The 113,778-nt window shown below is 39.5% G+C and overlaps 6 protein-coding genes across 10 annotated transcripts; 3 read left to right on the forward strand and 3 right to left on the reverse strand.

The window, feature by feature from the left end:
* Nucleotides 1-2,179: 2,179 nt before the first annotated feature.
* tmem150aa (transmembrane protein 150Aa) lies at nt 2,180-24,996 on the reverse strand. 3 transcript variants are annotated; one of them, XM_057831126.1, is made up of 8 exons: nt 24,956-24,996; nt 20,518-20,803; nt 17,919-17,966; nt 17,742-17,828; nt 17,229-17,296; nt 14,729-14,856; nt 13,483-13,660; nt 2,180-11,588 (listed from the first exon to the last, which is right to left on the reverse strand). In XM_057831126.1, exons 2-8 carry the CDS (start codon nt 20,580-20,582, stop codon nt 11,287-11,289), a joined length of 876 nt encoding a protein of 291 aa, XP_057687109.1. In that variant the 5' UTR covers nt 20,583-20,803; nt 24,956-24,996; the 3' UTR covers nt 2,180-11,286. The 3 variants fall into 3 exon arrangements, with proteins under 3 accessions (XP_057687109.1, XP_057687111.1, XP_057687112.1); XM_057831128.1 differs by lacking the exon at nt 24,956-24,996 and adding an exon at nt 23,781-24,322; XM_057831129.1 differs by lacking the exon at nt 24,956-24,996 and adding an exon at nt 22,175-23,096 and having other exon boundaries at nt 20,518-20,796.
* Nucleotides 24,997-28,276: 3,280 nt separating this feature from the next.
* Nucleotides 28,277-34,597, forward strand: LOC130912864 (potassium voltage-gated channel subfamily V member 2-like). Its single transcript, XM_057830959.1, has 2 exons — nt 28,277-29,697; nt 30,400-34,597. Exons 1-2 carry the CDS (start codon nt 28,369-28,371, stop codon nt 30,664-30,666), a joined length of 1,596 nt encoding a protein of 531 aa, XP_057686942.1. The 5' UTR covers nt 28,277-28,368; the 3' UTR covers nt 30,667-34,597.
* A 2,187-nt stretch (nt 34,598-36,784) lies between these two features.
* Nucleotides 36,785-39,560, forward strand: atp5meb (ATP synthase membrane subunit eb). Its single transcript, XM_057832994.1, has 4 exons — nt 36,785-36,914; nt 37,492-37,546; nt 37,634-37,732; nt 39,158-39,560. The coding sequence occupies exons 1-4, from the start codon at nt 36,879-36,881 to the stop codon at nt 39,181-39,183; spliced, it is 216 nt and encodes a 71-aa protein (XP_057688977.1). The 5' UTR covers nt 36,785-36,878; the 3' UTR covers nt 39,184-39,560.
* A 1,140-nt stretch (nt 39,561-40,700) lies between these two features.
* Nucleotides 40,701-43,038, forward strand: LOC130913982 (purpurin-like). The gene is made up of 6 exons (XM_057832993.1): nt 40,701-40,804; nt 40,918-41,032; nt 41,593-41,729; nt 41,813-41,925; nt 42,018-42,230; nt 42,328-43,038. The coding sequence occupies exons 2-6, from the start codon at nt 40,919-40,921 to the stop codon at nt 42,336-42,338; spliced, it is 588 nt and encodes a 195-aa protein (XP_057688976.1). The 5' UTR covers nt 40,701-40,804; nt 40,918; the 3' UTR covers nt 42,339-43,038.
* Nucleotides 41,530-49,216, reverse strand: idua (alpha-L-iduronidase). Of its 2 annotated transcripts, XM_057832991.1 has the most exons (14): nt 48,886-49,216; nt 48,374-48,514; nt 48,207-48,289; nt 48,025-48,132; nt 47,821-47,916; nt 47,521-47,723; nt 45,957-46,136; nt 45,635-45,845; nt 45,199-45,417; nt 44,983-45,104; nt 44,691-44,816; nt 44,524-44,600; nt 44,340-44,440; nt 41,530-42,918 (listed from the first exon to the last, which is right to left on the reverse strand). In XM_057832991.1, the coding sequence occupies exons 1-14, from the start codon at nt 49,020-49,022 to the stop codon at nt 42,818-42,820; spliced, it is 1,905 nt and encodes a 634-aa protein (XP_057688974.1). In that variant the 5' UTR covers nt 49,023-49,216; the 3' UTR covers nt 41,530-42,817. The 2 variants fall into 2 exon arrangements, with proteins under 2 accessions (XP_057688974.1, XP_057688975.1); XM_057832992.1 differs by lacking the exon at nt 48,886-49,216 and having other exon boundaries at nt 48,207-48,287; nt 48,374-48,512.
* An 8,113-nt stretch (nt 49,217-57,329) lies between these two features.
* On the reverse strand, nt 57,330-85,857 carry LOC130913743 (poly [ADP-ribose] polymerase tankyrase-1-like). Of its 2 annotated transcripts, XM_057832571.1 has the most exons (28): nt 85,395-85,857; nt 82,188-82,412; nt 80,911-81,006; nt 80,740-80,776; nt 80,335-80,410; nt 77,760-77,780; nt 76,153-76,247; nt 76,009-76,075; nt 75,690-75,876; nt 75,457-75,578; nt 73,674-73,765; nt 73,488-73,566; nt 73,231-73,402; nt 68,443-68,522; nt 68,019-68,164; nt 67,763-67,928; nt 67,458-67,677; nt 63,341-63,450; nt 63,068-63,256; nt 62,726-62,972; nt 62,559-62,641; nt 61,037-61,157; nt 60,868-60,965; nt 60,711-60,785; nt 60,505-60,610; nt 60,135-60,321; nt 59,245-59,401; nt 57,330-59,158 (listed from the first exon to the last, which is right to left on the reverse strand). In XM_057832571.1, the coding sequence occupies exons 1-28, from the start codon at nt 85,825-85,827 to the stop codon at nt 59,072-59,074; spliced, it is 3,774 nt and encodes a 1,257-aa protein (XP_057688554.1). In that variant the 5' UTR covers nt 85,828-85,857; the 3' UTR covers nt 57,330-59,071. The 2 variants fall into 2 exon arrangements, with proteins under 2 accessions (XP_057688554.1, XP_057688555.1); XM_057832572.1 differs by lacking the exon at nt 77,760-77,780.
* Nucleotides 85,858-113,778: the final 27,921 nt, after the last annotated feature.

Here is a 113,778-nt window from a genome sequence, read left to right on the forward strand (position 1 = left end):
TGGATTTCGAGCAGAATGTATTTGCAAATCATGGTGGAAAATAAGTATTTGGTCAATACCAAAAGTTCATCTCAATACTTTGTTATATACGCTTTGTTGGCAATAATGGAGGCCAAACGTTTTCTGTAACTCTTCACAAGCTTTACACACACTGTTACTGGTATTTTGGCCCATTCCTCCATGCAGATCTCCTCTAGAGCAATGATGTTTTGGGGCTGTCGTTGGGCAACACGGACGTTCAACTCCCTCCACAGATTTTCTAGGGGGGTTGAGATCTAGAGACTGGCTAGGCCACTCCAGGGACTTTGAAATGGTTCTTACGAAGCCACTCTTTTGTTGCCCTGACTGTGTGTTTGGGATCCTTGTCATGCTGAAAGACCCAGCCACATCTCATCTTCAATACCCTTGCTGATGGAAAGAGATTTTCACTCAATCTCCCGATACATGGCCCCATTCATTCTTTCCTTTACACAGATCAGTCGTCCTGGTCCCTTTACAGAAAAACAGCCCCAAAGCATGATATTTCCACCCCAATGCTTCACAGTGGGTATGTTGTTCTTCGGATGCAATTCAGTAGTCTTTCTCCTCCAAACACGAGAACCTGTGTTTTACCAAAAAGTTCTATTTTGGTTTCATCTGACCTTAATATTCTCCCAGTCCTCTTGTGGATCATCCAAATGCTCTCTAGCGAACCGCAGACGGGCCTGGACATGTACTGGCTTCAGCAGGGGGACACGTCTGGCAGTGCAGGATTTGAGTCCCTGGGGGCGCATTGTGTTACTGATCGTAGCCTTTGTTACTGTGGTCCCAGCTCTCTGTAGGTCATTCACTAGGTCCCCCGTGTGCTACTGGGATTTTTGCTCACCGTTCTTGTTATCATTTTGACGCCACGGGGTGAGATCTTGCATGGAGCCCCAGATCGAGGGAGATTATCAGTGGTCTTGTATGTCTTCCATTTTCTAATATTTGCCCCCACAGTTGATTTCTTTACACCAAGCATTTTACCTATTGCAGATTCAGTCTTCACAGCCTGGTGCAGGTCTACAATTTTGTCTCTGGTGTCCTTCGACAGCTCTTTGGTCTTGGCCATAGTGGAGTTTGAAGTGTGACTGACTGAGCCTTTGGACAGGTGTCTTTTATACCGATAATGAGTTAAAACAGGTCCAATTAATACAGGTAACGAGTGGCGGCACGTTAGAAGTTAGACCTCTATGACAGCCAGAAATCTTGCTTGTTTGTGACCAAATACTTATTTTCCACTCTGATTTGGAAATATACATGTTTTTAAATCAAATAATGTGATTTTCTGTTTCTTCACATTCTGTCTCTCATGGTTGAGGTTTACCCATGTTGATGATTACAGGCCTCTCTAATCTTTTCAAGTAGGAGAACTTGCACAATTGGTGGTTGACTAAATACTTATTTGCCCCACTGTATGTAACCGGAAGGAGAGCATGCTGTCGAGGATGACACCCAGACTTTTAACCTGAGTAGAAGGAGAGATCAATACATTGTTGTTAATGGTAATATAGAATTTATTGACATCAGAGACCATGGCGGTGGTTCCAACTAGGAGGACTTCTGATTTTGAGCTGTTGAGTAGGAGGAAGTTAGAAGAGAACCAAGAGTTAATGTCATCTAAACAGACGGTGAGGGAGGAAGGTGGATGGGAGGAGGTTGGTTTTGAGGAAATGTAGAGCTAGGTGTCATCCGCGTAACAGTGGAAGTGAATGTTGTGTTTACGCAAGATGGAACTGAGGGGGAGAATGTAAATGATAAAGAGGAGCGGCCCCAGGACAGAACCCTGGGGCACGCCAGCGGAGACAGGGAGGGATTTATGGGGGCCGAATTTGACAATCTGTGTGCGGTCGGACAGGTAGGAAGTGAACCAGTAGAGGGGTGTGTAGGTGATACCAAGGGAGGAGAGCCGGTCGAGAAGGATCGTGTGGGAAATGGTGTTGAAGGCAGCAGTGGGATCGAGAAGGACAAGGATTGATAATAGACCAGTGTCGGGTGCTATGAGGAGGTCCTTTGTAATTTTAAGTAAGGCTCTTTCAGTGCTATGGAGGGACGGAAACCGGATTGAAACTGCTCGTAAATGTCAATGGCAATTAGCTGGTTATGGAGTTGAGATGCAACAGTTTTTTCAAGAATTTTGGAAATAAAAGTTAAGTTGGAGATGGGGCGGAGGTTATTGGAATTGGTGGGATCCAATTTGGGTTTCTTCAGAATAGGTGTGATGAAAGCACCCCTATCTACAAGTTAACCACCAAACACGACTTAAAAATAACAGTCCAAGAACAGTCATAATTTAAGATTTTATTTCATATTGAATATAAATCTCTGTCAAATTAAATACCTAAATTATAGACAAGGCATAGATATTTACAGAATGTTAAAAAAAAAAAAAAAAAAGTGATTCGGGATTTGACATAGTGACCAAATTGAAAAAAAAAAAAAAATCACTTCATATTTTGTCTAGGACTTCAAGCTATCCATCATTTTTCTATACAGAAACACACTGAACTGCTTGCTATCCAATCATAGAAGAGGTGAAGCCATGTCAAGAAAATTGGGACATATTTGCACATTTTCTACAAAAAAAGTTTAAAAGTCCAGTGTTTAATGTGGCAGATTGTATTGATACTATAGCTGAATAATAAATCCAACCCTGTTGTAATGTCCCAAACAAGCTGCCCATAAAAGTCACAACCTGTGACTTTGGTTTCAAAATGGTGAACAAGGCTAAGGCTCAACACAAAGTGTTTCCCTGGCACATAATGAGGGATAAGGCTAAATTTGTTAACTCACAAATTTGTACAAAAAACAAAAACAATCAAAATTGGCAAAGGGTGCCAGTACAGCCGGAAAAAGCGCTTTTAAATGGTGTTAAGCGGAATACCGTGGGGACTTTTGAGTCTGTCACCCATACATACAAAATGGGCTCAGCAGACTAACAAATGTTAACAAGGTCCAGCCTAGCTCAAAGCATATACCAGTATATATATTACCTTTTTTAAAAAAGCCATTATATGCAGAATTACTGCAAAATGAACAGTGAGGAGCAGAAGTATTTGCACCCCTTGTGATTTTGAAAGTTCACCCACTTAGAAAATAGGTAGAGGTCTGAAATTTCAATCACAGATGCATTTCCACTTATAGAGACGTAATCTAAGAAAGAAAATTCATTATTCACATTGTATGATTTTCAATCATTTATTTGTAAATCTGTCAGGTTTCGGCGCCGTTGTTGAAAAACATGAAGTTTCAGCTCCATCCAAAGATTTTCTATTGCATTGAGGTCTGGAGACTGGCTTGGCCATTCCTGAACTTTGATATGCATTTTACGCAGCAACTCCATGGTCAACTTGGTTTTGCGCTTCGGATCATTGTCCTGTTGGAAGATCCAGTCATGACTCATCTTTGGGTCTCTGACTGAGGGAAGGAGGTTGTGGCTCAATATATAACAATAAATTTCACCATTGATCCTCTGCTTTATACATTACAGTCGCCATGTCCCCTTTGCTGAAAAGCAGCACCAAATCATGAGATTTGCACTCCCATACTTCACAGAGGGGATGGTGTTCTTGGGATTGTACTTATCTTTTATTTTTCCTCTACACATGACAGGTTTGCACCAAAAAGTTCTACTTTGGTCTCATCTGACCACATGAATCTCTCATGACCCCTCTGCATCATTCAGATGGTCCCTGGTAAACTTCAGACTGGCCTTCACATGTACTGGCTTCAACAGGGGAACCTTCTGAGCAATGCATGATTTAAACCATTGCACCGCAGTGTTCTACTGACAGTAGCCTTTGAAACTGTGCATCCAGCTTTCTTCAGGTCATTAACCAGCTCCTGCCATGTAGTTCTAGGCTTAGCACTCACTTTTCCCATCATGAGTGATGCCCCACGAGGAGAGATTTTACATGGAGCCCCAGTCCAAGGTAGATATCAGTCATTTTTAGCCTTTTCCATTTTCTAACAATTGCTGCAACTGTTGATTTATTCTCACCAAGCTGCTTTCCAATTGTCCCATAGCCTTTTCCAGCTTTGTGGAGCTCAACAATTTTTCGCTGCTGTCTTTCGAAAGCTCTCTGGTCTTGCCCATGGTAGCAGTTGGAGCTGAAATGAGTGGTGGGTGGGTGGTTACTCGTAAAGGTGGACTTTTTTGTTATTAAAAATAACTATTGCTGATTCTGAGGGGTACAAATACAGTGGGGCAAATAAGTATTTAGTCAACCACTAATTGTGCAAGTACTCCCACTTGAAAATATTAGAGATGCCTGTAATTGTCAGCATGGGTAAACCTCAACCATGAGAGACAGTATGTGGAAAAAAACCCCAGAAAATCACAGTTTGATTTTTAAAGAATTTATTTGCAAATCATGGTGGAAAATAAGTATTTGGTCAATACCAAAAGTTCATCTCAATACTTTGTTATGTACCCTTTGTTGGCAATAACGGAGGCCAAACATTTTCTGTAACTCTGCACAAGCTTTTCACACACCGTTGCTGGTATTTTGGCCCATTCTTCCATGCAGGTCTCCTCTAGAGCAGTGATGTTTTGGGGCTGTCGTTGGGCAACATGGACTTTCAACTCCCTCCGCAGATTTTCTATGGGGTTGAGACCTGGAGACTGGCTAGGCCACTCCAAGACCTTGAAATGCTTCTTACGAAGCCACTCCTTTGTTGCCCTGGCTGTGTGTTTGGGATCATTGTCATGCTGAAAGACCCAGCCACGTCTCATCTTCAATGCCCTTGCTGATGGAAGGAGATTTTCACTCATAATCTCTCGATACATGGCCTCATTCATTCTTTCCTTTACACAGATCAGTTGTCCTGGTCTCTTAGCAGAAAATCAGCCACATAGCATGATGTTTCCACCCCATGCTTCACAGTGGGTATGGTGTTCTTCGGATGAAATTCAGTATTCTTTCTCCTCCAAACACGAGAACCTGTGTTTCTACCAAAAAGTTCTATTTTGGTATCATCAGACCATAACACAATTCCCCCAGTTCTCTTCTGGATCATCCAAATGCTCTCTAGCGAACCGCAGACGGGCCTGGACGTGTACTGGCTTCAGCAGGGGGACACGTCTGGCAGTGCAGGATTTTAGTCCCTGGTGGCGCATTGTGTTACTGATAGTATCCTTTGTTACTGTGGTCCCAGCTCTCTGTAGGTCACTCACTAGGTCCCCCCGTGTTGTTCTGGGATTTTTGCTCACCGTTCTTGTTATCATTTTGATGCCACGGGGTGAGATCTTGCATTGAGTGTAAGATCAATGCAACTGAGGTTGTCAGTGTCAGGTGTCTTTTATACCGATAATGAGTTAAAACAGGTGCCATTATTACAGGTAACGAGTGGAGCCTCGTTAGAAGAAGTTAGACCTCTTTGACAGCCAGAAATCTTGCTTGTTTGTAGGTGACAAATACTTATTTTCCACTCTAATTTGGAAATAAATTCTTTAAAAAACAAACTGTGATTTTCTGTTTTTTCCCCCCTCATTCTGTCTCTCATGATTGAGGTTTACCCATGTTGAAAATTACAGGCCTCTCTAATCTTTTCAAGTAGGAGAACTTGCACAATTGGTGGTTGACTAAATACTTATTTGCCCCACTGTACTTATGAACCCCAGTAAATTACAAATATATATATATTTTAAATCATACAACTTAATTTCTGGATTTTTTACGTGGAAATGCATCTATGATTGAAATTTCAGATCTGTAACTATTTTCTAAGTGGGTGAACTTGCAAAGTCACAAGGGGTGCAAATACTTCTGCTCCTCACTGTATCTGTGAGTAGTTTCTCATTTTAAGGGCCAACAAGGCTTACAACAATTAAAAAAAAAAAAGTTTGGCATCATTAAAGAAATCAGCAGTATAAATAATTAACAATTTTTTCCCGATGTAACATAGATGGTAAGGACGAGGTTAAAAAAAGTCGTAAAAACATAAAAGGAAACTATGGAGCAATTTTTATTTGACGTTGCTCCGGAGTGACAGGCAAATAAAAGACAAATCAAGTTAGTTAACTTCCGTCCTGTGGGATGTGTTATGAGGTTCAACGTTATGTGGTCAAAAGATGAGGTCAGCCAACTACCTGAAATGTTTCCAAGCCTCCCGGTTGAAAATATTTAGTTTTATGAAAATGTGTGCAGTGTTAAAAATTGAACTTCTTTTTGGGGGATTTGCAGTGTTTATGCAGCTGAGCTTATCAATAGACAACATTTGAAATCATATTGGACTTGCCGTATTAGGAGAAAGCTGTTAACTGTCATCATCAACATTCAGAATTGTTTAACTACAAAAAATATGAATTCATATTCTCTTTTAAAAAGTGCGAGAAATCCATAAAGAATTGGGGATCTTTCAAGCAAGGCCACAGCAGCCAACAAAATCAAATATTTCAAATAAAATGTTAGAACCTCTTGCATCAAGGCAGCCCACTTCTCTACTTATGACGGGGTACACTTTGACACTCCTGTGGAATGTGGCCAATTTAATCCAAAAGTGTTCACCGTCCTAGCGTCAACCTTCAACCAAAGCTGCTTCAAGTTTTGTATCATGCCATTAACAGAAACACACACTTAAAAACGTTGAGAAAAAGACTAAATCTATCTTTGAACATCCTATGAGAAACCATATTGGGAACATTCCATGATCAAATAGTATGTTCCTCTAGCATCACGACGAAAGCTTTCCTGTAGAATTTAGGACACCATACAAAAGGTCAGGCACTGACATTTTGTCTTAACGGAGGACGTGAGGACATTGTTTAGGGATGTTTGTTGTTGCACACATTGATTGAAAAATGGCGCTGGTCTAACCCAGGGGTCGGCAACCCAAAAATGTTGAATGAGTCATATTGGACAAAAAAATATATGTGGCGGAAAACAGTCAGGTAACTTGAAGTTCCGCTCTGGGACCCCCAATTTGGCCAAATTTCAAAATTGTCCGATATGCATGTGTTATACATCATTGGAAAGCTTAAAATCTCAATTTTCTGGAGGTGAGAGCAAGCGAGAGCAGAATTACAGACGCCATGACTTTAACGAGATATCGCGTACTTACCTCGTTTCAATCCAAAAACTCCATGTAGCATGTATCACTGAGCGCCAAGAGACAGCTGTGAATGGCCACATCTGGATTTTGGGGGGATTTTATGAGTGAAACCTGGTAATATAACAAGGGCGACGATGCAGAAATTGCAGATATCAAGGAGTGGTCGAGATTTTCTTTTCATATATTTACCCTTTTAAACTTTTATTTTCAACTTTTCTTTGATTGGATCGATTATTTACCATCTAACATATCAGAGAAAATGCAACAGTAACAAAAAAATTAAATTAAGCGACAGTTATGAGGTAGATATCCTGACTTTTTTACAGACGCCATTTTTTTCATTGTGACATAATTTGTTTAAAATATGTGAGTGAATAATTTTTTAAAGTCGTTATTTTTTTAAACGAAATATGAGACATCAATGAATGATTCTAAGCTAAAACGACAGACAAATTGAATAATAAATACAATTATTTACCTTCGTTTTATGGCTGGGTTGAAACAAAAGCGACGTCTGTAAATGGGGTTTTCAAGGTAAAACGGACAAATTAAAAATAGTTCGGGGGCTTAATACTCCATGAATATGCTATGGCAGCATATAGAAATATTGTTCTATCAAACAACACACAAAGTTTCTTTTAAAGAGGAGTGCAAGAGCAGAAACCGCTTTTTCAGTCTTGTCTGTGTTGTCCGCCATATTATATACAGGGTGACCCAAAAAAAAGTTTACACTCAGTTGACTGCTTGTTTAAAAGCCACTGAAACATATCTAAATACGTTGTCATGCTTAAGTGATTCATTAAGGTCATTCAATGCAGCTGGTAATCTCTCGTCTCTACAATTCCTGTGCTTCTGCTGAAAATGAAGAAAACTTTAGCTGTACCTGAATTGCTGCGTGCCGGTCTGACACCTACTGAGATTGCAGCAAATCTGTGAATATCCAGATGTGCAGTCTACAAAGTTAAAAAGAAGCTGAAAGATCCGGGAACAGCCTCACGAAAACCTGGGTCTGGAAGTGCCGATCTGTGCGGACCAAAAAGTTGATTGACAAGGTGATATGTGGCCACCCCAGAGTCCAGATCTTAATCCCCTGGATTATAGCATATGGGCAACTGTGGAGGACAGTGCCTGTAAGAAGCCACAAACTTCTGTGGCAGCCTTGGAGAGGCTGCACGACGTCTCGGGCTGACGCCTACGTTGTAATGTTGTGCTTATATGATCCTTGGACAAGATTTGTCCGTAAGTATGGTTGTTGTAAAGAATGTACATATTATGTTAGTAAGCGAAATGTTATATTTTTTGTATGAGACGCTTTTTGTTTATGTTTAGTGAACCTGTATAGCGTGCTAAGCTAACGTTGTTGCTAATGCAATGCTTGTGTACTTTTTTTTTTGTAATTTCACTACGGTCTAAAGAGGACAGTGGTTTGAGGCCATTTTATTAATAAATCAGATGGAAAAGGAAGAAGTCTGATTACTAAGGCGTCGTTCACTAGCTGTCTAGCTTTGGAAAAAGTAGACGCTTCGGAGTGAGGACAGCATAGAGAGATTTAAATGACAGTAGAGTGAAATGCCCACTACAGTCCTTATGTACCGTATGTTGAATGTATATATCCATCTTGTGTCTTATCTTTCCATTCCAACAAATTATTTTACAGAATATATATATAATTTACAGAAAAATATGGCATATTTTATAGATGGTTTGAATTGCGATTAATTGCGATTAATTAATTTTTAAGCTGTAATTAACTCGATTAAAAATTTTAATCGTTTGTGAGCCCTAATAATTTGTGATTAAATTCTAATTCTAAGCTGAATAAACATGGCATTTAAGTTGTATTATGGCAGTGTAAACTGTTTTTTGGGTCACCCTGTAGATATATCTGGAGCAGCAAATAAATAAATAAATAAAAGCTTCATAATGAAGGCAACACATGCTGTATGTATCTATATTAGCCTATTATCAAAATGACGACCATAATTTTTGCACTATAAGGCGCACCTGACTATAAGCCGCCACCCACCAAATGTGACACGAAAACGGCATTTATTCATAGATAGGATGCACTGGACTATAAACTGCAGCTATCCTCACTGTATTATAGGATATTTACACCAAAAGATATAAACTGGTAACGCTTTATTTGACAGTGGCATCATACGACTTTCATAAGACCAAGTGAAACACCATGAAGCTTTGAACCAATTGGTAGCAAAGCTTTATTGCTTCAAGAAGCTTCATTTGGCCATCACTGCTCCCTTCGGGGAGACAGTCAACCTCTGCTGTCAACGCTGTTGTTGTCCAACATGCATTGCAGCACTACAGATGTAAATAAATATTCAGTTACTGTTCCAGTTATTTCATTAATTGCTAGCTATGGTATTTGGTAACACTTTATTTAACAGTGGCGCAATGTCATTAGACCATCATAACTAAGACATGACACTGTCATGAGCATTAATGAATGCTTATAACAGATGGTGCTATCTGGCAAATTATATCACTTTTGAATGGACGTAAAAGATCCAAAGTGGACATAAATGGAGTTAGTAACATAATTTGCCGGATGACACTCAATGACATCTCTCATAACCATTCAGTAATACCCATTATAGTGTAATAAATATGACCGTCTTATGACACCACTGTCAAACAAAGTGTTACTAAATACCAAAACAAGCAATTAATGACAACTCGAACAGTAACAGAATAAATATTTAGCATAGAACATGAATTTTGATTGTTATTTACATCTGTAGCGCTGCAATGCATACTAGGAGGCATGTGTTGCCCATTAAACCAAATAAATCAACAAATAAGCCGCACTGGACTATAAGCCATAGGATTCAAAATGAAAGGAAAAGGGAGCGGTTATAGTCCGAAAATTACGGTAAATTGGCTACAAATACATAATGAGCCTTCATGATTAAATGATTATTTTCCCTGCAGTGCGTCCTATAGAGAATGACGCCCCACGTGATGACTCTGTTGTACCATGCTGCCTCAAGTTTAACTTCATTACTATATTAATGAATTAGGAGAATGTGTCATGTTTGTCCTCCTACAGAAAGTATATAAAAACAAAAAATACATTTCGCTCCATCTTTTTCCATTTTCAAACATTTTTGAAAAAGCTCCATGGACCCATTAGGGCAGCGCTAAAGAGCCAAATGCGGCTCTGGAGCCGCGGTTTGCCGACCCCCGGTCTAACCAAATGCTATGTCTGATGACTGTTACAGTGATCCCTCGTTTTGCGCGGTTAATGGGGACCCCGCCTGCGATAATCCGCAAAGTAGAGTCGGAGCTTATCTACATTGAAAAAGCAGAAACAAGCCAAACTTTACGTCGGCTGTCGAAAGGATTGTATTTCGATGCTATCGTATACCTAAGTACCACTTTGGTGCAAACATCAGGTTTTTTTGGTGTTTTCAATGTATTTATTCAGATTTAGCGTTGGAGATACATATAAAATACATATGTTTTCCCTTTTTCCCTCAAATCAAAAAATAAAGTTTTAAACATGTTACTGTACCACTGAATTACTTTTAAACAAGAATAAAGTAGCAAAATGCTTGTCTTTATTAAATACTTCATTGAGTGAGTCCACTCAAATCCACTCACACTGCTGAGGCCAGCCTCTCGTCACTTACACGAGTTGCCACAGCACACTACCCTTTAACAAGCAAAACAATGATTGACAGATCTGCTGCTTAGAAGAGTGCTACCGAGCTTCTCTGGCAAGATCAAAGCAGCGCCCGTCACTCATCGTTAACTTTAACAAGCAAACTCCATCTGCCTGCTGAGCAAGAAAAGCAGCAGGAGGGAGAGGGGCAGTAAGTGATCGGATTGGGACATTTCTAAAAAGTACTATATTTATTTTATTTTTTTTTTAATTTTTAAACAATTCCGCAATAGACTGAGGGTAGGAAGTTTGAAGCGCGAAGTAACGAGGGATCACTGTATATTTGAAAACGCATATGTTGGGAAACTCATGTACAGTCCATCAATTTCATATGACTTCCTTAAATTCTTGCGAAAATACTGAGGCAGCTTACCATTCAAGCTTGCTTGTCCCTTGACGTGAGGCTGGGGAAAAAGATATTACAGCATGACAGGTGAGTGTTGGCTGAATTTGTTAGAAAACAGAACGAGTCTCTCTCTTAGCATGCTACCGCAGTCATATTTCCAGGAGGTAAGCATCCACGGGGCTCCTCACAACATGGCTATACTCTCAGGGGTACAGTTGAGATGCGTGGATGTGCTGCTACCCCCGGGTGACTTGAGACCCTTGGTCGCCCCGCTCAGTGCCGAGTCCCTGGTCCTGGGGCCTAACATCACCCCCGAGCCGTGGTGGAGACACTGTTGCAGGCCGGCTATCATGGTCTCGCCGGTGACCGTGCCGAACTCGTAGGTGAAGGTGCCGTAAAAGACCAGGATGTCCACGGTGAAGACCCACTCGCAGATGGCTGCGGCGTGCTGGAGTGTGAAGCTCTCATGCACAAAGAAGATGCCGCCTGAGAAGAAGGGGTTAAGGAGCAACGAGGATTTTGAGGCTTTTTCCAAGAGGAAGCGCATAAGGGGCTATTCCAGAATTGGAGGACATTTGGGCTTTACATTCTTGAAAAATTAGCTTTCACTTTCCTGATATTGTCTACATATTAGTGCTGCAACAATTAATCATTTACTCAAAGATTCAAATTAAATTTTGCTGCTTCGAATATTCGTTCAAATAAAGTGGCGTTGTAATGGTTTGTTTTTGAAAGTGTTTGCATTTAGTTTTATTGATTTGGGTGGATACACTGCCCTCTAGTCTGCCTCATTTTACATGGCCAAATCCAGCTTCTCCCTGTTAAGAACAACATAAGCTAGGTTTTTGTTTGAGCTAATGTTTTTTTGCATTTGTAATTTAGTTTAAAGGTATAGTAAGCCAATTTTTGTGGGAATATGTATCTGAACCATTTAAGACCATTCTAAAAAAAAAAAAAAAAAAAACACATTAGTATTTTATAGCATTTAAGCTAGCGGACTTTTGCAATTAAGTTAGCCAATTGTTCTTTTGTTGTACATCGATCCTTATTTATTTTATACTGTTTGAGGTTTAGCACAGGTATTTTAATTGGTTTATGTTTATCCGATTACTCGAACTTACTAGTTCATCGATTAGTCGACTACTAAAAAAAAAAAAAAAAAAAAAAAAAAGATAGCGGCAGCCCTACTACATATTAATCAAGAATAGGTAGTCAACAATCAATGACTTCATTGGTTCACTTTACAGATCAATGGTAACATTTTAATTACAGATTTTGAGATTTACTGCATTCAGACTATAAATCGCAGTTTTTTATAATTTGGCCCGGGGGTGTAATTTATATTCTGGAACGATTTATGCCTAAAATTATTAACACATTATTATACCATTTCACATTATTTTCACACTAAACCGCAAAAGGACGCTCAAGACCTGTGTTTCAATTAGAGTTGTTTTTGTCAACGATGACGATTTTCAATCCATCCATTTCAAGCATGTGTGGCGGCGACCAGGTGAGGAGTACAAAGATAAGTGTGTCATGCCTACAGTGAAGCATGGAGGTGGGAATGACCCCCTCCACCACCTCTTCAATCCCTGCAGCAATACTGACAGCACTCCTGTAACGAGTCACATAACATTTTGGAGGGAAAATGACAAGCAGAACTCAATTTGGACATTTAGGGATGTACAGTTCCCATGTGGCGTAGTCACTTTTGTTGCCAGGCGTTTAGATATTAATGGCTATATTTTGAGTTATTTTGAGGGTAAAATAAATTGACTCTATTATATAACCTGCACACATACTTTTCATCATTGTGTCAAAGTGTCATAAATGTAGAAGCATTCTCCCTGGGCCGGTCACAGATTAGCAGTTATGCTTACTGACCATTCGATGTCTCCAAACTAAGATGCTTGGGATTTGTTATGTGAGCAGACCATTTGACCTGGGCATCACAATACAATTAGCCATGATATGTTAAATCCACGACCGCATATATTGGTATCAGTGTAATATCGGTATCGGATGTTTGGAGTTGAATAGTATCGGGATTATCGGTTATCGTTTAAAAAGTCGTTATTGGAAAACTACTTCAAAGCACTCTTTCCTTTTAGTGTTTTTCAAAGATTTGGTGTCAGGACAAGTAAATTTACTCATATTTTAGTATTTTGTATGTGTAATTTTTAAAATATGGGAGTTAAAATGTCCTACAATTCTGGAATGACCCATAATTACACGCGGGAAAAAATTGAATGCCTCGTTTAATGAAAAACCTAAGTAAATCAGGAAAAGGAATCAATTATTTAAAATTGTAGAGATTCAAACAGCTCCCCTATGGCAATTTGAGCCCTAGCATGGGGTCTGGACAAGAAAAGGATACTGAGTACGAGGGAGACCATGGCTGCGAGGGCCAGAGTCACACGGAAATGGGCCATCCAATAGTCGAGGGCGGTGACGGCCACCCGATAGGTGAGCACGCACTGTAAGCACACGAAGAGCAGCCCTGCTGGAAAGGCCACGCCGGCGCCCACGTAGTGAAGAGACTTGGCGTGGTCAACCTACCAGACCAAAGAACGCAGTTAGACAGTCGTGCGTGCTCATCAACAATGTTCAAAATACAGTAGTACCTTTGCATAAGTACATTATTTAATTTGTTCCCAGATCTGGTTTGTAAGTTGAAATGGTCGTATGTCAAGCGAGATTTTCCCATAATACAATATTATAATTCAATTAATTCGTTCCACAGCCCAAAAACCTACGCAAAATCCTTAAAAAATACTGCTGGTACAAGTACAAATAGCAATCACACATAGCAAAACAAATAAATAAAAACAAATCATAATAATAATAAAAATGTAACAAGTCGGGTTCTAATGTGGCGGTTGTGTTTGCATGCTGTTCCTGAATGCACCGTGTGACTGCCAACAGAACGAGAGGTGCAGAAGAGGGGGATGGTTTGACTTTCTATTTTCATATTGTTGGCGTCAGCTACGGCGGACAGTAGCCGTGATGTGTCGCACGAGTTCTAAAATAAATGATTAAAAACCTGACGAAGCTGGCGACTTCCTTCCCAGTGTTACAATAATAATAATAATTTTCACCTCAACTTGACTGGCAACGGAGGTCGGTGGAGGACCATCAACATCGTAGACATATTCCGGCCGTATTGTCGAGCCAGTTCACTGACACACACCACACTCATATTTTTCTATTATTTCCATCTTATAATTTCAGTGGTAAGTGTCACCTTTTTGTTTCTTTCACCACCTGCACTAACCTTCTCAACCCATGTTGATTTCTCTCACAAGAAAATCCGCCATGCGTCTGTCTTGCGGGAAAACAAGGAAATTGTGATGCTGTAAAAAATCGTCGTATTTCGAGTGTGTCGCCATATGTCAGGACAATTGACGAGTTAAATTTTACGTCGAATGTCGAAGCAATCTTATGTTGAGGTACCATTGTATCTCATTAGCTGCACTGAGGACGATCTAGTGTCAAATTAGTTCAAATTCACAGAAGGTGGATGCAAAGGGTTGCAGGTTGAATGCCCTTGACTGAAAATCTTATTTCAGCAGTGGCATTGAATGGGTTAAGAATGTGTTGCATAGGAAAAGTGAGTCGTTTACCTGGAAGTTGCCCACCATTACCAGACCCACTGCGTTGGTGCAGCCTGACACCAGCGCGCTGGTGTTTACCCAACATCTGTGGCTGTGTTCTATCACCTGGGCGTAGCGCAAAAGGCACACCATCACCACTGCGGAAAACATGATCAATCAGAAGAGCACTGATATCATTGAAACATATTTTATAATGAATGGTGTAGTAGAATTTTAATCAAAAATAAATTTGTTCTTGTTACCTTGGCAAAGGACAACAGATTTATATACCATAATTTTCGGACTATATGCAGCTAATTTTTTCCCTCATTTTGAATCCTGCGGCTTATAGTCCAGTGCGGCTAATTAGTTAATTTATTTGTGTTAATAGGTAACGCTTTATTTGACAGCGATGTCATAAACCGTCATAATTATGACATGACACTGTGTCATAAGACCGTCATAATTATGACATGACACTGTCATGGGTATTAATGAATCCTTATGACAGATGTCATTAAGTGTCAACTGGCAAATTTTGTCACTAACTCCATTTATTCATTAATGCTCATGAAGGTGTCATGTCATAATTATGACAGTCTTATTACCCGGCTGTCAAATCAAATTTTACCGGTTAATATCTTTTGGTGTAAATATCCAAGAATACAGTGAAGACAGCTGCGGCTTATAGTCCGATGCGGCTTATCTTTGAACAAATGCAGTTTTCATGTCAAATTTGGTGGGTGGTGGCTTAAAATCAATTGCGCCTTATAGTTCCAAAATTACGGTACTCGTGTGTTTTGTGAACAATTTGTCGTTCAGGCTATATTTACCCCAATAGGTACATTTGCTAGGTTAACAGTCACATATTTAGCCTGTTTTCCATTTGATTATTTTTAATATAATATGTAGCATGTCCTTTTTTACTGATAAAATAAGATTCCTCCAAAATCCAATTTATATACTATTAATATATATACTTATAGCCCGAAAAATATCCTCCTTGTAATGTTCCCACTTAAATTTAACCCAAGCTATATTTCATTGTTTAATAATGTCATAAAATGTTTGCCCAATTTCTTGAGTATATTTTCTCGTGACCATTCATGATACTATTACCCCCCCTCGTACACATTCATTATACTCACTCCGAATTTACTCGTATCTGCTCAACAAAATGGAACACAGTATTATCTTAATGCGTCTTAATTTAGTTTGCTTTATTAAAAAAAAAAAAACACTACTTTACTACAAGAATTTGTTCTTCATGCTAATACTGAATTTCCTTGTACCTTATGAACGCATGAGTCTTTTCAAGACAGGGAATTTAAAACATCCATAACTTCACATTTTTAAATAGCCCTTAATCCCAACAAATGTCTCAAAGTGACAGCGGACAGACAAATACGATGACAGAAAAGTAAAACGGCGCTTTGTGGTATTTTTAGAGATTGAAGTAAGCATGTGTACAGTACTACATGAAAAGTTAAAATATCAAGTAAAAGTTGTTTAGTTTTGGCAACTTAACCATAAACAATGAAACCAACAAATATTATTGAGCCGTAACTATATTGTTTTGTACTTTGTTCATTCCTTTCATATATCAAATTCACCCTTTAAGCTGAATTACAGAGGATATTCAAATATTGGATATATTTGCATACATTTGGTAGTCAGTTTTTAATTACTATATTTATAATGATGTAATTTATGTTAACCCTTTGCTCTATGGTGACAGCACGTAGGAAAACACATTCATAAGATCCAAAATTAATTTTGCTGAGGTGGACATGCTTCACCTATTCAATTTTATTTGGGAGAGCAGGGGAGTTGGGGCAGCTGACCTCATGATAGGCACATAGTGTATGGACCAGCCAAGCCATGAACTTTGATAGCTCATTTTAAAATGTTAAAGTGGTGAACATTTAATTCAATAAGACTAGAGAGTTCTTAACATAACCTTTCTATCTTGAACTTATAAGGCCTGCTCAGGATAACGTAAAAGTCAAGATGCAATCGATGTATGCGCTAAAAAAGTTACTCTGGGCAGTGCTTAGACATATTTTGAAATAAGGCATACACCTCCACCCCCCAACCCAAGATTGAAGAGAAATTAGCCAAAAATGAGTGGTGCTTCTAGCATGACAAGTAATGGAGGAAGACCATGGAGGGTACATGAAGGAGACAGGGCAGGGGAGGGGTGGTGCTGTGGAAGGAAACTGCATTTATTATTGATTTAGTGAGCTCAGGCTATTTCAAGCCCCTCCGCAGCTCTAGACGCTGACATGGGCACCATGCAGTACAATTACACACACAAATGGATGAGAGTCATGCACACACACATTTACATAAGGATGTGTAGCATGGAAAAAATTTCAAATTCTCTTTTTTTAAGAACCTGAATAGTAAAAGTAATTAAATAAATAAAGCAACTCATATCACTAGTTAATATTTACTGTACGCACATGAGACGAACCAACAAACCACCATGTTTGTGTTTAGTTCATTTGCAGTGGTGGTCTGGTCTTACCCATAAAGGCTCCAACATTGGCGATGAGGCTAAACAGGCAGCTTTCAGGAGGGTAAGAACCACATTTACTGCAAAAAAAAAAAAAAAAAAATGATGACAAAACACTGTGTTAACAAGACTTCCCATACACTTTATAGACTATTGTCATGGGCCACAAAGCTTAGATAAAACTGGCATATCCAAATGGATCTGGGATTTATCAATTTAGTTTATGTTGAGCTACTGTTTTTCATCCAACCTCTGTTACACTGCTCTGATATTATCTTCGAAAAGTCCGCCCACCTTTACCACCTCATTCCCTTGACAGTTACTGAACAATAAAGCAAGGGAAATGTAAGCAATATGTAAAGTGGTTGGAATAAAAGCCCTTGGGTCATGTATTTCTAATGACATGAGCAGGAGGTTACGCAAAGTGGGAATTAATGATGTTAGCGAGCCATCACACCATGTGCTTATCTAGGTTTGTGGGCTTGTGGTGACTAATGTGCTCTGCAGTTAGGTAGAACAGGACACCTGATGAGGGGGATGTCCTGGATGGTGCAGCAGGTCTTGGGCAAGCCTGGTCGGAGAAGCTCTTCTGTGCATGTTATATTGTAGGACCTGCAGCCGTGACGCAAGCATATCAGGACATAGCTTGTGGCAACTTTTCTCAAATGGGGGGGGGGGGGGGGGGGGCAACGTATCACTCACCAGTTCTCCACAGGACAAACATGGCGATTCATAACAGCCATGGCATACCTGGAGAGTAAACAGACAAAGTTTAAGTAATATCACAGTGTTAGCCAAGTAGAGGGTGGACTATGGAGTAGACGGTAGTGTCCAGTAAGAGTTTAAATTACAGAAATGCTCTCTATTTTTCAAAGCAGTAATAGTAGTCCAACTTCTACTAGAGCATGCGCTAGTTGTTATTTTGGTAAATCAATTACAGTGGCTCTACATTTTAACATGTTTCAAGGTTTAAAAACAGAGAACAGTGAATTTGTTTGAAGAGTTGTGTAAGAATGAATACATTGTCACACAGCAACGTTGCAAGTAGGTATGTGCCGGTATGTGATTCTGAGGGTATGATAACCTTAAGCAAAAATATTACGGTTTCACGATAGTGCAATTAAAGCACTAAAATATGTTACTTTGTGATATGTGGGTTAAAAAAATAAAAATAAAACATTTCTCCATTGAGCAGGATTTTTATTTTTCAAAACATATAAGCAAATTGGAACATTAGTATAATGTTAAGTTAAAATGAAAAGAAAAAGAAAAATAACCCAAATTTTCTAATTAAAACAAATGCAGTCCTTTAGGTAAGTCTTAACCCACAGCCATAGCTCAACATTATTACCATCAGAACAAAAATAATGTAATTATTTTCCATAAAAAGCCTGTGTGTATGACTCGTATCATGTTTACATTATATACACTCTTTTTCAACAGACAGTTTCCAGAGACAGAAAAAAAAAAACACGTTTTACCACCGCCAGACTAAACACGCTGGAGTTAACTCTTGTAGCTGGTGGGAAACGTTCATGACAATGTTTACTAACCTTTCATTTTGTATAAATGCAAATCCCAATTGAGGTATTGCCTCCTCGGCAGCCACCCTCCGCAAACATGTTTTACATGTTGGTTGGCTCTCCTCTAAGGCGCGGCCGTCTGTAACTTTTCTGTAATTGAAGTATTCCCATACCAGCTATTTCGTTTTCTTCGAGGGGGAAAAAAAGTTTGGGCGTTTCACCTCCTCCAGCCATCGTGTAGCACAGCTGACTCACTGACAGTGAGCAACAACCGATGGGGGAGAGTTGAGCCTTACAGCTGCAAGCGAGGGATTTCTCCATGCATTTTTGGGACATAAAAAAGAGCTAATACCTTAGGGACGGTATGATGGAAAATTTTTGTGGCTTTGAAACCTTGACGTTTTAATACAACGGTATACCTTGAAACCTGTAATCGGCACCTGCCTAGCTGCAAGTAACTTTTTTCTTTACTAGACGCACAGTTGCCACAGTAAGTTGACCAATACATTTTCATTCCAGGTATAAAGCAACAGCTATGAACACAAAATATTGCAACCTAGAGTTATGTCATCAATAGTTGGCACTGTCCAATGATGTCAGTCACATAAAACAGTCCTGTCCTTTCGCGTTAGAAAGGAAGGACTTTTTCCATCTCTCTTTAACCCAATAAAGTATTCTGACAAAGGTTAAGAAAAGGTGGCATAAACGTGATGCGACCACTTTCATAAAAGGGCAGGGTATTACTTCAGGAAAATGTAAACATTTTGAGGTTTTGAACACACCTAGCCACAACTACTACATTGAGGAAAAATACCTAATGAGTAGTGTAAATGACATTTCTTTCTACTATAAGACAATAATATTTCAATACAGAAAACGACACAGTTCATTGGAGCTCCCATTTTGGGACAAATGCGATCAGTTATAACCAGTCTCGCTCTCTTTTTTTTTTTTTTTTTGCTAGCGGTAACTTGCGAACTGCTAGCCAGGATGTGTCAGAAAGCTAAAAAAGGCTGTGGACTTATACAGGGTTTCTACAGATATCAGCAAATCTCATTTAATGCTTTTTAATCCTACTTTTAATGCCACTTTAAACTAATTTAATGCCCATGCCCAACTGCAGATAGTGCTCACACACAATCATAAGTAGAGTTGTCCGATAATGACTTTATAACCGATATCCCGATATTGTCCAACTCCCAAAATCTGATACCGATATCAAATCTAATTGTATTGTGATGCCGCACTGTCAATAATGGTCAATAAGCATAACTGTTGTGCTAAGCTGTGACCAGCCCTTGTACAAATACAGAAGCCAGTAGGCTTCTACATTAACTTTGAAGGCAGCATGCATAATGGCCCAAAACCGATGTCAACATTATCCACCATTCATCATCATTTCAAAATTCTTTTATTGGCTACCCGATAATAAATTATGTGGAAAAAAAAAAAAAAGTCAAGTTTACATGATTTTTAATGCCTCGAACATTTAGTTAGGCCCGAATTTTGATAAAATATATTTAATGACTTTTAATGCTTTTTAATGACCCATATTAACCCTGTTATAAGTTTTGGGCTGTGATGCAAAATTGTGGTACAGTGATCCCTCGTTTTTCACAGTTAATGGGGAACCCCCCCCTCCAACCCGAGTAGAGGTGGAGCTCTAAAAAATTGTGTATTTTTCTCTATATCACCATTCACTATTTAGAACCAATTTATAACAAATGTTGTCAAAAAGACATATGATGAGGATTTTAAGCCATCCGTGCCCTACTCACACTATCCATATTCCTGTGATGGAGAAGGCAGACAGGCTGACCGGCAGGACGATCCAGGCAGTCATTGGGCTGGCAGTGAGCTGGCTTTATCCCAAGCATGGGGTGAGAGGGTGGCTTCGGGTTGGAGCGGCGATGCAACACTAACAATCAGATGGGGGTGGGTAGGGTTGCAGGGTGAGTAACATACAGGGGAACACACAGGGAGGGGGAGGGGGGATACGAGAGGACAGAAGGGGGATGATGACACGGTGCGCCTGCTCCAGGAACCCTGCGTCCCGCCTTCAACCTTATGGAAGAAACGATAAATGTGAGGTGAGCAAAACATTAGACACATCATGATGTAGTGTACTCCTTTATATACAGTACATATATATAGAGCTGTCAAACGATTAAAAATTTTAATCGAGGTAATCACATCTTAAAATTAATTAATCAATAATAATTAATCGCAATTCAAACCATCTCTAAAATATGCCATAGTTTTTCTGTAAATTATTGTCTGAATGGAAAGATAAGACACAAGATGGAGATATACTGTACATTAACCATACTGTACATAAGTACTGTATTTGTTTATCATAACAATAAATCCACAAGATGGCATTATTAATTCTTTCTGTTAAAGGGATCCACGGATAGAAAGACTTGTAGTTCTTAAAAGGGTTATAGTTATAGTACAAGTTATAGTTATAGTAATTTTATATTAAAATCCTTCTTAATGTTTTCATTTTAATAAAATTTGTAAAATTTTCAACCAAAAAATAAATTAATAGCTCGCCATTGTTGACTTCGCCGAGCGGGACGTCACATGAGCTCCCTGCCGTTCTTCCACAGTGTCTTGAACTACGTAAGGTAGTAACTGAAATACATCACAAGGTGTCAATGGCGAGTTTTAAATTAATTAGAGATCTAGCGAAGCCAAAGTCTGACTACGTTTTATGTGTATTTTGCATAGCTATTTTGATTGGGAATGGCAGTTCTCTTTGCATTGAGCGCTTTTCTAATTGTGAACAATATTTTTTGGAGAGATAGGAATATTATTTTTGTTGTGCTTTCACTAAATGATACTGTAGCGACTTAACTGTTCTTCCCAAATGCATGATGGGAAGTTGGGCAACCATGACTGTCAGTGGTGGCTGCAAATGGTATATGTTCTGCGTTGTCTGTAATAAAGTGTGTTAAGAAAAAGATCATCTCCTGTCATTCTTCCCCACGTCGCTCGCCACAATAGTTATTTTTGTTGTGAAAGAGTTGACAAAGATTATGCCGATAAACGGTGCTGTCTAATGAGTGCATGTGTCCACTCACATTTCTCTGCCTCTCAATGAGCAAAAAAAAAACAGCATCATTGTAATCTGTTTGAGGAAATGCATGAGCGGGTCATTCCGCGCATGCGATAAATGCGTCAAATATTTTAACGTGATTAATTTTTAAAAATTAATTACCGCCCATTAACCCGATAAATTTGACAGCATTAATATATATGTATATTAAAATCAAAACTGTTAATGCCATCATTGCAAAGGTGGACTACTTGATGGAGCACTTGTATTGAACTTCATTTATTTTGCAAGTGGTAAAGGTTTTTGCCTTAATTCCACATACACAGACCTGATCAAATGCTAACCTGTTGCACACACACACACAAAAAACTCACACTCAGTATTTCAGTCCATCTTCCATTTGTTTTGAATTCCGTGATGCACCTTGACATGCTCAAGCGAAACCATTACGTAACACTGTGTTGATGTTTAGCTTCATTTCAAAGTTAAAGATTTTTGCCTTGTATGCACCTTTGACACGGAAGAAACTCTTACATCTTACTCTTACATAACACATTAAAATTATAAACAACCAACTGATTTTGGGAGGGCATTACAATACACCAGTGACATGCTTGCGTTGGCGAGGGAAAAAACGTCAGCTTCTTCAGACCTACTGCATATTTAATAATATAGATCCAAATGACAGCAGAGCGTTTTGTCTCAGTGTGTCAGACGTTTAGCGGACAAACCTGAATTTTGTTACTAAATGTCAACAGAAAATTGTGTTTACATACAAACCTCCCAGCAAGCCTCAACAATGAGGATACAGTATTTTACAGCTGTGTAGACAACTATGGATAAGAACTAAGGGGAGAAGTTAAAACTATAAAAGTGTGGCAGTCTTTAAAAAATAATAATGAATAGGATGTAAATGTTTCACTTCACAATTTAATACGGTCCACAGGTCTCACAAGGGAAGATTTCAGAAGTTCTTAAAAAAAAAAAAAAAACGACAAATATTGTCATATTCTCAACAAAATTACTAAATTAATTCTTTTGACGTGGTTGTATCTCACGTCTTAACTTATGTTTCTGTTTTATGTACAGCAATTTGGCTTCTCTTGTGGATCTTTTAAATGTGCTAAATAAAGTATATTGACTGAGAAGTCTAATACAAATATTGTTACAACGATGACAACATCAAACCCCAATTTAGGGAGTTGGTCAATATATTTTGTCAATAATCACTGCCATCTCTCCCAGTCAAAATGGATTGGATGTCAAGTGACATCAATGGCAGCCAATGAGTTAAATATTATGACATTATAGGAAAAAACCTTATTTTAAAAATATATATAAAAATATATTCGTTATTGGGGCCATAACCAGAGTGTATTTCCGTTTGGTTTTATTTTAATGTAATTTGTTTTAACTCATTGAAGAAAAATCATACAATAACGTATGTATTATTAATATATATATATATGCATATATTATAAATTGAAACCTGGCATCCACATATCATCCACATATACGTATAAACCTAACATTTTGGGTCACACTTATGTACCAAATGTTGGGCCTACATGACCGAAAATGTTATGTCCACGTGTGCTGTCAACAGGCCTTTATATAGTTATGTTTTTTTAGTTGTTTTTTTAATTAATTGGTTAAGCTTGTGTCCTCAAGCTTGTGCTTGTGGGCAAGCTTTGACAAGTCACGGATCATTTAAAGCAGTCGACAACAACCTAGTAAAAATTACCATGTCAAATATGGTTGCACATATTATCCAAGTATGCAATTCGCACATTTCTTAGCTCTCCCATAGTGAAGAAAATAATGTTTAAAGACAAGTAATTACTACCACTTGTGGGCGCAGCCATTGTGTGGCAAATGTGACATCTGTCGTGCTTACAGCACATGAACGCAAATAAATACACAATAAACAGGTAATTAGTAGCTAATAAAAGAAGCACACTCTCCTTATAGTTTCTGTACCTGTGCAATATGGCTCTGTCTTTCTCCTTTCTCAGTCTGACACTGAGATGAAGACTGCGACACTTTCTCGGGGTATTAATGTTTGTTTCTCAAATAGTCGCACATACTGAAGTAGCTAAAGTGTAACGAGTTGACGGGACAATGAGATACTGGCATTTGATTGGCAAACATAGTACTGGCATTTAAAAATGTCTGACAACAGCTATACTAGGAAATATTGGCTACCATTTACATCATTTAATATCTTTTACATTTACAAAATCAAACTATGTGTCTTCCCTTTAAACAAGATTATTTCTGCTGGTATGCACTTGATCAAGGTCTTGTCTTTCACTTTAAGTCTGTGTGCTTTGACAAGTGAAAGATGATTCTTACTAAAATCATGAAGGACTTATCATGCAAATATGTTTTTCATTCATTAATCTAAAATTGTTGCCTAACAGTTTTCTCATAGAAAACTACATTCCTGAACATAACGCATGCACCGCATTATGTACTTACTTTTAACAGGTCCAACAAAAACATACACGTATTAAAAAAAAAAAAAATGCGTAAAGTCAGAAAATGCCAATTTTTTTTGATTAATACATTTGGTTTGATGGACTTTCAAATGTTATGATAGTTTTTAAGAGCAAAACAATTACTTATGGTGTTTGGTTGTTTTTTTTTTTGTTTTTTTTTTAATAACATGATATTTTTATATGTCTTCAAGGGACATCACTGACGAGTAAGCATCACAGTCATGTGATAATCAGATACGCAGATGAGACGGAACCTGAATGCAACACAGAGTGACTCTTCTTATTTGTGTTGGGGCTACCACAAACACAACAACGCAACTCGCAGCCGAGCTCGGCTAACTACATCTGATGCCACTCGGCTCTTCGTTAGAAGAAGCATAAGTTAACTTAAGGAGAGTCAAACGTCATGTGGCCATAAAACAAGATTCTTGAATTGTCCCGGCTACTCGAATGAAACCGCGTTATGGTTAGCCGCGTTAGCTCGGACATCTCTAATTGTAGGGTGCACTTGTCTTTACCGGCTGGTCTCTACACTCGCCCGCATCCCGATTTCCTTCAGCCTTTGCAACATGCTGCTCATGAACAAATAAAGTAGAGCGCACGTATGCGGATAGATACACGAAATTAAGAGTGCCGTCATGAATTTGTACGTACCACCAGCCTGCAAGACCCTCAACCGCACACAACAACCTTGGTCTCCTTTAGGAAAATAGCGTTCTTAGCTAATCACGCGTACCATAAACTCGCTTCCGTTTCGTTGTCTTCAAAATAAGATGAGAGCAGTTTGGCGTTTTTACGTTCGTTTGCATCGTTTTAGCAAATAAATAGCGAAATACACAGCACGTTACTCGTGAGCCCGCAGACAATAAATTACGTACTGTGTGCCTCCTGAATATAATAAAAAACAGTAGTTGGAACTGTAAAAGTCATTATATAGATTGATGAACAGTTTTGCCAAAGCTTTTATTTTTACAGAATCACAAATGCGAGCTAGCGTTATAATATGTAACTTAACTCGCTTGCAGGTCCGGTTGGTTGCCACAGACTGTGGGCCACATATACTAGTATATCATCGAAGCCGAACAGAATGTACTGTACACAAACAGTGAACAAACTAACTAACAAAGTATGAATAAGTTCAAATAAATAAAAATACATTTCAAATATTCTCACGTGTAAAACTATTACCAGATGTGTTTTTTTGTGTCAGGATTTTTTTGAATACATCTTTTTATTTGAGCTTTTGGATACATAGACATGATTTAATAGTTCTCAGCCAACAACACTTAGTCTTTGCCACAATTTCAAGGGAAAACAAGAGGTATGTTTGGCTGTATCTTAAACAAGTCCTCCGTTTTACACGAACGATATGTCACTAACAAAACAAGAAACAAACAAAACAAATATATCAACAAAAAATATAATAATAGTAATTAAAAAAAAGAAAAGAAAAAAAATAAAAAAATAAACAAAAAACACACAATAGCGTACCGCACGAATGCTATTTTTAGACCGGAAGGTTGCGTGACGTCACTATCGTTAACCGGAAGGGGGTCAACAAAGAAGCGCGCTCAATAAAAAAAGAAAAAAAAACATAGACGTGTACTCGCATTCAACACATGGTAGTACTGCTTGTTTTCTGCCGGTAATCGTTCAAAAAAGAACATGCTGAGAAAACACTGCTGCTATGGAACTTGTAGAAACGACTCTAGACATTACGACCGTCCACATATGAAGGATGTTTTCTTCATACGTTTCCTGAAGCCAAAATCTCAGAGGGAAAAATGTGAAAAATGGATCAACTTGTGTGGACGTCCAAAAGACCAGTTTAACACCAGCAAGGTAAAGCTATTCACCTTCATATGCAGTAAACATTTTGTTGGGGGCCATGGTCCTACAGATGACAATTTTGATCCATTGTCTTCCAAAAACAGGTAAGCCATTTTGATATTTTTACTTATTTTTCAGCTTGGTGTTTTGCCGTGCTGCTTATGTCTGACAATGAATGACCTGAAAAAAATAAAATGTTATTTATATATATATATCAACAATTATGTAGGCCTATTTTTCTAAAATACGGATATTTAAATAAACTAGCCATGTTTGGCCCCGGTCTTTTTGTAGTAAGCCTGTTCATGCCTACAGATTAGCTCTGCATTTATCAGCTTTACCTTTTCTGTTGTAAAGAAACAACCTTAGTAAGGAGGGAGTGTAAATAAATTAATAGAATTAAGATTTGTTATTAATGAAAAAATTAAGTGTTCATTGGCTGTCACTTAGTAGGATTTGCGATCGCTACACAAAAATAGTAATATAAATTACCCCCAAGAACGATCAGAGACGTAAGACAACGAGAGGATATTGTATACAAGAAAGACGGGGCATATGGTGGTAAAAGATAGCTCTGGATCAGGTCAGCTCTTTTTCCTGTCTTTTTCAGCCCTCGACACTCAACCCATCTGTTTAACCGAACATTTGTATGTTCTTCCAAATCTTTACAAGTGAATTTGGCACCAGGGACATCATTTTCGGACAGAATTGGTAGGTTTAGCTCAGTAAACATCTCGTTTGTACACTATTTACATGCATCTACCATGAGGGACAAACGTGACTTTGACCCCCCTAGCAACAGTTGCTAACGTCATGAATATTAATGAGCACGTGTTACGTGTGGTACGCTATTCAAGCGTTCCATAATACAATAGGTAGGCATGAATATTATGAAAAACTTAATAAAATGAAATTAAACGGGGAGGGGGTGGTGCAGGGCCTCTAGTTGCTCTCTGTGGAGATTATTACTCCATCCATGTAGTCGCTGAAGGGCTGCCAGGTTTTGTGGAAGATATTCTCCCTACCAGAAAGTGAAAATCTTATCTTTTCTAACTTAAAAGGAGTCAGAGCCCCTGAGCCAACTGTTATATGATGGGGGAAGTGCATGTTTCCACTTAAGCAAAATAAGACGTCTCGCTAATAGGGTCGTGAAAGCGATTACATGGCGTATTGGCGCGGATAGAACAGGTGATAGAGGAGGGGAGCCAAAAAGTGCTATGCATGGATTATTCACACATTTTCCAGAGTATCAAGTTTTTTTTGTTTTTTTTTTAAACAGACACCTGAATAACAACATGATATTTCCGTCCATAAACTGTCTTCAGCAGTTGTCCTCACTAGGATTACAAGTGAGGTTCTGATTTTGGGTGAGGCACAGGGGCCACCCTGGACTGGTAGTCAACAAATCCCAGGGCAGAAATAAGAAAAAAATATTCACACTCCTACTGGACAGTTAAATATTTTTAATTAACTTAACATCCATGTTTTGAGGGAGTTGGCAGAAGCTTGCATAACCAGAGAAAACTTACACAAGCACACAAAGAACAAGTGAAGTAGACATGTTCTACAGTACACACATGCTGTCCAGTATGATGCGTTGTAGGCAAAAACAATAGATTAAGCTACAAAGGCCTTTGCTCGATTTTAAGCTGAACAATGCAGCATCCCCCTCCCCTTCCATTTACGTATAGACCAGGGCTTAATACCTTGATCCGCATCCACAGTCTTTCTCAGTTCACGAGAAATGTAAACCCTGCATTGGGTTAAAGTATGAACCCAAGATTAAGTTTTCTAACCGAGTGACTGACTATGAATGATAAATAATGCCTGAACATTGACTGCCATTAAATGCCTTGACATTGCATGTGATAAATCTAACAACAAGAGCCTTTAAATGTCTTTGTCTGATATGGAAGGACCGCAAACTTCTCCTAACATGGATTTCTTTATGTCACCTATATTAAACAGGAACGCCGGCACCATCAACCAATTGCATGAAAGATACTTTACATAGAAGGAGGCATTAATGAGGTAGTTATTGAGATACGAACCCTGTTCACATTATCGCAGTCTGGGAGATCAGCAGGGGATAATAGTATTTAGATGTCCTGTAAGTACATGGATCCTCTCAGTCAGCAACATTAATGGGGCCATGAGGCATGTTGCTCACATCCTCCATGCTTAGGTAAAAGAGTATTACGGGTAGATAGAACCAATGCTGGTAGCCTCTGTCTGAAATGGGGAGCACCGGCAAGGTGTTAGGATTCTTCAACAGGAGACAAAGTCTCTTCCCCAACTACAAAGTTAAAGGTTCTGACGTTAATCGAAGATCTTCGGAGATTGTTTATCCATCAGCAAAGGAGAGCTGCGTGAGGACATGGAACTCTTTGCAAGAGCTGAGCAAAGACATCTATGACATCTATGCCGAATACGAAGATGAAGAAGATGATGCCCAGCATGGCATCTCCAGACAGATTTCCCCATCCAAGAATTATACTATCAACATCAATGTAGGTGGGACGCCCTTCCAAATTGCCTACAAGATGGCAGCCAGGTACCCCAAGACCAGAATTGGACGACTGGCCACTTACACCGACCACAATATGAAACTGGACCTATGTGACGACTTTAATGTGACCAGCAATGAGTTCTTCTTTGACAGAGACCCTGATATCTTTCACAGCATCTTTAATTTCTACCGCACTGGCGTATTGTGGATCAAGGACGAACTATGCCCCCGCAACTTTCTGGAGGAGATCAACTACTGGGGAGTGAGGATCAAGAACACCCACCGTTGCTGCCGAATCTCCTTCGAAGAGAGACAGGACGAGCTGAACGAACAGCTGAAGATCCAGCGAGAGCTGGAAGCTGAGGTGGAGATCGAGGAGAATGAAGCACTCTTCCAAGACATGTTCATGGGCCAGAGGCGGCGAGCTATCTGGAACTTAATGGAAAAGCCATTTTCTTCAGTCAAGGCCAAGCTAATGGCAGTGACCTCCAGTCTGTTCGTCCTGATCTCACTTGTTGCCATGACATTGAACACAGTGGAGGAGATGCAGTACAGAGCTCACATGGGGCAGCTCAGTGGTAAGACCTACTGGGAGTATGTAGAATCACTGTGCATTGCCTTCTTCACCATGGAGTATCTGCTACGTCTGGTATCCACCCCTGACCTCAAAGCCTTCAGCAGAAGTGTGCTCAACACTGTGGACCTGATTGCTATTCTGCCTCAGTACCTCCAGGCCATCCTGGAATTCTTTGACAACAAGGAAAACTACATGAAGCATGAGGCTGACATACAAGCTGTGGGGCAGGTTGGAAAACTCGGGCAAGTCCTGCGTATTATGAGACTGATGCGAATCTTTCGCATCCTGAAGCTAGCGCGACACTCCACAGGCTTGCGGGCATTCGGCTTCACTCTGCGACAGTGCTACCAACAAGTCGGCTGCCTATTCCTCTTCATCGCCATGGGGATCTTCAGCTTTTCAGCTATGGTGTACACTGTGGAACATGACATGCCGCAAACAAACTTCACCAGCATTCCTCATGCATGGTGGTGGGCATCTGTAAGTACAGTATGCGTAAAGTCACAATTGCAGCGGTGATTGAATCGTGACCAGTTTTGATCTACACCTTAAAATGGATGAATTAAGGCATTGTTTCTCTCCTAGTACCACCATCAGGGCCAACATGAACTCAATTGCTGCCAATGACGGTGCAGCGAATGTAATGTATTTAAGGATTGAAGTTCAATCATACTACACCGAGAAGTTGTTTCTAAATATTTGAAAAGAAACAGTGCTCAAACCTTAAATGTTAAAATTACGTAGCTTAAGTTAAATACATTAGAAATGTACTTAACAAGTTAACCATTATATCCACTGTACTGGATCAAAAAAATGTTTTTTGAAAATTTCATTCATCTTTTGCGTACCACTAGAGACAGCTCTCGTACCACAGGTGGCACTTGTACCACACTTTGAGAACCACTGAATTAAGCTGTCTTCTGAAAGTAACTTATGATAAAATCAAATCAAAAGGAGGTGTAGAAGAGACATGTTTTTTTTCTTTTTAACACATATCAAATAACTTTTTCTAATTGCGAAAAATTTGGAAATTGTGTCAATATATTGTCATACTTGACTTTCGTATCGTATCGTATCGTCAACTTATCACAAAGCATACCATAAAACAATCAGCAGACGTTAGTCAAAATGGTTTCATTTTCTCATTATAATCTTGACTGCTCTCCCTGATATCCCTGGCAGGTCAGCATCTCGACGGTGGGCTATGGCGATGTTTACCCAGAGACCATCCTGGGCCGTCTGTTTGCTTTCATCTGTATTGCTTTTGGAATCATCCTCAATGGTTTGCCCATTTCCATTCTCTTCAACAAGTTCTCAGACTACTACTCCAAACTGAAGTCCAACCAGTACACAGCCTCCCTGAAGAATCGAGGGAAAGTGAGGTTCGCCAAGAGGTCAGCACAGAAGCTCAACGACTGCTTTGGAATAGGCCACCGCCATGCAGACTAAAGAAATTGCATACAATAATACCTTTGGGATATTTGTCCAGAACAATTTTTATTACACTCAAGACAATTTTTAAAACTTTGCTGCCTTAAGAAACCTGAATAGATGCAGATAGAATACCAAATGCTGGATAAAAACCTCAGGGCAGATTAATTTTCTATTGTTGGGAGAATCATAAGGATTTATCAATATTTAATTTTGTTATTATAACTATTTTGAAACAAAGTAACTCTTTAAAAAACAACACTACACTGTCATTGCACAGCCAAATCTGTCATTATTATAGTGAAAAAAATCAGAAAGAAAACATGGCATGAAAGAGCAATAATAGCCATTAAAAAAATAATTATTGTCCTCTTTACCTGCTCCCAAAAAGCAATTATTGCAATTTCATCTATATTTCGCTCTTTTGCCCTTAATCATTTACAGTATTTCTAAATCAGTTGCAGTTTATTCGCACATCATCAAATACAGTACATGATCATACGCTAGCAGTTCACATGTTAAGATGGGCGAATAGGACACTCCAAAGAAGCTATTCAAAGCTTTTAGCAGGGGCCCAGTTAGACAACACACACACACACGCACACACACACACATTCGCACTCACACGGACACACACACACACATACACACACATACAATTAACTGTGGATAATTTCAAAATTTTGGTTACGTTGGATTTGATATGAGACACCAGTAGTGTTATTCAAAGAATCAGCATGTTATTTATACATTGCTAGGAGATGAGTTTTGAGTTTTTTCTTAAAGATGGAGATGGAATGTGACATTTTAAGTGTTTCGTCCAGTTCATTCCAAATCTGTGGTCCTTTGCACACAATGCTAAAGCTTGTACACTTTAGCCTTCGTTTTTCCCCTGTGATTTGATGTTTTCTTCTGGTAGTATATGTGTGTTGAGGAGTACAGACTGGGATGAGGTCACCTAATTTATACTGTAGCCTATAGATAGTCTGATACATTACACACGCATTTTGGTAATAGTTGTGGTCTTTAAGCCTCAGAAGGTGGTGGCGGTGAAAAATTATTTTAGTTGGAGCATTAAACTCAGACCATGTCAGGGCACGTTTAACTTTTTTCTGTAGTATTTCAAGCTTTTTTATATAAGTTGGATATGTGTTGCACCATATGACATTACAGTATTGTAAGTGTGGTTCAAATAAAGATTTATACAAAATGAGAAGTGCAGAGAGTGGGAGATAGTGTCTCAATTTAAAGAAAAGAGCAGCATATTTTGCCAGTTTATTTGTAAGATCATCAATATGTTTTCTAAAATTAAGGCACTCATCAATACGGACTCCCAAAAATTTTGTAGAGTCGCCACTTTCAATGTTTTCTCCGTTTATATTTAGGCAGATTTGTTTAGTGGCTTGTTTTTTATGGGAGCGAAACACAATGTAATTTGTTTTATTGATATTTAGAGATAGTTTATTACATTTCAACCATGTGTCTATTTTCTTTAATTCATTATTTATGATTTGCTCTAGTGCAGTTGGATTTTTATGGGAAAAAAACAAATTTGTATCATCAGCAAATATTACCTTATGTAAAACGGATGTGGAATTAACAAAATCATTAATATACAGGTTGAAGAGGAGCGGCTCTAAGATGTAGCCCTGGGGGATTCCATGTTTGATGAGTTTGTATGATGATTTAGAATTGTTAATGTTGACATACTGATGTCGTCCAGACAGATAACTACGGAACCAGTCTAGTGCTAGGCCTCTAATCCCATAACGCTGCAGTTTATTGATGAGTATTTCAGTGTTAATGGTGTCGAATGCTTTGGATAGGTCTAAAAAAAATGCCAACTCCAAAGTCACCTTTGTCGATTGCATCATAGACTTTTTCTGTTAAGTCAAGTACTGCCATATATGTAGTATTTTCTTTTCTGAATCCATATTGTGATGGGACAATGATGTTTAGTTTGTCTAGATAGTTATTGAGTTTGTTGTGGACTACTCTTTCTAAAACCTTCGAGAGGTTAGGCAGAACTGATATTGGCTGGTAATTGCTCAGATCATTTTTATTCCCAGATTTAAAGATTGGTATGATTCGTGCAATTTTTGCGATTTGGGGCACCACTCCAGAGAGCAAAGACAGATTGATGCAGTGGGTTAGAGGTGCAGTGATAATGTTGGAGATACTTTTCAGAATTTTATTGGATATTCCATCTGCTCCAGCTGAGTTTGACTTCTTCATATTCATGATTATTTTATGTACTCCACCACAATTAGTTGGATTCAGAAAAAATGAGCCCAGGTAGTTGCCTGATAAACAGTCTCTAAAGGAGGCATTTTGAGGCTGACTGATTTTACTAGAGATGCTGCTACCAATAGAGACAAAACAATCGTTAAATTTGTCAGCAATGTATTTGTTACATGGGATAGGCTCTAGCACCCCAGCGAGGTTCAGCGGTTCAGAAGATGAATGAATATATTTATCATTGTTTGACACAAGGGTGTAGGTTTGCATAGGGACGGTAGGGACAAAACCGACTTTTCACGATGCTCAAATTGTCCCCACCAACTTTTAAGCAACCTTCTTTGCATTATATAATGTGTTCAGTTATATAGGTCATTTAGCTTGTCTTCCCATATGTTGTAACGATAGAATTGACCCTACCGTTAATAAGTGAATTATTTTCAGACTTACATTTACCCCTTTTTTACTTGCTGAATGAGCCAGTCCATGTTTTTTTTTTCCTCAAATGCACGTTAGACTGGCTGATGAGTTGACCCCCAATCCTCTCCACACACACGCACACTCTCTCACAGTACAGAATTACGTTACATGTCGACATGCCGCCTCCTCCGCCCGCTTCGAAGAGGACGGATATTAGAATTATTTTTTTCAGCCAGCAGCCGCTATAAGTAATGTGAAAAGTCATTGTTGTGAAGGTGGGAAACACACCACTAATTTTGCTACTGAAAGTCCGACCTGCATCACAGTTTAGCATTACCATTACATTAAACTGTGTGAACTTGCTAACCTGAGTGGGAAACTGCTTAGGAGAAGTGTCCTCCTGTATGTGTTTTCTACTATGTTAACGTTAATTAAACTGTGAGAAATACAGTGAACTCTGTTAAGCTGTAAGAAATGTAGTGAACCAAGGTTTACTCCCTTCTCCCCAGTTTTCATTTTTATTTTGCTTATTTGGTCTTAAAGCAACCCAAAGGAGCTTTCATTTTTTGTTAAGTTTGGCTGTGCTTGTGGACAAAAACAATAGTGTTTCTCCTGAAGGAAGGCTCCATTATTTATTTTAGTTATTCCCTGACTATGATTTTTTTTTTTTGCTATATTTAATTTATTTAAACAGACAATTATGAGTGGTATTAAGACAAGTGTTATTTTTTGCATTCCTGGATACTTACGAGATGATTAATAAGTTTGTATTTCTTGTGTATGTTATATTATTTGTGTTCAAATAATGTAATTTAGTTTTTTAAATAAAATCCAGACATTTATTCTTGGAAGTCTTCAAAATGTTTCTTTAGTAGCTTTTGAAAAAAAAAGTTTTGAATCTAACAGTGTATCACCTGAACCAATACATATGCACTGCAAAAACCTACCTCCTTAAAACTGGAAAATAAATAAATAAATAAATAAATAAATCCCGTTTTCAGTGTAAATAAGTGAAATTATCTTCCAGTGCTTCAAGTAAATTTTACTCAGATTTCTTGAAATAAGAAAAATAGCTAGCTGAAAATAAGCTTAAAGACTTATTTTAAGCAAAAGGTTTGTATATCTAATCTTGAATGAGATACTGTAGTGCCTTTTCTCGTAGGCACCGTCTAACTGTTTGCATTACTCTAACACACACAATATAAAATAAATAGCACTTATACCATAGTTTAAGGAAAACAAGCAGAATATCGGGCATAAAAGTTATACGACGCCTTCTTATCACGGAAGCCTAACATGTGCGTCATGAGCAAGATTGATGCTCCGATCTTGCGTCGCCCCGTGGCGGTTCCTCGGCGTTCTCCTGCCTCCGCCTTCCCCTCTCTTCTCTGACTGGCTGGGCGCCGGTGTATCGGGTGGGTGTTGCCTGCACCGGCGGGGGACCCTGCCCTGGGCTTGGTGAGGGCCTCTGGGGGTCCCGTGGCGTGCCGTGCCGGTTAGGTGGCTGCGGCTGTGGCTCGTGGTCCAGGTGGGGGTAGTTGTGGGGTTGGTGGTGCGTCCCCTCTTGCCATCCCTGAAGGCCGGTTGATGGGTGCGCGGGCGGCCCGGGGGACCACCCTGGATCCCGGGGGGGGGGACGATGGCTCCTTTGCTGGGCTGCGGGAGGAGGGATGGGCTGCGCTTGACCCCCAGCCCCCGCCCGCCTTCCCTCTCACTCCGGGCTGGCTGGGTGGGGGCCGTGGCCCTGGGTTGGCGCCCGCGTGGCGTCTCCGCTCGTCTGCAGCTGGATGTGATAGGGCGTGCTCGGGTGGGGGGGGGTCACGGTGCCGGGATTGGCGATAGGGCGGCGTAGGGTTGGTCGCCAATGGGCTTACACTCACAAGGGATTCACACGATTACTGGGTTCTAGTTCACAGAGCTGATTTGTGTACACTCTACCCCTTTCAATCATTTAGCCTATAGACTCCCCCACCCCCGTCCCCCTCTTTCCATGGTCAACAGGCCCCCCCACATAGTGTCAACCGGAAATACATCTAGCTGACGATAGCACCAACATATTAGTAATTGGTCTTGATGTTCAATGTATTTCTTGTTGTAGTTTGTGTTTTTCTTTCTTCTCTTGTGTTTCTTTTCTTCTGTTCCCCCATAACCCCATCCTGTCCGCTGCTTTGTCATAATAAACGAGGTATGTTGAGTGATCAGAATGGGAGTATGTCAGACTCTCAATGTGAAACATTAAAACTGTTCAGACTATCCGGGCACTTAGACTTCCATTCTCAGTGTCAAACAAAAACAAAAAACAAACAAACAAACACACAAACAAAAAAAAAACCCCAAACAAACAAAAAAAAAAAGATTGACGCACCAACTCTCGCAATCAGTTCTCCCGGACAGTCCTGAACATATGACCAGACGCCTGAGTCTGTTTCGCCTTTCTATTGCTCGCTGTCGACCCGAATAAATTGTCAACTTGCTCTGGGTGAGCCTTCTTTAAACCGTTCAAAATGGAGTCAGTACAAAGGGTTAAGACTAAGGTGAAAGTGCGGAGGTTGCCCTTCTGGCCGGATTGCTGGGATCCTGCCGACCCGGGTCGTTGGAGCTGCGTCAGCGTTCCGGCTGGCGAGATCGCGGCGGTCTGGCTAGAAGGTCAGATTCCTTCAATCTTAAAAAACCAAACTTATTTATCAGAAATGTTCTTAATTCAAGAATATTGTTCAAAACATTATTTGAAAGCATTTTTTTTTTCTTGATTTAGGTGGAAAATGACCGACTTTTAGATGTATGGGCTCTATGAGAACAAATAATAATATTTACGTGGAATTACCTGATGCATTAATCTGTTAACTAGCCTTTAAAACTCAAAACAAGATGAAGAAAATTATTCGACTAGATTTAAGAAAAATTTTCAGATTAAGACGTTATACTGTAAATTTGCAGTGTGAAAGTTAGTATAATACAGATTTATTTTGCATTAATCATTTAGCCTTTCAATTAATTAGGTTCTTATTGGTGAGAAATGTAGCTCTGACCGCCGTTCACCCAATCTGTTTGGTCTTATTAATGTCCCGTCCCCAGCAAAAAGTGTAGATGCACGGTATGCTGTTATTTTGTCCCTACCAATATTGAGACCAAGCATACGTCCTCGTCAGTTCTTCAGTTGAATGTCCGTGAGATCTGCTGCTTTTTTAAAATTCCAATTTTGTTGTGCTTCTTTCTCACTGACAATAAATGAATTATGATTCTATATAATTTGGTGTGACTTTGTGAATTGGCTTATTTATAACCAAGCGAATCACGTTTTCATTTTAATATCTTGTTATTTTTATTTTTTTATTCAAATGTAATGAAAATGCATTGGGAAAAGGGAATTTGTACGTTTGTAAATTAAGTGGCGAGTTTGGTAACGGAATAAATTAAACCTGGTCAGGTTGCGTTGCTACTTCTTTTTGACAACGTCCAGAAGGTGGCACTATGTTACAATGTCAAGTCTTTGCTCATCCACGCTTAAAGAAGAACTGAGGCCAGGCTCCCACAATCCACTGCGGCGGTAAAGTCACCTCTGTTGTTAAACCATGGCTCCTCCGGTTGCAGTGTCTCCATTGATTAAGGTTTGTTTCCCCACTTAAAAGTGTTTACATGACGATATTGATTCTTTACGTAAATGATATTTCCCTTAGATCATACCTTAATAGCAGCGCGCAGTGACCGGGCTAATGCGCCAGCTAGCTAATAGTGGCTCTGCTATGTTTCGATCTCGCTCTATGACAGCCAAAGTCACAATGGATCATTGCAACGTTGACCTAAAACAATATTAACGTGATGGCAAACTTGTTCTGTTGTGCTGTCCTGTCCTGTACTTAAATAAGGAGTAAGGTGAAGTTATCCCCTTTTAGAACCGACACGGGGGTCCTCAGTATACGACGGAGGTACAACAGCATTCCTACACAACCCGACTTAAAAGTCTTCGGAACACATTTGTCTCATCATCAATTGATCGCAGCAGCTTTTGGTCATACAATTGTTTATCAATGCTCGGCCCACTGCGGTCCACGGATAGCGTTTGCCGTGTATGAACAATCTTTAAATGTGCCCAATTGGTTAGTTTTTGGCGATGCAGAGTTCAGAAACTAGTGTCAAAATGCCCTCCTGACTTCCCAATTTGTTTATTTATGTTTGGTATTCCAGACTGCCAGGTATTCAGCTTTGATTGCTGGCATCTTTTATGGCAAGAGGAGATATGGTGAGTTGTCGTGCTTGACCACCGATTCCTCGGGGCATGATTTTAGACATTCCTGACCTATTTGAAATGCACGCCGTCCCTCTTCAGAAAATTTGAAGCCAATTGCAGCTGAGGAGAGGAGGATTGAAGAGGAAGAGAAAAAGGCCCGTGAGGAGAAGGAACGCATTGCCAAGCAGCTAGCAGAAGGTAATCAAGTGTGTCTGACATGTTTAAGGCATGCTTAACTGAAAAAAAAAAAAAAAAAAAAGGTTGAAGGCTGCAGTTATCGATTATTTTATGAGTTGATTAATTTATCCACTAGTTAGTTTGAATAATCAAGTAATCGGATTAGGAATATTTAATGCGTTGCAGACTAAAACAAAGGCTTGACAAGACATTAAATGCAAATACAAAATAATATTACTAGGGCTGTCAAACGATTAAAATTTTTAATCGAGTTAATTACAGCTTAAAAATTAATTAATCGTAATTAATCGCAATTCAAACCATCTATAAAATATGCCATATTTTTCTCTAAATTATTGTTGGAATGGAAAGATAATACGCAAGACGGATATATACATTCAACATATTGTACATAAGTACTGTATTTGTTGATTATAACTATAAATCAACAAGATGGTATCAACATTATTAACATTCTGTTAAAGCAATCCATGGATAGAAAAAACTTGTAGTTCTTAAAAGATAAATGTTAGTACAAGTTATAGAAATTTTACATTAAAACCCCTCTTAATGTTTTCATTTTAATAAAATTTGTAAAATTTTCAATCAAAAAATAAACTAGTAGCTCGCCATTGTTGATGTCAATAATCGCACCCAAGTGCCAGCAGAGGGTGACAAAACACCAAAAAACACAAGTAACAAGTGGCCAATGGCACTGTGCTGTCATTTTAATCTGTTTGTGCGGGGCATGTGCGTTAATTGCGTCAAAGATTTTAACGTTATTAATTTAAAAAAATTAATTACCGCCCGTTAACGCGATAATTTTGACAGCCCTAAAAATTACCAATGTTTCTTCAAAATATGCAGAATTACACTGTCATTAAAAAATAGAAAAAATAAATATCTGAGCTGAGCCTCAAACGGTATCAAAACATAAATGAGGATCTAAGTACAACAAAAGAACAATTGGCTAACTTGCATAGCAAAAGTCCTCTAGTTTAAATACTATAAAATTCTGTTTTTTTACATTGCGCTTAACAAATTGTTCAAACACATACCCCCCCCCAAAAAATGGCTAAATATACCTATAAATTATGAATGCATAAAAAAAAACTGACTCAAAAACATACCTTATGTTGGTCTTGCCAGGGAGCAGCTAGACTCAGCCATATTAAATGAGTTATGTCATAGTCACCGTTGCCACTAGAGGGCAGTGTATCCAACCAAATCAATAAAACTGGAAACACTTTCAAAATAAACCATTCGAATGTAACTAATTAAATACTCAAAGCAGAAAACTTTGATGCAACGCTTTTTTCTCATCGAATTACTCGAGTTAATCGTTGCAGCACTAAAAATTTTTTTAGTAAAACCCAACTGCTGTCACTGTTTAATGTTCTGCTTGTAAATATACTTAACTAACAGTATTCTTCTCTTCAATTACAGCAAATGAAGACACTATTCTGAAATAAACCTTCACTTCGAAGTCCAGTTCCTAAGTCCTTCTCCTTGGCCGTTGTGGAATAACACGTTGGTGCTCAACCATGCAAATGCTTCCATGTTGCGGATAACTACTTTTGTTTAGGAATAATTTATTTTTCTTGGTTTCCCACTCCTGCTGTTCTTAGTAATTATGTATACAAAGGGCCTTTGAACTCTCGATTGTTGATGTGGTTAAAACCCACCCACTCTATTGTTTTCCCCATCCTTTATGACATGTTACTTAATTGAACTACAGATGCTCTACTCAACAATAATGGCAGTTCTTAATTTGAATTTGTACATACAAGACGACAATGTGCTCACAGATACATAATTCTCTTGAATAAATACAAAGTGGCATACCTGATCTCATTTGAAGTTGCTTGTTTACTTCGGAATGGTTGCAGAGAAACATTGAGCGGGTGAAAATTGCCCCAGAAATCTGTAAAATACGCTACATGGTCTCCGACGACAGTGACCTGACATTGATGCAGACAACGTGAGGTCATGACCGCCTAACATGTGCGTCCTCTACTGGATCAGGCCAAGCCAGCATTCAGCCTTACCTAATGTGTCTGTGGCGGTTACCAACAATAGCATGCTGCTATTAGTTGGCCAAATTTAGTGCTCAGTGAAGTCAAAATTAGCAGTTGCTTTCAAGTGACCATTTGTGATCATCCTATAAAGTTGATTTACTGCTGTTAGATTTCTGTTTCAATTAAAATAGGTATTTAAACAGCGTCCTGTTTTAAACAGATTCTCTTTATGAAGTGATGGATCATTTTCAATTCATGCTAAAATTTCAGCAAATTCCATTATTTCTGATTTAAAAACCAGGCATTCAACTACTTATAATTCACTGTACTATCATATAGTTAGAAACCATAACACTGTACCTGAAAAAATGTCTGCCGTGGATATAGGCTTCACCTGCATGTATATATACTTGTAGACGTTACTTAACTAATCAAGTGTTGTCACACATGAACACCTGCAGCTGACATAACAAAGTTACTTCCGATAATTTAATCTTTAGATTATCCTCATCAGTTTTATTCCACTCGTCCATATGGTCTCATCAATGACGAGACACGTGAGAATGATTTGCACAAGGAGGGCATGCAAACTCCAGGCTGGTAGGCTGTGGCAGCTATTTAAAACATTGCTACCCATTAGTCCATTGTGCTGCCTGAAGAAACAAGTTGTACATATATAGACAAAGAGTGCAGTAACTACCATAAATTAGTGTAGCAATGGTACTATTTCTATGCAACCTGCATGCCCAGAATAAACCACATTGGAGTGTGGACACATGCCCGGAGGACCAGACAGCTCACCCCACCCCAGAACACCAACAATTATGTATGTTATTATGTAGCACTGCAAACAATTACATAAAGCTTATACGCTGCTGAATGTGGATGCTCACCCGCTTACGATGGAGGATTTTGTTAAATGGATTAACGGTAGATTAACGAGCTGTATTTAGGTTCAATGCATGAAAATAAACTGAGTCAGAGCTTGGTCCATGTATAAAAAGCTGCAAATGCTTACTTGCGACTGACAACTCAACTGGACATTTCTGCCTCAGCTTCCTGATACACCTGCAAGGTAAGAAAGACAATGCAGCCTTGTGGAGACCAAACAGACCTCCACAGATGAAGAGTAGCTAGAGAAATTTACTTCTTCACGAAACTAATGTTGATCACTTGTCTTTGGTCTAGGATGGACTTCCAAATGTTCGCCCTGGTCATGCTGCTGTTGGCCAGCGTGGAGCAAAGCCTTGCCAGCTGTGTAGTGGACAGCTTCACAGTCAAACAGGACTTCGACCCCCAAAGAGTGAGCATCCATTATTATTATTCTTTTTTTTTTTTTTAAGTTTATAGCACATGTAGATTTCTCTGAAGTGGCAATGTACTCACTTTTTACTTAGTGGATCAACAGGTAACTATCTGACAAAAGTAGTTACTAATTCAACTCATGTATTTCAATAAAAAACAAAAAAGTACTGACTAATGTACTTCAGAACAAAAAGAAACTTAAAAAAAAAAGTTTTCAATGAATACTTTTTGAATGCAGGTGGTTGGTGTTTAGAATGGCACATTACAAAAAAACATGCCATCTCTTTAACATAAAAAAAAAAGTCTAAGGGGTCGGATATGGAACGTTTTGCTTCTCCAAATCTATTAGATCAACTCTTGTTCACATTCCTCCGTTTGCTGATGTCCTTATATTTTTCACTTCAAGTCTCAAGTGCATTTTGACAAAGTAAGGAGAAGCAATTATAGATAAATTAAGTTTTATTGAGTAAATAGAACAGAAATCTAACCAAGTATTTGTACTTCAAACCTCCCACTACAGATTTTACCCCAGTTAAAAAGAATGTTTTTTTCCATTAGTATGCAGGTAAATGGTACGCCCTGCAGAAGAAAGATCCCGAGGGTTTGTTCCTTCAGGACAACATTTCTGCTGAGTACACTGTTGGAGACGATGGCGCTATGGTGGCCTCCTCTCGGGGCAGAGTCACTTTGTTCGGGTGAGTCATAATCACTGCTCATACTCGTTTAAAGTATTTTTCTTTTTTTCCTCATGTGACTTTTTCTAATGACAATGATTCAGGTTCTGGGTTGTGTGTGCTGACATGGCTGCTCAGTACTCTGTGCCTAATCCCGAGAGTCCAGGCAAGATGTTCATGAACTACCAGGGACTTGCCAGCTATCTCTCTAGTGGAGGTATGCTCAATAAATATTTTACTGAGAATTTGTGAACGAGAAATGAATTTGTGAACGAGAAATGAATAAATGTGTCCTCTGTGCTTTTCCAGGTGACAATTACTGGGTCATTGACACGGACTACGACAACTATGCCATCACCTACGCCTGCCGCAGCCTGAAGGATGATGGAAGCTGCGAGGACGGTTATGCCCTGGTCTTCTCCCGCAACCCCCGTGGCCTGCCCCCTCCGATCCAGAGAATCGTGCGCCAAAAACAGGAAGAAATCTGCATGGCAGGGCAGTTCCAGCCTGTGCTTCAGTCCGGTACGTGTTCACAAGAGAGTTTAGACTTGCAGTATAATAGGTGTTCCAAGCAAAGTGGATGTATGGAGTATAATCCATTTGTTTTCCTTCTCTTCAGGAGCTTGCTAAACATATCCCAAACAGCAGCCATTGAGAACTTCATGAGTCATCATGCCGGGAATAAATCCAGCACTCCATTAAAGCTGACCCAAGATACAAGAATAATCCTGTTACACCTAAAATTGTAATCATTGTTTCAGTTGTCATGATGCTAAAATGTTAAGTAATTGCCAACAAAAATTGTATTAAGGTCTATTCTGTTGAATTGAACAGAAATGTCATTGTCATCATCATGGGTGGAATTTGTACCGTTTCATCATTCTGGAATACGTTTTATAATTACAAAACTACAAAGGTTCCTTGTGTTTTTAAAACGACTTCATTAAAAAAATAAAATAAGATTGACAACAAACCAAAACAGACTTTCCAAGTATCACTCCTTTGATATTTAAAAACAATACAAAGTTTATGAATACATGGCAATGGGTGGGCTAAAATAGCAGATTTTTTATATAACTGCTTAAAATGAATACTGTACATACATATGGCTAAAGCTCCTCTGAATACTCCTCAGGTAGTGAGTACATCCCAGGCCTGCCCCAGTAGTCCACAGCCCGAATTCTGTAAATTCCACTCACCTCCTGGTCCCCTGAAGAACAGAACATTATTAACATAACTCATCTCCTACTGCTTACACTTATGTCCTGGTACTGTATTTTTCGAACTATAAGTCGCACCAACCAAAAATGCCCAAGAAGGATTGAGAAAAAAGATAATACATAAGTCGCAGTAGAGTAGAAATAGAATTTTGGGAGATACTTTGATTTTATCAGAGACCAAGAACAAACATTGCATTACAGCAGTGGTCCCCAATCTTTTTGGCACCACGGATCGGTGTGATGTGGGCCTTTTTTTCACGCACCAGCAGAAAAATACAGTAAATCTAAATTAACACGACGGGGCTAAAAACGAACGTTAAGTGCAGGGAAAATGTAACTCGCGAGACGCTGAATCAACTTTTTTTTTTTTTCCAGCGCCTCTCCTAAAACCTGATGCCAAATATACTTGGTCGCAGGCATAATAAATTCTTCTCCAATCCTGAAAGGTTTCTTGGCTTTAGCATTTCGGTTCGCCACGAGGTATGAAGCTCTCTCTTTGTTGATTGGTGGCCCTAACTAATTGTTCTAGTCCTTCGTGCTCGCGCTCCCCCCCCAAGATGGATAGATATTTATAAAAAAAAAACAATAGATGCTAGCGCCACTTGATTTCTATGATGACATCCTATTGAGTTTTATTATTATGTCTACATTGTGATTTTCTTTCCTTTAAGGTGTCCGAGCAAAACGACTGGAAATAACCCATCCGCCATTGCTGAGGTGTGCCGCCAGCATTAGGCAGCTAGCGTTACTGTTTACTGTATGACGCTGGGCTGCTACTAAGGTGTGTAAACACCCCAGTAATGGCGGCCACCACTAGACGGCGACGTCCGCATATCTCTACTCAGACTCATCAATAGAGTAGGCAGGTAGATTGGTGTGTCATTAGGCACAGGACAAAGTGGTTGTTAATAAAATTTGTATTACTTCTATGCGGCCCGGTAGCATATGCGCCACGGACCGGTACCGGGCCCCAGCCTGGTGGTTGGGGAGCACTGCATTACAGCGATAACAATAAAATGGAGAAAAACAGGCTTAAATAAGCATCTGTTACTGTAGCATATAACGGTTATTCAAATGACTAAAGCGTAAACAACACAATATAAATTGCTTACCAAACTCTCAATCTCACTGCTATTTTTTGCCTGGCAGAATCTATATTTAAGTCGCACGTGAGTATAAGTCGCAGGCCCAGTCCAAAAAAAAAAAAAAAAAAAAAAAAAAAAGGGTGGGGGCAAAACTTACAGTCCAAAAAAAAAAAAAAGTTTATTAAAGACTCGGGTTACGGTTTTCTTGCCTCTGCCCAAATTTTGCTTAATTCATTTGATTTAATACACTGCTTTAAATACAAGTTAAACAGCCAAATACATAAGTTCGTTTTTTGAGCGGTATAAATTGCACAAAAACATCTTACCAGGTGAATAAACAAATGATGTAAAAATGGTGTTGTGGCTATTAATCCTGCTGAATCCCTTCTGACTTGAAGAAAACTCCACTTCGAATGTCTGAATACATCTGAAAATAATGAATGAAAGCTTTATGGAATCCACACCACCATTGTTTCCATACACAAAACCAGACTGAGTTTAGGCACCCACTTGGAATCAACACAGCTATCGGACCAGATAATGAGAACTTGGCCTTTGGTGATCCTGATGAATCGCAAACCACTGACCTTGGAAGGCAAAGGGTAGCAATGTCAAGGTAAAGATTGACATCAGAAATGACTCAGTTGGGCATTTTTGTCCAGTAGCCTACTACTGACCTGGTTGGGAGCAGCTTTGGGTCGGGCACATACATGTATCAGCAGCACAGAGGGAATTTGCAGTCTTGCTTTCAAAGTGAGCGTGCCACCTCTAGGCACCGGCAGCGGTCCAACAATGTGAGGTTCCTGCATGTTGTTTTTTTCAATTACGCAGTGTATTTTTGTTATTATTGGCAAAATATTCTAATATTCATATCTCGATTTAGTCATTTATTTCATGTTTCATCTCACATACTGTTAAATGCAAACACAATTTTAATATGGTGTAAATAAAATATAACCATCTTCAAACCTGGGCATTCCTGAGCTTTGTGAACTGCTCTGTCGTGGGGTAGTTAGGGCTTCCCATGTTCAGCCATTTTTGGTATGGGTTACTCACATTATTGTCCATTAGGTAGGTGACATATACCAGTCCTGGGAACCAAAGAGGACTTCAGGATTTTAAATAACAGCTTACTTGCTGATATAAAACAGAATTAAGTGAGTAAACAACATCCATGCACACCACCTGTGTGTGTCTGCAGTCCTTTTAGTGACACAGCGACAACATCAGTACTGGCAGATGTGTGGTTATCGTCACTGTTGTAGACCAACAAGGCTGCCTGCCAGCTGTCTGAACCTCTGGGGATTTCGGGCTGGTGGGTACTTGCCAGAACTCCTAAGGTGCCACTGTGGACATTATTGGCTTCTGAGGAGTTCAATACCTGTGCCAGGACCTGGGACTCACCTGGAGGACAAATTACAACCTGCCTGTTACTTATTAAGGAACATTTTATAAATTACAAACTGTTTTCATTATTACAGTACAATAACTGTTTTAAATTTTGAATATTGGCCAAGAATATCCAAACAATAATTTTCTAGACCACAACTATTTTCAAAGTGTGGTGCAAGTACTTAGATCTGCAATGTAAAAATGAACATTAACCGAACATGTCAGTTACCAAGCAAAGCCAGAAGGCCCATGACAGTGAGGACAGGCTTCCTGATGAGCTGCACGTGAGGAGGTTGAGTGTTGTTGACTTGAAAGCGTGCGGTCAGAGTGCGCTGAGTGAAGGGGTGAGGGTGGTAGCTGAGGAAGGCGTTATCGTTGCTCAGCAGGGTGTAGTTGATTGTAGTGTTTGCGGACAGCAATTCCTGATGCTGACTGATAATCTGTTCAAGGACAAAATCAGTTTACCATTTTGTTTGCTCACACAAAACAGTGGGCTCTGTATACAAATGGCACCAGGGATAATCATGCACGGTTTAAGCCTTGCTCCTTACCTTAACTGCCATGGCAGCATAGGTCACATCTGCTCTCCACTCCTGAGGTCGGGACCAGCCCACCAGTGGATCCGCCTCATCATTGAACACAGGCCGGCTACGGAAATGAGGGAAACGCTTCAGGATCTCATCGACAGTCTGCATCTCCTGCTGAAGGATAGGCAAAGAGTAACCTCCTCCCTGGAAGACAGAAGAATGCACAAAATGTGTCATGTGTCAAATATGAAAGTGACAAATATGAAAAGTCTGCTTAAAACCAGATCCAACCTGTTGGTTATAAAAAATGGGTATTGCATATAGGCTTACTGACAATAACAGTTCATTCGTAAGCTACTTTCCACTCACACTGAGGTATCTGCATTTTGGATGGATTCAATCAGGACTTCTATATTCACTAAGGGTGTGCCATCTTAGGCACCCCACGATTCGATTTGATTACGATTCAGGGCGTTACGATTCGATTACTGAACGATGATCACGGTATCGCCGATGATCGCGATTATCGATGCATCGTACATGACTAATTACTACAGTAGCCAAACAAATTTATGTCCATTATTTATCTAAAATATATTAATGAGTTCAACAGGAACGATGGAAAGATGCTGATAGAACAAAAAGCTGCAATTAAGCTGCTTTTCCAAAATCATTAACGTTTTTAAAGGGAGTACTTTTTTTTTCTCAACAATACAATAAAATTTACACGGGTGGAATGAATTCCACATTTTCCGGAAACAAAGTGTCTTTAGAAACGAGACTTCTTTTAACCAATATACTTTGTTGTCACATATTTCTGTACTATTTCACATCTTTGTAGTGTTACCGCTGTACTTAATCATGGTTTTACACGTTCTGCATATGAAATACACGTTAGCGAATTAGCTAATTAGCTTAGCGCTCGGCGCTAACTATTAACATCTCAAAAACAACAACAATAAAGGCTAAACAGTACAGGGTATGAGTACAGGTACAGTACATGTACTCACCTCTTACAGATGCACACGGGTCTTAGCAACACAATCAGGACATTTTTTGATTGAAATGCCTTAAAACTACTGCTGCACATCTGAAAGACAAGGAGGAACGAACTATCTCTCTTCCCCTCTTGCTCTAAAAAATAACTTGCGCAGGGTTGCGCTTCTGCTTCCTTCCTGTCTCATACATTAATTTATTTTCCAGTCTTTTAAAAAGGAGTAAATCTCTCTCTCAGTAACCAGCAGCAGCCATTATGACGTGCGTGCGCCCGTTAACGGTGCCCGGGCGGTAGACGTGTCTTGAATTTCCGTCTGCTACGAGCGGCTGCCATAAGGTTATGAGGGAAAATAATCGTTTTTGAACCTTTATGAATCGTAATCGAATCATCATGTGTCGAATCGCGATGCATGTAATAATCGATTTTTTGGAACTTCTCTAATATTCACCAGTGTTTTGTGACACAAACATCTGAAGTTCTGATTAATTCTAGAATCTGAGTTTGTCTGTGCCTCTGCTAAAACAATCCCACATTGAATTTAAGACCACAGCTCCATAAAGATCAAATGGATTTATGTTATCTCCCAGATACCTTCTTGTGCAGGGCAATGTAGTCGATCCTGATGCCCGTTTCTCCAGTAAAGTAGTTGGTGCCATTGTAGCAGTGTTGGAGCATGGCCCAGCAGTAAGGCGAGCGTGGAGGCGAGTGACAGGAGTCACCCGGACCTCCAAACCGAAGCAACTTGCTCGCAGCCCGCAGGCCCTCTGAACAGGCATCGTAATAATTCAGAAACCCTGACAAAAGACAACATTACTGTTTCATGACAGTACAAATTGACATGACAGATTGTCTGGACATGTGTTATATTATGTAAAAATGACTGTTGTCCACCTTGAATTGACATGCTGACATTATCAAAGTCATGGTTGTTGGGCTCGTTCCATGTTTCAAAGTTCCATTGAGAAACGCTTCCAAGACCATATTTTTCTGTAAAACACAGTAAACAGTTAACATTTAAAAAAAGCGGGTTGCCTCTAACTTCCATAGAGCTTTGTCATCTTCCATTGAATGAGGTGGCAGCTGGCGCTCACTTACCAATGTACCTTTTAGCTATGAGATAAACCAGATTTCTCCATTTGAACACTTGAGCTTTGTCTTCAAAATCAGTGAAGTAGTTTGAGACACTGCCCATCAGTTCAAAACCTGAAAGATAACATCAGTATGAGGTGAAAAAACAACAACAACCCTTGCCTTGCTCAGAGTCGTAAGTACCGTACCTGGCCGGAGTCCATTAATCCATAGGAGATCAATTAACTGGTCCAGTTTTGTAAAATTGTACCGGGTTTGTCCTCCAACATCTCTGAAACACAAAAGCAGACGACCGCTGAAAACCATCAATAATCGCAAACTTGTCTGAGCATCCTGTAATTGCCGTTTCACTCACTGGGCAGAGATCAGCTCCAACATCCAGTGTATTCTGACCTGCTGGATCCCTCCATGTGGGACAGAAGCCACATAGGCAAGGTTCTGTTGCTGGTCAATGCTGAGGTCAAACTGGTCTGCCTGAGTGTGAGGGAGAGGGGGACTGCAAACAGCATATTAAAAAAACAACAACATTGATTAGACCAACTGTCATAAAAAAGGCGAAAGACCCTTTTGATACCATTTTTTAAGCTGAAGGGGGATTTTCCAAGTGAATAGTTCTGCATTACTTCAAACTATCACATTTCTTAACATATTGGTTATTTGATACATCTCTGATATTGTAACACACACAAAAAAAAACTTGACTTTAACACATATTATTCTCCTAAATTGTGCACGTCTACCAAATATGTGATGCCTTGTTTAAAAGTACTTTGCTACTTGTTTAACACAAAACAGGTACCACAGTAGTGGAAAAATGTAGACTTCGACACCCATTGCAGTCATTTAAAGGCATGATTGTTTACTTACCAGAAACCAGTGCTTTTCCAGAAGTGTTTTAAAGGTGCAACAGGTTTTCTCACGTCAACATCGATGACGAAAGATTCAGAAAATGCGTCTGTGATGCACAAAATTAGTGAAACGGCAAGCAATGTGTTCCGCTGCATTTCTGCAGAGGAACAACTTTATGAAGTTGCGAGAGAGAACCCACGATTAAAAAGTGAAATAAGCATTTCGAGTGTTCAACTGTAGAAGATATTTTTTTCGAAAAAGTGTAGACAGTACTAAAGTATCCCCAAAACAACAAAATACAACCACAAAAAGAAAAGAGCCGCGGTTGTCGAAGTCAGCTGACCATAATGACGTCAACAATCCGCGACGTGCTTGTAGTTTCCCCATTCTTTTTCCGGTCAGAGAAAAAAATATATATTTTAACGTGTTAATTAGGGATAGCCGCAAAATATGGTATATTTTATCCGACTTGCAGGCATTAGAGATCCACTATCTATATGAGGGAGACTCCCGGAACTTCCGAGAGGAGGAGAAACTTCCCGGAGACTTGGGATGTCAGCATTCGTTCTACGAGAACAATTAAATGCCCTTCCACTAGATGGCAGATGTGTACCCATATTTTCCCATTCATACAACACGATGATATTAGCTGTGTTCAACAAGTGTTACGAGTCAATAATGACGAGAACAGTGGTTTGTCAGTAGAGCTTTGGATGGCATATGAAATATTTCAAATGTAATTTAGGCCGATTCTTAGAAACAATTTACTGAACAGATTACAATTTTTGCCAAGATTTTTGGTTGCTGCCTTTAAACACTGCAAACAAACCTCATCATATAAACTTAGAAAACAGCAAGCTGAGAGAACTATTTGTAAAATAAGAGACCCTAAAACTAACGGAATAGAAAGTAACCTGGGAAAAATACAAAGATGTTTTCGGAAATAAAATGAAGAACTATATTCTCAACCACAACTAAATAATAATGCACAGATCCAAGAATTCTAGCTCACCTTCAACTACCACAGTTAACAGATTATCAAAATGAGAAAATAATAGCAAAAATAACAAAAAATGAACTAAGATTAGCGATCGGGAAACTAAAGACAGCTAAATCACCATATGAGCAGATGGTTTCAGTTCGGATTGGTGTAAAGCGATGCAGGAACAATTAATCCAACCATTATTGAAAACATATAATTGGGTTTTAGAAAGGAAAACACCCCCACCCTCTTGGAAAGATGCAATAATCACAATAATACCAACAGAGGGAAAAGATCGAACGATTCGCCTCCTAAATTTTGATTACAAATTATTCACCTCCGTAATCTCCAACAGATTAAAATCAATATTACCAGACCTGATACATATGGACCAAACAGGCTTATTATGAAAAAGATAAACATAGGATAACATTAGAAAGATGTTACACGTGATAAAACAGGTAATAGAACAAAAAGCTGTTGATTTTAAGCCTAGACGTTGAAAAGGCATTTGATTCGGTGAGATGGATATTTCTCCATGAAGTACTCGGAAAATTTGGCTTCCACCCAGCAGTGACTGACATTTTAGCAGCACTGTATAAAAACCTACTAGCAAGAATGAAACTTAATGGGGAACTGAGTGTGCCTTTTAAATTGGAAAGAGGAACAAGACAGGGTTGCTGCCTGTCACGGCTCCTCTTCGCCGTATTCATAGAACCCTTGAGCCAATGGATCAGACAAAGGCTAGACATAAGCATGAGATCAGGGGGAAAAAAATTGGCATTATGTCCAGATGACCTACTGCTGACCAACGCAGACACTACCCAAATTAATGAGTATGTTCGAGGAATATGGCAGGCTATCGGCATATAAAATTAACATACATAAAACACAAGCCCTGACATTCAACAATGATCCTCCACCACAGATCAGGACAACATACGACTGGAATTGGGAGGTGGGTTCAATTAAATACCCTGGGGCTCAGATACAGTGGGGAGAACAAGTATTTGATACACTGCCGATTTTGCTGGTTTTCCCACTTGCAAAGCATGTAGAGATCTGTAATTTGTATCATAAGTTCTCTTCAACTGTGAGGGACGGAATCTAATACAAAAAAAACAGAAAATAACGGTGTATGATTTTTAAATAATAAATTTGCATTTAATTGCATGAAATAAGTATTTGATACATCACAAAAATCGAACTTATTATTTGGTACAGAAACCTTCGTTTGCTATTACAGATGCCAAACTTTTCCTGTAGTCCTTGACAAGGTTTGCACACACTGCAGCAGGGATTTTGGCCCACTCCTCCATGCAGATCTTCTCCAGAGCCTTCAGGTTTCGGGGCTGCTGCCGGGCAACATGGACTTTCAGCTCCCTCCATAGATTTTCTATCGGGTTCAGATCTGGTGACTGGCTAGGCCACTCCAGGACCTTAAGATGCTTCTTACGGAGCCACTCTTTAGTTGCCTTGGCTGTGTGCTTTGGGTCGTTGTCATGCTGGAAGACCCAGCCATGACCCATCTTCAGGGCTCTCACTGAAAGAAGGAGGTTGTCAGCCAAGATCTGGCGATACTTAGCCCCATCCATCCTCCCCTCAATACGGTGCAGTCGTCCTGTACCCTTGGCAGAGAAGCAGCCCCAAAAAATGATGTTTCCTCCGCCATGTTTCATGGTTGGAATGGTGTTCTTGGGGTTGTACTCATCCTTCTTTTTCCTCCAAACACGACGAGCCGAGTTTAGACCAAAAATTCAATTTTGGTCTCATCCGACCATATGACCTTCTCCCATTGCTCTTCTGGATCATCCAGGTGGTCAGTGGCAAACTTCAGACGTGTCTGGACATGCACTGGCTTCAGCAGCGGGACCTTGCGTGCGTTGTAGAATTTTAATCCATGACGGCGTAATGTGTTTCCGATGGTTTTCTTCGAGACTGTGGTTCCAGCTCTCTTCAGGTCATTGACCAGGTCCTGCCGTGTAGTTCTGAGCTGATCCCTCACCTTCCTCATGATCAGTGATGCCCCACGAGGTGAAATCTTGCATGGAGCCCCAGAACAAGGCAGATTGACCGTCAACTTGAACTTCTTCCATTTTCTAATAATCGCTCCAACAGTTGTTACCTTCTCACCAAGCTGCTTGCTTATTTTCCTGTAGCCCATCCCAGCCTTGTGCAGGTCTATTATTTTGTCCCTGATCTCCTTATGCAGCTCTTTGGTCTTGGCCATTGTGGAGAGGTTGGAGTTTGTTTGTTTGTTTGTTTGAGCATGTGACCAGGTGTCTTTATACAGGTAACAAGTTCAAACAGGTGCAGTAACTTCCGGTAATGAGTGGAGAACAGGAGGGGTTCTTAAAAAAGAACTAAGAGCCGAAATATTTACTAGTTGGTAATGTATCAAATACTTATTTCATGCAGTTAAATACAAATTTATTATTTAAAAATTATACAATGTGATTTTCTGGATTTTTGTATTAGATTCCTTCCCTCACAGTTGAAGAGACCTCTACATGGCTTGCAAGTGGGAAAACCAGCAAAATCGGCAGTGTATCAAATACTTGTTCTCCCCACTGTACCTAAAGAATTGTCAGAGTTATTTGAATTTAACTATAATCCCTTAAATTTAAAATTAAAAGCAGATCTGCAAAGATGGAATGTCATACCCTTCCTTAGTCTGAGTTCTAAAATAGAATCAATTAAGATGAACTTACTTCCACGACTGCTTTACCTCTTCCGATGTCTACCCGTTAAGATACCATCGAAACAATTTTTGGAATGGAAAGGGTAAATTCGAGATATATGTGGCAAGGAAAACGGGCTAGAATTAAATTTAATACAGTGCGATTAAGCAAAGACAAAGGTGGAATGGGACTTCCAAACCTGCAAGATTATTATTATGCAGCCCAGCTACAGTGCATCACAAAAGTGAGTACACCCCTCGCATTTCTGCAGATATTTAGGTATATCTTTTCATGGGACAACACTGACAAAATGACACTTTGACACAATGAAAAGTAGTCTATGTGCATCTTATATAATAATTCATTTTCCCTTCAAAATAACTCAAAATATAGCCATTAATATCTAAACCCCTGGCAACAAAAGTGAGTACACCGCATGGGAACTACGTCCATCCCTAAATGTCCAAATTGAGTACTGATTGTGATTTTCCCTCCAAAATATCATGTGACTTGTTACAGGAGTGCTGTCAGCATTGCTGCAGCGATTGAAGAGGTGGGGGGGTCAGCCTGTTAGTGCTCCGACCGTACGCCGTACTCTACATCAAATTGGTGTGCATGGCTGTCACCCCAGGAGGAAGCCTCTTCTGAAGACAGTACACAAGAAAGCCCGCAAACAGTTTGCTGAAGACATGTCAACAAAGCACATGGATTACTGGAACCATGTCCTATGATCTGATGAGATGAAGATCAATTTGTTTGGTCTCATGCCTGTGTGGCAGCGACCAGGTGAGGAGTACAAAGATAAGTGTGTCATGCCTACAGTCAAGCATGGTGGTGGGAAATACCCCCCCTCCCCACCCCACACACCTATTCAATCTCTGCAGCAATGCTGACAGCACTCCTGTAACGAGTCACATGACATTTTGGAGGGAAAATCACAAGCAGTAATCAATTTGGACATTTAGGGATGTACGTAGTTCCCATGCGGTGTACTCACTTTTGTTGCCAGGGGCTTAGATATTAATGGCTATATTTTGAGTTATTTTGAGAGGAAAATAAATTACCTCCAATATATAAGCTGCACACAGACTACTTTTCATTGTGTCAAAGTGTTATTTTGTCAATGTTGTGCCATGAAAAGATATACTTAAATATCTGCAGAAATGTGAAGGGTGTACCACTTCTGTGATACACTGCAAGACCTCTAATTTGTTTATGTCCTCAGCATACAGTGCAGGCTGGAAAGAAATTGAATGTTCAAAGCTTCAGGGAACGCCAATGTCTGCTTTGATGGCAGACAGTGTACTGTGGCATGGTGTGAACATTGCAGATGGCAACATAACCCATCATTTGTTGCAGGTCTGGCAGGAGGTCTGCAAGAAACTTAAGAGTTGAGAATTCATTGAAAAGGTTGAGATGGTGTGCTTTCGACACAGAATTCACACCAAACAAAACAGATAATAGGTTTAAAAAGTGGATTTCAAAAGGCTTGACTTCATATCAATCATTGACACAAGACTGTAAATCTCAGGATTTTGAAACGCTGATATCTAAAAATGGCCTAGAAAAAGATGACTTTTATAGATACCTGCAAGTTAGACAATTATTTTCACCATGAGGTAACCAAAAATATACCTAGACACGAAAATCTGGTTGTACAAGAAATTGTAGATCTCCTTGAGTCCAAGACATGTAATAAAATTATTTCCAAATTGTATAAAATTATTAGGTCAACCAAGATGGAGAACATTCATTATATAAAACAAAAATAGGAAGGGGAAGAAAATATGCGACTTGAGAAAAAAAAAAAAAGAAAAGCTGGGAGAACATGAGCCAACTGCAATGGACCACAACCAGCTCGAATATATGGCGTGAATTCTGCTGGAAAAACATTTTGAGGTACAGTATTTTATAACCCCAGTCCAAAAACTACACCTGGGTAAAGGAGACGCCTGCTGGAGAGACTGGTGAACAAATGGAGCGGACCACTCACATATGGCAGAAAACACAGACAAGACTGAATGAAAAAGCAGTTTCTGCTCTTGCACTCTTCTTTAAAAGAAACTGCTGTATTTTAAGCCAAAACAACTGTTGTGTTTGATAGAACAATATATCTATTTGCTGCCATAGCAGATTCATGGCGCATTAAGCCCCCAACCTATTTTTAATTTGTCCGTTTTCCCCTGGAAACCCCAGTTTACAGATGCCGCGCAACCGCTTTGTTTCAACCCAGCCATAAAACGAAGGTAATTAATAATATTTATTATTCAAAATGTCGCGAATTTTTAGCTTAGAATCATTAATTGCTAATATTTAGTTAAAAAAAAAAAACGACTTTGAAAAATTATTCACTCGCATATTTTAAACTTTTAAACAAATTACGTCACAATGAAAAAAATGGCGTCTGTAAAAGTCATGGATATCTACCTCATAACAATCGCTTAAGTGTATTTTTTTTTGTTACTGTAGCATTTTCTCTGATATGTTAGATGATAAATAATCGATCCAAAGAAAGAAAAATTGAAAAAAAAAAGTTTATAAGGGTAAATATATAAAAAAGAAAATCTTGACCACTCCTTGATGTCTGCATCGCGACCCTTGTTATATTACCCTTGTTATATTACCATGTTTCACCCATGAAATCCCCCCAAAAGGCGGCTGTGGTCATTCACAGCTGTGTCTTGACACTCGGTGATACATGCCACATGGAGTTTTTGGATCGAAAAGAGGTCGGTAATAATAGCTCGGTAAATCGTGGCGTCTTTAAGTTTGCTCTTGCGTGCTCTCACCTTCAGTTTGGGTTTTGCTGTTTAAAAAAAAATTCAAATTGCCCTCCTGTTCAAAATTTTTTTTAGCCCAGAAAATTGAGATTTTAAGCTTTCCAATGATGTATCACACATGCATATAGGACAGTTTTAAAATTTGGCCAAATTGGCCCCGCTGACCGCCCTCCCTCCCCGGGCTGGCTGGGTGGGGGCCATGGCCCTGGGTTGGCGCCCGCGCGGCTTCTCCACCCGTCTGCGTGTCTGTCGCGCGCCCGATGGAGCTTGCGTGCTGCTGGATGTGGTAGGGCATGCTCGGGTTGGGGGTACTGGTGCCGGGATTGGCGATGGGGCGGCGTAGGGTTGGTCGCCAACGGGCTCACACTCATAAGAGATTCACACGATTACTGAGTTCTAGATCACAGAACTGATTTGTGTACACTCTACCCCTTTCAATCACTTAGCTTATAGACACCCCCACCCCCGTCCCCCTCTTTCACTGGCCAGTAGGTCCCCACATGGTGTAAACCGGAAATACATCTCGCTGACGATGGCACCAGAATATTAGTAATTAGTCTAGATCAGTGGTGTCCAAACTATTCCACATAGGGCCGCAGTGGGTGCTGGATTTCATTCCTACCGAACAAGACGACATCTTTTCACCAATCTGGTGTCTCACAAGTGTAATGGGTTGATTGCAGTCAGGTGCTGCTTGTTTTAGCACAAACTTCATTGGTTAAACTGTCTGTGCTCGATTGGTAGGAACAAAAACCAGGACCCACAGCGGCCCTTGAGGACAGGTTTGGACACCCATGGTCTAGATGTTCAATGTATTTCTTGTTGTTTGTGTATGTTTCTTTTCGTTTTTCTCGTGTTTCTTTTCCTCTGTCCCCCCCATAATCCCTTCCTGTTCGCTGCTTTGTCATAATAAAAAGGTTTTTATGAATGATCACAATGGGAGTATGTCAGACTCTCAATGTGAACCATTAGAACTGTTCAGACTATCCGGGCACTTAGACTTCCATTCTCTGTGTCAAACAGCTGAACAGGACAGGTTTAAATAAATAAATAAATAAAATAAAATAAAATTTGGCCAAATTGGGGCTCTAAGAGCGGAACTTCAAGTCACTTGAGTGTTTTCCGCCATATATTTCGGAAATGCAATGTTATTAAACCCTACTGGACTGAGACTCATACACACTTGGAGAACATTTTCAGGCAACATATCCCTTTTAAATGTGAATGTCTGTATCTGGGTGATGTGAAACTGGATAATTTGAAAGTCAATGATAAAAAATTGTTGAATATTCTATTAGGTCAAAGTGGACTGAGTACGTGAAACCAATTAGAATAGACTTCAATTGACGCTCAAATGAGAAAGTACCTCCTTATTTTGTTGGGTAAGAAAACAATGCCAGATGTGCTCCCAAATGTTTTTAGTTATTGTGTTTTATTTTATTTTTTTCTGTTTCCTTTAAAAGCAAAAAGTAATCAAGAAATGGATCATCTTCATTCACTATTGTAAGTACAACGTACTGTATATTATTTGTGAGAGTCGGGGGGGAAAAACATAACAAAACACTGCTAAGACAGCAAGTGGTGCACTGAGCAATAATCTTCCTAAAATCATTTGGCATAAAATAAATGACAACGCTGAGCGAGGAAAAACTCCAAAAATGTATTATGGAGAACTTGGTTGACTTTAGGGCTGCAACAAACGATCACTTTTTTAAATAATCAATTAATCGGATGATTAATCCGATAATTGTGGAATTATCCTCACAATTCAACTTGTTGTTGTTTTAGGCATGTAAGTAACAATGAAGACAAAATGCATGGCTATTTCCTTCAAATATATTTTATTACAGCTTCCTGACTTAACTGTAGTCTACAACGGCACTGTTTTAAGTACTTAAAACTTAACAAGTTTTTAATAAATGTTCTGAGTATAAAACATAAAAAGAATTTCTCAGTACACAAACCAGAAAAAAGTCCTGTTGGTTCAAATAAAAAAGTGCTGCTAATTGACATTTTTTTCTTGTGGGCAAAGCGCTGAAATAAATTGTGTCAATGTCTAATTTTCTTAAAAACAAAACAAAAACAAACAAAAAAAACCCTACGGAACAAAATCAAATTAGGGGAGGCAGACTGTAATGAATCAGTTTTCTTATCAAAAAGTTCATAAATACATTTCAAATTAAATTTCAAAGAACACTCTCTTGTATGACAATGTAGTTTGAACGGGAGTTGAAAGCTGTTATATCAGTGGGTTTATGTGCGTGGTTTCTTTATAAAAACAAACCAGACAACTTTATCTAACAATAACTCAAGTGCTTATATGCTTCTCCAAAACACAAACGGACACTTAAAACACCAATTAGCATAATCACTAACTAGCTTAGCGCGCCGTGCTAAGTAGTAACGGCTCAACAAAGAATATAAATATACTAGTAATTGGCTTCATTTACTCACCTCTGATGGAGGCACACTGGATCTAACAACACAAAAGACAACCTAACTCACGACACGTCGTATTATTATTCAGCAACTCAACAGCAATTTCAGCAGTGAACGCTCTCTCTTTCTTGCTCTAATCACTGGCACAAGTGCATGAGCAGCCTCACATTACTCACAAACAAGGACCCAAACGGGACTGCTCATGGCTGCCGGCAAAAATCGATTATCAAATTAGTTGGCAACTAATTTATTAATCGATTTTAATCGATTAGTTGTTGCAGCCTTAGTTCACTTCATCCAGATGTGAATGTTTAAAGAACTCTGTTAAATTAATGCTTGTTTGAAAAGGAAAACACAACATATTGTTGTTAATGTGACATTTATTAAAAAAAAAAAAAAATCAAAACAAAACAAAAAGGAGGGGGTAGAGAAGGCATAAAAGGAAAAGAAAAAAAAACTTATGTTCAACACATGATACTGTTAAACAGTTATAAACAAACATTTACACAACCTGTACAAATATTTTTTTTCCTGAAAAAATTCAATTTAAATTCAAAATAACTTAAATAAGTTTCTATGTAAAAGTGCAAATTCTTATGCTTGAAAGAAGACCAACGGTGACAAGAGGGATGCTTTGATGAATTCACTGACTATCAATTAAAACATCACAAGCATGTTTCAATACTAAACTAGTCCTCATATATAATGCTTTAAGTGTACAGCATTCATACGTGTAGAATACCCTTAATATTGGGTGGGTGTTCCAGATTGCTTTCAAGCTGTGTTATTGGGTGTGCTGTCAGTTACAACAATGTTGTAATCCGATTCTAAACCTATCAACCTTCCCGCAAGTTGTGCAACATGTTTAAGAAAAACATTAAAAACCGTTGTTTTCCTTAAATTCAGAGTCAACATTACAGGATGTTGATTTTCACCGTTTTCTTTTATAATAGTGTTTGCCTTAAATCACCTGTACAGCATGAACTCAAATATGGTTATACTCTTAGTCCACATTTAAATAAGAAAAAAAAAATCTAAACCTTGCACAACAACAAGGTCGGTGGTTGTCCACAGGCTTCAAGCATGATACGAAAAGGTTGGCAAACTATTAAGAGAAGTGACCCACACACTACTGGGCCAAACATGCTCCTGTGTTAACATGCAACTGATGCACAACAAGTAAAGAGGAAAAGAAGAGTATTACACAGCGTATTTGCTCTCTAAGTAAGCATCCAATGGAGGACAAAACTGGAAATGTGTCACGTGACTGTCTCTGTTTTACTGTCAACAAGAGGTTGAAAATTGAGTTTGTGTGGGACCAACTATGACTTCTGCTCAGCTCCTGCAGCAGACTGGGCTGCACTCTCTGGTTTTAATATCTGGTAGGTGATGAGGTACTCTGGGAAGGCCTAAGCAAAACAAAAAAATAATTAGATGGGATACAACACTATGAATTTTCTGCCTTGTTTGTGACGATTTTTGCCTTAAAATGTACCTGCTCGCCTCTGTAAATCACGTACTCGGCATAAGCCAAGCCATTAACGCTAGGCCGCCCAATCACAGAGTGGTGTCCTGGGGGAGCGTGAGCCATTTTCATGGCACTGAATTGTAGAAAGGACTTTCCTAGAGTCACCCGGCAGAACAACATCTGTCTGCAAGTAAAAAAAAATACTGGGTTAGACAAATGATCTACCGCATTGGCCCGAATTTAAGACTGTGTTTTTTGCATTGAAATAAGATTGCATTGAAATAATCGTCTTATATTCGCGGTCTAGACATTATACCCATTCACGACGCTAGATGGCACCGGCTATCATTGAAGCGATGTTCTGTCATGACAGATTTCAGCTACTCTCCCCATTCACGACGCTAGTTGGCGCCAGATATCACTGAAGCGATGTTCTGTCATGAGAGATCTCATCTACTCTCAAGTTTAACCAGTTTGCGTTATTTTATTGCAATGTTTTTCCTTATTCAGATTTGTTTCAAGACTACAGTTACAGTTAGACTTCACTTTGATGGTTAAAGAAGTTATTGCAATTTTGTTGTTTTATCACAATAGATTGGTTTATTTACATTTCAAAAACCAGAAGCCATTCATTTGAGAATGTGATTGCACTTTAGTTTACATATTTAAATGTTCAGATATTAAAATTTGAATGAGGCAAAATGACATGCTTTTTCTCTCAAATATATTGTTATAATCATTTGTTTCGGATGTACTGTAATTATTTTCCGTATAAAAATTAATTTGGTGTTCAAAAGTCTTTTTTCAAACTTGAGTCTTGAAAAAAAGGGGGTCGTCTTATAATCAGGGCCGTCTTATATTCGGGCTAATACGGTATTTAAAGAGGAGCACGCCCTAAACACTGATGGTTAGTTTACCTGTGGCACAGGTAGCAGGACCGGTCTTTGTGTGTTGGACATCCTGTACCCCCACCAATGCCGTAAACATACTGGTTGCTCTTGGAGGAGTTCTCAGCGAAGTAAATGCCTGCCCCGAACATTCCTCCAATGTAAGCGTGACGCTCATCAAATCCTTTGTGTATGATGGCATTGATGAATGGAGAACCTGGGGGAAGACACATTTGAGGTGAATTTAATGGTAAGATATTTAAACATTGTGTGTGATACGCACAACTTATACAAAAATACAACTGGAAGCTGAGCACACAGATGTGACGCGAGATGCCAGTCACTGGTCCGAAAATCAAAAATTGTTGAGTTGTAATTGTACAGTAATCGATGAGCATACCATGAAACAGCATGCGCTCGTTATGATGGTTGTGGTTCTCGTCTGCAATCTCCTTCTGCCTGTGTGTGTAACGTTCCCTCAACTTCTTGTTCACCACTTTTTGGATCTGTACACCAAACATGAACATTGAAAGACAATGTGTAATTCCTACTGAAATATATCACAGTGATTTAAAACAACTAAATATGAAGTGAAAATATTTAGACCTTAATGATGTTGTATCTGCTGAACACGCCGCCTGCATTGCCACCATCTCTGTGTTCTCTGATGGTGCTCTGCATCTAGGAAAAACAAAAGACATTTTTAGAATTACAATGATGTAGTCAATCATCATCCAAATGAACATCAGTGCGCCCAACTTACTTCCTCCTCCACCGACTGATACTCCTTGTCATCTGGGGCAAGGTCTATAAGTATTGTGCCCTGGTTGGCACAGTGGAATGTCAGATATGGATTGGCACCTGAGTTAAATGCAAAGAGAGAAACAGGTTAAATTGCTCAAATGGCAACAATCTCCCAATGTCCTCCTCACCTTGCTGACCACCCAGCAGCCTCTCAACACCCTTGATAAGTTTGTGACGGTGCCCGTAGGCGTTGATTCCGATTTCCTTGAGCTCCTCGTGGCCCATGTCAACAAGGACATCCAAAGTGATCTAAAATTAAATAACAGGTTTAAGAACAGTGCTTTATCTGAACATTTTGTATGATGAGGAACTTCATCCACAAATTCAACACAGTGAATGGATTAGAGCTGTCCCGACTAGTCGACGTCATCGATGACATAAATGCTTTGACGGGCAAAACATATCGTTGACGGGTAATGACGGGTTGAAAAAAAAAATTACATGCGGGTTTAGAATGGCGGGCGCTCGCGATGCAAGCGGTGAAAGCAGCATAAAGACAAAAAAGTGGACCAGAATGGCCAGAACCTGGAATTATTTCAAGGAAAATATGCAGGGTGCCACTGTGTGTACTCTTTGCCAAGCTGAGCTCGCATACCACGATAGCACTTCGGCTATGAACGAACACTTGAACCGCCGTCACCCAGGTGTAAATTTGGAAGACAACAAGAATCAAACAAGCTAGCAGATTGTAAATCCATACAACTTTCTAATAATTTTTTAAAATTCAAGCTGCATTTATGTGCGTCCTATCAACGTGCATCATTACGTTTTTTTCCCATGTACTTCACGTTTTTAATCTACTCTGCTGCTGCTCCCGAAAGCTATAGATCTCGACATCTCTGTGCACGGCATGTAGATTTTATTTATTAGGATCATGGAAGCTTCCACTTGGGGGAAAAAAAAAAAATCCTGTATATACATAATATAATAAAAAATATATATGGATACACAGCACTGGCCTTCTTACTATAATCCATGACTGCACTAATGTTAGTTACTTTATATTATAAAGTATTATTGTGTATATACATATAGTAGTATACTATAAAATTAATACTATATATTTAATTTTTGTTACTATGACTATGTGTGCCTTTCATTCGAAATAATTGTGGTAATATTTCAGTGTGCCCTCTGCTTGATCTATTTTAAGTTTGTTAAAACAAAAGTTGAACAGTTTTTCCCCTCCCCAAAAAATGCGGAATGCAAACCAGAAAGAGCATCTGAATTCGCACAAAGTATTCTGAAAATGATAGTCCGGGACATGAGGCCTATTGCAATTTATTTTAACATTTAGAACAATATAGACATAGCACAAAAAGAATAAGAATCGTTTTGACTCCTGTTAAAAAGGTGAAGTCACAGTGTTTCCCTTTACATTTTTTTTTGCACTAGTTAATGCCAGCACCATTTGACCTCATTGTTTGTGATTTATTATTGATATTTATGTTATTTATTTATACGTTAATAAAGAATCTAGGTGTTCCAAAATGTTTTTTGTGAATTAGTAAGCTTCAACAAAAATTTCATTATTAAATTAGTTTAAGAAAAAAAAAATTAGATTAGTCGACTAATTGTAAAAATAGTCGGCTGACTAATCCGGAAGAAATTAGTCGTTTGGGACAGCCCTAGAATGGATCCACTTCCTACCTGCTCTCTTTCAAAAATGTCCCTCAAGTGCTCCAGGCCCAAACTCTTCAGGAATTGGCTGATGTTCATGTCCAGCACTGTCACTGTTTAGGAAAAAAAAAGTATTTGTCAACCAACTTTAGATAAAAACAAATGAGGCTCCAAGAAGCTGTTTGATAAAATCTTACATTCTCCTTCTTTGCGGTCATTCCCCGCGGCTCCGTCTGCCACTCCTGAGCTCCCAGCAGCAGCACCGCTGGCCAGCTCATTCAGCGGCCCGGCCAGGTTGTCTATACTGCTGGCAGCTGATAAGCAAGACGGTGTGGAGGCCGGGGAGATGACGGAGGCGCTGACCACTGTGGCCTGTGGCTTGAAGCAGCTCGGTAGAGCATCTGGGGGCATGGCGTCCATAAGGAGGGCTCTAATGTCATCGGCCTGAGGGTGCAGCGACACACGGACAATATCAGCTGATTCCTAATCATAATATTTAACTACAGGAGAGGCCGGTAAAGACTCTAAGACGGTGTTACCGTGGCCAGGTCCAGGGCTGTCTGGCCTTCTTGGTTCTTCATAGTTGGATCAGCCCCGTGAGCCAGCAGCAGGGCACATAACTGTGTGCGCCCCTTCTGGGCTGCTTCGTGCAGGGGTGTGAAAGCCCATTTGTCTGTGGCATTCACACATGTATTATATTTGATGAGCAGGGCAGCGATGTCTACATGCTGTCAGGGTGAAAAGACAAAAGAACATACTATAAGTCACAGCTTTTATTTTGATATCTGGCAATCAATTGAGTTGAGCCTCACGCCATAGGAAGCAGCATTATGTAGAGGTATAAGACCTCCCTTGTCTTGGGCGTTGACGTCTGCGCCATGTTCCAGCAGATATTCAGCAACTTCAAGGTTGTTATACCCAGCTAAAGAGAAACCAGGAATCAATGGAACATCCTTAGCATAGCAATCATTAACTCAATTTAAGGACTTCGACAAACTAATTTGCAAGGCTAATACAGCTAACGAAGACAAATGAAATGAAAAGAACTTTGGGCGTTCAAACGTTTTGTTAATAGAAATAAAAATTATAATAAAGGAATAAAAAAACGAACTTTTGTCTTCACAGAACTAACTAACATATTAAAACAAACTCTTTTAGTGCTATTGACGATGACAGACATCCAGTTATGTGGCTCTTTTAACCCTTCTGCTGTGAATTTAATGTGTTTGTCACTAGTAGATGTCCAATTCATTTGAACTGGGAGGTTGACAGCATATGAGCGAATGGCAAGCAATGAGTTAAAAGATTCTAATGCCTTTGTTTTTGAATTTACTGTACAGTAGTCCAGTACTGTAAATTGTCATATACACACAGTTATATTACCACTACATCAACACTTGCTGCTAGTCACTTATTCACTTCATTCCTAATCTGTGTACACTGTCACCCGTTTTTTTTTTTTTTTTTTTTTAAATTATATTAGTCGTATTGTACTTGTGTTTTATGTGGTGCAAGTTTCGGCAAAGCTTTAAATCTCGTTGTGCTCTGTAAAATGACAATAAAGGCTTTCTATTCTATGTATCCCCAGAAGCAATATTTATATGTCTCAAAATTAATACATTTTATAAATATGTTATCTTCGCTAGCTACTGGATACATAACGTCCAACTTCTGTATGTTTCACCAACTTGCAGAGGTAACTAATGAAAACTACATGAAACTAATATGAAAAAAAAAAATAAATAAATAAAAATAAAAAATGAAAGCACCGGGTACTCCGGTTTCCTCCAACATTCCAAAAACATGCATGGTAGGCTGATCGAACACTATAAATCAGGGGTGGAAAAACATTTTGCAAAGGGAGCCAGATTTGGTGTGGTAAAAAAGTGGGGGGCCGACCTTGGCTGACGTCCTTTACGTAGCACAATATAATTAAGCAAATTTTAGCAAGTCATTCCGTGTGTCACATTTGCTTTATTATCTTTTTAAATGAATAATTTCAACAATCCCGCAACTAGCCTTTGTGGCGTTCTCTTTCGCTTGTGAAATACTGCTGCTGTAAAATTAAACTAGCTTCAAGTTGCCTCAATTTCTCGCTATGCATCTTCCCTGTAATCTTGTCGTACATGTCAGCGTGTCTTGTTTGGTACTACCGCCTCACATTGAACTCTTTAAAAACAGCGACAGTCTCTTTGCAAATGAGGCAGACACAGTTGTTGCGTATTTTAGTGAACAGTCCAATTTCCTACTATCCTTGAAGCGTCGGCTCAGCTGTCGCAATCAACTTTTTTTTGTTGACAGTCGCCATTTTAGAAAAATGGGAGTAAAGGGTCACACGAGGTAATGTTGCTTAGTGTGCTGCTGCCTTTTAGTGGGTAAATGAGGAGCAGCATTTAGTGTGTAAGCTACTTCATATGCTGGTAGCAGTACTGATGACCAATTTATTAAGTCTGTGTGCGGGCCAGACTTGATTGATTTTATGACAGAAGCTGGGGGCCGGATGAAATTTGACCACGTGCAGCATTTGGCCCCCGGGCCGGACTTCAGACACGTCTGCTCTAAATTGTCCTTAGGTATGAATGTGGGCATGAATGGTTGTTCGTCTCCTTGTGCCGTGCAATTGGCTGGCAACCGATTCAGGGTGTACGCCACCTACTGCTCAGAGTTAGCTGGGATAGGCTTCAGCACCCTCGCAACCTCGTGAGGATGAGCAGCTCGGTAAATAAATGAATGAATGAATACTTAGAAAATCTAAGACCTGAATTAAATGTCCTGCCCTAATTTTAGGGTTTTGAAGGCTTATTGGCTGGCAACCAGTTCAGGGTGTCCCCTGCCTACTGCCCGTAGTTAGCTGGGATAGGCTCCAGCACCTCCGCGACCCTTGTGAGGAAAAGCGGCATGGAAAATGAATGAATGAATGAATGTTCATTTTGTGAGAAATGTATAAATCATTGGCCATGGAATCAAATGAAGCGGCTAACATTTTTTGATAGAGGGTTCAAGACTCAAGTCTAGATTTGCTTTTCAGTGTTTTAACACTTTACTATAGGCCACATTTAACAAGTGTTTGTCTGTGACGCAGAAGTAAAATGTGACTGATTTACTATTGATTTATTTTCAAAAACTATAAAAGTAAGTTATTTTGTCTATCAATGCAATGCTGGTGCAATTAAATTATGACTCAAATGGGACCAATTTGTAGAGCCTAAAAAAAAATCCTCTCATCCCCGTCACTCTCTTCCAATTTCTGCCATCAGGAAGGCGGTTTAGAGCACTCAAAACCAGGCATGTGCTGGTATGATATTCTGCCGGTGTGATAACCTTAAGCAAAAATATCACGGTTTCACTGTATTGCAATTACAGCTCTAAAATGCAACTGCGATATCTGGGTTTAAAAATAAAAAAAAACTTTTTCCATTTAACAGGATTTTTTCCCCAAAACATATTAGCAAATTGGAACATAAGTATAATGTGAAGTTAAATTTTAAAAAAATAACAAAATATTCTAAACAAAATTAAACTAAATGCAGTCCTTTAAGTGAGCCTAAATCCACAGCCACAGCTCAACATTATTACCATCAGAACAAAAATAACTGAATTATTTTCCATAAAAAGCATGACTCGCATCATGTTTACATTATACACACACTCTCTTTCTTAACTCAGTTGCCAGAGAGAAAAAACACTACATGTTTTACCACCGCTAGACACACTAAACACGTTTGAATGAACTCTCGTAGCTGGTGGGAAACATTCATGACAATGTTTACTAGGCCTGAACGATATTGGAAAAAACTATTGTTGCGATTTTTTGGGGGTTTGCGATATATTGCGATATTATATTGCGATATAAAAAAAATATATATGGATTTTTTGTTTTTAAAGAAATTTTCACTAGATGACTTGAATAGCTGTTTGGAAAGACTTTGGATGACTCACCATCACCACAGTGTACAGTGATCCCTTGTTTTTCGCGGTTAATGGGGACCAGAACCCGTAAGTGAAAAACCGCGAAGTAGCGCACCCCCTCCCCATTTTTTTTTTTTTTTTCCTGTGTGTGTTTTTTGTGCTCAACGTATTTATTCAGATTTAGATTTGGAAAGAGAGACATATAAACAGATTTTTTCCCCCTCACTTTTCCCCCCAAAGTGATTTAAAAAATGGGTTTTTAAACACTTCAAATGTCATAATTATGATCAGTTTTAAACATAACTGTCCAACCAAATCATTTTTGAACAAGAATAAAGTACTGTAGTAGAAAACGCTTGGCTTTATTAAATGCTTTTGTTTATCTTCCTTAGCTGTGACTCTTGGAGTGACATGTAGAAATTTCAAACTCCTCATGATCACTTCTGGCATTTATTTTATATGTCTCCAACGTCTCCACACAAACACACATTCATTCCAGCGCGGCTTCCTTGCAGAAACTGTTTAACGAGTTAAACGATGGTTGACACATTGCTCAGCTTTGAAGTCGCTTCTTTGGCAAGATCAAAGACAACGAGCATCGTTAACTTTAATAAGCAAGTGCTGCAGTGACTGTGAGGAACAAAAAGCTGGGAGAGGGAGGGTGTGAGGCTGTGCGCAGAGGCAAGGCGTATGTGGATTTAAAAAAAAAACAAAACTATCGAACGTGCTTGCGATGGGACTATCGCGCACGCGCACATCGCGATGGCGATGTTTAAACGATATATTGTTCAGGCTTAATGTTTACTAACATTTATTTTTTTATAAATGCGAGTTCATATTGTTGGTATTGCCTCCTTGGCAGCCACCTTCCGCAAACATGTTTCACGTGTTGGTCGGCCCTCCTCCAAGCCGTGGCCGTCTCCAACTTTTCCATCTTTTCTTCGTTGTAGTAGTTACAATGACAAATAAAAATACATATTCTATTCTATTCTAAACACCCAAAAAGTCAGTATTTATTACCTGCCAGGTGAAGTGGTGTCGAGTTACGGCCCTGAGTGTCTCTACAGTTGATGTTCTCTGGGGAGCAAAGTTTCTGGACACGAGCCAGGCAGCCTTTTTTGGCAGCATCCAACAGCGCAGCATCACCCCTCAGCAGGTCCTGGATGTCAGTGTCTCCATCCTTCACCATGTCGAGTGGCATATTGCCATCACGGTTCTTCTTTGAGGGATCTGCTCCATGCTGCACACCGAGAAATAAAACACGACTATGATTGGGTGTCCGTTGAAATATTACTGTATTGATCCCGAACCGAAAGGGTTCTCACTTTGAGCAGCAATTTGCAAATCTCATATTTTCCCTTTGCTGCTGCCTCGTGAAGTGGTGTGAACTTCCAAAGGTCGGCGACATTGACTGAGGCTCCATGTCTCACCAGCAGCTCAGCAACCTCATAGTGTCCATACGAACATGCATTGTGAAGAGGAACCAGGCCGCTATTGAGAGAAACAAAAGTAAAAGAGATAGTCTTAGATATTTTATTTGTGAACTGTGTTAAAATTAGTAACAGTGTGAATAAAACACACCCCTTGTCCTTAGCATGGACATCCGCTCCATGGTGAAGCAGGTATTCCACCACAGCCACTCGGTTGTAACCAGCAGCAAAATGAAGAGGAGTGGAGTGACGACCCTCCAGATCCCGACAGTTCACATTTTGAGGGGTGCACAGTTGCTGCCACACAAAGAGAGTTCAACAATAAATACTGTGAAAACTTTTTAAGGGAGAGGAGTACGCTTTGATGAATGTATGTGAACTGGGTGATAAAAAGGTTCTATTCTGAGAGTCAAATATAAGAAAAAGAAGGAGCCTTTATTTGGCTATTAAAAATAATTCATCAACTTATTTGTTGCCTTCTCCAATGATTCTAAGTAAAATGGGAACTCAAAAATCAAATACCCCAATGACACGTTTACTAAAATATCCCAAAGCAGATTAAGGCACTAACTCACTTGCACCGTGTCCAGATCTCCTGCTTTAGCTGCCTCAAGAAATCTGTAGTCCACATCAGAGTTTCGTGTAGGAACATTTTCTGGAAGACAACACAGCAGTTCATATCACCAAAGCTGAACTACATTTTTTCCGGACTCACTCAATAGACAAATACAGTGTTAACTAGGGGTGTGACAAAATATAAAAATGGTAATATATATAGTTTTAAAAAGGTGTCACTGTTTTCTTTTTTAAATTAAAAAAAAGGAACCAACAAGTTGCTACCAAACACTTTCAGTAGAATAGTGTTTCTGTTAGCCACTGCCACTGACAGCACTATATGCCCAATTCGGGGTGAACAATATTGGGGAAAAAATGGCATTGCAACTTTTTGGGGATTTGCGATTTATATTGCAATACTAAAACAAGAAGAATTTTCACCAGAAGACTTGAATAGCTCTGTTTGGGAAGATTTTGGTTAACTCACCATGACCACATTGTATTCACACCATACCGTTTAATCCAGACTAAGGGGGTTCATCTGTGAATGATGAGGATTGCTAAAGTATATTTAAAAAGGTTCCAGGAGGACAGGTCTCTGCACACTTGCTGCTTTTATGAAGCAAAACAGACAAAAATATATATATATGTCTTGCGACGGGACTGTCGCGCATGTGCACATTGCAATGTTCAAACAATATATTGTGCAGGCCTACGCCCAATCCATTTCAATGAACGTTTGTTCATTCGAAACCAGAGCATTTGCAGTAGGGTCGGGCATTGTTTGAAATTGAACGATTCCGGCTCCATGTTTCGATTCCGGTTCCAAAAGATTTTCGATTCCGATTCTTTAAAGATGTGGAGTCAAAACAAAAAAAAAAAAAAACAAAACAAAACAAAAAAAAAAAAGAAAAAGAAAAAAGGTAGGGGTAAAAAAATCTATAGTTCAAAAATGTATTAGTTTATATTAATGTCTTAGCTTTGATTTTTTTTTTTTAAATTATATGAATCTAAAATTTATTATGATTTATTATTAATACAATTAATATGAAATTTATGGATTACGTATATGAACTTCTCACAGGGTTATTTTTAATTGTATATAAATATCAGTCTTTGAACTCAAATGTGATGAAGTTTCTTTCCACAGGAGTGCACTTTCACAAAGATGTTTATTTTTCAAAATCGGTCGTGCAGCCACCTTTGCATGATATAGTTGTGTTGCAAATGTTGCACTGAGCTGACTGGTCTTTTTTTTTTTTTTGGTAAAGTTAAGCCAAACCTTTGAACGCCGCCACACCATGTCCATGGTTGTAATCAAATTGCAATGCACGAAGACGAGCTTCTTATGATTCTCAGCAGCATTTTATCCCCGCTCGGCGGTCAGGGCATCGAAACATGGAATCGAAATTTAAAAATTCCAACGGTTCCGGGAGAACCAGAGTGTTAGAACCGGGTCCCATCGATGCTCGATGCCCAACCCTAATTTGCAGCCAGTCTTTCTGATTTTTGCATTTACAGGTCACTTTCTGTTCATTGAGTTTGAGTGACTTCCTATTTATATGGGGTGGGGGTTCCCAGGTCACTTCCTGTTCTGTAACCCAAAGTCAACAGCAAATGACCTGAAATGCCCCACGATTAAATTCATAGGTTGCCATAGACGTGCAATTCGTTTAACCCTTGAGAGTCGAAGGACGCGCCGGCGCGTCCTCAGCGCACGTTGTCTTTGAAGCGCCCTCACGTTTTAAATACGTCACCCACATGCCGTTGGTTGGTCTCGTTTTAAAGTGCGGAAGTTGCGGTTTACTCTCATTATTATTTGAAGTCAATCGACCAATTAAAACGTGAGATATTGTCATTTAAGTTTTATAGTTTTATTGTCCTCTCAAAAAAACATTAAAACGCTGCATGGATCATTTGTTTGTGTCTATATTTCCATCATTTCTTGTCCTTTTTCAAAACGGAAGCGCCATGAAAAAACCACAAATCAAACGAACCCTTTCGAAGTCACAGTGGACGCACTAAATGCGTTTTTTAAATAAATACAACTGCCATGCGAGGTTCCACCGAACGAGAGGGAGTGTTCTGAAGCAGCGAGGTGGCGAGCCGACGGCCGTTTGGATCGAGCAGCGACTTTGTGTGACTTTGAGAATGAACGGAAAACTAAATTTAGCGCAAGCAATTGTGCTATTTGATCAACTTGAGGAAGAGGATGGTCCAAATTCGTCATCATCGTCTTCTTCGGAAGAGTCCTCGAGTGAAGATAGTGACGTATTTGAACACGTGGGTGACGCCATCGACGAGCAGAGGTAAGCAAACTCACTTTTTTTTTTTAGGCTGGAAAAAGTTTCTTTTGAAAGTTTCTTTTGATATTGCAAGACAAAGTTAATTTTGATGCAATATAAGTGTGTGTTTGTGTATATAATAATAAACTGTGCATATCAGATCAAAGTCGTACGTGAACTGTGTGTATCCAAGGCAGGAATTTATAATTGTGGTGATCTTCTTTCTATATGAAGATTAGGGATGTAGCACATATTCAGCTATGGTATTCTTTCTATTGTCATACATATAGATTTCCAATATTATTTATTGCTTTATATATTTTTATTTTATACTTTATTATTTTCATAAATACTGACTTTTTTTCATGTACATTTATAGTGACAATGAAAGTAAAGTGAAATGAAAATGGAAGGGTGGAAAGAGGACCAACACCCCATGGAAGTGTGGGCTGTGTGATGTCGCCCTGTTTCGAATTCCAGGACGAAACTGCTTTTCGGAGTGGCATGCCTGAAAAAAATTTAACTTGTTTATTGTAAATATTTTTGGAAATACTTCCCCCCCCCCCAATGTTATTTATTTATATATATATATATATATACATTTTTTCCCACAATCAGTCTTCTCAATTTGTGTATATAAATGTGTGTTCAAGAAGCTTGATTGTGTGTACATAGTTTTCATCAGGTGATGGGCCGCAATACCTAAACTCATAAAGAGATGGCCTCTAAACACTTTTTGTGTTAGATGGTATATATTTTTTCACTGTTCGGTCTGCTGTATATAACCTGTTTTGACTAGAGCATATATAAAGGCAAAAAACGCCTATGCTATATCTGTTGTTTATGTTGAATTGTCAAATATAAGACTATTTATTCTAAATTTTTTTGGTTGAATGTTCATCCTAACATGTTGAATAAATATTACAAAGTTTCAAAACGGTTCGTTACGCATGTTTGGTTGTCAATTGGACATCAAAATTAAAAATTTTGACAAAACGATTGTGGAATTTTTGGTCTTTTTGGGCCCAAAATGATGATTTATAATTGGTCAGTGACGGAAACAACAGTTTGGACATGAAGTTCAAGGTGTCACAAAAAAAGGGACCAAACCAGGCCATCGTAAACAATTCTTTCTTTGAAATATAAAGGCAACTTCAAAGGCATGCAAAATCAGACAAAATAGGCCCAGACCTTAAAGGGTTAAAGTAGAGCTGTCCCGACTAGTCGACATAGTCGACGTCATCGATGACGTAAATCCGTCGACGAGCACAACATCCCGTCGACGGTTAATGAAGGGTTAAAAAATATATATGCGTGGAAAGTTCACAATGTCGGATGCTCTGTATGCAAGCGGGGAAAGCGGCACAAAGCCAAAAAAAGCGCACCAGAGTGTCCAAAACATTGACTTATTTCAAAGAAACAACGGAGGGTACACTCTTCTGTCCTGTTTCTTCAATGCCAAGCATGGCTGCACGTCGGCCGTGAATAAACATCTCAAATGCCGTCACCCAGTTTGTAATTTTTTTTTTTTTCATTTTTTGTACACCAGAGGGTGCTGTCGCCTTACTGAATAATAATGTTTAATTGACAACGGGCCTATAAGTGCTATTAGTATTGTCCTTAATGCTAACTGAAAGGTTTCTTTCATGTTATGGTTTATTTTATGGTATAGAAAATTATATAAGGTTAAAAGGTCATAAATATATACAGTATATACAGTAATTGCACTCAAGGGAGAGATTGTCTATGATAAGGTAATAAATTAAGGTAAAGGCAATTCAATGATATATCAATAAGGTTTAAAAGGAAAAAGGTGAAAAGTTTTTGTTAATTTCTAATTGTGTTGTTTTATTTGTGTGCACCGCAGCTCTTACAGTGTGATTACATCGAGGATGGAATAAAAGTTGTAAACCATCAGTTTAAGAGACCACCTTTTCAATCGAGATGCTACACTAGTTAATTCTATCAGCATTTGAACACATTGTTTATTTGTGATTTATTATTGTTATTTATGTGTTTATTTGTACTTTAATAATTGAAGTGTTCCAATATGTTTTTTGTGAATTGATAAGCGTCAACAAAAATTTCATTGCTAAATTAGTAAACAAAACCCCCCAAAAAATAATTTTAAAAAAAATTATTAGATTAGTCGACTAATCGTAAAAATAGTCGGGTGACTAATCGGGAGAAAATTAGTCGTTTGGGACAGCCCTAGTTTAAAGTGGGAGGGATGGCAGCGAATGATGCCATGCATACCCTCCCACTTCAAATGAATTGGACGTCTGCTAATGATTGGCTCAATTTAATTCACACCAGAAGAATGAAAAGAGCTTCTTTTTCTGCTTATTACTTGTATTGTAAAATGTCGTAGAATGATTTCCTGATCCATGTATCCATAATTGTTATATCGACATATTGTGAGATAATCATTATCGTGAGCCTTGTACGCAAATCGCATTGCATTGTGAGCTACCCAGAGGTTCCCACCCCTAGTGTTTACCAAGATGAGCAAAATTCAATTACCGTTGAGAATCTGCTGCACAGCTTCGTTTCCCATCTGAGCAGCAGTAAAACCCTGCAGTGACACAATGGATGGGTCGGCCCCATAGCTTAGTAGCAGCTTGCAGGTTTGGATGTGTCCGGCAAGAGCAGCCCGGTGCAGAGCTGTCTGTCCTAGTGTGTCCACAGCATTCACCTGAGGTCAGATAAGGTACGGGGGTGAAAACATGTTTTATGGCATCATAAAAGATTTGTGGGGAGGAAAAAAACGAAGCAGAAACCTTTGCTCCATGTTTCTGCAGGACCTCCAGAATATCATTGTGTGCTCTCTCAGCAGCAACATGCAAAGGAGTCATAAAGCTGCAGAACAAGAGAACAAATTTACCCATTCTCTATTTTGTAATATTTGTCATTTCCACAGTTAGAAACATTAAAATGTTACGAGTTGAAACAAATTGTGGACTTACTCTTTGTTCTTCTCGTTAATATTGGCACCTTTACGCAGAAGCAACTCGGTCACTTGTTTCCTTTTTGGGTGGGGTGAAGCCACTGCACAATGCTTCAATTTAAAAAAAAAGAAACACTGTGTAAAAAGGTCATACATTTAAAAACAGCTGAGAGCCAAGATTCAGTGATTAAATATAATTATTAACCCTTGACGCCTAGTACCGTTAAATTTTCATACACACACTTGTTATATTACCACTACACCACCACTCACTGCTAGTCACTTACCGTATTCACTTTATTCCCAATCTGCGTCCACTGTAACCAGTGTTTATTATAATAGCCTTATTGTACTTTTGCTTTGCTTTAAATCACATTGTACTCTGTCCAATGACAATAAAGGCTTTCTATTCTTTTCTACACTATTGTAGTGCTTTTTTTAACCAGATGCCTGTTGTTGCCAGTTTGCATCATACATAAAACTGCTTTTAATTACTTATAATTTTATTATTATTATTTTTTAATTATTTTATTATATACTAGTATTTGAATTAACTTTCTCAACTTAATTCAGCATCTACTTGAAAGCAAAAAAAGGAAGTAAAATATTCTTAAATCTTATTATTATGTAACCCTCGTGTTACATTGACGGGTCAAACTGACCCGTTTTAAATTTTAACACATACTTTCCAGTGAAATTGCTATTTGTGATTTTTTCCCCCCTCAATTTCGAATTTTACTCACAGAGGTCAATCTGACCCGTTTTTTTTCCTATTTCAAACAGTCTAATTTGTATTTATGAAACATTTTAACATATATTTTTGAAATTATTAGTGGGGTTATATTCTTTTATTTATTTACTCATACAGGTCAAATTGACCCTTTTTTTGGTAAAAACAGGTTTTATGGGGTATTTAACATGTTCTGCTTGGCTTAACGAGTGTAAGTGGCACATGCTTATAATTAGATTAAAAGTAGGGCTGTCAAACGATTAAAATTTTTAATCGAGTTAATTACAGCTTAAAAATTAATTAATCGTAATTAATCGCAATTAATCGCAATTCAAACCATCTATAAAATATGCCATATTTTTCTGTAAATTATTGTTGGAATGGAAAGATAAGACAAGATGGATATGTACATTCAACATGCGGTACATAAGGCCTGTATTTGTTTATTTTAACAATAAATCAACAAGATGGCATTAACATTATTAACATTCTGTTAAAGCGATCCATGGATAGAAAGACTTGTAGTTCTTAAAAGATAAATGTTAGTACAACTTATAGATATTTTATATTAAAACCCCTCTAATGTTTTCGATTTAATAAAATTTGTAAAATTTTCAATCAAAAAATAAACTAGTAGCCCGCCATTGTTGATGTCAATAATTACTTACACAATGCTCATGGGTGCTGAAGCCTATAAAATCAGTCGCACCCAAGCGCCAGCAGAGGGCAGCAAAACTCCATAAAACACAATTAACAAGTGGGCATTTCACTGTACTGTCATTTAAATCTGTCTGAGCGGGGCATGTGTGTTAATTGCGTCAAATATTTTAACGTGATTAATTTAAAAAATTAATATTACCGCCCGTTAACGCGATAATTTTGACAGTTCTAATTAAAAGCTTTAAAAATTCAGTTTCTGACAAGTTTAACTAGCATTGCCATTGATGGCGATAGACGTCCGATCCATTTTGACTGGGAGGGGCGAATTAGTGAACACTCAATCGACCCCTCACAGTCAAAAATGGCTTAACTCAGGTAACAAGAGCGTTAACAAAGTTTTTATGGTTCTGACCAGAGCGGTTTCATTGGTTTGGGGATGTTTGAAGCTGATGATTTCCAAAGCCAGGGTCTTCTTCACTTTGGTCATGTCAGCTTCACGAGCTGCTTGCAGAAGTGAATGACCTTTGAACTCATCTAGATGGAATGAAATGATATTTTTTAAGGGACAAAATCATTTAGGGTGGTGACAGTCTGATTTAAAAAAATATTTTGAGCTTCCAGTCATTGCTGCTTGAAACAACTCACAGGTTAGCCTCTCTTTCAACTCTGGAGTTGGGGCCATGTCCACAGCACTTTTGCTGTGACAGTTGAGTAGGGTTGGGTCAGCACCGTGACTCAGCAACAAGGAGCAAACTTCCACACGGTTCTTGGATGCTGCTTCGTGGAGGGGAGTGAACTGCCACAAATCCATAGCGTTGACGCATGCACCGTGCTGCAGGAGGAAGCGTGAGGAAAACATCAAAAAGGAATACTTGACCTCATTTAACATTAATTCATTCATTTTCCATGCCGCTTTTTCCTCACGAGGGTCGTTTTAAATGCAAGTCAATGAAGTTGAACTAACCTTAAGCAGGAGCTCAGTAACTTCAAAGTGACCATAAGAACAAGCATTATGAAGAGGAACCAGGCCGCTGTAGTAACAATTAAAGTTAAGAATCAGCGATCGTAACCATTTCCCAATATTCAAGAATGTCTACTGTACTCTCACCCCTTGTCCTTGGCGTGAACGTCAGCTCCATGCTGAAGGAGGAGTTGAACAATACGGACTCTGTTGTAGCCAGCAGCTAAGTGGAGGGGCGTTGACTGTTTTGAAAAAAACAAGGAAAGGGGGAAAAAAAGTATCTTTTTAACACAAATCCAAACAAAGACGGCTGGTTGGCTACTTGACCGTGCGCTGCCTTCGATGGCCATAAGAGCAAGCGGCTGATTAGAGCCAGAGCCAAAGTGATACGGCTGGCTATACTAGGTGAGCTGCAGATGAATTGTGCGTATGATGGTGCCAAGTCAGTGGAGGTGTAGGCAAAATATGACCAAGTTAAAGGGCTGTCAATTTTTAGTCAGAAGCATTAATCAACAATGCTTTCATTTACACTGACATTATCCTGTAATAAGTAGCTAATATTTTTGTCAAATTGTAAGATGGCAAAACCTCCCAAAACTAAATGATAAAACCTAATTGTTTGACATTACAGTTGGCCACAAAAGGATGCTTCCATTGGCCATCAAACACCACATAAATTATAAAGATGACATTAATTCCATCTAAATCCATCCAAGTATTGTTGAAGCAATCATTCGGCCAGTTCTAATTAAGATTTTAATAAAATGCTACAAAACCCTAACAATAAGGGCATGCAAAGAGGCTAAAAAAAAAAAAAAAAAAAAGAGTTGTTTATAGAAGCATATTAAAGCAAAAGAACTAAACCAAAATGTATTTTCAGCCAAGACAACAAAATTTTAGTGAAAGCAAGGCTCTACATCCAAGTGCAGAAGATCTCTTAAAGAAGTCTTGCAAAGATTGTGCTTGCGATCAAATAGTCATTGTCAACCAAATTTCCATGCAGGGATAATGAGGAGAGGGATAAAAAGTGGGAAAAACTATTAAAAGTGTCATTCTCAACCCAGACTTTCCAAGCAGTGATGATTTGTGGAAAAAGCGGAAAAGCAAAAAAAAAAAAAAATCAAACCGACCCTCCAAGGTTACACAATTATATGTGAAATGGCATTGCTCAGTATGAGATGACAAGCAGTCACTGACAAGGAGAAAAAGCATGGCCATAGCACTCAAGAACAGGTAAAAGTCATTCCTGCTTACCGGGCCCATTCATTAGGAAGTGAAAAGTTCAAAAATTCACCAGACATAATTGCTTGACAAAAGGCAAAGGAGCGAGCCTGTGAGCATGCATGAGTACTCATCAGAAATCAAGTCATTAAGAAACAAAACAAACAAACAAAAAAGCCAGATCAGAAACCGTGTGAAATCTGGGTAAATGATAGAATGAGTGAAGATAGAAGACGGATGCTGAAAAGCAGGCAGTGAGACAAACTGAGCTCCTCTCCAAATCCAAAGAGATGTCACCATTGAAAAAGTTGAGACACACTCACATGCCACACGCGCACATAAACCCACACACGCACATATTCGGAGGAGCATCAGGGTGTGATACATGAGTGACCCACACACCCATGATGTGCAATTATTCGAGTGACAGCCAGCTTATTGGTCAAATAAAACAATGGATTAAAAAGGGGGAGAAAATAAAAAAAGACCACAAGAGTGCATCAATCAAGTGGCTGTTATCAAGGTCAACTTACCAGCATTTTTTGAGATGTTGACTGATCGACAAATGTTGCCAGAGTCACACAAAAAAACAAAATGGGAAAAAAATTACAAAACGGCAGCATCGGGTCACAGACAATTCTCCCTTCTAAAAAATGTGTCAAAACAGCACGTAGTTGTGAATCACCATTTAATTTGACACTGAGTGACAGCTGTTTTCAGTGTTCTACTTGCACACGGTGGTTGTACGTCAGAACTAATCAATCTAAGCACTGCATTACAGTGGGGCAAATAAGTATTTAGTCAACCACCAATTCTGCAAGTTCTCCTACTTGAAAAGATTAGAGAGGCCTGTAATAGTCAACATGGCCAAACCTCAACCATGAGAGACAGAATGTGGAAAACCCCCCAGAAAATCACATTGTTTGATTTTTAAAGAATTTAATTCTAAATTAGAGTGGAAAATAAGTATTTGGTCACCTATAAACAAGCAAGATTTCTGGCTGTCAAAGAGGTCTAACTTCTTCTAACGAGGTCTAAAGAGGCTCCACTCGTTACCTTTATTAATGGCACCTTTTTTTAACTCATTATTGGTACAAAAGACACGTGTCCACAAGCTCAGTCAGTCACACTCCAAACTCCACTATGGCCAAGACCAAAGAGCTGTTGAAGGACACCAGAGACAAAATTGTAGACCTGCACCAGTCTGGGAAGACTAAATCTGCAATAGGTAAAACGCTCAGTGTAAAGAAATCAACTGTGGGAGCAATTATTAGAAAATGGAAGACATACAAGACCACTGATAATATCCCTCGATCTGGGGCTCCAGGCCAGATCTCACCCCATGGCGTCAAAATGATAACAAGAACGGTGAGCAAAAATCCCAGAACCACACAGGTGGACCTAGTGAATGACCTACAGAGAGCTGGGACCACAGTAACAAAGGCTACTATCAGTAACACAATGCGCCCCCAGGGACTCAAATCCTGCACTGCCAGACGTGTCCCCCTGCTGAAGAAAGTCCACGTCCAGGTCTGCTGTTCGCTAGAGAGCATATGGATGATCCAGAAGAGGACTGGGAGAATGTGTTATGGTCAGATGAAACCAAAATAGAACTTTTTGGTAGAAACACAAGTTCTTGTGTTTGGAGGAGAAAGAATAATGAATTGCATCCGAAGGACACCATACCCACTGTGAAGCATGGCGGTGGAAACATCATGCTTTGGGGCTGTTTTTCTGCAAAGGGATCAGGACGACTGATCTGTGTAAAGGAAAGAATGAATGGGGCCATCTATCGAGAGATTTTGAGTAAAAATCTCCTTCCATCAGCAAGGGCATTGAAGATGAGACGTGGCTGGGTCTTTCAGCATGACAATTATCCCAAACACACAGCCAGGGCAGCAACAAAAGAGTGGCTTCGTAAGAAGCATTTCAAGGTCCTGGAGTGGCCTAGCCAGTCTCCAGATTTAGGCCCCATAGAAAATCTGTGGAGGGAGTTGAAAGTCTGTGTTGCCCAACGACAGCCCCAAAACATCACTGCTCTACAGGAGCTCTGCATGGAGGAATGGGCCAAAATACCAGCAACAGTGTGTGAAAATCTTGTGAAGAGTTACAGAAAACGTTTGGCCTCCGTTATTGCCAACAAAGGGTACATAACAAAGTATTGAGATTAACTTTTGGTATTGACCAAATACTTATTTTCCACCATGATTTGCAAATAAATTCTTTAAAAATCAAACAATGTGATTTTCATCTCCCCCCCCCCCACATGCTGTCTCTCATGGTTGCGGTTTACCCATGTTGACAATGACAGGCCTCTCTAATATTTTCAAGTGGGAGAACTTGCACAATTAGTGGTTGACTAAATACTTATTTGCCCCACTGTTTATGCAAGCATTATAATAACACGACAGCAGAGACAGAGAAATAAACAAGGGGGAATTAATAAAATAAGATAGTAAATATCTGGAACTGTTTGCAATTTGCAGATGAATGTGCATTTCATTGCTAAAAAGGGGGAGGTTGAAGTAGTCTATATGACATGCCAATGAAACGCAAATAAAAACTTACATCAAGATTAGAATTGCTTTATAATGTCATAAAAATGCTTTGAAGTGCACTGTTGTTGTCTTAATACCATTGATCGTGCACTACAAATTCCACAAAGAGAAAATTCATCAGAGTATAGGGTTCAGGTGAAATAGCAGCAATACAAGTGACCTGTAAAAATGGAATCTAATTGAACGCCTTGAAGACAATCTCACTTGGGAGACACGATGTGTTAAATTAGACATTCTGAAAATCACTCAAAACGGTGAAATTCCAAAAGGTGAACACATCAACATACAGGAAAAGATGAATGATGATAAAAAACCTTTAAACTCTGATGTTACTACATGAACAAATAGAATAGTTCAAGTGAGATTTACACATTTTAAATAAAAACATTTTTGTTGTATGCAGTTAGTGAGCGTACATTTAGTGGACAAAGCTGTGTATACAGATGACAGCAGTACACAGCACATTTGATGTTTTTTTCTCTCCCATATATCTGTTTACAGTTATGAGGATTTTGTTTACAAGTAGGTGACGCAGTCATATTTAATTTACCTTTCGACCATCACTGGCATGACAGTTAACGTTTAAGGGAGTCAGAAGAGCCATCAGTTTTTCTTCATTTCCGCTCCTGGAATGATATTTTTGACAGTTAAAAAAAAGAAACTATTCATTTCTCATTCCAAAGCAATATTATGATGTAGCAGTAGCCATCTTAACACTGATTAACTAGCGCTGGGCGATATGGAAATAAAATCTATCAAAAAAATGGGCCATTTTAAAACATGATTACGACATGCCTTGATATAGAATCTAATGACAAGAAAAGCAAGTAGTAATTCAGGGCTCATAATGGTTTCAACAAGTGAAATTTAAGACGCTTTAAGACCATATCATTTAACCCAGCACTATATACGTATGACAATCAAACAGTTCATATACAAGGTGGAAAAGATTCACCTTGCTGCTTCGAGGAGTTCATCCTTCTTGTATTCTCCTGTTTGGAAATAGATTTTTAAATTAGATCATTTCACATTATCCAACATCACTTCTCAACATGCTGAGGATGTCATGTAATGCAAAGTTAAAAAAAAAAAAAAAAAAAAAAAAAATAGCTGAGTAGAAACTAACCTGTAAGCACTGCCTTCGCAGAAGGGTCGGCAAGATCTAGTGCCGATTTTCCATCAGTGTTGCGAATGTTTGGATCGGCTCCGTGCTGGAGTAACACTACATAAGAAACAAAGAAAATTAGTGATGCACTGATATTAAAAAAACTTGGCCAGAATAAAAATGGGGAAAATCTAGGCCTAACTCAAAACAGAGGAAAATTGGAATTCCTACTTATTTTAAAGCCCTACTATTATAAATACCATAAAATGTATTTTTTCAAGTTGCTTTGGGCAACTGAGTATGGTCCCAAAACCTCAAGAATTGAAAAGAAACGCACCTTCTTCGCTGTGTTTACAGAGACCTTTCAAAATGCCTCGTTTTTTAAAGCTTATTCATGACGAAATGAGTGACATCATGGCAAACCAATCCTGAGATTAGTTTAGTTTGGCATTTTTTTGATGAGGAATGACTGACACCACGGTGAACCAATCCTGTGATAAGTTCGGCGTTGCCAGAGCAACTTGTCAACATGATTAAAAAAGGAGAATTGGCGGAAGAAGTGGGTACCCTGATGGCTGAATAATCCAAGCGTTACATGATTCTATGTCGTTGCTGTATTCCCACGTCTGACAACGGTAGGCGTTGTTGAATTCAAAATAGAAACGCCTAATGGAATCAGCCATAACATGCAGATGAAACTCCAGTCTGTGGTGTGCTAGCCAATAGCAGGCATAGTGACTCCTACTTGGATGAAAATATATTTTCAAAATAAAGCGTGGCGTTATGCCCGAGCGTTAAGGCAAAGTCTGTGTGGCATTGTCGCAGTGGCATCAATGTCTCGACAGCTACGTGACTGTAAATCCATTTTAATTTGAAAGTGTTGGAATCTCGCGCTGTTGTAAATGGTGGTAGAAGCAGGGGATATCGGTGAAGGCAGGAAAGAATTGACAACATTGGTGGTGCGACCACACGGTTTGTGAGAAATTCACAAGTGCTCATTTTAACTCCTGGTTTTGCCCAGAATGGCAAACCAACAAACTTACTTAACCATTTTCTTTGTGGTTTTTGGGTTGTAAAAGCTTTCCCTTCATTAATTTGAAAATACCATTATAAAGAGTGAAAAAGTATAATAGCTGGCCTTTTTTTTCTCACATCACATTTCAGTCATGTTGTTCAGTGTCTGGTCTATCAGAGTTTGTTTGTTGACCGGCTTGTCTTTCTTGACCGAAACACCAATTGATTATTTACATCATGAAATTTCTTATGTCAGAAAAACAAAATCTGACAGTAAGCCTTACCTATGCACACATCTATCTTCCCTTTGATGGCTGCCTCATGCAGAGGAGTGTAGTTCCAATTATCTCTGGCATTGGGGTCTGCACCCTGGCGCAAAAGGAGGCCCACAACTTCAGCATGGCCAAAGGAGCAGGCATTATGCAGTGGGATGAGTCCCCCATCATCCCTAGCATGGACATTTGCCCCGGTTTGTAGCAGATGCTCCACCACATCCTTCCTACCAAAACCTGAAACAAGAAAATTTGAGATGTTGCTACAGTGAAGTACACCAAAAAAATTCTGCATAGGAAAAATGCATTTATTCACACTTGGCTGATTGATCGGTACCGATTTAACAAATTTTGGGTGCTCGGTCAATCGCTAAATATACAGTACTGTGCAAAAGTTTTAGCCTAAAACTTTTGCACAGTACTGTATATTTTTATTATAATATGTATATACAGGATATACTGCATGTATATATTTTCCCCAAGTGGAAGCTTCCATGATCCTAATACATTTAATAATTAAAAAAATATATATACAGTACTGTGCAAAAGTTTTAGGCTGCCTAAAACTTTTGCACAGTACTGTATAGCCAATCATATCTGTCGATCGTGTCTACTGTCAGTTAGCCACATTAGCCCGCGAACATCTGGTCGAGTACATTTGTGGTCATTATGGCCTCATTACTCTGTCTTTCATTTGAGAGTGAATTTAGTCAAAGAACACACTTAGTGTAAGCCAGGGGTGTGCCATCTTAGGCACCCCACGATTCGATTCGATTACGATTCAGGTGCTACGATTCGATTATTGAACGATTATTAATTAAGGTTGTGGGTTCAATCCTCCGCCCTGATGAACTCGCCTAAGTGTCCTTGAGCAAGACACTGAACCCCATGTTGCTCCTGGTGCTGTGTCACCAGTAGGTGGATGGCGAGATAGTGTAAAGCGCTTTGAGCGCCTTGAAAGGTGGAAAAGCGGTATATAAGCGTAACACCATTTACCAACAAACAATGCACAAATGGGTATGGAAATACACGTTAGTGAATTCGCCAACATCTCAAAAACAACAACAATAAAAGCTAAACAGTACAGGAGGGTTCATGTACTCGCCTTTTATAGACGCACAACGGGTCTTAGCACCACTCAGGACATTTTTCAATTGACATGACTTAAAACTTCAGCTTGACAACTGAAAGACAGGGGCAACAAACTATCTCTCTTCCCCTCTCGTTCTACAAAAATAACTTGCACACAGAACCGCGACTGCTGGGTACCTGCCTGTCTTATACACAAATTTATTTTCTAGTCTTTTGAAAAGGAGTAATTCTCTCACTCAGTAACCGGCAGCAACCATCACAACATTGTGCGTGCGTCCGTTAAAGGTGTCCGGGCAGCAGACGTGTCTTGAATTTTGTTCCGCTACAAGCGGCTGTCATAAGATTATTAGGGAAAATCATCGTTTTTGAACATTTATGAATCGTAATCGAATTGTCACGAGTCGAATCGTGATGCATCTAATAATTGATTTTTTGGCACTCCCTAAGTGAATGCTCACATTTGGCTCACATTCAAACTGTTTAAGCATTAAAAGATTTGAAGATGCTAAAAAATAAAGTCCTACAGACCTGATAACATTTAGTTGCTCATGTCTCCAGAAAACAAAATTTATCAATTTATTTAAACCTTGTTTTTGTCTTTAATTTTGCTGCATTTTAGTTATTATTATTTTTTTCAATAGGAAATTAGAATTTAGTAGGTAGGAAAGAACCTTAGAATCTTAGAACCCCCAAACTACTGCATCTACAGTTTAATAAAAACTGTCTTGTTTCGCAGGTGATAAATATTTAAAATGAAGCAAGACAGATTGGAATATTAACTCATGGGCTGCCTTCCAGTGACGGTGATAAATGTCCGATCCATTTTGACTGGGAGGGCTAGCAGCAATATTCACTGTCAGCTACCGCAGTCAAAATGAATTGGACGTGTATGGCCATCATTGACATTAGCCACGTTTACATGGAGCCAAATATTTCAATTGCAATCGGTTTAGATGTTCAAACCGAATAAATGTGTTCCATATAAACACCTCATTCGGAATGAACAGGCCCAAACCGAATGGAATTTCATTCCGTTTCACAGGGATGGAATATTCCTTTTCCCAAACCGATCAGAAGTAAAATTATATCATGTAAACAGGGAAGCGGAATGGTGTCTGGTTGCGTTCTTTCCGCACATGCTCCGTACTGACGTGGTGACGTTACTTGGTGACGTAAGTAACGTCACTTGCAACATGGCTTCCAAGCACACGCACAGCGCACCTAATTGGAGTCCGGCGGAAAGTTTATATCCATGAATCCCTCCACCAGCCCACACAACTTTTTAAATGAACGGCGTGTCATTCTGAGGTTTAGTTTCCACTCGAAAAATTAAAACAGCAGCTGATCTGACGATCGATCTCCATGTTTTGCAACGTGACGCTTTGTTTTGATTAATTTGCGCATGTCAGACGGCAGTTGTCAAACGTCCTTTCGGAATAAAGGCAGACACATGTAAACGCTGGATCGGAATAGATGAAGTGACATGTAAACAGCTGATCTGAAATTTCCATTCGGAATTATTTGAATCGGTATGAATAAAAGTCAGCATGTAAACGTGGCTAATGAACCATGATGACTAACTTCCAGCGCTTTTAGTTCAAAAGCATAATTTTAGTAGTCTATTGCCATCACAGACGGCGAAGGAGTTAAAGGTGCATGCTGTTGTCAACATCGGGATTGGCAAAAACCGAGATTGGCAGGTCGGGTTTTACAATAATCGGTCATCGGATAGACCGCTGGAAAATTGTGATCGGTGCACCCCTAAATCACACAATTGGATTAAAGTGTGTCAGAAAAGAAGAAAATCAGTAAAAGTACCCTTACAAACATTTTAAAGCTAGATAAAGAAGAAAAAATAGATACAAATGACCCAGGATGGAAAACCACAACCTTTTGCCACATTTGTTGTTCATTTGGTCCAGCACAACACCGGAGCGACGTAATTTTGTTGTCAGCTGCTATGGGATTAGTTGCTCAACAAGGCGTCAGTATCCTTCTCTATTCACATTGTATCTTTCAGCCAAATAACAATAGAATCATTGATCAATGATTCTAATTGAACTCAAATGATAACGTAGCCAAGCGCTATCACGTTAGCTTAGCTTATTTTAGCTTAGCTATACTTACCCGCAGCGAAATGCAGAGGAGTGGATTTTCGGCCAGCCATATCTTTTGCGTTTACGTTCACAGAGTCGACGAGCCGCTTCACTCTCGACACATCTCCATTGCGACAGGCTTCGAACAACTCCCGGAAGGCTCCGCCGATTCCGCTAATACCGTCGGCGGGGCTTGTAGCCCCGGAGCCAGGGCTGGAGACGGCGCTACCACCGGAGGTTGTCGTGCTTGAGCTGGCGCTGCTCGCCAGGACCGGGGCAGGCAGGTCCGGAGAGGCCAGAGCGCCTTCTATCGCTCCGCTGCATTCCCGCTCGGTTTCATGCGGCGAGCCGATCCCTGCCATCGGCGTAACAGCCGAAGCGGCACCCGAGACTGTGCTGTTTCTCGGCGGAGATTGTAAACTAGTCTGTTGCTGCTGCGCTGCTGAGCGACGAGACACCGCCATTACAGCAGCTCACAAGCAACAATAAACCTAGCTCCGCCTTTCCGGTAAAAGTGGTCTTGCTTCCGGTACTCCTCACTTACTAATAAACAAATTTCGGTGAAGCCTATCAGTTTTCGAAACTATTATAGAGAGTAATAAGCTCTAAGCTACACAAAATGACCCCTTCAAACACCTACTGTTGTACTGGTCATTCTAAAAAAAAAAAAAAAAGCATATTGTGATAAAGTTCATTATTTTCTCTAATGTACAGGTAAACATTTGAATTTCATATATTTTAGATTCATTACACACAACTGAAGTAGTTCAAGCCTTTATTGTTTTAATATTGATGATTTTGGCAAAAAAGTCGAGAAAAACCAAAAATACCTATCTCAACAAAATTAGCATATCATGATTCATGAAAAGGTACTCAAAAGAAGCTACTAACCTAATCATCTGAATCAACAAATTAACTCAAAACCCCTGCGAAAGATTTCTGAGGCTTTTACAAACTCCCACCCTGGTTCATTACTCAAAACCACAATCATGGGCAAGACCGCCGACCTGACTGCTGTACAGAAGGCCATCATTAACACCCTCAAGCAAGAGACTAAGACACAGAAATACATTTCGGAGCAAATAGGCTGTTCCCAGAGTGTTGTATCAAGGCATCTCAGTGGGAAGTCTGTGGGAAGGAAAAACTGTGGCAGGAAACGCTGCACAACCAGAAGAGGTGACCGCACCCTGAGAAATATTGTGGAGAAGGGCCAATTCCAGACCTTGGCGGACCTGCAGAAACAGTGGACTGAGTCTGGAGTAGAAACATCCAGAGCCACCGTGCACATGCGTGTGCTCGAAATGGGCTACAGGTGCCGCATTCCCAACGTCAAGCCACTTTTGAACCTGAAACAGCGGTAGAAGTGCCTGACCTGGGCTACAGAAAAGCAGCACTGGACTGTTGCTCAGTGGTCCAAAGTAATTTTTTCAGATGAAAGCAAATTTTGCTTGGAAATCAAGGTGCCAAAGTTTGGAGGAAGACTGGGGCGAAGGAAATACCAAAATGCCTGAAGTCCAGTGTCAAGTACCCATAGTCAGTATAGTCATAGTCAGGTCTGGGGTGCCATGTCAGCTGCTGGTGTTGGTCTACTGTGTTTTATAAAGGGCAGGGTCAACGCAGCTAGCTATCAGGAGATTTTGGAGCACTTCATGCTTGCGTCTGCTGAAAAACTTTATGGAGATGAAGATTATATTTTTCAGCACGACCTGGCACCTGCTCACAGTTCCAAAACCACTGGTAAATGGTTTGCTGACCATGGCATTACTGTGCTCAATTGGCCTGCCAACTCTCCTGACTTGAACCCCATAGAGAATATGTGGGATATTGTGAAGAGGAAGTTGAAAGACACCAGACCCAACACTGTGGATAAGCTTAAGGCCGCTATCGAAGCATCCTGGGCCTCCATAACACCTCAGCAGCGCCACAGGCAAATTGCCTCCATGCCATGCCGCATTGAAGCAGTCATTTCTGCAAAAGGATTCCCGACCAAATATTGAGTGCAAAGCTGATGTAATTGAAGGTTGACTTTTTTTTGCATAAAAAAACCTTTTTTTTTGTATTGGTTGGATGAAATATGCTAATTTTTGAGATAGGGATTTTTGTTTTTTTCTTGACTTTTTAGCCAAAATCATCAATATTAAAACAATAAAAGGCTTTAACTACTTCAGTTGTGTGTAATGAATCTAAAATATATGGAAGTCTAATGTTTATCAGTACATTACAGAAAATAATGAACTTTATCACAATATGCTATTTTTTTTATAGAAGGACTAGTAGTAGCCGTTCCTGAGCTACAGGATCATCAGACACACTGCTAAACTGCTGTGAAACTATCTGCTCTATTTACGTTGATGCTCTCTGAATATCAATCCATCACTGCGTCAATACCTATTGATACTTAATCTCATTTTAATTTTTGTCATACAACATACAATCATTGACCGAGGATATAATGTCATCTACTGGTTAATAGAACTAATTGCAACGTCAATCCAATTTAATCACACACCAACAACCCAGGGCAGGAGTGGGCAAACTATATTCGAGACGACATAGAATCATTGACTGAGGATATAATGCCATCTACTGGTTGATAGAACTAATTGCAACGTCAATCTAATTTAATCATAAACCAACAACCTAGGGCAGGAGTGGGCAAACTATTCCACAAATGGCCACAGTGACAGTGAGTGCCATTAAGAGGAAACCTTTTCACCAATCTGGTGTTTTGAAAGCACAATCAGGTGATCGCAGTCAGGTGCTTCTTGTTTCAGCAGAAACCTCATTGGTGAAACTTTGCTGAAACAGTTGGAACAAAGACCAGGAATCACTACGGCCCCTGAGGACCGGTTTGCCCACCCCTGACTTAGGGGGTGTTTCGTCCATTTACATGATGATCAATTTAGTGTGTATCATATACACACACGTGAATGAATGCTTGAATGAATGCTTTATTTGGACATTAGAAAAAAATAAAAATAATAGACAAACAAAACAAACGAAAAACAAAATATATATATTTTTTCCTAAATCAGACAGAACCAATGATATTCTCGAGATAACAGAAACAATAGTTAAGACAATAATAATAATGATAATAATAAACAAGATCAGAATTCATTCATTGTGTCCAAAAAAGGAGTAGGATGAAGCATTTGCTTATTAAAACCTACCCCCCATTTCTATTCCTTAATTATACCTGTCCGCCCTATGTAACTAGCCCTCATATTAACAACGAAATAAACTAAATAACCATATACATAAGATGCAAGGTAAACAAAAATAAACAGGACTTAGCCAATAACAGATATGTGAAAACCCCCTATAATTTAACCCCTTCATCTTCACATCTCCATGTGCTTGTACCACTTCCTAAACTGAGTCATGCTTGGACATTGCTTGAGCCCCTCATCTTGTTTATTCCACAGCTTCACTCCACAAACTGAAACACAAAAACTTATTAATGTAGTTCGTACCCTCTGATGCTAGCACACATAACATTTATACACAACAAAAACACACCATACGTTCATTTTAGATAATATTACATTCAGAAAGTCATAACAGCGTGAACAAAAGACAGCCATCAATAATTACAGTAACTAAAAATGTTTTAAGAAATGTACAATGAGCTTCCAAGTTATATTAAGCCTAGAGTGAGTTTCCTTTCTAGATCACAAGGTTTCAAGGGAATTGGAATTAGCTTGATCCTTTCAACATAAGTCTAAGAACAGCAGACTGACAGATAAGTGTGATAAGTCAATCATGTGTGATACGTTAAGTATACTACTGTTTGTCACGGTATAATCTCATATAATAACTCTTCCAACTAGAAACTGCAATTTCGGGAGAAATTACACACCTTGGTCTTTCCTCTGTGGAGATACAGATCTTAGCCCCACTCAGGTCTATCAATAGAATGGACCATAATGCCAGTCAATGGCACTAAACAAAGTAAAAGCCATTAGAAAAGATTGGGAGAACTGGACGTCCATGTCCGTCAATGGCAGCACCCTCCAAAAGTGTCAATAGAGTCGGAGACGTTTAGGGGACACGTCCTATTGATATCTGGTCATTTTCTGTTGATTTGGGAATTTTTTTTTTTTTCCCCATTGAAAATGAATGGGAAAAATTTGGACGTCCATGGACGTCAATGGCATCACCCTCCATAAGCATCAATGCTATCGGGGACATTTGGGGTAAAGGTCCTATTGATATCTGGTGATTTCCTACTGATTTGGGGACATTTTTTGTTTTTGCCATTGAAAATGAATGGGAAAAATTTGGACGTCCATGGACGTCAATGGCATCACCCTCCATAAGCATCAATGCTATCGGGGACATTTGGGGTAAAGGTCCTATTGATATCTGGTGATTTCCTACTGATTTGGGGACATTTTTTGTTTTTGCCATTGAAAATGAATGGGAAAAATTTGGACGTCCATGGACGTCAATGGCATCACCCTCCATAAGCATCAATGCTATCGGGGACATTTGGGGTAAAGGTCCTATTGATATCTGTTGATTTCCTACTGATTTGGGGACATTTTGTTTTTTCCCCATTTAAAATGAATGGGAAAAATTTTGGACGTCCATGGACGTCAATGGCATCGACATCCATATAGTCAATAGAATCCAAGTACATTGGCATCAGTAAATTCGACATGCATGGCCGTCGATGGCATCAATGCAATGTAAAGTCCATAGGAAATCCCATTGGAAGTGAATGGGAACTTTTCCCATTGGAAATGAATGGGATAGTTTTTGGCAAATATCCGGAGAACCGTAAATTTTTTCCAAATTCTGTATACAATCTTTATGCCCCCCACCGTCCCGGAATTTTTGATGTCCAAATTATGTGATTTGGTCAAAAATTGTAGGACAAGTAGCGTTTTGAAACTTTTTTTTTTTTCCGGAAATTTGCCGTTTACGGGCGAACGGAAAATTTTTCGGGGCCGTTTGAAAAATTCCCATCGTCGCGCGAAAATTCCGGTCGTGCCGATACTTGAACGGTACCGATCGGAGGCATGGTTCGGGCTGCGCGGCGCGCCGAAAAAAACGTCAACAATTATTGAATAATAATAATAATAACTAGAAACTGCAATTTCGGGAGAAATTACACACCTTGGTCTTTCCTCTGTGGAGATACAGATCTTAGCCCCACTCAGGTCTATCAATAGAATGGATCATAATGCCAGTCATTGGCAGAAAACAAAGTAAAAGCCGTTAGAAATGAATGGGAGAATTGGACGTCCATGGACGTCAATGGCGGCACCTTTCATAATTGTTAATGGAATCGGGGAAGTTTGGGGGACACGTCCTAATGATATCTAGTCATTTTCTGTTGATTTTGGGAAAAAAAAAAAAATCCCATTGAAAATGAATGGGAAAATTTTTGGACGTCCATGGACGTCAATGGTATCAACTTACATAAGCGTCAATGGAATCCAAGTACATTGGCATCAATAGAATGAACAAACATGAAGAAATGCCATTGGAAATGAATGGGAAGTTTGGACGTCCATGAACGTCAATGGCATCACCCCCCATAAGCGGCAATGCAATCGGGGACATTTGGGGGACACGTCCTAATGATATCTAGTCATTTTCTGTTGATTTGGGGAAAAAAAAAAATTTCCCATTGAAAATGAATGGGAAAAATTTTGGACGTCCATGGACGTCAATGGTATCAACTTACATAAGCGTCAATGGAATCCAAGTACATTGGCATCAAAAGAATGAACAAACATGAAGAAATGCCATTGGAAATGAATGGGAAGTTTGGACGTCCCTGGACGTCAATGGCATCACCCTCCAAAAGCAGCAATGCAATCGGGGACATTTGGGGGACAGGTCCTATTGATATGTAGTCATTTTCTGTTGATTTGGGGAAAAAAAAAAAATTCCCATTGAAAATGAATGGGTAAAATTTTGGACGTCCATGGACGTCAATGGCAGCACCCCCCATAAGCGTCAATGGAATTGGGGACGTTTGGGATATACGTCCTATTGATATCTGGTCATTTTCTGTTGATTTGGAGAAATTTAGTTTTTTCCCCATTGAAAATGAATGGGAAAAATTTTGGACGTCCATGTAAGTCAATGGCGGCACCCTTCATAAGCGTCAATGGAATTGGGGAAGTTTGGGGGACACGTCCTATTGATATCTGGTCATTTTCTGTTGATTTGGGGTAATTTTGTTTTTTCCCCATTGAAAATGAATGGGAAAAATTTTGGACGTCCATGGCAGTCAATGGCATCGACATCCATATAATCAATTGAATCCAAGTACATTGGCATCAGTAGATTCGACATGCATGGCCGTCAATGGCATCAATGCAATGTAAATTCCATTGGAAATCCCACTGGAAGTGAATGGGACTTTTCCCATTCGAAATGAATGGGATAGTTTTTGGCAAATTTCCGAGGAAGCGTAATTTTTTTCCAAATTCTGTATACAACTTTTATGCCCCTCACCGTCCCGGAATTTTTGATGCCCAAATTATGTGATTTGGTCAAAAATTGTAGGACTAGATACATTTTGAAACTTTTTTTTTTTTCACGGAAAATTGCCGTTTACGGACGAACGGAAAAATTTTCGGGGCCATTTGTAAAGTTTCCTGTGTCACGCGAAAATTCCGGTCGTGCCGATACTTGAACGGTGCCGATCGGTCTAACGGTTCGGGCTGTGAAGCGCGCGTTTTTTTTCCATTCAAAATGAATAGGAAAGTTTTTGGCAAATTTCCGGGGAACCGTAAATTTTTGCCAAATTCTGTATACAACTTTTATGCCCCTCACCGTCCCGGAATTTTTGATGCCCAAATTATGTGATTTGGTCAAAAATTGTAGGACTAGATACATTTTGAAACTTTTTTTATTTTTCGGAAAATTGCCGTTTACGGGCGAACGGAAAATTTTTCGTGGCGGTTTGAAAAATTCCCATCGTCACGCGAAAAATCCGGTCGTGCCGATACTTGAACGGTGCCGATCGGTGCTACGGTTTGGGCTGTGCGTTGGCTCAAAAAAACGCGGAGAATTATTGAATAATAATAATAACTAGAAACTGCAATTTCGGGAGAAATTACACCTTGGTCTTTCCTCTGTGGAGATACAAATCTTAGCCCCACTCAGGTCTATCAATAGAATGGACCATAATGCCAGTCAATGGCACTAAACAAAGTAAAAGCCATTAGAAAAGATTGGGAGAATTGGACGTCCATGTCCGTTAATGGCAGCACCCTCCATAAGCGTCAATGTAATTGGGGAAGTTTGGGGGACACGTCCTATTGATATGTAGTCATTTTCTTTTGATTTTGGGAAAAAAAAAAAAATCCCATTGAAAATGAATGGGAAAAAATTTGGACGTCCATAGACGTCAATGGCAGCACCCCCCATAAGCGTCAATGGAAGCAGGGAAGTTTGGGGGACATGTCCTATTGATATCTGGTCATTTTCTGTTGATTTGGTGAAATTTTGTTTTTTCCCCATTGAAAATGAATGGGAAAATTTTTGGACGTCCATGGCCGTCAATGGCATCGACATCCATATAGTCAATAGGATCCAAGTACATTGGCATCAGTAGATTCGACATGCATGGCCGTCAATGGCATCAATGCAATGTAAATTCCATTGAAAGTGAATGGGAACTTTTCCCATTAGAAATGAATGGGAGAGTTTTTGGCAAATTTCTGGGGAACCGTAAGTTTTTTCCAAATTCTGTATACAACTTTTATGCCCCTCACCGTCCCGGAATTTTTGATACCCAAATTATGTGATTTGGTCAAAAATTGTAGGACTAGATACATTTTTAAACTTTTTTTTTTTTTCGGAAAATTGCCGTTTACGGGCGAACGGAAAATTTTTCGTGGCGTTTTGAAAAATTCCCATCGTCACGCGAAAATTCCGGTCATGCCGATACTTGAACGGTGCCGATCGGGGCTACGGTTTAGGCTGTGCGTTGGCTCAAAAAAACGCGGAGAATAAGATGAATAAATAATAATAATAATAACTAGAAACTGCAATTTCGGGAGAAATTACACACCTTGGTCTTTCCTCTGTGGAGATACAGATCTTAGCCCCACTCAGGTCTATCAATAGAATGGATCATAATGCCAGTCATTGGCAAAAAACAAAGTAAAAGCCGTTAGAAATGAATGGGAGAATTGGACGTCCATGGACGTCAATGGCGGCACCTTTCATAATTGTTAATGGAATCGGGGAAGTTTGGGGGACACGTCCTAATGATATCTAGTCATTTTCTGTTGATTTTGGGAAAAAAAAAAAATCCCATTGAAAATGAATGGGAAAATTTTTGGACGTCCATGGACGTCAATGGTATCAACTTACATAAGCGTCAATGGAATCCAAGTACATTGGCATCAATAGAATGAACAAACATGAAGAAATGCCATTGGAAATGAATGGGAAGTTTGGACGTCCATGGACGTCAATGGCATCACCCCCCATAAGCGGCAATGCAATCGGGGACATTTGGGGGACACGTCCTAATGATATCTAGTCATTTTCTGTTGATTTGGGGAAAAAAAAAAAATTCCCATTGAAAATGAATGGGAAAAATTTTGGACGTCCATGGACGTCAATTGTATCAACTTACATAAGCGTCAATGGATACCAAGTACATTGGCATCAATAGAATGAACAAACATGAAGAAATGCCATTAGAAATTAATGGGAAGTTTGGACGTCCATAGACGTCAATGGCATCACCCTCCATAAGCAGCAATACAATCGGGGACATTTGGGGTACATGTCCTATTGATATATGGTCATTTTTTGTTGATTTGGGAAAAAAAAAAAAAATTCCCATTGAAAATGAATGGGAAAAATTTTGGACGTCCATGGACGTCAATGGTATCAACTTACATAAGCGTCATTGAATACCAAGTACATTGGCATCAATAGAATGAACAAACATGAAGAAATGCCATTAGAAATTAATGGGAAGTTTGGACGTCCATGGCCGTCAATGGCATCACCCTCCATAAGCAGCAATACAATCGGGGACATTTGGGGTACACGTCCTATTGATATCTGGTCATTTTTTGTTGATTTGGGGAAAAAAAAAAATTCCCATTGAAAATGAATGGGAAAAATTTTGGACGTCCATGGACGTCAATGGTATCAACTTACATAAGCGTCAATGGATACCAAGTACATTGGCATCAATAGAATGAACAAACATGAAGAAATGCCATTAGAAATTAATGGGAAGTTTGGACGTCCATGGACGTCAATGGCATCACCCTCCATAAGCAGCAATACAATCGGGGACATTTGGGGGACACGTCCTATTGATATTTAGTCATTTTCTTTTGATTTGGGAGAAGAAAAAAAATTTCCCATTGAAAATGAATGGGAAAAATTTTGGACGTCCATGGACGTCAATGGTGTCAACTTACATAAGCGTCAATGGAATCCAAGTACATTGGCATCAATAGAATGAACAAACATGAAGAAATGCCATTGGAAATGTATGGGAAGTTTGGACGTCCCTGGACGTCAATGGCATCACCCTCCATAAGCAGCAATGCAATCGGGGACATTTGGGGGACACGTCCTATTGATATCTAGTCATTTTCTGTTGATTTGGGGGAAAAAAAAAATTTCCCATTGAAAATGAATGGGAAAATTTTTGGACGTCCATGGATGTCAATGGCAGCACCCCCCATAAGCGTCAATGGAGTTGGGGACGTTTAGGGTATACGTCCTATTGATATCTGGTCATTTTCTGTCGATTTGGAGAAATTTAGTTTTTTCCCCATTGAAAATGAATGGGGAAAATTTTGGACGTCCATGGAAGTCAATGGCAGCACCCCCCATAAGCGTCAATGGAATTGGGGAAGTTTGGGGGACACGTCCTATTGATATCTGGCCATTTTCTGTTTATTTGGGGAAATTTTGTTTTTTCCCCATTGAAAATGAATGGGAAAAATTTTGGACGTCCGTGGCAGTCAATGGCATCGACATCCATATAGTCAATTGAATCCAAGTACATTGGCATCAGTAGATTCGACATGCATGGCCGTCAATGGCATCAATGCAATGTAAATTCCATTGGAAATCCCATTGGAAGTGAATGGGATTTTTCCCATTCGAAATGAATGGGATAGTTTTTGGCAAATTTCCGAGGAAGCGTAATTTTTTTCCAAATTCTGTATACAACTTTTATGCCCCTCACCGTCCCGGAATTTTTGATGCCCAAATTATGTGATTTGGTCAAAAATTGTAGGACTAGATACATTTTGAAACTTTTTTTTTTTTCACGGAAAATTGCCGTTTACGGACGAACGGAAAATTTTTCGGGGCCATTTGTAAAGTTTCCTGTGTCACGCGAAAATTCCGGTCGTGCCGATACTTGAACGGTGCCGATCGGTCTAACGGTTCGGGCTGTGAAGCGCGCGTTTTTTTTCCATTCAAAATGAATAGGAAAGTTTTTGGCAAATTTCCGGGGAACCGTAAATTTTTGCCAAATTCTGTATACAACTTTTATGCCCCTCACCGTCCCGGAATTTTTGATGCCCAAATTATGTGATTTGGTCAAAAATTGTAGGACTAGATACATTTTGAAACTTTTTTTATTTTTCGGAAAATTGCCGTTTACGGGCGAACGGAAAATTTTTCGTGGCGGTTTGAAAAATTCCCATCGTCACGCGAAAATTCCGGTCGTGCCGATACTTGAACTGTGCCGATCGGTGCTACGGTTTGGGCTGTGCGTTGGCTCAAAAAAACGCGGAGAATAAGATGAATAAATAATAAGTACAATAAAGTTGCACAATAACAATACCTTGTTCTTTCTTTCAGAAAGACCAAGGTAACTAGAAACTGCAATTTCGGGAGAAATTACACACCTTGGTCTTTCCTCTGTGGAGATACAGATCTTAGCCCCACTCAGGTCTATCAATAGAATGGATCATAATGCCAGTCATTGGCAAAAAACAAAGTAAAAGCCGTTAGAAATGAATGGGAGAATTGGACGTCCATGGACGTCAATGGCGGCACCTTTCATAATTGTTAATGGAATCGGGGAAGTTTGGGGGACACGTCCTAATGATATCTAGTCATTTTCTGTTGATTTGGGAAAAAAAAAAAAATTCCCATTGAAAATGAATGGGAAAAATTTTGGACGTCCATGGACGTCAATGGTATCAACTTACATAAGCGTCAATGGAATCCAAGTACATTGGCATCAATAAAATGAACAAACATGAAGAAATGCCATTGGAAATGAATGGGAAGTTTGGACGTCCATGGACGTCAATGGCATCACCCTCCATAAGGGGCAATGCAATCGGGGACATTTGGGGGACAGGTCCTATTGATATCTAGTAATTTTCTGTTGATTTGGGGAAAAAAAAAAATTTCCCATTGAAAATGAATGGGTAAAATTTTGGACGTCCATGGACGTCAATGGCAGCACCCCCCATAAGCGTCAATGGAATTGGGGACGTTTGGGATATACGTCCTATTGATATCTGGTCATTTTCTGTTGATTTGGAGAAATTTAGTTTTTTCCCCATTGAAAATGAATGGGAAAAATTTTGGACGTCCATGTAAGTCAATGGCGGCACCCTTCATAAGCGTCAATGGAATTGGGGAAGTTTGGGGGACACGTCCTATTGATATCTGGTCATTTTCTGTTGATTTGGGGTAATTTTGTTTTTTCCCCATTGAAAATGAATGGGAAAAATTTTGGACGTCCATGGCAGACAATGGCATCGACATCCATATAGTCAATTGAATCCAAGTACATTGGCATCAGTAGATTCGACATGCATGGCCGTCAATGGCATCAATGCAATGTAAATTCCATTGGAAATCCCATTGGAAGTGAATGGGACTTTTCCCATTCGAAATGAATGGGATAGTTTTTGGCAAATTTCCGAGGAAGCGTAATTTTTTTCAAAATTCTGTATACAACTTTTATGCCCCTCACCGTCCCGGAATTTTTGATGCCCAAATTATGTGATTTGGTCAAAAATTGTAGGACTAGATACATTTTGAAACTTTTTTTTTTTTCACGGAAAATTGCCGTTTACGGACGAACGGAAAAATTTTCGGGGCCATTTGTAAAGTTTCCTGTGTCACGCGAAAATTCCGGTCGTGCCGATACTTGAACGGTGCCGATCGGTCTAACGGTTCGGGCTGTGAAGCGCGCGTTTTTTTTCCATTCAAAATGAATAGGAAAGTTTTTGGCAAATTTCCGGGGAACCGTAAATTTTTGCCAAATTCTGTATACAACTTTTATGCCCCTCACCGTCCCGGAATTTTTGATGCCCAAATTATGTGATTTGGTCAAAAATTGTAGGACTAGATACATTTTGAAACTTTTTTTATTTTTCGGAAAATTGCCGTTTACGGGCGAACGGAAAATTTTTCGTGGCGGTTTGAAAAATTCCCATCGTCACACGAAAAATCCGGTCGTGCCGATACTTGAACGGTGCCGATCGGTGCTACGGTTTGGGCTGTGCGTTGGCTCAAAAAAACGCGGAGAATAAGATGAATAATAATAATAACTAGAAACTGCAATTTCGGGAGAAATTACACCTTGGTCTTTCCTCTGTGGAGATACAAATCTTAGCCCCACTCAGGTCTATCAATAGAATGGACCATAATGCCAGTCAATGGGACTAAACAAAGTAAAAGCCATTAGAAAAGATTGGGAGAATTGGACGTCCATGGCCGTCAATGGCGGCACCCTTCATAAGCGTCAATGGAATTGGAGAAGTTTGGGGGACACGTCCTATTGATATCTGGTCATTTTTTGTTGATTTGGGGAAAAAAAAAAAATTCCCATTGAAAATGAATGGGAAAAATTTTTGACGTCCATGGACGTCAATGGTATCAACTTACATAAGCGTCAATGGAATCCAAGTACATTGGCATCAATAGAATGAACAAACATGAAGAAATGCCATTGGAAATGAATGGGAAGTTTGGACGTCCATGAACGTCAATGGCATCACCCTCCATAAGCAGCAATGCAATCGGGGACATTTGGGGGACACGTCCTAATGATGTCTAGTCATTTTCTGTAGATTTGGGGAAAAAAAAAAATTTCCCATTGAAAATGAATGGGAAAAATTTGGACGTCCATGGACGTCAATGGTATCAACTTACATAAGCGTCAATGGAATCCAAGTACATTGGCATCAATAGAATGAACAAACATGAAAAAATGCCATTGGGATTTAATGGGAAGTTTGGACGTCCATGAACGTCAATGGCATCACCCTCCATAAGCGGCAATGCAATCGGGGACATTTGGGGGACACGTCCTAATGATATCTAGTCATTTTCTGTTGATTTGGGGAAGAAAAAAAAAATTCCCATTGAAAATGAATGGGAAAAATTTTGGACGTCCATGGACGTCAATGGTATCAACTTACATAAGCGTCAATGGAATCCAAGTACATTGGCATCAATAGAATGAACAAACATGAAGAAATGCCATTGGAGATAAATGGGAAGTTTGGACGTCCGTGGACGTATATGGCATCACCCTCCATAAGAGGCAATGCAATCGGGGACATTTGGGGGACACGTCCTATTGATATCTAGTCATTTTCTGTTGATTTGGGGGAAAAAAAAAAATTCCCATTGAAAATGAATGGGAAAATTTTTGGACGTCCATGGACGTCAATGGTATCAACTTACATAAGCGTCAATGGAATCCAAGTACATTGGCATCAATAGAATGAACAAACATGAAGAAATGCCATTGGGATTTAATGGGAAGTTTGGACGTCCATGAACGCCAATGGCATCACCCTCCATAAGCGGCAATGCAATCGGGGACATTTGGGGGACACGTCCTAATGATATCTAGTCATTTTCTGTTGATTTGGGGAAAAAAAAAAAATTCCCATTGAAAATGAATGGGAAAAATTTTGGACGTCCATGGACGTCAATGGTATCAACTTACATAAGCGTCAATGGAATCCAAGTACATTGGCATCAATAGAATGAACAAACATGAAGAAATGCCATTGGAAATAAATGGGAAGTTTGGACGTCCATGGACGTCAATGGCATCACCCTCCATATGCAGCAATCCAATCGGGGACATTTGGGGGACACGTCCTAATGATATCTAGTCATTTTCTGTTGATTTGGGGAAAAAAAAAAATTTCCCATTGAAAATGAATGGGAAAAATTTTGGACGTCCATGGACGTCAATGGTATCAACTTACATAAGCGTCAATGGAATCCAAGTACATTGGCATCAATAGAATGAACAAACATGAAGAAATGCCATTGGAATTAATGGGAAGTTTGGACGTCCGTGGACGTCAATGGCATCACCCTCCATAAGCAGCAATGCAATGGGGCACATTTGGGGGAAACGTCCTATTGATATCTAGTCATTTTCTGTTGATTTGGGGAAAAAAAAAAAAATTCCCATTGAAAATGAATGGGAAAAATTTTGGACGTCCATGGACGTCAATGGTATCAACTTACATAAGTGTCAATGGAATCCAAGTACATTGGCATCAATAGAATGAACAAACATGAAGAAATGCCATTGGAAATAAATGGGAAGTTTGGACGTCCATGGACGTCAATGGCATCACCCTCCATATGCAGCAATCCAATCGGGGACATTTGGGGGACACGTCCTAATGATATCTAGTCATTTTCTGTTGATTTGGGGAAAAAAAAAAATTTCCCATTGAAAATGAATGGGAAAAATTTTGGACGTCCATGGACGTCAATGGTATCAACTTACATAGGCGTCAATGGAATCCAAGTACATTGGCATCAATAGAATGAACAAACATGAAGAAATGCCATTGGAATTAATGGGAAGTTTGGACGTCCGTGGACGTCAATGGCATCACCCTCCATAAGCAGCAATGCAATGGGGCACATTTGGGGGAAACGTCCTATTGATATCTAGTCATTTTCTGTTGATTTGGGGAAAAAAAAAAAAATCCCATTGAAAATGAATGGGAAAAATTTTGGACGTCCATGGACGTCAATGGTATCAACTTACATAAGCGTCAATGGAATCCAAGTATATTGGCATCAATAGAATGAACAATCATTAAGAAATGCCATTGGAAATGAATGGGAAGTTTGGACGTCCGTGGACGTCAATGGCATCACCCTCCATAAGCAGCAATGCAATCGGGCACATTTGGGGGAAACGTCCTATTGATATCTAGTCATTTTCTGTTGATTTGGGGGGAAAAAAAAATTTCCCATTGAAAATGAATGGGAAAAATTTTGGACGTCCATGGACGTCACTGGTATCAACTTACATAAGCGTCAATGGAATCCAAGTACATTGGCATCAATAGAATGAACAAACATGAAGAAATGCCATTGGAAATGAATGGGAAGTTTGGACGTCCCTGGACGTCAATGGCATCACCCTCCATAAGCAGCAATGCAATTGGGGACATTTGGGGGACACGTCCTATTGATATCTAGTCATTTACTGTTGATTTGGGGAAAAAAAAAAAATTCCCATTGAAAATGAATGGGTAAAATTTTGGACGTCCATGGACGTCAATGGCAGCACCCCCCATAAGCGTCAATGGAGTTGGGGACGTTTGGGGTATACGTCCTATTGATATCTGGTCATTTTCTGTTGATTTGGAGAAATGTAGTTTTTTCCCCATTGAAAATGAATGGGAAAAATTTTGGACGTCCATGTAAGTCAATGGCGGCACCCTTCATAAGCGTCAATGGAATTGGGGAAGTTTGGGGGACACGTCCTATTGATATCTGGTCATTTTCTGTTGATTTGGGGTAATTTTGTTTTTTCCCCATTGAAAATGAATGGGAAAAATTTTGGACGTCCATGGCAGTCAATGGCATCGACATCCATATAATCAATTGAATCCAAGTACATTGGCATCAGTAGATTCGACATGCATGGCCGTCAATGGCATCAATGCAATGTAAATTCCATTGGAAATCCCATTGGAAGTGAATGGGACTTTTCCCATTCGAAATGAATGGGATAGTTTTTGGCAAATTTCCGAGGAAGCGTAATTTTTTTCCAAATTCTGTATACAACTTTTATGCCCCTCACCGTCCCGGAATTTTTGATGCCCAAATTATGTGATTTGGTCAAAAATTGTAGGACTAGATACATTTTGAAACTTTTTTTTTTTCCACGGAAAATTGCCGTTTACGGACGAACGGAAAAATTTTCGGGGCCATTTGTAAAGTTTCCTGTGTCACGCGAAAATTCCGGTCGTGCCGATACTTGAACGGTGCCGATCGGTCTAACGGTTCGGGCTGTGAAGCGCGCGTTTTTTTTCCATTCAAAATGAATAGGAAAGTTTTTGGCAAATTTCCGGGGAACCGTAAAGTTTTGCCAAATTCTGTATACAACTTTTATGCCCCTCAATGTCCTGGAATTTTTGATGCCCAAATTATGTGATTTGGTCCAAAATTGTAGGACTAGATACATTTTGAAACTTTTTTTTTTTTCCGGAAAATTGCCGTTTACGGGCGAACGGAAAATTTTTCGGGGCCGTTTGAAAAATTCCCATCGTCGCGCGAAAATTCCGGTCGTGCCGATACTTGAACGGTACCGATCGGAGGTACGGTTCGGGCTGCGCGGCGCGCCGAAAAAAACGTCGACAATTATTGAATAATAATAATAACTAGAAACTGCAATTTCGGGAGAAATTACAAACCTTGGTCTTTCCTCTGTGGAGATACAGATCTTAGCCCCACTCAGGTCTATCAATAGAATGGATCATAATGCCAGTCATTGGCACAAAACAAAGTAAAAGCCATTAGAAATGAATGGGAGAATTGGACGTCCATGGACGTCAATGGCGGTACCTTTCATAATTGTTAATGGAATCGGGGAAGTTTGGGGGACACGTCCTAATGATATCTAGTCATTTTCTGTTGATTTGGGAAAAAAAAAAAAATTCCCATTGAAAATGAATGGGAAAATTTTTGGACGTCCATGGACGTCAATGGTATCAACTTACATAAGCGTCAATGGAATCCAAGTACATTGGCATCAATAAAATGAACAAACATGAAGAAATGCCATTGGAAATGAATGGGAAGTTTGGACGTCCATGAACGTCAATGGCATCACCCTCCATAAGCGGCAATGCAATCGGGGACATTTGGGGGACACGTCCTAATGATATCTAGTCATTTTCTGTTGATTTGGGGAAAAAAAAAAAAATCCCATTGAAAATGAATGGGAAAAATTTTGGACGTCCATGGACGTCAATGGTATCAACTTACATAAGCGTCAATGGAATCCAAGTACATTGGCATCAATAGAATGAACAAACATGAAGAAATGCCTTTGGAAATGAATGGGAAGTTTGGACGTCCATGGACGTCAATGGCATCACCCCCCATAAGCGGCAATGCAATCGGCGACATTTGGGGGACACGTCCTAATGATATCTAGTCATTTTCTGTTGATTTGGGGAAAAAAAAAAATTTCCCATTGAAAATGAATGGGAAAAATTTTGGACGTCCATGGACGTCAATGGTATCAACTTACATAAGCGTCAATGGAATCCAAGTACATTAGCATCAATAGAATGAACAAACATGAAGAAATGCCATTGGAAATTAATGGGAAGTTTGGACGTCCGTGGACGTCAATGTCATCACCCTCCATAAGCAGCAATGCAATCGGGGACATTTGGGGGACACGTCCTAATGATATCTAGTCATTTTCTGTTGATTTGGGGAAAAAAAAAAATTTCCCATTGAAAATGAATGGGAAAAATTTTGGACGTCCATGGACGTCAATGGTATCAATTTACATAAGCGTCAATGGAACCCAAGTACATTGGCATCAAAAGAATGAACAAACATGAAGAAATGCCATTGGAAATGAATGGGAAGTTTGGACGTCCCTGGACGTCAATGGCATCACCCTCCATAAGCAGCAATGCAATCGGGGACATTTGGGGGACAGGTCCTATTGATATCTAGTCATTTTCTGTTGATTTGGGGAAAAAAAAAAATTTCCCATTGAAAATGAATGGGTAAAATTTTGGACGTCCATGGACGTCAATGGCAGCACCCCCCATAAGCGTCAATGGAATTGGGGACGTTTGGGATATACGTCCTATTGATATCTGGTCATTTTCTGTTGATTTGGAGAAATTTAGTTTTTTCCCCATTGAAAATGAATGGGAAAAATTTTGGACGTCCATGTAAGTCAATGGCGGCACCCTTCATAAGCGTCAATGGAATTGGGGAAGTTTGGGGGACACGTCCTATTGATATCTGGTCATTTTCTGTTGATTTGGGGTAATTTTGTTTTTTCCCCATTGAAAATGAATGGGAAAAATTTTGGACGTCCATGGCAGTCAATGGCATCGACATCTATATAGTCAGTTGAATCCAAGTACATTGGCATCAGTAGATTCGACATGCATGGCCGTCAATGGCATCAATGCAATGTAAATTCCATTGGAAATCCCATTGGAAGTGAATGGGACTTTTCCCATTCGAAATGACTGGGATAGTTTTTGGCAAATTTCCGAGGAAGCGTAATTTTTTTCCAAATTCTGTATACAACTTTTATGCCCCTCACCGTCCCGGAATTTTTGATGCCCAAATTATTTGATTTGGTCAAAAATTGTAGGACTAGATACATTTTGAAACTTTTTTTTTTTTCACGAAAAATTGCCGTTTACGGACGAATGGAAAAATTTTCGGGGCCATTTGTAAAGTTTCCTGTGTCACGCAAAAATTCCGGTCGTGCCGATACTTGAACGGTGCCGATCGGTCTAACGGTTCGGGCTGTGAAGCGCGCGTTTTTTTTCCATTCAAAATGAATAGGAAAGTTTTTGGCAAATTTCCGGGGAACTGTAAATTTTTGCCAAATTCTGTATACAACTTTTATGCCCCTCACCGTCCCGGAATTTTTGATGCCCAAATTATGTGATTTGGTCAAAAATTGTAGGACTAGATACATTTTGAAACTTTTTTAATTTTTCGGAAAATTGCCGTTTACGGGCGAACGGAAAATTTTTCGTGGCGGTTTGAAAAATTCCCATCGTCACACGAAAAATCCGGTCGTGCCGATACTTGAACGGTGCCGATCGGTGCTACGGTTTGGGCTGTGCGTTGGCTCAAAAAAACGCGGAGAATAAGATGAATAATAATAATAACTAGAAACTGCAATTTCGGGAGAAATTACACACCTTGGTCTTTCCTCTGTGGAGATACAAATCTTAGCCCCACTCAGGTCTATCAATAGAATGGACCATAATGCCAGTCATTGGCACTAAACAAAGTTAAAGCCATTAGAAAAGATTGGGAGAATTGGACGTCCATGTCCGTCAATGGCAGCACCCTCCATAATTGTTAATGGAATCGGGGAAGTTTGGGGGACACGTCCTATTGATATCTAGTCATTTTCTGTTGATTTGGGAAAAAAAAAAAAAATCTCATTGAAAATGAATGGGAAAAATTTTGGACGTCCATGGACGTCAATGGTATCAACTTACATAAGCGTCAATGGAATCCAAGTACATTGGCATCAATAAAATGAACAAACATGAAGAAATGCCATTGGAAATGAATGGGAAGTTTGGACGTCCATGAACGTCAATGGTATCACCCTCCATAAGCGGCAATGCAATCGGGGACATTTGGGGGACACGTCCTAATGATATCTAGTCATTTTCTGTTGATTTGGGAAAAAAAAAAAAATCCCATTGAAAATGAATGGGAAAATTTTTGGACGTCCATGGACGTCAATGGTATCAACTTACATAAGCGTCAATGGAATCCAAGTACATTGGCATCAATAGAATGAACAAACATGAAGAAATGCCATTGGAAATTAATGGGAAGTTTGGACGTCCCTGGACGTCAATGGCATCACCCTCCATAAGCAGCAATGCAATCGGGGACATTTGGGGGACACGTCCTAATGATATCTAGTCATTTTCTGTTGATTTGGGAAAAAAAAAAAATTTCCCATTGAAAATGAATGGGAAAAATTTTGGACGTCCATGGACGTCAATGGTATCAACTTACATAACCGTCAATGGAATCCAAGTACATTGGCATCAAAAGAATGAACAAACATGAAGAAATGCCATTGGAAATGAATGGGAAGTTTGGACGTCCCTGGACGTCAATGGCATCACCCTCCATAAGCAGCAATGCAATCGGGGACATTTGGGGGACAGGTCCTATTGATATCTAGTCATTTTCTGTTGATTTGGGGAAAAAAAAAAATTTCCCATTGAAAATGAATGGGTAAAATTTTGGACGTCCATGGACGTCAATGGCAGCACCCCCCATAAGCGTCAATGGAATTGGGGACGTTTGGGATATACGTCCTATTGATATCTGGTCATTTTCTGTTGATTTGGAGAAATGTAGTTTTTTCCCCATTGAAAATGAATGGGAAAAATTTTGGACGTCCATGTAAGTCAATGGCGGCACCCTTCATAAGCGTCAATGGAATTGGGGAAGTTTGGGGGACACGTCCTATTGATATCTGGTCATTTTCTGTTGATTTGGGGTAATTTTGTTTTTTCCCCATTGAAAATGAATGGGAAAAATTTTGGACGTCCATGGCAGTCAATGGCATCGACATCTATATAGTCAGTTGAATCCAAGTACATTGGCATCAGTAGATTCGACATGCATGGCCGTCAATGGCATCAATGCAATGTAAATTCCATTGGAAATCCCATTGGAAGTGAATGGGACTTTTCCCATTCGAAATGAATGGGATAGTTTTTGGCAAATTTCCGAGGAAGCGTAATTTTTTCCCAAATTCTGTATACAACTTTAATGCCCCTCACCGTCCCGGAATTTTTGATGCCCAAATTATTTGATTTGGTCAAAAATTGTAGGACTAGATACATTTTGAAACTTTTTTTTTTTTCACGGAAAATTGCCGTTTACGGACGAACGGAAAAATTTTCGGGGCCATTTGTAAAGTTTCCTGTGTCACGCAAAAATTCCGGTCGTGCCGATACTTGAACGGTGCCGATCGGTCTAACGGTTCGGGCTGTGAAGCGCGCGTTTTGTTTTCCATTCAAAATGAATAGGAAAGTTTTTGGCAAATTTCCGGGGAACCGTAAATTTTTGCCAAATTCTGTATACAACTTTTATGCCCCTCACCGTCCCGGAATTTTTGATACCCAAATTATGTGATTTGGTCAAAAATTGTAGGACTAGATACATTTTTAAACTTTTTTTTTTTTTCGGAAAATTGCCGTTTACGGGCGAACGGAAAATTTTTCGTGGCGTTTTGAAAAATTCCCATCGTCACGCGAAAATTCCGGTCATGCCGATACTTGAACGGTGCCGATCGGGGCTACGGTTTAGGCTGTGCGTTGGCTCAAAAAAACGCGGAGAATAAGATGAATAAATAATAATAATAATAACTAGAAACTGCAATTTCGGGAGAAATTACACACCTTGGTCTTTCCTCTGTGGAGGTACAGATCTTAGCCCCACTCAGGTCTATCAATAGAATGGATCATAATGCCAGTCATTGGCACAAAACAAAGTAAAAGCCATTAGAAATGAATGGGAGAATTGGACGTCCATGGACGTCAATGGCGGTACCTTTCATAATTGTTAATGGAATCGGGGAAGTTTGGGGGACACGTCCTAATGATATCTAGTCATTTTCTGTTGATTTGGGAAAAAAAAAAAAAATTCCCATTGAAAATGAATGGGAAAATTTTTGGACGTCCATGGACGTCAGTGGTATCAACTTAAATAAGCGTCAATGGAATCCAAGTACATTGGCATCAATAAAATGAACAAACATGAAGAAATGCCATTGGAAATGAATGGGAAGTTTGGACGTCCATGGACGTCAATGGCATCACCCCCCATAAGCGGCAATGCAATCGGGGACATTTGGGGGACACGTCCTAATGATATCTAGTCATTTTCTGTTGATTTGGGGAAAAAAAAAAATTTGCCATTGAAAATGAATGGGAAAATTTTTGGACGTCTATGGACGTCAATGGTATCAACTTACATAAGCGTCAATGGAATCTAAGTACATTGGCATCAATAGAATGAACAAACATGAAGAAATGCCATTGGAATAAATGGGAAGTTTGGACGTCCCTGGACGTCAATGGCATCACCCTCCATAAGCAGCAATGCGATTGGGGACATTTGGGGGACACGTCCTATTGATATCTAGTCATTTTCTGTTGATTTGGGGAAAAAAAAAAATTTCCCATTGAAAATGAATGGGTAAAATTTTGGACGTCCATGGACGTCAATGGCAGCACCCCCCATAAGCGTCAATGGAGTTGGGGACGTTTGGGGTATACGTCCTATTGATATCTGGTCATTTTCTGTTGATTTGGAGAAATGTAGTTTTTTCCCCATTGAAAATGAATGGGAAAAATTTTGGACGTCCATGTAAGTCAATGGCGGCACTCTTCATAAGCGTCAATGGAATTGGGGAAGTTTGGGGGACACGTCCTATTGATATCTGGTCATTTTCTGTTGATTTGGGGTAATTTTGTTTTTTCCCCATTGAAAATGAATGGGAAAAATTTTGGACGTCCATGGCAGTCAATGGCATCGACATCCATATAATCAATTGAATCCAAGTACATTGGCATCAGTAGATTTGACATGCATGGCCGTCAATGGCATCAATGCAATGTAAATTCCATTGGAAATCCCATTGGAAGTGAATGGGACTTTTCCCATTCGAAATGAATGGGATAGTTTTTGGCAAATTTCCGAGGAAGCGTAATTTTTTTCCAAATTCTGTATACAACTTTTATGCCCCTCACCGTCCCGGAATTTTTGATGCCCAAATTATGTGATTTGGTCAAAAATTGTAGGACTAGATACATTTTGAAACTTTTTTTTTTTTCACGGAAAATTGCCGTTTACGGACGAACGGAAAAATTTTCGGGGCCATTTGTAAAGTTTCCTGTGTCACGCGAAAATTCCGGTCGTGCCGATACTTGAACGGTGCCGATCGGTCTAACGGTTCGGGCTGTGAAGCGCGCGTTTTTTTTCCATTCAAAATGAATAGGAAAGTTTTTGGCAAATTTCCGGGGAACCGTAAATTTTTGCCAAATTCTGTATACAACTTTTATGCCCCTCACCGTCCCGGAATTTTTGATGCCCAAATTATGTGATTTGGTCAAAAATTGTAGGACTAGATACATTTTGAAACTTTTTTTATTTTTCGGAAAATTGCCGTTTACGGGCGAACGGAAAATTTTTCGTGGCGGTTTGAAAAATTCCCATCGTCACGCGAAAATTCCGGTCGTGCCGATACTTGAACTGTGCCGATCGGTGCTACGGTTTGGGCTGTGCGTTGGCTCAAAAAAACGCGGAGAATAAGATGAATAAATAATAAGTACAACTAGAAACTGCAATTTCGGGAGAAATTACACACCTTGGTCTTTCCTCTGTGGAGATACAGATCTTAGCCCCACTCAGGTCTATCAATAGAATGGATCATAATGCCAGTCATTGGCAAAAAACAAAGTAAAAGCCGTTAGAAATGAATGGGAGAATTGGACGTCCATGGACGTCAATGGCGGCACCTTTCATAATTGTTAATGGAATCGGGGAAGTTTGGGGGACATGTCCTAATGATATCTAGTCATTTTCTGTTGATTTGGGAAAAAAAAAAAAAAAATCCCATTGAAAATGAATGGGAAAAATTTTGGACGTCCATGGACGTCAATGGTATCAACTTACATAAGCGTCAATGGAATCCAAGTACATTGGCATCAATAGAATGAACAAACATGAAGAAATGCCTTTGGAAATGAATGGGAAGTTTGGACGTCCATGGACGTCAATGGCATCACCCCCCATAAGCGGCAATGCAATCGGGGACATTTGGGGGACACGTCCTAATGATATCTAGTCATTTTCTGTTGATTTGGGGAAAAAAAAAAATTTCCCATTGAAAATGAATGGGAAACATTTTGGACGTCCATGGACGTCAATGGTATCAACTTACATAACCGTCAATGGAATCCAAGTACATTGGCATCAAAAGAATGAACAAACATGAAGAAATGCCATTGGAAATGAATGGGAAGTTTGGACGTCCCTGGACGTCAATGGCATCACCCTCCATAAGCAGCAATGCAATCGGGGACATTTGGGGGACAGGTCCTATTGATATCTAGTCATTTTCTGTTGATTTGGGGAAAAAAAAAAAATTCCCATTGAAAATGAATGGGTAAAATTTTGGACGTCCATGGACGTCAATGGCAGCACCCCCCATAAGCGTCAATGGAATTGGGGACGTTTGGGATATACGTCCTATTGATATCTGGTCATTTTCTGTTGATTTGGAGAAATTTAGTTTTTTCCCCATTGAAAATGAATGGGAAAAATTTTGGACGTCCATGTAAGTCAATGGCGGCACCCTTCATAAGCGTCAATGGAATTGGGGAAGTTTGGGGGACACGTCCTAATGATATCTAGTCATTTTCTGTTGATTTGGGAAAAAAAAAAAATTTCCCATTGAAAATGAATGGGAAAAATTTTGGACGTCCATGGACGTCAATGGTATGAACTTACATAAGCGTCAATGGAATCCAAGTACATTGGCATCAATAAAATGAACAAACATGAAGAAATGCCATTGGAAATGAATGGGAAGTTTGGACATCCATGAACGTCAATGGCATCACCCTCCATAAGCGGCAATGCAATCGGGGACATTTGGGGGACACGTCCTAATGATATCTAGTCATTTTCTGTTGATTTGGGAAAAAAAAAAAAAAATCCCATTGAAAATGAATGGGAAAAATTTTGGACGTCCATGGACGTCAATGGTATCAACTTACATAAGCGTCAATGGAATCTAAGTACATTGGCATCAATAGAATGAACAAACATGAAGAAATGCCACTGGAAATGAATGGGAATTTTGGACGTCCATGGACGTCAATGGCATCACCCTCAATAAGCGGCAATGCAATCGGGGACATTTCGGGGACACGTCCTAATGATATCTAGTCATTTTCTGTTGATTTGGGGAAAAAAAAAAAAATTCCCATTGAAAATGAATGGGAAAAATTTTGGACGTCCATGGACGTCAATGGTATCAACTTACATAAGCGTCAATGGAATCCAAGTACATTGGCATCAATAGAATGAACAAACATGAAGAAATGCCATTGGAAATGAATGGGAAGTTTGGACGTCCATGAACGTCAATGGCATCACCCTCCATAAGTGTAAATGGAATTGGGGAAGTTTGGGGGACACGTCCTATTCACATCTAGTCATTTTCTTTTGATTTTGGGAAAAAAAAGAAATTCCTATTGAAAATGAATGGAAAAAATTTTGGACGTCCATGGATGTCAATGGCAGCACCCCCCATTAGCGTCAATGGATATGGGGACGTTTGGGGTATACGTCCTATTGATATCTGGTCATTTTCTGTTGATTTTGGGAAATTTAGTTTTTTCCCCATTGAAAATGAATGGGAAAAATTTTGGACGTCCATGGAAGTCAATGGAGGCACCCTTCATAAGCGTCAATGGAATTGGGGAAGTTTGGGGGACACGTCCTATTGATATCTGGTCATTTTCTGTTGATTTGGGGAAATTTAGTTTTTTCCCCATTGAAAATGAATGGGAAAAATTTTGGACGTCCATGGCCGTCAATGGCATCGACATCCATATAGTCAATTGAATCCAAGTACATTGGCATCAGTAGATTCGACATGCATGGCCGACAATGGCATCAATGCAATGTAAATTCCATTGGAAATCCCATTGGAAGTGAATGGGAACTTTTCCCATTCGAAATGAATGGGATAGTTTTTGGCAAATTTCCGAGGAAGCGTAATTTTTTTCCAAATTCTGTATACAACTTTTATGCCCCTCACCGTCCCGGAATTTTTGATGCCCAAATTATGTGATTTGGTCAAAAATTGTAGGACTAGATACATTTTGAAACTTTTTTTTTTTTCACGGAAAATTGCCGTTTACGGACGAACGGAAAATTTTTCGGGGCCATTTGTAAAGTTTCCTGTGTCACGCGAAAATTCCGGTCGTGCCGATACTTGAACGGTGCCGATCGGTCTAACGGTTCGGGCTGTGAAGCGCGCGTTTTTTTTCCATTCAAAATGAATAGGAAAGTTTTTGGCAAATTTCCGGGGAACCGTAAATTTTTGCCAAATTCTGTATACAACTTTTATGCCCCTCACCGTCCCGGAATTTTTGATGCCCAAATTATGTGATTTGGTCAAAAATTGTAGGACTAGATACATTTTGAAACTTTTTTTATTTTTCGGAAAATTGCCGTTTACGGGCGAACGGAAAATTTTTCGTGGCGGTTTGAAAAATTCCCATCGTCACGCGAAAATTCCGGTCGTGCCGATACTTGAACTGTGCCGATCGGTGCTACGGTTTGGGCTGTGCGTTGGCTCAAAAAAACGCGGAGAATAAGATGAATAAATAATAAGTACAATAAAGTTGCACAATAACAATACCTTGTTCTTTCTTTCAGAAAGACCAAGGTAATAAAGTTGCACAATAACAATACCTTGTTCTTTCTTTCAGAAAGACCAAGGTAATAACTAGAAACTGCAATTTCGGGAGAAATTACACACCTTGGTCTTTCCTCTGTGGAGATACAGATCTTAGCCCCACTCAGGTCTATCAATAGAATGGACCATAATGCCAGTCAATGGCACTAAACAAAGTAAAAGCCATGAGAAAAGATTGGGAGAATTGGACGTCCATGTCCGTCAATGGCAGCACCCTCCATAAGCGTCAATGCAATCGGGGACATTTGGGGGACACGTCCTAATGATATGTAGTCATTTTTTGTTGATTTGGGGGGGAAAAAAAATTCCCATTGAAAATGAATGGGAAAAATTTTGGACGTCCATGGACGTCAATGGTATCAACTTACATAAGTGTCAATGGAATCCAAGTACATTGGCATCAATAGAATGAACAAACATGAAGAAATGCCATTGGAAATGAATGGGAAGTTTGGACGTCCATGAACGTCAATGGCATCACCCTCCATAAGCAGCAATGCAATCGGGGACATTTGGGGGACACGTCCTATTGATATCTAGTCATTTTCTGTTGATTTGGGGAAAAAAAAAAAATTCCCATTGAAAATGAATGGGAAAAATTTTGGACGTCCATGGACGTCAATGGTATCAACTTACATAAGCGTCAATAGAATCCAAGTACATTTGCATCAATAGAATGAAAAAACATAATTAAATGGCATTAGAAATGAATGGGAAATTTGGACGTACATGGCCGTCAATGGCGGCGCCCTTCATAAGCGTCAATGGAATTGGACTAGTTTGGGGGACACGTCCTTTTGATATCAGGTCGTTTTTTTGTTGATTTGGGGGGAAAAAAAATTCCCATTGAAAATGAATGGGAAAAATTTTGGACGTCCATTGACGTCAATGGTATCAACTTACAATGGAATCCAAGTACATTGGCATCAATAGAATGAAAAAACATAATTAAAAATAAATGGGAAATTTGGACGTCCATGGACGTCAATGGCATCACCCTCCATAAGTGTAAATGGAATTGGGGAAGTTTGGGGGACACGTCCTATTGATATCTAGTCATTTTCTTTTGATTTTTGGAAAAAAAAAAAATTCCAATTGAAAATGACTTTGATGCGGGAGGTCGTAGGATCGAACCTCTGTCAATACCAAGTTAGCTTTTGTCAATGCCTGTATCACATACATGATAACTTTATATACATATCACACAACACTGCATTTAGCAGATGGATAGCTCAGTGTTAATATCGCTGACCTTGGTACGAGAGGATGGTGGTTCGATCCCCGGTCAGTTTCCTACTTTATGCGTATACCTCAGAGTGGATTGGACGTCGCCGACGTCAAAAGAGCGGATGACGCCAACGTCCATCGAGAGGACGGCGCCGACGATCAACGAACGGATGGTGACGACGTCCAACGAGCAAACGGCGGCGACGTCAAAAGTTAGCGCGAGAGGCTGACGTCACCGACGTCAAAAGAGCAGATGATGCCGACATCCCACGTGGGACAGTGACAACGTTCAACAAGCAAACGTCAAAAGTGCAGAATGCGATGTCAAAAGAGCAGATGACGCCGACGTCCCCGACGATCAACAAACGGATGGTGACGACGTCCAACGAGCAAACGGCGCCGACGTCAAAAGTTAGCGTGAGAGGCCGACGTCAAAAGAGCAGATGACGCCGACATCCCATGTGGGACAGTGACAACGTTCAACAAGCAAAAGTCAAAAGTGCAGAATACGATGTCCAACGAGCGGACGTCACCGACGTCCAAGACCTCAAAAGAGCAGATGACGCCGACGTCCATCGAGCGCACGGTGCCGACATCTCACGTGGAACAGTGACGACGTTCAACAAGCAAACGTCAAAAGTGCAGAATGCGCCGTCTAACGAGCGGACGTCACCGA

Source organism: Corythoichthys intestinalis, chromosome 3 (genome assembly GCF_030265065.1).
Source record: "Corythoichthys intestinalis isolate RoL2023-P3 chromosome 3, ASM3026506v1, whole genome shotgun sequence".
Classification (NCBI taxonomy): domain Eukaryota; kingdom Metazoa; phylum Chordata; class Actinopteri; order Syngnathiformes; family Syngnathidae; genus Corythoichthys; species Corythoichthys intestinalis.

Coding starts and splice junctions, on each gene's coding strand:
- tmem150aa (XM_057831126.1), bottom strand. CDS start 20,582: ATGACTGCCTGGATCGTCCTGCCGGTCAGCCTGTCTGCCTTCTCCATC. Junction 17,967..20,517: donor ATCACAGGAATATGGATAGT/GTGAGTAGGGCA, acceptor TTTACTCTCCAG/GTATGCCATGGCTGTTATGA. Junction 14,857..17,228: donor CAATGTTGGAGCCTTTATGG/GTAAGACCAGAC, acceptor TGTTTTCCGCAG/TGGTGATGGTGTGCCTTTTG.
- LOC130912864 (XM_057830959.1), top strand. CDS start 28,369: ATGGGGAGCACCGGCAAGGTGTTAGGATTCTTCAACAGGAGACAAAGT. Junction 29,698..30,399: donor ATGCATGGTGGTGGGCATCT/GTAAGTACAGTA, acceptor TATCCCTGGCAG/GTCAGCATCTCGACGGTGGG.
- LOC130913743 (XM_057832571.1), bottom strand. CDS start 85,827: ATGGCGGTGTCTCGTCGCTCAGCAGCGCAGCAGCAACAGACTAGTTTA. Junction 63,451..67,457: donor GACACCACTTCACCTGGCAG/GTAATAAATACT, acceptor GTTTCTCTTTAG/CTGGGTATAACAACCTTGAA. Junction 62,642..62,725: donor TGACCGCAAAGAAGGAGAAT/GTAAGATTTTAT, acceptor TTTCCTAAACAG/TGACAGTGCTGGACATGAAC.
- atp5meb (XM_057832994.1), top strand. CDS start 36,879: ATGGCTCCTCCGGTTGCAGTGTCTCCATTGATTAAG. Junction 37,547..37,633: donor TTATGGCAAGAGGAGATATG/GTGAGTTGTCGT, acceptor GTCCCTCTTCAG/AAAATTTGAAGCCAATTGCA. Junction 37,733..39,157: donor TGCCAAGCAGCTAGCAGAAG/GTAATCAAGTGT, acceptor CTTCAATTACAG/CAAATGAAGACACTATTCTG.
- LOC130913982 (XM_057832993.1), top strand. CDS start 40,919: ATGGACTTCCAAATGTTCGCCCTGGTCATGCTGCTGTTGGCCAGCGTG. Junction 41,033..41,592: donor AGGACTTCGACCCCCAAAGA/GTGAGCATCCAT, acceptor TTTTTCCATTAG/TATGCAGGTAAATGGTACGC. Junction 41,926..42,017: donor CAGCTATCTCTCTAGTGGAG/GTATGCTCAATA, acceptor GTGCTTTTCCAG/GTGACAATTACTGGGTCATT.
- idua (XM_057832991.1), bottom strand. CDS start 49,022: ATGCAGCGGAACACATTGCTTGCCGTTTCACTAATTTTGTGCATCACA. Junction 47,724..47,820: donor TGTCAGCATGTCAATTCAAG/GTGGACAACAGT, acceptor GTCTTTTGTCAG/GGTTTCTGAATTATTACGAT. Junction 44,441..44,523: donor GATAGCTGTGTTGATTCCAA/GTGGGTGCCTAA, acceptor CATTATTTTCAG/ATGTATTCAGACATTCGAAG.